Here is a 144,179-nt window from a genome sequence, read left to right on the forward strand (position 1 = left end):
TGCTTTCAATGTAAACTTAAGCTGCTATTTCTACTATTTACTTTTGCATACCTGCTTGTAAGGCGAGTTGAGTAAATTCGGCTTCTTTTCCAGCTCAAGTTCCATCACAAACTTTCTTCTTGGTCCAGGCCTCAAAGCACTTGTGATAAACAACTTCAGTTGAGGACTGTGCACAGTTTAGTTTGGTGTATGGATTTTGTTAGAATATTTCAATTAATAAAATTGTGTTATCCCAAGCACTACTGTACTATATTGGAAGTGTTATCATCAGTTGACAATAAACCATCCATGCAAACTTTTCTCTGAGATCAGAATTGAAGACTTTGTGGTGTGAATTGTGCGACATGCTTTTTCAACATCTGAAATACATATAATCTCGCTTGTTATTCACAGTGAGTATGGGATATGAACGAAGCAGTCCGAGAACCGATGTCATTCTGAAGATGTAACTTTCAAGTTTTTGTTCAATGTTTTCATCAAACTCCAACCATGGAGTATTGGCCTCGATTATTAAAGCTGTGTAATTGTGGTAATGGAAACACTTGTGGGGAATATGATAATCATTTGTGAAATACTTAAAAACTTAAGATTTGGAGCTTATACAATGATTACCCTTATCTGATGTTTTGGTTAAGACTTCAATGCCATATTTCTTAAACTTTGTTCAGAGGATTTGAAAAGAAAAAAGCAGAATTAAGGATATGTGAGCAGACTTCAGAATAGATGAGCAAGAATGAAACTTGAACGTATTTTCAACTACTTAGTTGAAATATGGGAAGTTTGAAATTTGATTTGCTTGCATGGAAGGATGTCAAATTTTTAGTTTGGATGGCATTCTTGATTATTTGACCACATGTCTACGAATCAGGTAAAGTATTATCTCACTTCAGAAATAAGTGGGGGAAATAATCATTGACAGGGTAACTTCTCTTCAACTATATGCACTTTCCTCAAGAATTTTTTTTAGCTTTTACACTTTTTTTGCAATGTTTCCACAGGTTATGTGTTCTTTTATATAGTTTGCATATAAGAACTTGGTGAAATACATATATATATATATTTTTTTTTTCAAGTCAGTATGGTATACCCAATAATACAAAACAAAATTATCCACTCCTTTTGGAAAAATCTCAACAAACTACTAAGACACAATCAGTGCACAATCACATGATGATTATCACAGATATATTCAGTGGATATGGAAAGCTTCATATTTTTCCTGGGCTAACTATAGCTATAGCCTGAATATTTATAGAGATGATGGAGATGCTTTTGGTTAAAAGTTCATCCTTTGTAAGAAAATTATAATCCACTTGTTTGATGGGTTATATTGGCAGGATATTAGTAATCCAGAGGGATGGAAAAGAGGGGGGGGGGAGGGAAATAGTAAGGACAAAGAGAGGGATGTCTTACATAGTATCAATGAATTTTTGCTTACAAAAATATTGTACATTAATAGATTATAGGATAATTAAAAACAAACGATTCCATGTCTTACTCTTTACTAAGTTCGAAGACTATTATTGGCGATAGGCAAAGTAAACTATTTCTTGCCATCGCAAAAAAGGCCACGAATCAAACAAGGTTTAAATAAAACCATGAATCGTTATATTGCATGTTAAAAAATATTTACATCCATTACTGCTTGCATATTTTTGTTCATTTTTACTGCAGGATGTATCATATATCCTTGAATGTTCCGTAAGGTCAGATTAATAATTGAATTATGAAATGGAAGGTAACGTGTGATGCTATCTGAAGGAACTTGGATATGTTAACACATAATCAATTAATGAGAGGAAGAATGGTCAATATTTCTTATTCAGCATTTGTAGCTACGAGGGTAGCTGTGACATTGAGCTTATGAATTATTTCCTGTTACTGTATATTGAGTGCGTGAGATGAGGGTTGCGATGGGGGGGGGGGGGTGGAGGAGAAGACATAATATTGATAGTTTGCTTTTGCTGCAATAGGCTCAACATGTAGGCCTATGTGCCCAGTGTTATCTTGCATGGTGATATTCTTCAAGAGAACAAAAACTTGTTTTCTGAAAGGATAATTAAATGATTGCAATCTGATTATTGACTAGCCTGTAATAAGTATTTGTGATGTTTAGTGCATATATTATCATTGGAACATTATGTTATTTTATGTATAATAGTCACATTATAGTCATAATAATTTTAGTAATAATAATTACATTTTAGTATTTTTGCTGGTGGAAGTATTCAACTAGAATGCTCTCTGCAGCCATGCTGCAATCTAATTATTCAAAAATATTTGCATGAATGCGCAGTCAAGGTCTTTCATCATATTTATATGAATGTGTATTTTCCCTAATTCCTGTGTGGAAATGGCATTTGATAATAAACTATTTTGCTATTTATTATTTGCAGGAGCAAATGGCTCACCAGATAGAGGAGCTGAACAGACAGATCATAGAGGAGAGACAAAATACAAGAAGGTAAGAAAAGAGAAAATTAGAGAGATAATAGAAAAAACAAACAGGAAGGGAAATATACAGAGAAGAGAGAGGACACACACTTATAAAGTGAAAAAGAAAGAAAAATTATATGAAACTGTAAAGGAAAGAGAAGACCAGATAAGAAGAAAGAATAGAGGATCTGGGAAAGGAGAGAAGGGAGGAAATATGAATAAAAAAGTAATAGAAAAGGGACAAAAAGAGAGCAAAAAACAAAAGAGTACATAATTCATCAACAATATTGCGTGAACTATAGATGGGAAATTTAATAACCAGAATTAAGTGAGATTTAGGTGAAAAAGTTCATTATTATATCATTTAGAAATTAGAGAAAAAAGGCTGGATGTGACTGGTCCACCCTATGAGATAGGTGTAGTAGAGGTCTTGGTCTGCTGTGTGATCAAGACTTGGTCCTTATCTCCCAGTTTGTTGGTAACTGTACACACCTTCACTATCAAGTTACACATGGATTAGTCTGAAAACTGCATGAAAACGTTTTCAGAAATCAGAGGGATGACATCAATTGATCAATGGGGGAGGGGTTGATATGCAAAAAAAATCTGAGAGCTAAAACCATGTTGCAATTTTTTTTTTGTATTAAAAGTTGAAATTAGGAATATTCAATTTTTCCATATATGACAGAGTAGAAAAATGACTTATCCATGTGTTCCTTGATTATCTACACGCAATGACATGTTACAAGTAAAAGGACTTGCCTATAAATCCCTAAAAGAGCACACCTTGAGGTTCTGTGATATCCTGTATCCTTTCCGTGGTTCTTGATATCCTTGTTGCCTTTGAAGTGTTCAGATTCTTGTTCTACTTGAGTTGCTACATTCACCACCAGACCATGATGAGTCTCAACCAACCATGACATCCCCCTCCCTGAATTGCTGAGAGATACTAGATGCAGGATTTATCCATTAAGAGCTAGAAGGTCTTAGATTATGTCTCAAACCATAGGAATCAGTGTCCTTCTGGCATTGAACGGATGTTGATAGGTCAGGATGTCTTTCCTTCATATCTCCTGTATCCTTCCCTCATCACTCATACCTTCATCATACATAATTTGAAGCAAGGTGACATTGACAGCTCAAGGAATGAATAAGGTTGTTGAATACCAGCTTTGTGAGATTCAATATCGATGCTAATTAATATGAATAACACCAAAAATAAAAAAGTATTACTTGACATCATAAGATGCATTTATTCATTTATACATCTTCTGATCTGTATTTGGTATCTAATATTGTTTATGGAATTTAGAAGGTTATTCAGATTAACCCACAGAAGGGAAGTCTGCCCATTTTGTATAATTTATTTGTTGAATGTTTTATAATCTGTAAAAAAATGGATTCATAATTTCAGGGATCCCGCATGCTTTGTGATACATATAGATGCTAAACATCTTGTGACTTATTTGTGTTTCATTGTAGATCTTAACCAATGTTATTTTACTATTTTATGGTAGACTTGAACATCTAGGTCTGTAACATTCTAAAATTGTGGCATTTGATGATGTTGTTATTGATTGATGATTGGCAGAAAGCATTACCCCAATGTCAAAGAGCATGAGTCAAAATATTTTCAGCTTACTATCTGCTTGGAAAGTTTGCGTGTGTTGTGATATCCCCTAAAGAGGGCAGCATGTTATTTAGTTGCCAGGGGATTTCCCCTTCTAGCTTCAATAGAGCCTGACCCTCTAAATATTTGGATGCAATTATCAACGTCCTTCCCATCATGCATAGGGCATGAGTTTCTTGATCCAATCAGTCAGGGGGGTCTTTCCTTTCATTTCACTTCTCCCAAGAGTGTTCCAAACTGTTTTCTTAACCTAAATCAGAAGATGTAAGAAAACAGTGACTGTTATTTCTTTTAGTGATGAACATGCTTTTTAAGTGATATTCAGTCAAAATGTTTCTTTATGGCTGATTTGAAGCAGTCCACACTTGATTGCTTTGCTGTTGGTAACAAAGTGCATGCGTTTCCTGGGTTGAATCACAGTATCCTATCACACATGTCATTTTCTTATTTTCTCTGTATGAATTCGCTTGATGACGCGTCTCAGCAACAGGTTGTGGTGATGATTAAAACTGTCACTTTGGTTGGCTTGAAGGGCTGTCATAGTATTTGTGTAGTGAGTGTCATCTTGAGGGGAGTTTGACCCCATAAACTGTTTGGATGGAATTATGAAAGTCCTTCCTGCTTGCTTGTGGCTAGGTATCTCACACATCAACCCTTTCCATCTCTACCCCTTCCTCTTCCCAAACCCTGTCCCCCAATTCTCTTCCTTTGTTTCATTCTGTAACTGACATCTTATTTTGTCTTAGTCTTTGCTCACTTTTGAAAATTACCTTGTGATAATTCAAGCTTTGTTTCATGAATTCCCTTAAAGTTTTGAAGTAAAAATTAAGGTTTGTCTTGACATCAACGATGAATCTAGACCTACTTATAAAATATTAATTTTGATATTTGTCCATATCCCTCAACTTAATCCCCTCTTATTTTCTCTCTTTCTTACTGAAGAGTCCACATCGTCAACATGAATCAACACTGTACATAAAAATGGGAAGGAAAAAGAAATGTACATATATTCGGTTCTAAATATATTGTTTTCAATGGTCAATCACCCTCTGCAAACTACTCTTATGAAGGAAGGTTCTCCTTCATCCAGTAGTGCCAGTATCTTGTTGAACTTGCAAATTGGTTTCAAGTAAAGTGAGCCATCTACAGTCAATATTCTTATAGTCACAATCACAGCTCCCACTGTTTGAAGTACACTGTGTATTGTAGGACCTGGGTATGAATCACTCACAATTAGATGATTACAATGATGATGCATTCGTGGAGACCTGAATATTAAATGACTAATGTTACTTGTTAAATAGAAGATGACATCTTAGACGACTTTAGTTGATTACTCTCTTTTATTTGTATACTCTGACTAATAATGATTTCTCACCCCACCCCCACACTCATTAAACGTTACAGTGAAAAAGACCTATTTATTGTGCTGCTTTTCTTATATATTTTCAAATTGAATGAAGGTCACTTTATTTATGAAATACTTAATGAACTTGCTTATACCAAAGAAGTCCAAGGTTTGATTTTATTTGAATTTCGTCTTTAATGCTGGATAGTTATTTAAAGTTTAGGTTTATTACCTTAAACGAATCGTCCACTGACTTTCCTCTCTAGACATGAATGAATTGGATTAATTTCTTCTATCTTCATTATAATCTATTATATTTGTGTAAATAACAATTAAAATGCAATTATGTTCATAAACAGATTTGTTATTCATTATACATATACATGAAGGGGAAAATTTTTATATTAGTATAATGGTTAATAAAAACATTTATTATCTGTAACAAATATCAATAATAGGCTTACTCAGCAAACGGTGAAAAATTCATATTTTTAGTCAAACACTGATAAAACACATATGAGTGAAATGTGACTCAGTGGAATAAATTTCTTCTTTTTAACACCACTCTGCTTTGAAAGAGCCATCAGGAAATTAGAATGGGGATGAAAATGGGATTAAATTGATGAAAAATGGGTCGGAATCAACAGAAATCTCCGGCTGTTTAGCTTCATGAATATGCAGAGACATGATTTCTTCTTCATGCTTGCTTTCAGGTGCACATGATGCACCTGTGCCAATAAAACATGGCTGGAAGATTTTAACCCCTTTGATACTGAGTGTATTTTGGTAAATGTTAGAAAAGATATGTGGGGATAATTGTATAGGATTGAAAGGGTTAGAGATTTACAATTGCAGAGCAGGGTTTTTGTTGGAAAAGTAAAATAGAATGGATATATTTCAGTGAAGTAAGTTTTACTTTTTTTGTTCCCAACCTATATTAATTACAGATTTAGTTGAAAATAGAAACATAATATCATAACAAATTGAATTGGTTGTTTATACTGTAAAGACTGAACCATGTGTTTTTCTGCATTTGTATGGCCTTGTTATTCGTAATAATTTCGTATTAACTTTTTTTAATTATTATTTTCATAAAGGCATGATTAGCCCATGTTAAAAGCAGCCCTCATCAGTATATCACCCCAAAAACCTTGCACCCACATGTGAATTCTTGCATTCTTGTTAAAACACTCCTGCAGATAACTTATGACGTAAGTCTCAACAAAGATGTGCTTACATGGCATTCCATGTACATCTCATGGTAATTATCAATCAATGAAAGTATGTGATATAGCATGTTAATGAGTAATTAAGGCAGGAGGCAATTTACCGTGCCGTCCTTATACTCCAACAAGGCGTGGGTATTTAATTTAGCAGACGGAGGCACTGTACAGAGTGTATCAAAAACTATTTACTGTAAATGTTTAGTGGTATGTGAGTTGGTGGTATGTCTTTCAAAAAGATTGCAATTTCCTTAACCTTGATATCATTGCATGACTAAATGATGACATAAGGGTGTTTACTGTGTAGGCAAACAGTTGAGATGTTTGGTATAGGCCTACAGGACTGTACTGAAAGGAGACAAAGGGGGCAGCTCTCCTCCATGCTTGGGGCTTTGGAGCTCTGCACTTTTGTGCTAATAAATATAAGCAATCAAACAATAATGGGGCATTAAGAGAGAAAATGGATGAGGGGAAGGGGGATGGGGAATGGGTGTGATGGAGTGAGATAGAAAGGGAGGGTTTGAGATAAAAGAGGAGGAGGTGAGAGTAAGGGAAAGAGGAAAGGGATGAAGTGAGAAGAAGAGAGGGAGAGAAAGAGAGAGTGAGGTTAAAATCTGTGTACAGTTTACTACATGAAACTTTGGGAATGGACTTGAAGTGGACATGAAGGATAGAGGATTCGTACAAAGACTTGAAGATTTTGATAGGATAGAGAGGAAATGAGCTGGTAGAAGATGAAAGAAGAAGAGAGAAAAGAAGAGTTGTAGAGCAAAGGAGAAGACAAAAGGCATTGAATTCTAGCGCTCATTTAATCACATTTATTTCCACGTCTTTGTGGCAAGGCGGAAACATGCCTTGTGTTTGCTCAGAATGAATTACGAATCTGCGCAAACTAATAAACGAAGCCTGGCATGGGACCAGGCTCTCTGCGCGGGGAGCATAACGTTTACTCGGTCCCATTATAAGAGGTAAAGTGTAAGCGTCTTAACAAAGGATGGTCACGTAGTGGGCCATGGATAGTTAGTTTCAATATCGACCTCCGCCATAGTGTATTGGTTCTCGAATACATCACAGACAATGGTGGAAGAATTACTGATGCCGTTCCTCTTGACGTTTTTAATGTGAAAATCAGAAATACATCAGTTATTACTCAATTTCTGCACTAGAACAAGGTGCGATGAACTGTTTGTGTAAATGTGCATTTCACAAGTACTAAATTCGATATTGTATTTTTATATAGTCTTTATTACAAAGCTTTCCTCCAGTTTTGAGAAAGTGCAATGTGTAAGATAGAAATAAGCTAAGGGGCATGTGATCAGGAGGTGTGTCACCAAACCTATTACCTATATAGGAATAAGAAAAATGATATACTTTGAATTAATGAGCTGCTATAAAGTGTTTTTACCTTGAAGAAATATTTTAGGAGTTACAGAACCTTTATGCAGAGTAAAGTTTCTCCCCACGTACAAAGATAGTTTACGATTTTAGTTACTCTTTATGTATTATTTATATTTTGTTATGTACAACAATGTTTGTTAAACTGCAGGTGGCCTTATTTTCATAAGGGCTGAACAGGTCTTCTGTGCATTGTAAAATGAATAAAACAAAATTAATATGATAATTATAATTAATAATTTTCACTTTTGATAAAATGTTTCAATGATGTAACATTCATTATGGTTATTTTAAATACTATTGACCTTCTGTTTGACCTTCAAGCATTGATATAGCATGAGACTAACTATCCCTTGTTATAGGGAGTCACTGGAAGTCTTCTTTTATTTTAGAAAAGAAGAACAAAAATTTTAAAAACAAATATGATAAATACCAATAGTTTCTTGTAATTTCTAATGGGGTGTAAATTGTGTTTTGTTATGTTTTTGTAAAATGATAAATTGATATGGGGATTAGAAAGTCACTTTTATAATCGTATGTTGATTGATAAAAAAAGATAAAAAGTAATAAAAAAAGCAAATCAGGGGTGAGGGATGTAAACATGAATAATCTTTTAAAGACTATTGTAAACTGGTGTCCTACATATATGCCAACTTATTATGAGAGGAATATTCGATATAGAGGGGAGGTATGAGTCATGTGGAATCATATAACCAGGTGAGAGGCATAACAGCCAAGAAGCTTAGCCAAAACTAATCTAATTGAGGGACAAAAATTCATATTGTATGTCTCCCCTGCTCCTCACAGTCTCAACATGTTGTCTAGTCTCATCTTGTTCTTTCCATCTCTCTCACTCTCTTTTGTCTTCTCTCTCTCTCCCTTACACCCAACTCATTCCATTTCTATCACTATCTCGCTACCCTTCTCTCCTTCTTTTACTGTCTCTCACTTTCAGTCTCCCATATACCCATCTCTCTTTCTATCTACAATAAAGTCCTCTTCTGATGCTCTTGGGTATTATAGTACTTCTCTCAGGTGCAGTAGAGATCAATAATTCCTTGAAATGTATATGGTTGGCTTATTTTTCCAGATATAAAATAATTTCAATGAAAGATTAAAAATTCATCAAGAGTTGAATCATAGTTTCTTTAAAAAACCGACAGCATATTAGATTTAAAGATTTAAAGAAAGAATTACCCCAGAGTATTTTGTGATATGCTTCCTGCATGCTGTGTAATTTACAATTATCTCATTGCGTATTGACTGGAATTTGACAGGCTTTGTATCAAATCTATGGGAAGAAAATTATTTTAAAAATCAAACTGATATAATTCTCATCTTGCTTTAAAAAATAAAGTTATAAATTATGAATAGTTAGAATGCAAGTTAATCAACCCAAATACTTTGATTGGAATATCTGTGATGGTAAATATGATTACACATTATAATTACAAATTAATTAAATTGAATACATTCTTCATGATCTGACATTCGGAGGACATAATGAGGAAACACACAATTCACAGGATCATTGGTAGAAAAGCAATGACATTGCCATGAAGCTGATTTATAAGAAGTCTTTGGTGCCACATAAATTTCATGAAAATCTGACCAATAGTATTTGTTGCCCTTGTAAATCTGCCTGATCGTGATTATATTATTGAGTGACCATTCATTTTCTATAGATTTTCTAATATCTTGAGTGAAGAGTTGTGAGGGATCAAGGCCTGGGTAATACTTTGGGAACTTGATCCTTCGTATACTGTTAATAACGAAGGAGGGAATGGGAGGAAAAATAATATTGATTGTTTTTGGTGGGATTTTGTCAGATCTGATGATTAGATGATGGAAATAAGCTGATTTTTACCTGCTATTGGAAAGTAGGTCAGAATAATCAATACTGAGCGCAGAAGATATAATGCATTGGCTAATGATCAATATCTAGACACTGATGTAATATTCATGATGGAGATGAAATTGCAACTTGCACCTTATATTGTCGGTGGTCTTGTCGTATCACACATACGACGGTGCAAACCCATTTCAGAGAAAATCAACTTCAAAGTTTACTATAATTTTCACACTTAGTTCCTTCATTGCTAGAAAAATACATGGTTGGAAAGACCAAGACAATTGCTTGACAATTGTATCCTTATTTTTACACAAAAGCAAGGATCAGAAAAAATATCGCAAAAGAGCTACATGCTTGTAATTTCAGTTTAAGCGGTTTAGATTTCCCCCGTACGCCATAGGGAATACAACAACCCTGACCGCGATTTCAATGCGCGCGGTCAGTCATAACGCTGTATCGCTTTTCACATGCAAAGTCAATGCAGTGCAGATGGCCGATACAACATTTTGGCTGACCACGCGCATTGAAATCGCGGTCAGTCAAAACGTTGCATTGCTCTGTTACAGTACACGTTTCCAATGGGATTCGCACATTTTATTTAAAAAATGTAAGGCATCGCCGTGAAAATCCTCTCATATCTCAGAAAATAAAATAAATTGCTTCTTAGAAATTTAGTTATGAATAGAGTAGGACTTGTACTTAAGTTTTTTCAAAAATCTCAAAATCAATATTTTTTGGGGACCAAAATTTACTGATACGACAGTTCGGATGACCGCCGACGATATGCATGTTGCCTTAGGTGGTTAAATTCATAGATAAGATAGGTTGGGTTTATAATTCCACTTCCTATTCTTTTTGATGTGGAGATGGAAGTTTGTTCTTTTATTGGTATTCAAATGTGATAAATTCAATGAGAATACAAATCATAATCAGAGTGGCGGGGGAGGGGGGGGGTATGGCCAAGAAGGATATATGGACGGATCATATTTAGTGGGGATGGACATGAAGAGCTGGTATCATTGTTCTGTATATAAATCACTATGTGATCTAAAGGAGATGTGGATATACTTTATAATAGTCTTAAAGCTTGTGGGTAGAATATTTGTAGGAAAAGAAAAACTAAAAGTTATAATCAGTATGGATATGGGGATACATGGAGTGATATATAACAAGGGAGGGAGGGAGGGGTTCTTTATACTGTAGATGGTTATGTTATCTAAAGGAGATGAAGAAGTATTTCATATATTGTATGTCTTTGACGAAGCTACATTACAAGAATGAAGTTTTGTGAGTATATATTAAAACAGGCAGTTTAAGGGTCTCTCTCTTTACCCATCTGTCTTTCTTTCTCTCTCCCTTTCTCTCTCTCTCTCTCATGGTATTGATCCACTCAGACAGCGAGACACTCTTGCAATCCTAGTATAGCAGTCTACATGCAAACAAGCTTCACTCACTCGACTCTTCTCACTGGCTCTCCCTCTCTGCACACCTTTTCATCGTCGTTGACGACGGCTGCTCCAGTCATTCTATCCAACCAAGGTGCTCTATTAACATGCATGCTCTTACACGCATACACTCATACCTGACATCCATTCATGAGGGAGCTTTGTTTTTCTCTGAATTGCCAGGCAAGCGCTCTGTTGTTTAGCCACGCTCAGTGTCTTCGTTGGTGTATTGTTTAGAGCAGCGGGCGCTCATTAACTGCTGCCTACCACGTGTGTCTTATGCTTGGTCTATAGAGAGACAGGGAGAGAGGTAATGTTAAAAACTTGATGCAGTGACTGGCTTTCAGACTGCTGGCAGGCAGGAAGTCGAGTGAGGTTTGGCAGGAGGTTTTGAAGCCGTTGATGAGCTCGGAGAAATGAGTGTTTCGATGCTGTTTTGAAGGTTTTCTGTGCGAATCAAGCAGTTACTTTCTGAATGGCTTGCATACATTAGAAACCGTTCTTTGATATGCTTCGTAATATTTATGGGTATGAGGACATTGTCACAAAAGTTAATGGAAGATGATGTGTGCCTAGCTTGATCACAATAAAAGATATTGTTAAAGGTAAGGAAACACTCGTTTTTTTAATATGTTTGAGATATTTTTGTTGCTGGATGGAATGAGGATTTGTGTTATGATATCATTGAATGAATTTCCTTGTTTTTCTTTTCCAATACAAAGAATAATGTTTTTTGTTAAGTCATTATGTAACAATTTTATCACCCCTGCAGTCAAAACATTCAATTTTCTTGTGTGTTTCTCATTTTACTTGTCAATATTTTCCTATCAGGCATTGTCTCAAATTTGCATATCTTTCATTTTCAAAGTGTTTTCATATATTGACAACTAGGCCTTATGATGGGAGAGAAACAGAATAATATCTTCTATGTGATTTTGTTGTCTAATTGTAAATTGAATCTAGTTTTAAAAGTGCATCGTTTCAAGTAATAAGATATCTTGATCTTATTCAGGCTTAGAGCATGACACTTATTGATATCTGTACAATCATGCTGTAAGGCTTGATTTACATGATGCTGAGGCAAAAATTAATATGAGTGATGCTTAACAAATCAGCATCTTTCCCTTATAATATCAACATACAAGCTTTACTTGCTTCCTACACCCCTAATGACTCAATCGACATACCGGTACACTCCCCACGTTCCATTTCCTTACAACCTTACCCCCTCATACCTCTCATAATAATAATACTGATGCCCGCAGGTCTTGTAATATAGTGATGGAATTTATTGCTTTGTAGCTATGTAACCCTAGCCTTTGAACGTGTCCAGCTATGACCCAGGATAGGGAGTGAGGGTTTCTTCAGGATCTCCTTCGCCTCTCTATTCCGGCTCCGGCTCGCATCATCTAGTCTTCTGATTTGATTCCGATTATGGGTAGCGTAGTCTTTGCTTACCAGACACTTTTCTGGCTTCCCCTACTGAAGCAGAGAGATACCAGCAATATCCTTTAGCTCCATATTCAAGGGAAATATCTTGTGAAGTTGCAAAATAAGGACATGTTGGTTAGTTGGCCTTTTTTTTGTCGGTTTATATTGCTTACTACAGCCATCAATATATACTTCCTTTATCAAAACCTCTTTGATCATTTAGCAAGAAATGCTGTCACAGCATATTTGTCTGAAACTACTTAATTAGTGAATTAATTTAATATGTTCTCACACTTTATGCAACATTTGATTTGTTTTACTGTGATCCTGATTTGATTGTTAGAATTTATGAGTAAAATTTCATTCAAATTCAAAGGACTGGTTTCCTAAACTAGTTGGTCAGTCTGCGGAGCTTGATCAATCCAAGAGAGATTTATTATGTTTTCAATTCAGATTTTATTTTTCATTATAATGAGATCACACATTCCCTTGGCTTGTGGTCCACTGTGACTGGATGCCATCCAAAGGATGATGATTTCATCAACAAATGATGGATTCTCTACAATCTTAGAAAGAAATCTCCAGTTCAGAAGAGATGCCCTGAAAACATTGCATTTCTTTGAAATATGAAACTGATGTTATACTAAAAAAAAATACCCAATTGTGTAAACAAAATAAAAGAGTCAAATTGAAATCAAGAAGATAGAGAAGTCAACGATGTGTTTAGGGAAGCTGGATGGAGGAAAACACCTGTAAAAAGGTTGTGACCTTGCTTCATTATTGTAACAAAAATGCTGCTTTCAAATCGGTCTCAGTAATTTCTTTGAGTTAAAAATCCTGATAAATTCAGTTGCTTTTATTGACAGGACTGTTTCGGCATAAAGCAATTTTGATTCTGAAATAAAGAAAGGGAAGCATTTTCATTTGCCCTCAATATTGCCTTAGTGAGTTGAACATCCTCTTGAGCAACAAATTTCCAATGAATGTTGCATGAGTTTATCTTTCATAGATAGTGAAGTAGTACTACCTTCGTTCTCTCCAAGTAATAAGGGTTTGTAAGATAAAGTAGAGATGCTGTACATTGGGGTGATGTATCCAAATAGAATTATTCTCCCTTTCCGTAGCAGGTAATGTGATTAATCCAGCCATAGCTTCGCCATCGTCTATGTCTTCAAGTCCCCTCAGGTATCTAGATGTCCGTTCTTGTAGATCTAGAAAGTGATAAAGTGTTTGGTTGTTATAGTATGGCATTTCGCATTTCCCATAGGAAAAAAACCTGAGCTATATGGATGATGATAATGGTGTTTAGATTGTTCTTTCTTCATCTTTAATTTATTCCCAATTCAATACCTTTCTTGATGTTCCTCCATCTATCTTGGTTGATATGAGTACTGTAAGAAAAAAATAAAACCTGTTATATCATGGATTCAGAGAATATAAAATATTGAAAATAAATAAGACAAAACATCTGTGACATTAAAGAGGAGAAGAAAAACAATTTTATAGAGATCACTTGAATATAGGAATATATTTTATAAGAATATTGAAATAGGAAATGTTATTTCACCTGGCAGATTCATTTTTCCTACAAGCAGAAAAATTCAAATACTATTTTTGCGAGGAGGGGCCCTGTTTAGGTCATTGAAAATACTATGCAAATTGCTATTTTGATTTCCAATGAATTTAGGGCAAATTGCTACCCGATACTTTCCACTTCCTTGGTTTCCACAGATTGCTTTGGGCTGAATTTTGCTTTGAAATTTAGATTTCCCGCAAGACCCCAATCCTAGCCACAATTTCCATACATAAATCCTAGTGCTTATTTCTTTTCTGACTAAGCTGGGATCTTGAGTAGAAATGAAAGAAATTACTCTGCAAACTATCTAATTCATTTTGTGATTGGATTTTTTCAACCCTACAGTTCAAGATCAGATTCAATATAACTGTATTTAAATGCAACAGGCAATGTATTTTGCTCTTTTTTAGAAAAATGTTTTTCATTTCATTTTCACAGATATATCAAGACACAATTTGATTCAGTTAGCATCTATAATTCAGATTGGTGATAATAATGACTTAAACGAACTGTTAAATCATACTTGAAATTGATGTTCACACTTATATTCTTATATCATGTATTTATGACTGTGTTCATTTTCCATCCAAAATATCTTCAGAACAGTGAAATAAAGTCCATGTAACATTCTGTTCTTGGATAATGTACGCAAACACTATCATATTGTATTAACTAAATATTTTTTTTTATAAAGTTATAATACCATTATTAATTGCTTGTATAAACCTGCATTGACATCAAGTGAAGAGAGTCATGAAAAAACACCAAAAAAGTATTCTGTACTTTAAATTCTTTAGCATATAACTAATTTAATAAATAACTTGACTTCCAAATCTAAAATATGTATTACTCGATTGTTACGAAATAAGAATGAAAACAGGCTTATATTCATCATATGTACTCCTGTGATCTTTCATTTTGCTCTTGATACATACACATGAATGTATTTTGTTGGTATCTTCTTGTGATGCAAAAACCTTGCAATTACATGTATTCTTAATAGTTTTCACTTCCTTTCCATCTATGATTCACACTTCTCACATAATGGGAGACATTCTGTCCATTTCATGCTTCAATTATTCTTCAAATAAGTGACTTTCAGCTCTCATCATTCGTTCTTTTATTCATTGTCTTTCATCTCCCTGTCTCATCATTTCACTGCTTTATACCGAATACTCCGTCGATGAATCATGTTACTTCATGAACACATTCTCTTGAAGGTCCTGCTGCGATTGTTGCTTAGAAATGCAAGTTCCCCGCTGTGTTCTAACACCACCATCCCCTGACATTCGTTTCATTAATTTCTTTCTGATTGGCTGAGAGAGTATGTTGGACTGATGCAGGCAAGGTGTAGTAGGAATTAACAAAGCTCATTCACACACCTTAAAACAGCAATCCAATTGCGTTTTGAATCTAGCTTATTCTTGCACCAGTTTACTAATGGATCATGGATCCATTTTAGATCTACTTTGTTCTATGATTGCTATATAAGATGCTTTGAAGACATTCTATTAAACACAGAAGAAAGCAGATATTTGATATTCGTTTTTATGTTGAAACTGTAATCACAATAACATATCCAAAATCTGTTAGTTTCTTTTCTTCCTTTAAGGACGTTCCACAGTTAAAGTGAAATCCATGTCATTTTCACCAAACTTTGCACAAAGATACTTTAGAACCTTAATATTCGAAATATGCAAAAATTAACATAGGTCCATGTGCTTGATTTTTTGCTATAGAGCTTCAAAGTTCACCCAAATTGATGTTCTTAAGAATTGCGCATTCAAAAGAATTTGGCATTTATAGACCGCCCAAGATTACTACAATGAGTTTAAACCTCCATTACTCATTCAAAATACATGGAAAAAGTCATCAAATTTCGCAAGAGAGTTAATAATTGTATCGTTAGAATGGAGAATCTATTAATAGTGCTATTTGTTTGCAATTTTAAGTTTAACAGCACTGTCAGTTCTTAAATATGGCGTAAAAGATAACAAAATCCCAATCTGAAAAATGTAAAATTTCAGTAACAAAATACAAACGTACAATAAATGCTGCACTTTATTCAAAATCCATGTCATTTTCACCAAAATTTGCAGAGTTGTAGAGGAAGGTATACCTAAGAGGTAGAAACATTAAAAAATAGGGTTTCATGTGCTTGTTTTTAAACTATCAGCATTTTTATTAGAGCAAATGTGCTTTTTAAAACACCAAAAATGGGCCGAATGCTTAGTATCTATGTGAAGAAAAAATCAAAACCACTCTACCATTTATTCAAACTCGGGCTAATATTTGTGATTCTTGGCAGCACTGCAGAGTAAAGTATTTTGAAATTGTAGAGAATATTTTTTTGAATGGTCCATGGAATAATTCAATTTTTTAGCTTCATGAAATAACGCATCGGATCTGCAGTTAAGTGCAGAAGACGAGAAAAATCAGCTCATACCCGCAGCTAATTAATACCTGTTCATCCATTGTGACGTCAGCGCGCAGAGTGTAAACTATGCGCAGATCATAATGCGCACAAATATAACTGTGGAACGTCCTTAAGCTTGTGTTATAAAAGGTATAAGAAAATGGATGGAGTTTAGCAAAGTTTGATGGTTAAATATTTGTGTATGAACATGCTGTCTTGTTGGATAGAATGATTTGCTGCTGTGGATTAGATTGAGATTATGCATGAGTTCATAATTCCTCCTTACTAGTCTCTCCATTTATGTTCATTCTTGGATGATCATCATCATGTCTGGCTGACTCCTTAGCATTTCAATTAAAATAGTTTAAAAGAATTGTATGCCAATGAATATAGCTTATTATACACAAGCATGCATTAAATAAAAACCTTATTGTTTCATACATGTAGAAGCAGTAATATATTGACTGTGTATTTTTGGAAACAAATATATTCACTTCTTTATGAAGATCTCCAGTAATATTCTTGCTGTTAACATTTTACCAAAACTTTAATCATTTCAAAACAATATTTTTCGACAATTTTTCTTTTTTTATCCTGCATTCTGAGCATTGAATGATAATACTTATGCACAGGTGTTTGCGTTATAATATATTCCTTCATCTGTTTTTATTTTTTTTTAACCTCATACCTTCCTGGGCTATTCAGACACTATTCTTACAATGCAGTTTATATCTGGTTTACAGGAACATTGAAATTACATATTCAGACATCTTTCTTTCCTGGTAATATGAGGATTAGTGCATCTAGTTTGTACACAGGTGCATGTAATGAAAGAGTGCTGTCAATCACTGGAATATTTGATGAACAGAAGCAGGTGTTGTGACATGTTCATCAAACATTTGAAATCAATCATTCATTAATATAGGAGCGCCTTGAGCACCTAACAAGGTGGATATGTGCGCAATATAAATACCCTATATTATTATTATTATTATTAATTCAAACTTTCAGAAGTACGCTGAGAAAGACACGAAAGGAAAGGTATATTGATGCTTTCAACCAATAAAAGCAAATATTTATGTCACAAAAATGAAAATATATGCCTATTGATGAAAATTACATGAGGGAAGCAGGTCATCATAATTTGAAAGTGATCAGAAAAAAATAAAATCAAGGCACAACATCCAAACCTGTCTCGAGGGGTCGCTGGATGGTTAGGGAGAAGATTTTTAGCCAACAAACTGAATATTCAAGAATTTATATTGTCAATGGCAATAATATTGAAAGTATTTTTTGAAAATTCACAGCGATCCTTGTTATGGCAACTTATTTTAGAACAACCCAAATTTTTTATGTTGATGTTTTGATAAACCCACAAGAACATTGAAGTGATTAGTAAAATAGAACTGATGAAATCAGAATGACAATTTTTGGAATCAGATACAGCACATATATCAGTGTGTTTGCAAGGGAACACACCCCATTCCAGCATTAAAGATGTCATTTTAGAAACAACCTCCCATGACTGTAATTTCAAGGATAGAATCTTTAATTGTGAGACTTAATCTGAAGAGCACTGGAGCAATCAAGCGATTGATTGCTGTATATTGGTTTTAAGCGAGGATGCAGGAGATCTCACCATGCCATCTATTGAAAGCTTGTATACACGCAGAAAGGCGACCTTGGCCATACAACTACATGTATTGCAACACATGAGGTCTTATGCAAAAGGTGAATGTTTTGACTGAAAAATACATTACACGTGAGCACAGTCAAGGTGTAACTTCAAAATGAAAATATATTTTGATAAAAATATACCTCCTTCTTCACCCTTTGTAGGGTGATTTTATTCTAATGTTGAAATTTGAGTGTAAAACTAGAAAACCAGTATTAATTTTGTATCGGTTTAGATGTTACAAAAATGTGAAAATGAAAACAACAAAATAATGAATGTGGATAGAAATAGAAAGATTAGTATAGGGGGGGGTAGGGGGAGAGAAAGAGATTGGGGGATAGATGCATGCAGAGATGATTCTTTGTTCAATATGAGTTCACTGGGAGGTAATAAGTGATTATCTCAGTGGAAAAACAATCATGATAAAACAGTCTGGTAGCTGTATCATCTTCTAATCGAGGTAGGAAACCAGTGAACCATGTGTTGTTTTATTGCAAGCCATCTGCGTTGGTATTTCTCTTAACTTTCTCTAGCTTTCTCCGCCCCATTTGATTCCCTAAATAGAGTCGCTTCCCTACATGTCAGGCATGCCTTAGGCAGGGTCAAATCTTCAAGAATCAGATTTTCACTTGCACAAGTAGTGCACTTTTAGCATTCTGATACAGGCAGAATTAACATAATATCTTATATGGGGGTGGGTTTGCTGATGTGAATTTGTATATAGAATCTTGGGCAAATAACATGACTATAAATGCCCAATGCCAAAATTTTTATTAATATATCAACACTTTAATAGTGGAAATGCAATTCTCTCAAATCCTGCATACTCCTTAATTTTAGTTATTTTTATTCTGTGTAAGCATGTTAATGTTAATCACTATTTCTTGCTTTCTTTCTAAGAGATGAACTCACTGTCGTACACACAGTCTTGAATACTGACATAGATCGCTTTGAGTTTGGTTATTTACCTGGTTGGATTTTGCCGTATCTAAAATTCACTTAACAGCAAGTTAGCTATTTTTTTATATCTGGTATACAGATTTTGCATGTGGAAATTATACTAGATAATTTACATTTTTTTTCTCAAAATATGGGAATTACAAGTTGCTTCTATTGATGTTTTAGGCTTTCCTTGAAAAGCTTTCTTGAATTTGTCCCGATAATTGCTAGCAGATCTTATTCCAGTCTTGACTGTGATGATGTTTGAATGGTTCTAGATTGATATTATATCCTAGCTAGCATGGGTCTTTGAGATACTTGTCTGTACTCTTGAGTCTGTCTTTCCAGAACAAAGGAATTGGTTGAGAGCTATGTGAGTCTAATATCAATGAGTCAATTAATCCTTATTGGCCTTTGTACTCTCAATCTAATCGTTGAAGATGGTAACGTTGCGCTAACTTGGCAGTGATGTACGAGCTTTGTCGCTGCCCGCGACTGCAACGAGCGGGAGAAGATCGTTCATTACTCACGACATGGTAATGGGGTAAGGGTTTGGCGTGAATCGAGAGGGATATTTGATCGCCGTAACTAATGTACACATTAGTGAATGTTACAACAGACGATGCAATGTTGTCCACTTCTCAAGGGCTCCAGATAGTGTCTATGTTTATGGCTTGTTTAGGTATCAATGTTCAGTTTACACTCCATCAATTCATGATGGGAAATGTCGAGATTGGGACATCGTCCAGAGATTGTGGTGTTCTTGTTAAGAGAAAAGTGATTTGAGAGTTCTCACATGTCTACTAAAACATGTAAAATATTGCTTCGAAGCTTTATCTCATGAAAAAAAAAACTGCTCACATTAACTTACAGACATGTATGTTGTAATTATTTTTTATTCTACTTAAGTTTTAGCCATAAAGCATGTTTTTGATACTTTAAAATCATCTAAGCACCTACATGGCTACATAACCAGTTCATAATTTGCTGACATGAGATGAATTTTCTGATTCCTTGTTTCCAGTTGAGAAATGTTCAAGATCAAACTTTGAAACTTTCTGTAAAGTTCCTGAATCAGAAGCTTTGCTTGAATTCCATCAAACGATCTACTGCATAGATGAAGGATTGCACTGGCCTGAGAGAGAAACCAGAGATTCGTAATTAAGGCAAATATTACCATATTTGCCATCGGAGCACAAAGGAAAACCAATGTTATCTGTCACCCCCCAAAAACTATGATAGAACACACTGTTTTAAATTGCCAGATCTACTTTTCACGTCCTACTTCACACCAATATGTAAAAGAACAAAGTCATGAAAATTTGCAATTTGATGTATGACCAGTGAGTGGCATTTAAGATTAATGACCTTGAGAATACGATACTAGAATGAAAACATTGGAAGCTTAGAATGGGAATGGATACCACGGGTGACACAGTCTAAGGGTGATAAAAGGAACGACTAATTCGGCTATTGATTTCGTTCATGCACTGAATAGCATGATTCATTGTGGGTTTGAATTATAGCATTCATGAATATATGGATGGAGGATTCATAGAAAGACATAAAAATGAAGAATTAAGAATGTTGGAGGGATACATTTCTATGGAGGTTGACAATGGAGAGAGAGGAAAGGAGATGGAGGACCGAGATGGGGAGAGGGGAGGGCGACAAGGGATTTTATTTTGTTTAATAAGTTCCCCATAATAATACATACATTAAGGTGGATTGAGGCAGAGAAGAAAGAGGATAAAACCATGAGAGCTAATTATAGAAAGATCAAGAGAGAGCGAATAGAAATGAAAGAGAAAGAAAATGTTGTCTAATGTAGAGTATCGTATCTCCACGCCATTAATCCAGCTATGGTCTGTTCAACAATGATAGTATCATTTTGCTGTAAACCATACCACGTCGACTTATTACAATCAGCCATATTATGGGTCATTTCATGCATAGCTAAGTGAACATGATAATATTGACCTTGGTTCTGTATGTTATCAGATATGTAGCATGGGGGAAAGCATTGGAGATTCGATTGGCTGAGATAGAAGATTGTGTAATAGGTTTTCTGGATTCTATTTCTCTTCTTTATAGCCAGAAATGGTGTGAGAAAAATAATTTGAAATATATTCCTGTATAAATGGGTGTCTTTATACGGCCTTTGTGTCTGAATGTTATTATCTTGTTACATCAAGAAGGACATTTTGTATGCATTAAATTTAATGGTATCTTTGATAGTGCAAGACCTGGGTGTTTCCTCTTGGTGTTGAATCTTGCCAATTTGAATCAAATTTCTCAGAAAATAACTGCTTCATACAAGGTTTTAGGAGATTGTGTTATATGTGTTTCTCAGGTCTGACATTTTCAATCATATCCCTTTATTTCTTTAAATCCAGATTTGTTTTTTCAGTTCCAGCTATGACTTTAGCCAAAAAGGAGATTCCTCTGCTATTCTTTTTATTTTGAATCTACCTGTCGTACTACTAAATGTGATTGGTAATATACATATGCACCCTGTCTGATATACCATGACTATTGCAGCTGTGTGTGCTTAGTTTATCCATGGAGGAATCAATAGCTATGCAATCAACTTGTGAGTGTGTCACTCCCTGGCCTATCCTTGTTGTGAAGATATGAGCTGGACTTGAAGTAATGGATCTGTGAATGATCACTTTCAACGACAGAGAGAGAGAGACACACAAAAAAAGAAGGAAAGGGGGGATGAGGGAGGTAGAGAAGAGGGGGCTGGCTTGGGAGAGGAGAGATGGAGAGGGGAAGGGAGTGTAGGAGGAGATGTTAGTGGGTGTGTGAGGAAAAGATTCAGACAGAGCAAATAAGAGAGAGAGAGAGAGAGACCAGCTGATACCCTCTACTAGATGTACAATGATAAATGCTGAATGTGACTGGTGGTGTTGAAGTAATTGAAGATGACTTTTGTTGCATATCTCAAGGCCATTCATGGTAAATAACTGAATAATGAATGATATGGAGGAGAAATAATTTAGAATCCTCATGAAAAGGGATTTGTCAAGGAAGAAAAGCTATTATCTGTCTTGGAAGATAAATAGTTAATTCCATGTGATTATTCTGGTTTGAAATTGTGCATTATGAGTTGAGCCGTTAAAGATGCAGCCAAACTTGGGCAGATGAGCATCATTCCTTTCTTGATTCTGAAAATGCAGTGCGATTCCCAAGCAAAACAAAGTTACTCTCTGAACATTTTGGTGATTTAAACATCTTTAAACGGCATACCCCTATTCTTCAGTGTGTTTCAATTAACATAATCACTTTGACTTTCTTCTAGAATTCAATCTTATGCTCAGAAAGCGTGCTTTATCTTTAAAGAGAGAGACGGCAAATAGAAATCATTGGTGGTTGTACCACACCCCTCTAATACCTATCCATCAAAGAGTTGAGGTGTTTTAAAGCATTGCCCAGGAGGGAGGTTGGAAATGCATCTCATTCTCTGCCTTGGGTATGGTAGCTCTTACACGGTCTGTTCACATTGTTACATCCATTCATGTTCATGATCATCACTTTGTGTATTTGAACTTGCATTGGAAGGTCTGTTTGCATAGCTATTCTTGTTATGAATGTCATTGATTTCATGATTGTGTAAGTGTAAATGTAGTTTGTAACAGTAGTTGTTCATATCTGTGTATTTTTTATAATGGAATTTGGAAATGGAACATTTCTAAAGTAGTATGTCCTGGGGGAAAAGACCGGATCTGAAATGAAAGTGTGATTGATAATGGGTTTCATTTAAATAAAACTTTTTAAGAATGAAGATTCAAAGAAGCAAAAAAACTTTGATTCCTAAACTAGACAGAAAGTGAAAAACCTCTATTTCTAAACCATGCCGCAAGGAACATACCTCCCAAGTGATCAAAATTTTCATGAATTGTTATGTATTTCATTTGAATGCGATATTTCTTAGTCTGTTTTCAAACATTAGATTGCTTCGATGCTGAGATCATATAGCACATATAATTCTGAATGAATACTAAAGAAGAAAATAATGGATGATCATTTCAGCGGCAAGTGAAATAATGATAGAAACTTCAAATATTAGAGTGAAACTTCAAATAGTTCTTTTGAATAAACATTTGAAAAATATCAAATACAGCTGTGGGGGAATCATAATTCATTAATTTTCTTGTTAGATATTAGAATCATCTACACCTTTAACAAAACTACAATTCAAAAATAGAGTTGAATCAATACTTGATTGGATGAAATGCATTTTACAGATTTTTAGAAACAATATATAAAAGGAAACATGTTTGTTTAGCGCTTCACTTTCTTCTCACTGTTTTCATATGACACATCTTTAATCTTGTGGAAAGCAACCCCACAAACAAAATGCGCCATACAGTTTTAGACAGCAATGCAAATGTAGATGGGGGAATTCAATACTCTCCTGTTGTGGAAGACATTTTCCCTTGTATTATATGTCATGGTTGAACAACAGCTTTTATGCTTTTCCATTAGGTCTGAAGGATATGGATACTTACGCCTTCACGCAAGCGTGCCATAGAAATATTGAAGAGTCTTGTCAATTTACATAATATTTCTGCAGATCTTTTTCATGATGAAAGATGAAATGACATGGAGAGTTTACTCATTGAAAGTCAAGAGGATCTCAATTGTCATAGTTAATTATTTGATGGAGGATTGATGGGGAAATGATGTGTAATTTGCCTAATGGGAGCTGGAAATCAGAAAAACATCGGTAGCTTGATGAAAATTGTTGAGATGGTATTATCGGAGGGTAATTAGCATAAAATCAAATGATAAATCAAATCAAACTAAACTAAAAAATTATTTGGTATGTACTTTCACAACTGGGTTTATATTCACCCTTTTCACTTATTGTGTGAACTCAAGTTTAATATTGAAAAAATGAAGAGATTGGAAATCAAATAGAAGACAGATTTTGCTTCCAGTTTTAATGTTAAATTGAAGTAGGAAGCTGTTTGATATTTCCTTGATTGATATGAGAGACAAAATCTTGTAATAAAGAAAGAAGGAGTCCGGAGACAGACATTGAATTGACAAAGAAAGGATAGTATGACAGGCTATCATCGAGAAAGAGTGAAAGAAGTGTAATAGATATGAAGAATTCTAAAGAGAAAGTGAGAGGGGGGGGGGGGAGAAGTCAGCGAAAAATAAGGAAAGAAAAAGATGTGGGCGGGAAATCTTTAAGGCATATCACTTCAAAGTCTAATTATAAACTTAGAAGATCCATGTCAGTCCTTTCAATTTTCAGGCTTTCAGAAGTAGAATTAATGGAATGAAATAGCAGTAAGTGGTATCCATAACATTAGGGGAAAGCGAAGGTCAGAGGGCAGACCCAAGGCTATAATATGATCCATCAAGGTCAAAATTAACAATTAGGAAAGATTTCCTCCTGGTTGGAGAGGATTTGATATGGGGCTGAGATTTCTCAGTGATGGGGGCAGATGAATTATTAGAGGACACAGATTAATGTCAAGTTCACCATCATGGAACGGATGGTAATCTGAGAGGACCCTTCCCGACCCCTAGGAATGAGAGTAAGAAGAGGATGTCAAAATGATTTGTTTTGCCAATAGGGGGAATATTCCATTTCACTATGACACGGCACATTTTTAGAGTTGAGCTGGTAACTCTCTGATCTCACTATGATTTGGTGGAAAGACTAATTTTACAGGCAGTTATGATGGAGATGTCATTTTATATTATCCTTCAAAAAAAAAAGAGAAAAAATAAGGGAAATGGATCATTCCTGTTTTTGTGGAAGGAACGTAAGTGATTAGAAATATGAGAATCAACCCCGTGAAATGTCATGCACTCAGAGAAACCAATAGTCAAAGCACAATATATAGGATTGAGTTGCCTCAGAACCAGAGGGCCATGTCCATTACGGAATAACTTTATGAATTAAAAATAAAAAGAATGTATTCAAAAGGAATCATCATCCCATTTTGTGAATAAACATTTAAGTTAAAAGATTATGGACAATATCAGGGGAATAACATGACTTCTAAATTAATAGCAATACATTGATTGAGATGAAAAAAAATTAGACATTAAGGTCATCAATATAATTCATTACAAATCTGTCAACACACCAAAAATTAGAAAAAAGCCCCCCAAATCAGGATGGCCTAAACCTTGAATGGAGTACTCGTATGTAATTTGTACCAACCGACGGGTATGATACAAAAGCATACAATTTTGAATATGGAAAGAATGGAATGAATGCAGACTAATAGTAGACCTCATGCATGAACTTGACACCAGAGATAAATAATGTCAACAGAAATTCATGAGACTGGCTGAGAAGCAGTGATGTCCCTCTTGCATTGGCTGAAAGGTTTGTAGGATTGTTGGCTGGGGATACCAATATTGGGAGCTAGGCTTCTCTCTAGTAGCATCATCAAGCTACCATGTGAATCATACACTATTTGTTTTGAGGTGATGGTGCATACATAATGTGTGCTTTATGATTAACTTTCTGTACCACTGAAAGTCTCACCTTCCAATGTTTATGATTATGAATTCACTGTTGGTGATAGCATCAAGACGAGAAGATTATTTTTATTTCATTTATTTATAAAAATATTTCAGGCAACTAGTAATAAAACATTGCTAGTATTCCATTATTGCCAAGTGTCTCTATGCACTTTCAAAGAACCTTTGGTATCATTTTCCTGACTAATAATATGCAATAAATGTATCTAAGCCATGCATATAATTAACCTGGCTTTAGCATAGCTATCATGATCAGATGCTCAAGTGTTGAAGGAGTTTCATTTTCGTATGGGTACCAATAGGTGAAGGGTAGTGAATTGTAGATTAATGTCTTTCCAAAGGATGCAAATGTTGTGGCAGGATTTGAACCCTGGACCTCATGATTCAAAGTCCAGAGACTTATCCACTGACCCACAACACTCTACCTGAAGCAACCCAAGTGATGAGGTACTCAATTGCTTCACTTGGGTTGAGTGCAGCACAACAGTGATGAATTTCTTGCTGATTACATTTTTTTTCAAACATATAGGAAAATGATCTAAAGGAATCCCTTAAGCTTTTAATTCCAGTTAACTGATTAAACAATGTACATGAACTACGATAAAACAACTTATAACACACAATCCATTACAAACTAGATTAGAAACATATGCAGTTATATACAATGTGGCACTTTGTATACCACCAGTATACCACCATAAAACCTGTTACAGCTTACACACTTCTGATTAAGGACTCGGCGCTTGCTTATGTATGCAGAATGGCATGCATGCTTATGAATCATAATGGGTTAGATTCCTTCATATTCGTTGATGATGAGGAGGAAAAGAGGAGGAGAAAATTGTAATTTTAAGAGACAAGAATGACAGGTAAGGAACACCTGACATACCGAAACGGTGATTTGAGTGTCAGTTTCACGCATCTTATAAATTTATAATTGCTGCGGTGGCTTTAGAGTGCGAGTGGTTTCCATGGTAATAGGCATGTAAAGGTATTGTCTTGGTGGTGCCCAGGGTCATCTAGTATCTTCAAGGACAATGTAGGATAATAAGCAATGTGGTGTTCAGTTTGGGAGTATGAATAGCCATGAATAATTCCTCTACTTGGTCGAGTCTGTAATAAATTTCCTGTTTCGGTACAATATATTTCAGCCCAGTTTTGTGAAAGAATACATACTCTTTATTTTGGTTTGAATATTAATTTCAGACCTTTAAAAAAAGTGATAGAGCACTGGTCATGCAATCCAGGATCCTGGGTTCTAAACCAAGTCTGAAACAAAGTGATTTTTCACATTGTTTTCTATGATTAAAGGAAAACAAATGAATTGATATTTTGAGAGACAGATACACACAAAGACAGAGATAAGATCCACTCCCCACACTCCCTCTTTTCTTGTATTTAGTAAGATAGAAATCCACATTACAAATTTGGGAGGGGTCTTAGTAAAGATGCAGTTGTACCAAACCATTTGGTTTTTGTGTTGTGTTTGTGCAGTAATAATAAAGCAATTCCCCTTTTAAAAAAGCTTCCACATTTAAAACATTTGTTTTGCCAAGACTTAATTGAATTCTCACTCAGACTTGTGTGTAGGTAGAGTATTAGAGAAACAAACACATAAATCCATGTGGTTTGCCAGCCCATGTGATAAAATGTCACCAATGTCCCTAGATAACATGATCTGCCCAACTTGACCATGTTTGGTCAGGGTCTCCTGGCTTGCTTCAGGGTTGCAGTATATGCTATCATCACCTGAGACACAGAAGGACTTTAGCATTCACAATCTTACATTCGATTAATGCCCTTTAGCTCTGAATACTTGATATATGAGAGACATGATTGAACGAGACAAAGGGCTCTTAATGGCATGGATCTACAGAGGACAGCTGTGGGGGAAATGTTATAGTACATGCTTTGAAAATTAATGGTAAAATTCCAGAGAACAATTCCACATTTTTTTTCTGTTGAGTACAAGAATGTGTAATATCCTATGGCAAAGCATGGATCTGTATTTTGCCAATCTCAACCCAGATGTTATGATATAGGTACCCAGTATGATGTGCAAGCCAATGTATGTTAAGCTTTTTAGCTTGAAATGCTTCCCTGGAAGTGGAGAAAGTGCATTCTTTGTATGTGGGCAAGCTGGAATCTGACACGCAATGTAAGGCGCTTCCCATGTATTTTGTGCTTACTTATATATATATATATATATGTATGTATGAAAATGAATATATTTCAATGCAAGCCTTTTAGTATAGTTGTATGAATATAATTTACTTTGGGTAAAGGGTCATAATATTCACCTGACTATATTACCCATTACTTTCCCACTCAACCCTTCCTGGATCCAACTCCGAACCATTGTCTTTACATACAGGATCCATCTTGATGGACACGATTTTTCCCTAAGGACACTGATTGCTTAAACATGTGTACATACAGCTGTGTGATGTTTGAAAAGGGACCTAACATCTTTATAACACAAGGGAATATGTATGCTTGTCAATCAAAGACATTGAAGTCTTTCATGATGATCTAAAGAAGATGATGAACAACTGAGCATCAAACACACTTTTGAATGCCTTTTCTTCATTCTTTTTCTCACTCTCTCTTTTCTGGTTTATTTCACCCTTTCCCACACATACCATTTTTTTTTGGGGGGGGGGGAGCTGAAGGATAATTAATGTTAAGAATTATTTGAATGTGAAATTCAAGCTTGAGTCATTGTGAATGTGGTGGCATTGTATAGTAAAAATGTAATTTCAGTCAAAAGACTAATGATGCGGTAAAGAATGCCAATCTCATTTTTAAAGTGAATGTTCTTTGGTCTTAATATGTGAAGGATGCCCTTACTGCAAAGATGCTAGTTCACCTTCAGATTTTTGTTTTTGTTTTGATGTAATTTAGATTAACCACAGTACCAATCTCTTTTAACAGAATAACTATTACTGTCTTTTTTGTTGTCATAATAGTAGTTTGGGAAATTCATCAATTTGAACGATTATTAAAAAAAACTAAGATCATCCTATGTGGCTAGCCAACATAATTTTATTGTTTGGATGTTAAACTTTCTTTGCTAGAAGACTGAAGAGTGCACCCCCATCCCCTGCGCATAACATTATATCCTTTTGAATCAAAGTAAACAAGAAGACTGTTAGATAATGTTAAAAATGGGCTTGCAAGTGCAACCTTTGTATGTAGCATTCAAAATGAAACACTTTATTTTTAATGTGAATTGTTTGCAATTGTTTAGGAAGGTGTAACATTTCTTTGCTATCTATTTGAACAGTAGGTCATTGACTTTCTTTTGCCTGTAACTTTTTTTAATTGTATTAGAAATTCAAAGATTGATTAAATTTGTCTTCTGGACAGTTGTAGAATTTCACATAAATTGGAATCTTACATGGCTTTTCATTGAATGTCACAGTAAAATTGTTGAAAGAATCATTCCTTTTGGACTCTGGCAATGTTGATCAAATTTCACCGTGAAAGATCTCATTCAAGATGTGGACATATTCTGTGTCTCTTGGGAAAACATCATTTTATATCTTACAAGAGGTTTTAGTTTTCATATCATTACTGCCTGAAGAGAGACAGAACATTATGTAAAACTGAATGAAGCCATTGGGTATACGGATTCCATTACAGCTCGAATACACAATTATTCAAATATCCATTTTTCTTATTTACATTGAACTGTATTTTTCGGTCAGGGACTGCGTTATCCTGAGAAAAATGCCTTTTACTAATTTCCTCTGCCATTTTTCTCATTTTCCATCTCTATTGTTTGTGTCCTTAAAATGGAAGTGCAATTAATCTGTGGTCAAAATGAATGCTACTATTCAACTTCAAATCAAATTAAGTTCCACACAGTTTTTCGACAGACATGTTCACAAATTGTGGTTGATTGCAATATCATCATAATGGCTGAAACAGTTGTTCAATTATCCAAATGAAGGCGTTTCAGAGTCTCTCGCCAAACAAGGCATTCTCCCTCATTTTCTGCTTTTTTCTACTTTTATTTCTTTTGTCTAGTAGTTAGTCATCTACACGTAATTCTGAAAATGAGAATCTCTGGACAGAAATGTAGTTGCACCGTTCATGATTTCCGCATATCTTTATTCCCTTTGTACTATTTCATTGAGAAACATGTGACTACTATATCTTACTGGTATCTCTTTGCCAAAGCTATTTTGCTGCAGGCTCAATTTTTGGTCTAAAAGATTGGTTCACCTCAATTATTCTGCTGGGAATTGGATTAATTTCAGGAGTAAAATGGACCCGATGCTGACTATACTACCAGGCCAGGACAGAAACCTACAAATGCACTTTCTCCAATTTTACTAATGCATCTCAATTTTTGCTCATTCAGAGCTTCATTTCTTCCTCCTGTAGTTCTCTTGTACATCTCTTTAGGTTAATCTCCTATCTCTATATCTGCATTTTTATTAGCCAATGTCCTTATGGCTCATTGGCCTAACAATTTTATATCGGTTCTTCATGATTTTGCTACATAATACGATTGTTTGTATGCCATTACCTGATTTATCATATAATTTCCCCTTCCATTAAACACTTATTGTTTTTCATAAACTTAATTGTTGTTATCATGTCCATCCAAACTTGCTTTCATGAAATCATAATTAATAATTGCAACAAACTTTCTAATTCTCATTTTGTTTTCATAACATTCTACACGGATGTGATTGAAGAGAGAGACACACACGTACCTTCTATCGCAATGCTTTCCCACTCTTGTTAAAAGCCCCCCTGCCCTGCCCTGCTTCTCTTTCTCTCTTTTAATTTACATAATTTTTTACACCACTTCTTAAATTCATCCGATATAGTCCAAGCTTGGCCCAATATCCCACATCTTCATCTTACACTGCATGCCCACCTTAGACTATTCCAACCCATAAACATTTCATGGATCATTTCTGCGAATCTCCATCTCCATGGCAACTAATCTCATTGATGCATTAACCAAGATATGCTGTGGATTTAGGAATGGTTAATCCAGCAATATAGGATTATCTCCCACTCTCTGATCCAGTTATAACCATGTTTGATGCAGTGCTTCTCAGGTAACAGTGAGGAGCAATAGTTAACTCACTGCTGGGAAACAGAAAGAGGAAGAGAAATAGAAGGAGTTTAGGTAATGAAGAAATATAAAAAAATTGGGAAATAGAAGCAGGGAAAAGGCTTTAATGAACACGTAAGAAACACTTATGATACTAAGTCACAGTGAGAGGAATTACACACAAAATCACCCTGCAATATAGAGATTTTGGATTAAAAAAAGAAAAATGTTGAAGATAAAGACAAAATGTAGATTGCACACCACTGAGAGGAGATGGGGAACACCTGATGGACTGTCATAACATGTAAGATGTGAGGCTTGATAACTCTGTGTTATATAGGCATATTATATGATGGTTGACAGACCTAGAGATGTGTCTGAGATATTGATGGGTTATGGTGAGAAAGATTAGAGGATGATGCATGAAGCTTTGAGATGTGAATGGGAGTTGAGGTAAATGAAAACAAATCTAATACTTGTATTGAATATTCAAGAAAATGAAGGAGCTATGTTAGTTGAGATGGAAAAATGACAATCTAATGGAGGAAACAGATTATAGAGGAATTGAAAGGATAAAGTGAGAAAGAAAGAGAGAGATAAGAGACTGGAAGAGGGGAGGAGAGAGAATGAGAAATTGGTTGGAGAAAATGAACACTTTAAATGAGATTAACAAAGACAAAATATCAGATGAATGTACAAATCTGCATTGATAACATTCTTGTATGAAGAACAACAATTTATTAGTGATTACAAACTGTGATATGTCATCTGTATAATTTTAATGGACATATAATAAATGCAATATTCAAGATAACAACTGTAATCCTACAGCTTTAATAATAACAGATGATTTAACCATTGTATTCATGCAAGAAGAAAAAGAAAATAGATGAAATGAACATGAAAATATGTGTCAACAAGAAAATATAATGTTGCTGAAAGTTGAAGATGATTTTTTCCCTCTTGCTTAGTTAAAACACATATCCAAGAATTACCTTCAAAACCTGTCACTCAAGATGACAATTAGTGGTTGAATTGCCGCTGGACTATTGCATTAAAAGCTACAAATCTGGTGTGGCAGTATCTAGCCAAGGGGAAATATATCTATGTATTGGCCCCATTCTTGTTTTATTTAGCAATAGCAGGCGAAATATGCATTCCTATACATTGCCCATTTCGATGGTCTAAAATGGGATAATTTCCTGTCAAAAATGGACAAGAGAGGGGATGAAATATTTAGGTTTGGGACAGGTGGCTCTGAGATGGATTTTTATATAGAGATGAAATGAAATTGGTGTTGGAGTGTAGTGAAGATTTCTATGATCTCATTTTGATGAATGGAATTGAGGAATAAATTATTGGTAGCCAAATGCATCATGTACAATTTGAGTATATGAAAAATAGATTGGTTGTTCTTTATGAAGGTTGGTGGGAGAGAAAATGTCATTTCAGCCTCAGTAAAGCTAGGGTGAATGATGAAACTGTTTCATGTGATATTGCATAAAACTATGTAAAGCTTTATTTTACAAATGGCCATATTATGACAAGCTAGATACTCTTAAACTAAAATAAAACAATCCCTTATAATAACCTCAATTAACATGATATTAATTTAAATTGTATTTCTACTCTTTTCTTTTCTCTGTTGCAGGTAAGATGTTTTCTAGTTAAAAATTACTTTGATGAAAGATGGTAAGTATTGTCAGACCTTCATTAATTATTGTGCTATGCGCATTTGAACAACTTGCTTTCAAACCTCAAATGCAGAAAAAATACTATTAAACATAGATGAAAATTCTCTTTTCAGATTAATTCAGCAATTGAATTGCAAAGGGTAGCTTTAATGATCTGTTCCATGTATGATTTTAGTTTTTGTTTTGTAGTTTAGCATGTGCCTGACAAAAGCAGGTAAAATGAAATATGATTTATGAACATTGTGACTGGGTCAGGGCTTGAGGATGTAATTTCTGTCCTCATGAACAAGACTCTCTCTTCGATGTCATTGACAAGAAGATGACTTCAAACAAGACGAGTGTTGTTGGAGGACTCTCAGTGGGCTGTTATTTCCACTCTGTCACCTCGATCCAGCCAATACCAGAGTCTATAATGCTAGTCAGATTGGCCATGCCATGCAAAGTTTACTTACCGTACCAGTCATCATTTATACTGGACTTCCACTCGCCCCTGCCAAGCAAATACATTTGTCATCTTATTTGTTGACAGTGGCTAGTTTTCCATACAAAGGAACACTTTAGAATACTTTTTTACTTGGTGAGACACTAAATGTTATGTCTTGATTAAATGATTAGTGAAATGTTTCTATTAAGAAGATGCTTTCTATTTTCTGATTTAATTATGTATTCCTTTATATGATATAAACATGCTTAATATATGCTGCAGTGTTATAGAACAGTCAAATGGTTATTTTAGAAAACAAATATATTGCCCTTGTAAGGTATAGTTGTGTAAATGCTTTAAGAAAATATAAATTAATATTATGACAAATTTATGCTAAGCTTAATTTCGTACACTGCTAGAAAATTTATCCTGAAATAAAAGAAGTTCCTGCAGCAGTCTCGAGAACACATGTAATCTTACCAGATTGCATAATCTTACAGGAAATTGGTATTTGGTTTATGGAATCTTACAAATTTACTTGAATAAAACATCCTTTTCCCCTTTTTAAACAGACCTGTTCTGTTAAATTGCAGAAAAATTCCTGTTTTATGAATTTACAGAATGATTCTGTTATTGCATTCTGCAAAATCTTTTTTTCTGTAAAATCACATTTTTTAAAACAGCGTATGCATGTCATAACGGTGAGGTTCTTTTGATATTTTATGGAGACGGAACACTATCTTTTACAGCTATAATGTTTCAACTCCTGTTATTTCATATAAATTTTACACCATTTACATATTAATAACAAAATGGCCTTCCAAATATGGTTCTTCATGGTTTGGTAATATATGACACCAAAGAGACCTAGTGGGAACTGGCAATATATAGCAAGGACAGTATTGCACAAAGCAGCATGGTATAACCTTGTTAGGTGCAGTACAACAGCTTCCTGTATGTAGCTCACCATAGATTATCATAGAATGCTCTTCCTTCAATAGAAACCTTGTCGCAGGCTTGCTGCTCGATTCATTTCTTCCTTGATCAAATGTCAAGTTCGTTCAGCTATCGATACATTAATATTGATTCAATCGGGCCATGGGCTGTATAGACTCTGCCTTTCTCTTTCCTATGTGTTCTTGCTAGTGGGCACTGTCTTATTTAATTCTTCATCAAGGTCTAGCGATGATTGCCATTGAGAAGTGCCTCAAGGATATCCCCATATATCTCACCATGTATCTCTCATGATCTCCTCTATCTTCTACATCAAGTAAGGTGACAATAAAGAACTATTAATTAGGAGCGTGCATGTATAGGATACAATTAACTTGCTCAAAGGAGTAATCCTAGGAGTTTCCAACATAGAAAGAGTTTCATAGAATGGTTCATAGAATGGTTCATAGAAGCTCATGCCTAAAAGGTATTTGTATACTGTTACTAATTCATGTAACTCAGTCTTTCATGGAGCTGTTGTTAGTTTCAAGATCTTGATGGAGTGACTATGCATATTTATGTATCTGATGTTTCCTAAGTATTTTCCTGTTCTTGAGCCATTTTCCTTCCTTTTTAAAGTTTGGTTCCCCTTAGCATTTTTAAGTCATTCATGGATAAATAGAGATTCAAAATTGGTTAGCATAATATTTTTGTAAAAAAAGAAAGTTTACATTTTCTTATTTGATAATTATTTTGCTTCTAATATTCCTTTCCCATTACCATGAATTAGAAGGCAGTCCAGATTTACTTCAAGTTTTGTGTAGAAATCTTTTTTATAAATGACTTACATTCTGAAATTGCATTCTATTTTATATGCTTGATTGAAATATTAGACAACAATCTATACTATTTTATTTTATTCATTTCAAAGCCAATATCCCATTTTCCCGAATTAATGACAAAACATAAATGGTGGAAAGCTAGTCTCAATATCATCAGAAATGACCAGACTCCTTCCAGATAAGTCCTTGATGATGAATGTTTTCATTGCTCAGGCTTTACCTAACCCCAGACTATGATAGATCTATCATGGATCTCATGTGAATCACTTTTCATTAAATTTTTAGAGGCAAGAAGGCTTTCCTTTCCTTGGCTGTTTCCTCCCAGACCCACATCTCCCAGAATTAAGCTGCCTAATTTGATTAATATTTTCTCGCAGATGCGCAAATCTTTCACCGCCCCAGCGCATGGCTTTGAAGCAAGGCAGTCATGTTTGGAAAGAAAGAGAGCGGGGAGAATTATTAGAAGCAAAGATGGAGTCAGAGTCTAATCAATATTTCTGCATGACTGGAAACATAGAGCCAATGACTTGGGCAGGATATTGAAGAGAAATATCACACATTCACCTTTTTTTTTAAGAGGGAGAGAGAGAGAGAGAGAGATAGAGACAAATTTTCTGTATTTAATGCTCAGCATGATACCAAGATTGTAACGGTGGAGGAGGAATATTGTGAGGAAAGTGATATATGTAGAGATAAGATAGATATTGGAGAGAGAGGGAGAGAGAAATGAAGACACAGATAGAGATGTAGAGTGAGATTGGGTATATGTCATAAAGATAAATGGAGATGAAATAGAGTAAGAGAAATTGGCCATTTGATGACCTCATTTCTTGAGAGTGTTGAAGTCAAATCTGTATATAGATATGATGTCATATGGCTTCTTATCACTGTTGTGGTTCAATAAGAGTGTCGGTACATGAGTGCCCATTCCTAGATTTCAAATTGATCAGGGATGATGCAGCTGTTAAAAGAATCTCTAATGTTTGTGCATGTATTCCATAATCAAAATAAACTTTTTTCCTGCATGGGTCCTGTTGCATAAAATCTAGATTTCCTTGAATTTGATTGGCTGTAGATCCATTTTTCATGGTAATTACCATTAATAATATAAAATTTCATAAAATATTGTATATTTGAAATGAATATTCTAGTAAGTTGTTTCTGAATAAAAGTAGTTGAAGGAATGACAAAGTGGTAAATACAACAAAGGGATGAATTCTTTTGACAGAAAAAATAATACCTTTTTAATAAATATGATTAGTTGAATAGGTGAATTAGAAAGCAGACTTAAATCTTTCTTTAAAAATTGATTTCCATGCTCTCATTGTATTTTGTGTACACCAGTGGGAAAGGTAACAAAAGAACATTTATATTATCTTTACAATCAGAATGATGTTTTTAAAGGATAAATGTAAGTTTTCACTTTTTCTTTCATTCAGAGTCAATGACCTGCTGAATTCAAACAGGAAAAAGCCAAGCCATTATACAAATCAATCTCAAATGCATTTGTTGCATGTTTTGTTTTTCCAGCACAGATACAAAGAACCCCTATACTTCTGAAGTGAAAATATGAGGTTTGAGATTTTGTTTTTCCTGTGTTCATTGATGGAGAAAGCATCATCTTATTTTTAGCTCCAAGGACGAGGGACAGTAAGGTAGCACCACTTTCTATTAGAATTTCATAAGAAGACAACGACTTTACCCCAGGAGTATGGGAGTTTATTCACACAAACATTATTTTAAAAACATAATAAAAAGTAAAAAAAAACTATCACACTTCTTGATTTCCTGTCTTCAAACATGATATGTACAAACATATTATTGTTAGTAAGATTTCTACAAAAAGTAGAAAGCAAATGACATTAGTTGTTGTATTTCTTTCTCTGGATGTTGATTTGTTAAATGTGGTTTCAGAGAATTCTATGATAATTTGTTGTTGACTGTTACTTCAAGCATTAGTTATTGTAAATTAAGTTTGAATTATTGACTTCTTTCCCTTACTCATGAAGTTTACTTTAGGACAAACATGTTGTGGATGTGTGATGATTGCCTGTTTTGAACATTATTTGGTCCCTGCCATACCCCCCCCCCCTCTTTCACCACCTCTTCATCTGCATCATATATATGTTACTTCCTTCTTGTCTTGATTAAAAAAACCATATGTTTCAGACTAAATGAAATGGGTAGATAGGAATCCCTTTAAATCATCCAGCTTCAATTTGAATCCAAAGATAAGTAGTGTATATCGCTATCTACATTAGATGTGTACATAGTGTTTGTAGATATTATGTTAAAAATGTAGTATGATCATCACTTGGCGTAATACTTTTATGTTGTAGTTGATATTGGAATAGTATGTTTTATCTTAGGAATTAATCCCATGTTTTAATGAGTTAGTCTATAAAAATACTTAGCAAAATCTTTATTGTGCTTCCCCATATTTGAGGTCTTTGTCGATATTTATTCCATTCTTATTTTTACTCTAAAAAGATAGAATTCATTGGTAACATTTCGATGCAGTTATCCCATTTTTATTTCTCTCTTAAAAACAAGATGGAATACATTGTTAACATTTCAATGCAATTGATATACTTGTTAATAGATTTTTTTTATGTTTAGATTTAAAAGTGATAATGAAAGAATAATAAAGCCAAATGTTCAAACATACATGTATTTTCAGCTATATCTAAAAAAAAAATTCTTTTCATTTTAGGCGTTGAAAATTTCCCCCATATTGAAGTAGATTGACCTATCTGGTGGTACTGTAATGAAAAAATGAGACTTGAATTCCTGCCAGCTTCTGTCATCATCTTCCAATATACCAATATTCTCATCCTGGTCTTCTGAAACCATCAAGACTTTATTTTTGACCCAAATATCTATAATTTCTTTTGAGTTAACCTCATTTTGAAGGCAGGCTTGTCCATATGGTTGCACTGATGGGGCCTATGATGTATAAGGTTCGTTCACATTTGAGGCTGTGTACCTTAATAAAGTAACAACCAAATGGAACGTTAAGGGTGATCTGCATTTTACTGTCTCTATTTTCATTGTCCGCAAACATTTTTTTAAAATATGTTTTCCATTTTTCCTAAAATTTGCAGTCTTGAAATTTAAAATATCAATTTTTCCTATTGTGGTTGATGGAATTAGCTTAGCTTATTTATAAATGTGTATACCGAAGATTGTCTTGTTGGAATAGGCTTTTTGTTAAAACAAATATGAGAAATATGTTTTGCTTAATCAGAAACTAAAGGTAGTTATTACAACGCTTTCTCGGTTTCTTGTTTCAGTAAAAACCTGCTACATCTAAACACAATCTTGAGAACACTTCAAAATATCATATGAAATTATTCAATTGAAACGCATAACCGAGCATTGGTCTACCACTAGTAGACATGGAAAGTATATTGAATGTTAGACTCAAGGGTTATAACCCGAGTGTTGTTAAATGGAGAGTTAAAGGGGCTGGGTTAATGCACACAAAAAATAGCGAATAATAAATCTATATTAAAAATTGAGTAGAAAAGGGCTATCTTGATATAAAAATGCCTCTATGAATTCCTTCAATACTCTATTTCATCAGGGTTTTTTTTTTCTAATCATCAGCCTGTTTTAAATGCAATAAGAATGGTATTCTGTGTTGAATCAATAAACACTTGGATGCAGTTAGTTTATAATAAAAGCAGGCAAATTTCAATGAATTTAGCAATTTCTTTTTGTCTCTTTAACTGTAAATGTATTCTTTGAAAAAGAAACAAATAACAAACCTCTACATATTTGGAAACTTCAAGTATGATGTTATTGTCCTATTTTATAAGAAGGCAATGATTTAAAGGGTTTCAAAACTGGACTAAACAAATACAAGCAGAGTATGTCCTAAAAACATGGTATTGGGGGTTCCATTAAACCTCATTGTACTCCATTGCTAATGATGTATTACAGGATAAAGTCATGTAATTTGAGGCGCAATGCTGGTCGTCTGCGGTGTCCGATAACATCCCAGTGCGGGTAAATTCCACTAGTCTTAGTGACGCCACCCCCTCATAAAGGCGGCTCGCATCCCCATTTCCGTCACACACTTTACCAGCGCCCCGTTTCCCCCCTCTTCTAATGATGTCATAAACAAGGTATAGAAATGTTATGTGCTACAAGTGTTGTGGCCTATATTTGAGGGTTAATTTCTTTCATTATACCATTTGCACTCTCGAGTTGCAAGGATTGATTTTGATATAAATTGGGGCGTTGGTTGGGTCCGATTACGGGAGATGTATGGGAATGTCTAATGAGTTGAGCATAGCAAGGAGAGGCGTCGGGATGGGGGTTGATGTTGTGTGATTAAATGCTGTGTCTGGAGGCATGGTATGGTGTGATATGAGAATGTGTCTGAATAATAAAAGGCTTATGAAAGATATGATAGATTGGTATCAGTAATGCTAGGTTTAATGAGGCAGTACATATTGATGGTAGGATGCAGTGTACACCCTCCCCCTTGGATGGTGCCCCTCCCCCCATTCCTCTCTCATTCTGATCCTTTTCATTCCTTATCTCTTTTAACTTTTACTTCTCTCTCCCTCTGTTCCTCTCTTGCTCTCTTTCATGTTCTCTCTTTTCTCTCGCTATTTTCTTTCCTACTTTGTCTTCCCATATTCTTGTATTTTCTTTTTCTGTATCGTGCACTCTCAATCTCAATCCTTCCCTTTTTTTCTGCTTTTGATTTGTGATACTGCATATCTCTTCCCTTTACCATCTAGCATAGTGCCATACTTCAAATGCAAACTGATTTATCATACACTTCATAACTATCAATAAGCAATCATTTATTAAACCCTCTCCCTCCTAAGAACATTAATATTCTTGGTTGTTATTTTACGAACAAGATTTTCAAGTTATATTGCTTTGCTTACTGACAACAGCAAAGTGCCTATATGGTTGCGTGACCGACCACATAGTTTGGTTGCCCCAGGCAAGTGGTCAAGTGGTTTTGTAGCCCTCTCCATCTCCCTGATACCATTATGTTAATGATGATGCTATCCATAGTTTCCATGGTGATATCAAGCTGGTGGAAGACTCTTGGTAAATATGAACAATCGTTTACTGCAACAAGATAGAGGAGAGGAGACCTTAGGTTGGCTAGATTCTCACGTATCAAGAGTATCTGGTAGCAATGTAAACTACTTCAATGAATTATTTGCCATGAAATTGGCGTGCCTATCGATCTAATTCTATTTGCTTAGATGGAACATTGATATCCTAGAAAAAAATTATGATTACTGGAATACGATTTGTAGATAAGATTTGAGATTGCAGAATGAATAATCCATTTCTATGCAATGTATGTATCTAAATTTTTATTTGTTTATGATTATGATTATTACATTATACCATTTCATTTAAATTGAATATTATTTTCACTGAAAACTTATTTTGTGTTAACATTAATCATTTTGATGGTGAATGCTTTCCATTGCCACATCAAACTTCCAAAGATGACTCTTTGTGCACATTCTTTATTTTCATATTTAATTGTTTATTATCATTTTGAGAGAGAAAAAAGGAAAGTTTGTACTTAAGATGCAGTGAGGATCATTATAAATATCTCTTCAGGTTTTGAAAATGAGAATCTTATGCACGCGTTAGGAAATGCAAATTCACCGGCATGAGCTACAGATTCTTTCTTGATGTTTGAGATATTCTTAATCGAAAGCAACACCGATGGTCGCTGGAGTGAGTACATTAATTATTCACCACACACTATCTGATTCTGACTTCTTGAAATGATAATGGCAGCATTAAAATGATATGTAGACACGTGCCTATGTACGATATAGGTCCACTGTAGTCTACATCTCTAAACATGTTGATATCATGTTGTTAGAGTATATTGTAAAAGAAAATATGGTATTGAATGAAAATTAGAAGTGCAATGAGCAGGTAGTCTGAGTTACACCATGAAAATAACACTGTTATTGGACACACTGAAAAAAAGGTGTTCTGTGTTAAAAATATATTTTGAAAAACTTCCTCAGATGAATGGCTTTGGGCAATTAGTATTTGTGATTTTTCTGGGATTATTTTTTGTACATAATAATATTACAAAGTTTATTCACAGAAAGAATTAAGACATGGTGTCTATTCTTTCTCTTGTTCATCCGTCATTGAAATCTTTACTTCATAAAGGAAAGTTAGTAAGGAATAACTTGAATTGATTCTGATTGCATAAGACTAGGTGGCTTATTTTCATGAATGAAGAGAGATGCTTAGAAAGATGAGTGCCATTAGCCAGCTATCTGTATCCTCTAATCTAGGCCCTCTCATTAAATATCCTCATTTATTCTGCCTTCTCTCTCAGACTTCTCTTTCCACCTATCTTCATTTTTATTAGTTATTCACTTGTGCCATCTTTTTTATCATGATTATTTTATTATTTACAATATTGGTTTTCTCCTCTTGATATTTTTCTAAAGCTCAATTTCATTAGAAATGGTAATTTCTTATTTAAAGTTCAGAACATTCTAATTTTCAATGATTTGAAGTTATTCCAAATTGACTGAATATAGTGTCCCTCAAACAGTTGATTTATTTTGAATCCTAAGTATTTCTTTTGAAATATGATTGATTTAAATTCCTATTTTAGCCTCATTCAAATCCATAAGGTTTTTTTTTTAAACTTAGTCATTATTCACAGCCACTCTGGATTAATTTCAAATATTTTTTTTGTAGTTAATATATCCATTCCTTTATTTCTTCTATCGTTCTTCCTATGTTTCCAGTTGTACTTTTTAATTTTTAAAATGCTCATTGTAACATTTCTGTATGGTTTATCTTTCATATGGAAATGTCTTGTGAGCATTTCCTCTTCTTCAAGCCTGCTCCCATCTTTCCCTTTTTATCTTATGGAGATGTTAACCTATCACATTTCTATTTTGAATGATAACTTGAAAGAAAATTCTTTCTTTGATACTTAGTTTGTGATAAGAGTCCTAGTATAAGATGGATTTCTTTAAAAGGCACATCAGACAAGTAATGCTATCCATTCCCGACTATCCTATGTTTTTAATGCTCGTCACGTCTCGCCGAATTTCACATCCACTCCCCAGCGTCTGGACGCCCAGATCACCTCAAGGGCCTTTGCAGACGAGCGTGTCGGTCACTTTATGCAAATGGGCTGGTCAGTGTGAAATTAATATGGCTAGTCGAGTGAGTCATTAAGAAAAGAATTAGAAATAACATCCCTGTATGTATGTATCCCAAGGCCTATTCACAGTGAGAGTTGAATACAGCCTGTTGTGTACTCATCTATGCCATTATGTCTTGTTAAGACCTGTTGCAGCACTTTATCTACAAAATACAATATTGAAATGTGATATTGCAGTTTTGGATTGCATAATGAATCATTCCACTTTTAGAAATAAAATTTTTGTATGTCTAGGGCTATAATATTGAACGTTTTTAGCTATATTTATATAAAATTTTGTTTTTTAACCCATTGCCTACTGGAGCCAGGTGCTCTTTTACAAAGCGTATTGGAATCACAGAATTCATTAGTGAACAGGTTAATCAAAATTTAGGTAGAATGTCAGAAATAAATGAGTTGATTTTATTTTCTGATTGGGATATTTGTTTGAGGAATCAGGAATTACTTATTAGTGACATTATGTTTCAGAATTTTAAATTGACATCAATGTAATTAGTTTCATCATTTTACATTACTTCCTACTATTTTTAATAAAGCATTATTTATTTTGTAAGTTTGTTACATTCATATATTTATTTGTTCAATTGGTTGTTCGAAGTCCAACTCATCCAAAATCCAACACATGCCTGTTTTAGTGGGAACTTCATTTGGCTTTGGTAATAAATATGTTCAATTGGTTGTTCGAAGTCCAACTCATCCAAAATCCAACACATGCCTGTTTTAGTGGGAACTTCATTTGGCTTTGGTAAAAACCCATCCCTTATCCCAAAATGAATCGATAACCCTGGGTTTGACTTTCCAATTTAAATGGAAGGTATTCATCAGAAAAACATGGGGATCCTAGGGTCATTTCAATTTAAAACTATTTGACCACTCTGACTCACCATGTGTCTGCCATCTGAGTGGATACTTGAAGTGATCTATCAATTAATTACCACTGACCATTGTCCTGATGACCACTGATAGTGACCAATGGTAATGACCATTGCTCTAATGAGAATGAGATAGTTTTGTTGATGGTTGGATTAATTGGAATGGAATTAGGCATGATGTAGATGCTTTGTTTGGAACTGTCCCACATGGTATTGATGCTTGGAATATCATTTACAGATTCTAAGTTCTTTTCAAGGCATGCTTTTCAGTGCTGGGTTGATTTTCATTAAAGACAAGACTATGCAAGAATATATAATGTGAATTGCTTTATGAATAACTACATAGTCATGGTCTGTGCAGAGTACATAAACTTGAAGTCATGGATAAGTGGTTAAGAGATATGCACAGGATGTTTAACCTAAAAAGTATAATTTTTGTGTCCTTAAAACTTATATTATTGATTTAGAATAATATGTAAAATTAATATTAAGAACAACAATATGAGATTCTTATTAAATATGCTTAACACAAGATTGATCACTAGACGTCTCTGAAAGTTTAGTCATATTGAATGGCTTATTAGATAAGAATACCGTAATCTGAAAAATGGATCAAAATGTCATAATTTAATCGGATTCCTATTGTTGTTAATATAAATTAAAGTTAGGAAAATATAGACTCAGAACAGTGCCTAGTGGGTATATGCAACTGCCTTGTTTTGATATGGCACCAACAAGTTGTTTCAACGCCAGGAGGTGTTATAACCCTGACCTAAACGCACTTTCTCCATGAATATTTATGAGAAGTGATGTAATATTTGACCTTATTAGCCTAATTTCACCCATAGAGTCCAATCATACACCCAAACAGACGCCTGCTGACCTCTTTATTTGGACTGGACAGACATACTCTGTCCACTCCAACACCATCAGGATCTGGACGATTCATCAACATTAATTTTCAGCGTCCGATTTTCGCGACACTGATCATAAATTCTTGCATCTCAGTCCCATCCACCCTCGGGCCTTGTGATGATGTCGTTCTGCCCCGATTGCACTGCTACTGTCTGTTTGGGCCTCTTATTTATTGTTTTGTCAGATGAGAAAGATATATTAGTAGGGTCAGTTATAAATTGCCCATCATGTTGTTATGATGAGTCATATTGTATAAGGTCACGCAGTATGATAAACATGTGATGAAATTAGCATCCATGAGTTCCAGAGAAGCCCTGATCCAACCATTTATACTTGCATCCTTTGGCAAGGCATTTATATACATGTGCCACTCTAAATCCAGGTGTAGTAAATGGGTACTGTCGGGTGGGAAGGAATTCCTTGAATGCTTTAGCATATGATTTCAGTAGCCACGCTTAAGGGGGGTAATAGTACGCACCACTAACAACATTGAATTAAGCGTTATTCTTACAAATGTTGGGCAACATACTGTCCACAATACTGTGTAGTTTTCACCCAAAGCACACATTATTGGTTCAAACTTACCCAGAATTGGATAAAGTTTTTACCAATTGTTGTGTGGACAGTATGTTGCCCAACATTCTTAAAAGTGTATCTGTAGGTGGAAAAATTACAGATTATATTTTGAAGTTGGAGATTAATCTGGTGACACAGTTAAGCATCGGAGGTATCTTTAAACAGGAGTTTCTGAATCAAGCAATAAAACAATTTGACACTTGGGTATTGACTATGAAGTGACCATTAAATCTGTGTTAAGCTATGTTGTGGTTGTTCTAACATCCCTTTGAGTCAAGAATATGTCACCATTTAACATCTGGCTTTCATTAGAACATGTTCCCAACTGAATATTATGAATATTTATAGACTAGAGATTCATCCTAATAAAGTAGGATTTAGTCAAACAAAAGTCATCAATCGTCATTTGTTTAAATTGACATGAATCTCAAAAGGTTTATGCTTAGAATATTTTGCAATTATATTGTTGCTCATTTGAATAGTCATGTAACACTATTTGTGGGTGCTGGGTATATCATTCTCAGCAGTCTTTCATCATTTTGGTGATCACCGAACTCGCAGGATAAACTGATCATCAACATTTTCTGAACACTAAACTTAGGCAATTATTTTTTTATGCGGTTTTTACATGGGTATGCACTTGTCTAGTTCCATTTCATCTTGTGTTAATTTGAATTTGATATACCTGAACATGTTGTAAATCTGTGTCACTCTGCATAATCAGGAGTGGATAATTTATCTTTTTATTTGTGGTCATGGTTGATGACCATAAATAGCCCATTCTGAAAATGGGTCCCATGTGGCCGAAATCCAGTAGATTACTGCTGTATTAATTCGCTTGATTCATTCAAGATTTACAACTGTGTGAGAGTAGAGTGCTCGCCAGCCTAATGGGGAATAGTCTCAAACACCAGGCTTAATTATTTTAATTGAACAGTGTAACCTTTTGGAGATTTAGTAGTTGTCCATGCAAGGTCTCATTTTCTTTGGCATATAGTATTGATTTGATATGGTTGGGAAAATCATAAATTCCAATAAATGAGCCAGTTGTTGATTGTATGATTTTGCATATTTGTTACTCAAAATAGGTGCAATGAAATAAGTTAATTTGAATAGGCTGAAAGTGATAGACCAGTTAATTAAAGTGTCAGTTGCCTCACTGAGGCAAAGATTCCATCAAGTATTGATTAATTATAGGTGTTTGATTTTCCCTTACTTAGCTGGAAATAAAAAAAAAGGATTGACAAGGCAATTTTTTTCTTTAGAAACAAATGTCCAATAATAATAATGAAGTGATGTCTGCAAAGACAGAGAAAATGAAGAAGTTATCCTGATTTTGTGATAGAATCTTTGGATTTCAATCTTTGTCCTTCAAACTAAATAGTTGTTGACGTGTACATATACCTGCATTCTCTCTCCTTTATGAGATCTTTATTATGTATAGGGGTGGTATTCTGAAAATTGTCTTAACTTTTCTTGTAAGTCAGCAAGATAACAGCTCGCTAAAATTCTCTTAAAGTTGAATTAAGAAGACGATTCCAAATATTGAGATATTTACATTAATAGCAACCTTACAACCCCCCAAACACTAATAGGTGATTCGACCCCCCATTTTCTTTTTTCAAAATAGTGAATTTGAACGATTTATCCCTACCCATTTTCCCTGAGTTCGCTCCTGCAATGCCTACCGAGACGGGTGTTCTTTGAGTGTGACGTCACCGGGGGGTATTCGGTCCCGGAAGGCAGTGCCGTTTTGTGTACTATGCACGTACTCCTTCATATGGAATAACTGCAGTTGAAGTTGTATCTGCGAGCCATAGAACTTGCAAAGAGGAAATGATTAAAATATTTGTGGCCGTACTATTATTCCAAATATGTGAATTCCCTCAGAATGATACCATAGACCCTAAAGGAATAATTTCAAGGTGAATAATATGAAATTTGATCGAGATCTTCTCACCAGTCGATAACGTAGCAGACGTGTTATTATGACATATTTATCCGCGTGTGACGCGGCTCTTGCAAAAAAACACAGTTGGTTGCGGAATTGCTTTGTGCCGACCGGCCGCCCGCTCCGGCGCAGCTAGCTGTCGAGCTACCGTACCGTTCTTGTTGTCTTCAACTTAACCATAGAGATGTATACTAATTACTATATATATTTCTGTCTTCAACTCACTTCCGAATTGCGTTTGTATGTGTGACGGTGACCCCTAGCGTAATTAAATATAGAAAACAACTCAGAAGGCCGAGAAAGAATACTATACGTTTGGTTCAATATTGTTCTGTGGAATGAGCTATGAGTGGAAATGATCCAGAGGATATAAAAGTGGAGTCAAAGACAAAAGAAAAGAAGAAAAAACGCCAGGGGATCGCTGCACGGCCATGAACTAAGTCGACATACCAGACCATAACAGTACACTCAATGCCTGGGTGTATGTTGTGTGTACTAGTATTATGCGTTCAGCGCGCGCTGAGCTAGCCGCCGGAATTACTTTCCAGCTACTCACTTGATTGAACATCGTGATAAAATAAATGAGAAATAGTGAAAATATCATTCAATAACTCACTGTTTGCTATCTTACATCATGATTGAAGAGTTCATGGTGGTTATTCATACTGTTTTTTATACAGGGAAAGTAAAGATTTGTACATATCAGTCCTATTTGTTTGATTTGAGTTGCTTTGAAAAAAAATTGTAAAATATCTTTCTCTCTCTGCATAGCATTTCTGTATGACATTCAGGCACCTCTTATACTAAATTCCCCCCGGTGACGTCACACTCCGAGTGACTTTTCTGTACCCTCGTCTCTCGGGCTCTGACAGGTGGCTAATTTCATAGACTTTCAAAGCAAAATATCGAGAAGGCAGAGGATTATTGTGACATGCTATGTGTTTGAACAACTTATATATACTATATATTGTATGTAGAACCTATATTTATGGAAACTCACCCCCTTCTTAATTCAACTTTAAATTGGTATTCTAAAAATTGTCTTATCTCTGTAAGGACGTCCCCTATTTTATCTCTGACACGCCCAATATTTCATCATCAACCAATCATTAAACTTGTTACATGCTTAGGTCAACCTATAGAAGCGTCTCTTCTGAAAAATAATGAAGCGCATTGTTGATACGAGGCGTAATTTCCTTGCGCCCCCGACGCTTGTGCTTTTGCGCTTCTGTGCTAAAAATACACGTGGCTCTTCTCAAAGACATTTTTTATCTGAAAAGATTTATCGGCTCGAACACCAAATTTTAATTGCTGAAAAGTCTATCAATCCGTTGTTATAATGTCTTTGGAATGTCTCCTTTTGTAAAACATGATGTTCTGGCGGGATGCAGCAAGAAATAATTATTGCAGACGGACAAATATCGCATGCAACAATAAGTTACAATAGCCCCCTACCTCTTGTAAATTTTCTTGTATTTTCCAAGGAAGTTAACAGAACGCAAAGATAAGAGAATTTTCAGAATACCTTTTATCTCGATATGTTATCTTGCGCAAAGGGATATTTATGCGCTGTTTTTAACTTTACGCATAATTCTAGCTCTGACATCATACGCGCTCAGTGAAAGTTACAAGAAAATTAACAAGAATTTTCGGAATACGGATTTTATTGTAACTCTAAAGATACAAGAATATTTCTCAGAAGACAATTTTCAGAATACGGCCCTAGATCTTTATGTTAATGTCTAGCTATGTCATGGTCAAGTTGTATAAGCCATGTTCCATTTGCGTCAACAGTGTCCACCTTGGCTTAATTGCTTTGGCCAATAATGCGGAACAGAGTTTGTCCGCAACAACCTCTGTTCTTATGGGTTTGGTTCTGTAGAAGATGTGCTTTATGGTCAGTCGTCAACTTGGTATCTTAAATTTTCCATATCCTTGCATTCTGTTTTACTTGATTAAGAACAAGTGCATTTTTCTTTTATTCCAAACTAGAATTTCAAATATGAATTTATTTTAGTTAAGTATTCAATCTGTATGTTCTAGTTGAGATTATACAATGCAGGAAACCTATAGAAATTGTTATCTAAAAAACATCTGTCTGATTCAATTCATACAACAGATTGAAATGTAAAGGAAATAGATTCAGTAAACTATGTAGCTAGCAATGCATATCCACTGCTGGTAAACACTGAGAAGAAATTTTTGTACAGCCTTTGCCAGTGTAAATATGGCCAGGACATTTCAAGATGCATGTAGATAATATAGGAATTCTGCATTCGTTGGTTTATCATGGAAGATATTCATTATTGCATTCAGACATGAGCAATATTGTCATTACGAACACACATGCTATCTACCTCCATGATTAATCCAATCTAGCCCAGTATTGCATTTTGTAAGTCTTAATTACTAGAATTGGGAGTATGAACAAAAGTATTGTCTTTACTTGATTCGTTCCTATACCAGTGATGAATCAAAACAATATTTCATCTTTCCATGACTGACCTCTCGCGTGGTTCTTATTTATGATAGCCCTTGTGACCGTGTCGTAAAGCCTGCAATCAATTTAGAGGAGACTCTTCTGTAATGACGCTCGTCAAAATCTTCATTGAGCGGCTCGTTCTTCATCCCCAGCCGACAATTTATACGAAACCGTGACTGATGTATCCCATAATCCCCGAGTATCGCCGTTGTCATCCGAGATGGGGAGTGCATCATGGTCTATTTAGAGATCTCTGACTTCATGAAGGGAGTTCATGGAGTATTTTGGGGTATCCCGACTTTAGTTGTTTGGATATTTTAAACCCCAGGATGCGGTGAACTTGAATAAAACACTTACACTGATGAAATGATGTGAAGAGAAGATGAATAAAAGAAAGTAATAAAGAGATGGGGTTGAAGTGGAAATTTGTAGGCATGAAGAGGGTACGAAAGAGAGAGAGAGATTTAAAAAGAAATGTTTTTAAACCAAATAGAAAACATTACATAATAGCAATTATAGAATTTTATGAATTACAGAAAGCTGGATCAATTTTACAAAAGGAACAGATGGGATTGGAATAATGTGTGATTGATAAATCAAAGCAAAAGAAAAAAGTAAATAATGTTTTAAGCCCAAGATATATTGGTAGTTAGAAATCAGATTAAAAGAAAGGTTGATACAAGATTGATAACACAATTAAAAGAAAAAATGAAAACATGGGAAGATTGGGATGGTGGAATATGCAAAATAACTAGCATTATTATTCTTTCTTTGAATTCTATGGATGTTGATGCAAGCTTTTACCTTTTATGCAAGAGCTCTATCTGTTTTGATGATAAATTAATGTTTGATTGCTTCTCTCTAATCCTCTCTCCCTCTCAAGCTATTTGTGAGTGCCCATGTAGCCCTTGGCGGCCTCTCTTTAACCTCTAATGACTGTAATGAATTGGATAAGTGGTCACTCATCTCTCTTGACCGCTACAAACAGCCTTTGATGGCCAATTTGCTACCTGACTTAAATTACTAGACTGAACTTCTACTTGACTGCCCTAAGTATCCCATTGAATGGTGTTTTTCATTAAAGGAAACTGACTCTTCAATGAAAGCTGCACCCATGATGCAAGCAAAAGCCATTTCTATTTTAATGCTCACATACTTTAATAACATATGTATATATATATATACTTTAATAACATATCTATATTTAGCCAGTTATGCTTAGAAATGAGACTCACTTGGGGTTAAAATTGGGAGGAAAATGCATAATGTATAAGTAGGTCTAACAAAGTTAACAAATAATAATTGTTTCAGAATGCATCGCTATTACATGTATTAGGTGTAAATTTGTGATGGCAATAAATTCCAGGATCTATTCCTTAAAAAACAACAACATAGATCTTATGTTTTTCAATATTATAATATGATTGCTCATAAGATAAATAGGCACTAGTCTATTGAGATGTAATGTACTCATACTTTGATATATTTTTGTTCTAAAACCAAAATATTCCTTCATCATGAAAACATGAACTGTCTTCAGCCAAAAAGATTGTTATCTAATTATACTGTACACTAGAAGTTCAATATTTATATGTCTCCTATCAGAAATATACAAACACACAGTAGTTGTTTGACTTTTGTATGGAAATAGAAGGATGAATTATGCATAATTTTTATTCAAAACAACTCTGAGTAAAGCCCTGAATGGAGTTAACTTTGCCATTAAAGGGATGGTTTGGGCTGAAAATATTTATATCTCAATAAATAGAGTAAACTTCACCACGGAGCAAAATGCTGAAAATTTCATCAAAATTGGATAACAAATAAAGTTATTGAATTTTAAAGATTTGCATTATTCTGGTGAAACAGTTCTAGGCATGTCTTTATGAATACTTATTATAGGTGGGCTGATGACGTCATATCCCACTTGTTCTTTTGTATTTTATTATGTGAAATTAGGTTTATTCAAATTTTTTCTACCAAGAACTAAAACAATTGGATTGACAACTGATTAAGTGCATTAGTTGTTATTGCCGCAACTTATTTCATCATAATGGAGACACATCATTTACACATGTATGAAAAAATGAAACATTTATGATTTCATGTAATAATAAAAAGGAAAGTGGGGATGTGACATCATTAGCCTACATAATGAATATTCATGACGATGTACACATAACTGTTTTCACAAAATATTGATAAACTTTAAAATTCAATAACTTCCTTAGTTGTTATCCGATTTTGATGAAATTTTCAGCATTTTGCTCTGTGAATTTTACTCTATTTATTTAGATATAAATATTTTCAGCCCGGACCTTTCCCTTTAAACAAAATCTTACCTAAAATTACATACTAGTATTTGCTTTTTAGAAGCTTAAATATTTTTTCACATGCAAATCCAGGTTGTTACCTATTAACGGTCCTTGTAAGTTATCTGTATAGCTTTAAAGTATTACTGAATAAAGGCTGTTCTTGGTATGGTGTTTCCTTCTCAAAGGATGCCCAGTTATTAAGGGGCTGTATCTAAATGATGGATGATATGTTTCTCCAAAGTGGAAAATACTCCTCATCTTGATTATCATCTAAAACAATCAATCAATCTCTTCTCATTTCAGTGTCCAAGGAGTTTGGGACAATTTGGACTGTATCCATAGGGCCGTCTGCACCATCCCGAGTTTTCAAATTAGCGCGCTATTTCTGATCCGGCAAATTATCCCGATCTGAAAAATCTCGAGATAGTTGGCGGTGGAGACGCAATTATCGCGCTAGTTCGTAGGATTAATCTCGAGTTTATTTGCAAAATAGCGCGCTATTTTACGAATTATCCCGCTAATTCGTCGGTGCAGACGCACTCGAGATTGGACTCGGGGTAATTTATTCATGACGTCAGTCCATAATCCAATTCGCGTTCCACTTCTGCCTTGGTCAAAACATAAACACGTGCGAAAGTCAACTTTATACATGCGAATAGCGTTCATCAATTGCCTAATAAGCAACGATGGTGTCCCACCAGTGAATGGATTTTGGGAGAGACCAGACCGAAGGGGGAGGCGCTCATCGACGATGGTCATATTCAATAACAACACTGACAGCAGTGTTGTCTTATTCCTTCGCAAAATGTGAGCAAATAGCATTTCTTTCCTCCTTCTCTCCCTCTCTCTCTCTCTCTGTCGTTGCCTCCTACTCCGCCATCATATTTAACGAAGAATACATCACTTCTTCACTCGCTGAGCAGAGAGGATTGTTGCATAACACCGGTCGAATTCGGCGAAAGTGCTAGTGAAAGGAGTACATTGCTTGCATATCGCGGGAAGTTATTCAAAAGCGCGGGCCGTTGAAACTCCAAGATCCGAAAGTGCGCATGCTCGTAACATCGGGCTTGTTGCCTCGCTCGAGCAGGAATCGCTCTTCTTGCGATGGTGGAGACGGGGTTTCTTGAATCTCGAGATTAATCGCGAAGTGGGCCGATCGGGCTAAAATCTCGAGATTGAGCAAACTCGGGATGGTGCAGCACCACCTCATGATTGTAGTGATTGTAATATGTTTTGCATATGCCTTTTCTGCCCATTTTCTTCTCCATTGAGTTACCATTGCCATGTTTGCATTCATGCACATCATCTACATCAGGAATTACAAGTAACTTCTCTAACCATCAACATAAGCATTTTAATGATGATTGTGATCTCCATCATCACCAATACCACAAGTTGTATACTATTATACCATAATCATCATCATTATCATCATCATCATCATTATCATCATCATTATCATCATATATAATCTCATGAGGCGGTGCTGCACCATCCCGAGTTTGCTCAATCTCGAGATTTTAGCCGGATCGGCCCACTTCGCGATTAATCTCGAGATTCAAGAAACCCCGTCTCCACCATCGCAAGAAGAGCGATTCCTGCTCGAGCGAGGCAACAAGACCGATATTACGAGCATGCGCACTTTCGGATCTTGGAGTTTCAACGGCCCGCGCTTTTGAATAACTTCCCGCGATATGCAAGCAATGTACTCCTTTGCTAGCACTTTCGCCGAATTCGACCGGTGTTATGCAACAATCCTCTCAGCTCAGCGAGTGAAGAAGTGATGTATTCTTCGTTAAATATGATGGTGGAGTAGGAGGCAACGACAGAGAGAGAGAGAGAGGGAGAGAAGGAGGAAAGAAATGCTATTTGCTCACATTTTGCGAAGGAATAAGACAACACTGCTGTCAGTGTTGTTATTGAATATGACCATCGTCGATGAGCGCCTCCCCCTTCGGTCTGGTCTCTCCCAAAATCCATTCACTGGTGGGACACCATCGTTGCTGATTAGGCAATTGATGAACGCTATTCGCGATAATATCTATTCGCATGTATAAAGTTGACTTTCGCACGTGTTTATGTTTTGACCAAGGCGGAAGTGGAACGCGAATTGCATTATGGACTGACGTCATGAATAAATTACCCCGAGTCCAATCTCGAGTGCGTCTGCACCGACGAATTAGCGGGATAATTCGTAAAATAGCGCGCTATTTTGCAAATAAACCCGAGTTGACTTGGGATTGCAATCTCGAGATTAATCCTACGAACTAGCGCGATAATTGCGTCTCCACCACAAACTATCTCGAGATTTTTCAGATCGGGATAATTTGCCGGATCAGAAATAGCGCGCTAATTTGAAAACTCGGGATGGTGCTGACGGCCCTATGGATGCATATATCCATACTCCTCCTTAGAATGTTAACATCCCCTCCAAACCACAATCATTCCTCTCTCATTTATCCAGCTTATTCCTCCTCCTTCTCATCTATCTCTCTGACCGCAAGCATCATCTAGATGAAGGATGACCCATCTTCCTTTAGATGTATTTCTCTTTGGTCTCTTTTCCCTGTAAATCCCTCATCCATCACTTGTCCATTCTACACCTCTTGCGTATTTCACTCTCCTATATTGACCACTTTCACTCATAATGGCGACCATGCAGGTAACTACATGTATTTGTTCTCAGGACCCCTCTATTTATTTGACTATAAAGATCTGTTTTTAGTTTTTATACAATGCTGATTTTATTCATTGTAATTTTAATTATTTTATTTCTACTAAAATGCAATGAATATCATTTGATGCTTGCTGAGTCCTATATGTGCTTAGTTGCTTACCATGAATAAGGTATTTTCATAAGGAAATTTCTTGATAAAAAGAGAAGAAATTCAATTGAAATCTTGTCATTTTGAGTTATTTTAATGTGATTATATGCTGTATTTTCAGGTTTAAGTCTTATTGAAGAAGGAAAAAAATAAATTTAGACTCTGAATATTTAACTTTGTGGTCTTTTTAAAAATAGATAATGGTATGTAACAGTTGTGTTTAGCTCATCATCAGTTGGTACACCAATATATTAAACTGCAATACAGCTTTTATTGCTTCAAATTGATAAATCTCTGATACTGATACTAAACCTGTTTTGTCAATAGAGGGAGTGCTCTGCTACAGATATATTTTTGTTGAGCTGGGGTCCTGAATATCCAATTTGACATCAAATGATCCATCTCTCTCACAAACTGCCACAAGCCCATCCAAGTGCGCTAACGCATGGCGCGAGAGGTTTGCTTTTCTTTTCAAATCCCTCAGAATTGATTGTGTGACTTTTTGACAAAAGCACCTGCATTTTTAGGGGAATTAACTGGAGTGTAAAGTAAAGACAAAAGCATATGGAATATGGTGAGTTTTTATACCATATTTTTTCTGAATTTGTTACCTAGTATAGTATTCTGATGAAGTTGAAATTATGAGGACATTAGTTACTTTTATCATGAAACTGAGAGATAAAATAAAAAGAGGGAGAAAGAGAATGAGGTACATGTGTGAAATACATTTCTTTTTCTCTTAACCATTTTGAAACTTCTATTTTGTACAAACTCTGCATCCATTTAGATGTTACATTTTTTAAATCATTTTTATGCTTCAAAAACATTAAAGTCAATCATATCTTGAAAAGAAATCAAAATACAGATAAGCATCATATATTTGAATTGAAAAACAGATGAGAAATTTGAGCCTTCACTTGAATTGCAATTCAAACAGAACAGACATATATTTTCAAAAATGGAGATACTACACTATGTAGTGAATTTTTATAAAAGAACTAAAGAAGTGTGTGTATTAGTGGTTGCTATGTTGCCTTCAACCTGGCTCTATGTGTGTTCGTAATGAAAGTATAACAGATTGGCTTCCTTGAGAAGCTGGGAAGGATAAATATACTTTACCGTAAGTCATCCATCTTTTATGAAACCTACCGTAGTGTCAAGTCAATATTGAATTCAGAGAGCTATTTCTCATACTGCATGGCAAACCAAACCATGCTAGGTTGCATTCATCTGTATATATTATAATGTCCAGGAAAGTATTGAGGCTTGAAATCTGATTTTTTTTTCCTTTTTGTGATGAATTGTCTCTTCATTTTTTTTCTTCCCCCCCCCCCCCCCTGGACTCTTATTATGGGGAGGGGGTCTATTTTATCCTTGTCAGAATCAAAAGTTTACTGAGGCTTTGGTGGAAAAGGGTAAGGAGTTGGATGTTTGAACCATACTTCTTCAAAAGCTATTGAATAATATATTTCTAAACCATTGCATTGGTTAGCATTTGTTTAATGGAAGATTCATCACCGAACCAAGTATTTTACTGTGGATACCAAATATTGTTTTCATCTTTAGTAGATGTAGACATAGTCTGAATCAAAACATTTAAAAGGTGAAAGTTATGAGGGGAAATGTTTTAAAACATCAATTGAATAATCATTCATACAAGATTGAAGGGTGTAAAAACATACACAACCTAGCAGGTAATATTTTAATATATTCTGTATGCATTTTCAAACATGGCTTTTGGTTTACCAGTACATCATCAGCAATGCAGTAATGATAGCTTCCAGATAGTTACTAGATTATATAACTTCCTTTTCTGTATTCATAAAACTTATTATTCAAAGTGAAAACAAAGACTGTGTTGAATGTCTGTTACTTGTTGGATTACAGTCAATAGATAAATTAAAAATGGCAAAATAATCAGAGCATATGATAGAACCAAATGATGTATAATATAGATAAGGAGGGAAATTAGGTGAAAGTTAGATGAAACGGATGTTGACAGAGGGAGCTGGAAAAAGGGGTAGACAAAATGTTCTGATTTTTTAAGAGCTAAGAAGATGGAACACACATTAAGAAGAAATTTAGGAGGAAGGAAGGGGAGACATTGTGCTAATGAATTGGGTCTATTGACTGTCACGGATCTTAATGGTCCTTACACTCCACTGCTAAGCAGATACGACAGTGAGTCCTCTACCAACAAATCAGCCCCTCTCCCCTGGTTTGTTGCTTTTCAACCAGCCATTGGTGGAATAATATTAAGCAGTGTAGCTGTCCCATAGGTGCATTAAAGAGCTGAGAGTCCAGGCTTAGAATACATGATAGATGAAGGGATGAAGCTTATACATCACTGATAGTCTTGAGCTTCTCTAGAGATTGTCAGTATTAACATTTTTCTTGAGGTGCCCTAAATCTGTAATGGGAATATATGCTTTGATGTGATGATGGTTGATTCAAGCCAGTCTGCTGACTTTGTATCAGATCTTTACATGCTGATAAGCATGAACACTTTTCCCTCTCTTTCTCTCTCTTCATTATGCAAGTATTATTAGACATGCCAGCCAGGGATACTGTAAATATTAATAAATTCTGATGCTTAATTTCTTTGTGCTAATTTTCAAACATAAATGAATGTCATATTTAGTTTTTTGAAGTTACATTTCTATGTAAAAATTAACTTTAGAGTAACATTCATTTAAAATGGATATATAATATAATTGCTTTTAGCTTCCACATTTTTTTATTTCAATGAACAGAAGTGAATGCAAATCTTTGTGTTGGTGCAAGAATGCCCTTAGCAAAACATTACCGTGCATTGTGCATCGTTGCAATGCATTAATGCACGCTGCTAAGGGTGTTTTTGAGAGCATGTGAAGTGTGAAAGTGTGGTATTATCTACGTTCTTGCACCGACTCAACAAAATATATAGCACGGCTTTGATCCTCTGAATGAAGCTATATCTTGTCAATGCTCTCACATGTGTATGATTATTTTGTGTTTATTTCAGAGAGAAGCTGTCTGTAGCCAGACTCCAGAGGGAGCTAGCTAAAGCCAAGAGTGAGGGCAACATGGTGAGTAATTTTTCATTACCTAACAATCCAGGTATAGTCAAATTCATTTTATACATGTATCCTCTCCTTCTGTATTTTTTTAATGTTTCATATATTTTTTTCATTTCAATTGTGCTTTTCATCTTTTTTTTGTGGAGTGGGGGGGGGGGGAGGTTTGGATTTTGGATGGTACAAAATTTTTACTAATTTATGCCAAAAAAAATTTTGCTTTCATTTAGTCAACATCCTATTACCATTCTATTTTTCTTTTCTTTAGTTTCCATTTTCGTTTTCGTTTTCCCTGCCAGACCTTCCCATTTAAAGAAATGGATGATATTAAGGTTCATGAAATGCTAGGCATTATAATGTATGCCTATATGTAACTTTTATCAAGTTTGTTTTGTGTAAATTTTACTGGAGTGTATCGATGTGAAAACTGCCAACAAGACTAAATGAACAGAAAACATGGGCTATACTTCTGCACTTCCAAACCCATGAACCGATGAGGTGCGGGTTCTAAGTTCCAAGAATTGAAAGCTTGGATGTTCGTGCTAAGCTGTAAACATTTAGTCTTGTCCACAGTCTTCACGATGACGCACTACCTTTGATATTGACCTCCTTATAATAACCTCAATCTTGAGCTTTGGAGTCATGGGACTATAGTATCCTGTACTAACCACCCTCCCAGCTGACTTGATAGGAAATGAAAGGATGAGGAGAATAGAGGTAGTGAGAGGGGGGAGTGGGAGGGATAGAGAAAGGGAATGAGATCTGGATAGAGATGAAAAGAAAAGTTAAATTGCCAAAGAAAGAGATGGGGATGAAGAGGGAGGAAAAGAACAAGTATGTAAAGAGATCAAAAGGGGAGATTTAGTGGAAGCAATTACAAAAAGAGAAATACAAAGAAAACTGGTGGAGATAGAAAGAACGATGGGTGGGATTGAGAAAGGTAGATACTTTTTAATATGAAAAGAAAAGGGTATGGAGAGAATGATAGAAAGCAAGAGAGAGAGATAGAGTATGAGAGAGATAACGAAGGGGAGGAAGAACCTACTTTTTATTGTAATTTCCTCCTGCCTTCTGCACATCCCCCATAGAATCAGAGGCCCTTTGGGATATGGCTTTGGTAATATTTGGTTTGATTTGAGAATAAATTTTCAGGATAAGTTCATCCTGAGGGGAAAGGGGGTGCTTCTTGACTTAGTCTTGTCTTCCTTGTTTATTCAAACGTTTTCTTAAAATGCATCAAGATGAAAATCATTATCGTTTAAAAAACATTTGATATTACAATCTTTTTATCCTCACATGGCAGATAAGTGTAATGAGATAAGACGTTGGGGAAGAAATATCTCAGTTAAGATTCTCTTTGCTAATCATTTTTAAAAATTGAAGATCAATCATTTTGTTATGTTTTTTTAGCGTGTTCTGAAAATCAATAAAATTTGATACAATCACAAAATAAGAACCAAAAATGTATAGATATTAGCTGGATCATGGACGTATTGGCTGGATCAATCTATTGATTACAAATTTATTTGTGTTGATAATGTGGGGCGGTCTCAATTTTTTCAAGTGCTTTGAAAAAAAAAGTTAGAGATGAAATGTCTGTTCCTTTAGACTATACAACTTCTCAACAGCAAGGTATATTTTGAAACTTTCACATAGGACATGGAAGGAGAAAGGAGGGGTAAAAGTTGGCATGAAATATATAGAAGAGGGATGTAACCTTAAAACTCCCTCCTTAAATGGGACAGAACCTGATTTAGATTAGGATAGCAAGAACCGTGTCACAATTACCACAGTTTTATATGAGAGTGTCAAAAGAAATTGGACGAGTCATGGTGGAACAGAAAGAAAATTTTGCCAAGTATTAATATTACTTGATTTGATGTGCTTTGTGAACAAAATGGATGATTCCTCAGAAAGCAGTGAGAGGTGTCGGGAAGAGGTGCGACAAAAGGAAGGGGTGAGTCCGTGATTAGATTTTAATCATTGCAAGACAATTTTTGTTCTGATTTGCCCCTCGTTTGTTCAACAAAATAATTAGTCATTGTAGAGTAGAAACTGCTGCAAGGGATATAGTTTGATGACATAGTACCATAACTAAAAAGCCATGTATGCATTTTTAATGGTATGAATAAACAAAACCTTTGTTGTCAAGAGATAGGTACAAATCAAGAAGAGATCAATCTAGCATAACTGAATTCTTTAAGTGATCCTAAGGACTGATCTAGGAGCTTTGTAAATTATTTCCACAAATGATGAATTTGAACAAAGTTCTGAGGTCCTAAGAGACTTTATTTTAGGCAAGTGCTAAACTCATTTCTTTTTAATTTGTGAAGCACTGGCATTTTAGAATATTTGATCTTGTTTTTTTTTTTCTCTCTCTCTCTCTTTTTACTCTCCATGAAAAGGACAAGTAGGGTCCATTTGACCCTACCCCACCCAACCATAGAGTCTTAAAGGGCAAGTCCACCCCAACAAAAACTTAATTTGAATAAAAAGAGAAAAATCCAACAAGCATAACACTGAAAATTTCATCAAAATCGGATGTAAAATAAGAAAGTTATGACATTTTAAAGTTTCACTTCATTTCACAAAACAGTTATATGCACATCTCGGTTGGTATGCAAATGAGGGAACTGATGACATCACTCACTCACAATTTCTTTTGTATTTTATTATATGAAATATGAAATATTTTGATTTTCTCGTCATTGTCATGTGAAATGAAGTTTCATTCCTCCCTGAACACGTGGAATTCCATTATTTGAACATTTTGTGGTTCAGGCAAGGAGGTCCTAATTGTCAATTTCGTAAAAATTAAAATATTGCATAATTCAAACAATAAAAAACAAAAGAAATAGTGAGTGAGTGACATCATCAACTCTCTCATTTGGGTGTAACTGACTCGTTCATATAACTATTTTGTGAAAATAAGCGAAACTTTGAAATGTCATAACTTTCTTATTTTACATCCGATTTTGATGAAATTTTCAGCATTGTGCTTGCCTGATTTTTCTCTATTGATTCTAATCAATATTTTTCTGAGGTGGACTTGACCTTTAAGCACTTCACACATTAATTTATATAATTTGCAATACTTGAAATTGCTCACACCTGTAAGGGTTATGTCCTGTCTTGTAATGAAAATAATATTTTAAATAGTAATTTACTGTTCAAAATATGATCAGGATTTCATCTCTTCATGAGCTCCTTTACAGGTACATATTAGAAATAGCCTTTGTTGTTCAGGGACATACTTCCCACCAAATTAGTTTTGACATCCATGACGTTAGTCACCATCTTCATATTCCCTTTGTCCCACATGTGTGATTTTATGTTGCATTTACGTGAGCAATGTGTTATTTGTTACCTTGATCAAGGCATTTTGAGTGCAAGAAAGGTGTAACATAGGTGGCAAGGGGGCCCCACTTGTTGCAAGAAAATGTGTGAGCTAACTGAAAAAAACTTTTATAGAAGCTTAAGTCGTTTTTTACATTGTCGGATCCTTGCAGAAGGTAGCAAGAGGGGAAAAATTGGGTTTAGCATCGTCATCAGTCTTCCTAAAGTGCACTTTTTCTTGTTTGTTAATAGATTAGAATTTTCACTTTTTTTCGTAAAGTGGATATGAAGGAAGCATCTGTGCAGATATGAGTAGATACAGCTGTAGAGTGCATGTATGCCATGAAGAATGGAGGAGTTAAAATGGAACATTAAATGGAATCGTTGCCCCAAAAAAGGGCAAAGACCGACACTTTCGATTATAAACCCCTAGTGGCCACTGCAGATTCCCAAAAGCCAGGCTTAACACACTGGCAGATTACAAATTCATGCCCTATTATCATTGTTCAGCTTGGCGAAGATTTTCACGCCAGGATCTCCACCCGAACAAATGCCCAGCGCTGCAAGGAACGTTAATGGAGGGGGATTGTCGATCTCGAGTTTCGTCAAATTTCCTGGACGATGTCAGGAGGTGTCTGATTTCAGGACCAAGATCAAAAATTCAATCATCTTTCCTTTTCTTTTGAGAGTGTAAGTAGTTTGAAGACCACAGCAACACTCTTAGTGAGAGCCACCTTGGAGGGGGAAACGGTTTGGCTGGTCTGATTTTGCTTTTTATTAGGACAATTGTTGAAAAGTGGAAAGGAAAAGCGTTGTCACTGCCAGTGGCAATTGTTACACCATGGCACAATTAGGTGTTAGAAAACTCTTCAAACAAGATACTCATTGATAATTTCAATTAAAACAAAAGGACTTGGGTCCAATAAAAACAAGCACAATCATATCCTGCTTCTGTCTATACTTTATAGTTCAATTTCTTGGCTTCCTTTAATCACTTATAAACTTCTATTTTTGTTACATTTTTGCAATTTCGTTCTTAGCAACTAGGTTTGAGGTAGTTTCTACTTAGCTCATATAGATAATGAATTTTCGAATTATCTACTCTATGGTGACATTGGGTGTTTGTAGATAGAATTGATTGATTATGACATGCTCAGGGCAGTCACCCTACACGATGAATCAAATTTCATTACATTTCTGCATCTCATTGTATATAATAAAGCTCTGGAGCATTCACACCTCCTTCTTTCTTCAAAATTAATATCTTCTTAGTTAAATCTCTATAGTGGCTTATTTCTAGCATTTATTTTTAATGTTAAATCAGACCTGAATAAATTTATTCATTAAACATTCTTATAAGGTTCATGGATATCTTGCCATTTTTTCTTCAAATTTTCGATATTTAAATTATAATCATATCAATTAGTATTGGGCTAGTACTTGCATCAGTCTTCATAACGTAATGGTACAGCTACCATGGAAAGTTTCCCAGCTATTAGATTAAGTGCAGTTATGTTTTTATATAAATTTATATGTATAATGTTAAACGTTCCCCTCTTGATAATTCATAGTGATGTGTGAAAGCCAACTGCCCCTCCAATTTTGATCCATCTATTAACCTAATCCAGGACAGATTGTTATTTTTAGATGAAGTAGTCAACACATTTTATGCCTCTCTGATTAATTTCACCCATCATAATCTATTCTGTACTGTGGTTAATGTTTGTGTCTTTTTTAATCTCGTGAAATTATGCATACTTGCATGCATTTGAGTGACAGGTTATTTGATACGTTCTAATATTTGCCCCTCTCCCTTCTCATTTCTTTATGGAATCTAAAGATGAAAAATGTTTGCATTTTTTTAATTTTCTCTCAGTTTTCTTTAAATTTGTTTTCAAGTAAATTTATGCACATTTCATTTCTGTTAAACCAGATTACATCATTCTCATTATATCATAGTGATGGCGAGGCTTAGAATAATAAGTCATGAAAATACGTATACTATTCTCTACTAAAAAAAAATGTAAATGATCATCATTCTCTCATTGAGTTTGTTGGTCTCTCTTCTGCTTTGCTCTAATAATGAAATGAAATACAATGTATAAATAAATGAAGGACTAATTGAATACAGTTTTATAACTTATTAATGAAGTATTACAAGATTTGAATGATCACAATTACACTGTTTATGTCTGGGTCTTGTCAAATTATTACTGAAGTGTTTCTCTAATTATTACCATACATTTCTACTTTTGTCAGGGTGGTAAATTCCCTTTAACATCCCCTCCTGTTTACTTTAACCCTTTCGAAGGTCTTTGCTTTTTACCAATTTCATTTATTGAAATACAAGCTGGGTAGGATTTCGTGAAAAGTTCTTGTAATTTTCATAAGTAGATATATAAGCTAGTGCAAATTTTAGCTTTTGATTGGTCGAGAGCAAATTAGTCGCTGAAAATCAGTGACAAAACTTTCATGAAACACCCCCTCTTCCAGGTTCTTCTATTCTTGGCTATCTTCAATCTCTTTGTTTGCCGAGCCCGCGACACATGATGCCGTTTTCATTCATGCTCTCATCATGTGAATGTAGAGGTGTCATCTACACATGATTGCCTCAGGAAAAACACAAACAATAACAAGTGCAATTGATTTTATCCTGTCCAAAATTAGGAGGAAATTTCCCCAAAGTGATGCAATCAGAGAGCCTTAATTGTCAGCTGCAGAAAAAAGAGAAACCATGGAATGTAATAATAGGCCCAAATCAGCATAACGAACGAGGAGGGTTAAAAATTAGTTCCTAAATATGAAATTACGAACAAGCTGTTATCTGAAATAAAATCAATCGTGTCATGATTGGAAGCCGGGGAAGCTGATGAGCGCCTAGGAATCCCGGAGGGCTTACTGTCAAGGCGAAAACTCTCAAGACAAACAATACAATGATATCAAGGACACATTAGATGAATTTTAGCTCTTGAAAATATTAAATTACAAAGTTTTCACGAAAATAGAGGGAGGAGAGATTCATGTAACGCCATCATAGTAGGGTTTGTCAGCTATGTTTGCAGCCAATTTCAGATTCAGTATTGGATTTCTCTCTGGTAATCACAATGATTCGGTTATATGATTGATATTGAGGTAACATGATTTTAAGAAGTTTCCACATTCTGATATTGGATATTTCTTTATTCCAAACAGAAGAGAAAAAAAAATAGTGGTATTGAATTGAAGAAAGATAGTTGTTAATCTAAAAAAATATTGCTAAAGTAACATACATTTAGAGCAAATTGAGTTAAGGAATTGATGAAATGTATTATTTGTGATTTTTTTTTTGCATTAGTAGAGAATTCTTGTAGGGTTCAACAGTTCCCAAACCAAGTTCTGAAGCAAGATAGAAAGATCTGAATTCACTATGTCATCTTGCCATGCTATTAGAGAAAAAAAAGGAAGAGAAAATTAGGAAAGAAAGGAGAGGACAAGGAAAGAATATGATAAAGATGTTGCCTATTTTCCTTGGGATATCCCAATGCAGTGACTCACATCAACCTATCCTACGCTTCCCTCAATTACTGGGCAGAGGCTCAGTAGTGCCCCCCCGGCCATGAATTATCAATAGATGAAATGAAATGTTAACCTCATCGGCGGAGCTGGGTGTGAAATACATTTCAGCTAAGAGGCCTCTTGATTTGTCCCGTAATGAGCACCTCTTACATCTAGTGTGATTTTTATTGCTTGATTAGTAAGATAAACTAAAGAAATAGTCAAGTATTTGTTGTTATTATGGAGGGCATCACCCTGTGAGGGGTCATCATGGTAACTGTTTAAGGTAGGAAAACTAATGCTTGGAGTGAGGTGCAAACCAAGTTCACTCACCATTCTTCATTCGGGATGGAAGTTATGCTCACCAGCAGAAACTGAAAAGTATGAATCTCTTGTCCCCTGGAGGACTAACTATTTTCTTCTCATGTTTCCAGTCTGTAACACCTTAGATCATGCCCTTTCCATCTTATCATCCGTTGGATGGGGCTGTCATCTTTTGTTTTTTAGCAGCATTTTGATTGGATGGGGCATTTGGAAGGAACAGGGGAAGTCATTTGATTGGTTTGCACTAGGCATGGTACTCTAGGTTAAAAGTTCATGAGCAACAAGACAATCGTTTGTGTGCCGTGGTGATGTGGTTCTTTTCAATGAATGGTACCAAAGACAATAATTTTTATTTGTAAAATAATTTGTGAACAGTATTGATCTGTGTTCTGGAGCAAGTTTTATGATTTATTTGAAAGGATTTGTCCTCATCATGAAATATGTGAGTATCCCATTTTAATAGCAGGCTATACTGAGTTTATTCCCCTACTACTCTTGCCTACCTTTCTTTCACCCTCCACCCAAACTTTCTCTCCCTTTATGATATAAAATTTCAATCCATGAGGACCTTTGAAGGGTTTCTTTTTATTAATGATGTACCATATCATGGTTAACCATTATCTTCATCTAGCTCTCTACTTACCTTTGTTTGTTCCTTTTGTGTGTGTTAAAAAAAAAAGGTTTAACAAAAACATGCAAACTAAATTGGTTTATGATCCAAGTTCCAGAACTATGAACTTAAGAATGTAAAAACAATGTCTTCTCATTAAAGCTTAAATCCTGTTGCATAAAACTTTTTACCTAAGAAAACTCAGGTATTTTTTACCTGAGTTTTTGCCCTGTGTTAAAGTCAATGGCAGAAATCAGACTAACCTTAGTTTTCAGATTTTACCGGAGTTTTCTCAGGTAAAAAGTTTTATGCAACAGGCTGCAGGTACATGTATGCTTACATAGGCCTAACTATATTTTGTCCTCTGAGGAAGCGTAGTTAAACATAAAGTGAAGTTGTTTTCCTTTCTTCTTTCTGCAGAAAGAGACGACGATGCGGGAGCTGATGCAAGAGCGTGAGGCCCGTAGTTCTCTGGAGAAGCAACTAGAGGGTGCTGTAGCAGAGAATAAGTCGTGCAATGCTCAGCTGGAAGCATTACAAGAAGAGATCATAAGGCTGAGGAGTGCAAGTAGTGTGAACTCACTTTGTGATAATGCGGAGAGTTGTAAACGGTTACAGGTAATAATGATTTTAGAAATGATTGGTGTTCCCTTTTCTGTCATCTTATTGCTGATGTAGTTCTCTGTAGTTAAACGAAAGCTTTTATTAGTATAAAAATTAAGTCCACCCCAAAAGAATTGATTTGGATAAAAAGAGAAAATTCAACTAACATATTGCCAAAAATTTGAATAAAAAATGAATATAAAATAAAAAAGTTGTGACATTTCAAAGGTTTTGATTATTTTCACAAAACATTTACCTTCTCTACCTGATGATATGCCATGATGTCAAAGTTTCAATATTTATTTTGTATTTTATTGTAAGAATTGTAGGGTTTTTGCAGATATGTTTTTAAGGAACCCTTTGATCGAATCACAAAAGGTTGCCACATATTCAGAGAAGAATTTTAAACTTCTGGTTTCAAATTTTAATGAGGAAAAATGTGCAATTTTACCATGATTGCAAAATCTCGATGAAACAGGCCCAATAAATATTGTTTGATCATCATTCATTAAGTATGTGATATTTTTTCTTGGTTTGATCCAGGATCAAGTTGGGGGCAGATACTGTCCTATATAACCCAAACACATATCTAAAGACTCTTGGATTCAGCACTTAAGTTTCAGACCTGCTAAAAGTGCTTAAGCTCTGTCTTAATGAATTCACACATCGTGTTCTTTTGTTTCCATGACAACAGAATGGGTTATCATCAACTGACACTGGTCTTAGTGATGTGGAGAGAGAAAACTGTAATGTAGTGGTATCCAACAAGCAACTTGAATTAAAGGTAAAAATGATTGGACTCGATCTTACTTGTGGGTTATCAGTACTTTACTCCATGGTCTGACGAAGCAAACTTAGGATCATTTGTGAGGATTATCAACTCTCTGTCATACAGACAATCTAGATCTCCATGGGTGGACCTATGTGGAGCTTAACAAGTTTATTGTAACAGTAGGCTCTCAAACAATCATTGCATTTAGAACTTTTGTGAGTTGCCATTTGGCATTGATGACAAGTGTGATGAGACTTGACGCGGGGGGGGGGGGGGACGTTTCAAAAAGTAAAGAGTGACTTTAAGAACGACTTGGGATCCTTTCTTGTGGTAAATGATAGCCACCATTAAATGTTCATTTGCGATTATTTAGTATGAAAGTTTCACCAGTTGTTCTTTAACACGCTCTTAACTTTATGAAACACCTTTATGAAACACCCACCTGATCTTGAAATGAACCAATGTAGACCCTGAGAGGTTACCAGTTTTACCAATTCACCTGTTCCAGACAGAAGTTAATGTTTGCAGAAGGGTCATGTCTTTTCACAAACTTCATTTTAACAGTTTAGAGAACACATGGGTGTGGATAAATAAGATGTAAATGCCCCCTCCCCCGATTTTTGTGCTTTTACTATCTAAACCAATCTCATCTGCCTCTTAAAATCTGAAGCCATTTGTTCTTGCTGATCATAGAAGCCTGCCTGAGATTTTGAAATCTCACCCCTTACTGACCATCAGTCTCAAAACAAGAAATGAAGTACCACATTGAAGCTCTAACATAGGAAATATTTGACATTTATCATACACCCAACTATTGATCTGATGTGATGCTTGTGTCACAGCAAAGTCAACTTAAGAAGACCGGTCCGACCAGAGTTTCCTCTTGGTCATGAAATTAAACCTGACATGATTTAATATGAAAGGCATTACATCATGGTTTTCAATGGTGTTGCTAGACCAATCTAAATCCAAGTGTCAGACATTTTTTTATTTGGCAGGCCGAATATTCTTGTGCATTGTTTTTTTTTAAAGTTAAGAGATGCACTGAGAAAACAAAATTGTATAATGAACACGGTGATCTTTCTTCTTGCACTTTCTTGTACTACATTCATTATATTTTATAATAGTTTGGGCACATTGCCTGAATATTGTTAGCTGATTCTACAGTAAAGCATTAATGTTTAGATCAAGCTTACTACTCTTTGAAAATTTCTCCATAATATCTCTTGAAATTATAGTCAGAATAGTTATTAGAATGATACTGTCAAATGATGATCTCATCAGATCTAACCCAAGTAACTAAGGCGTGAACATCCCATTCTCACATAAGGGAAACACTCCCAGTACAGACCCTCATAAAGTCACCCACTCTTCAATATCTGTACTTCTGTCTCTCTTATTCAGGTTGACAAATGGGACAGTTGAGGGCAATTATGGAAATTGAATTACTTTTCTAATATGGATAGAGAAGGCTTTGAAAGTTGGGCTCCCAAAAATGCCAAGTGGTTTCACTTTTGTCAAAAACATGGATGTCTGAATTTTATCTTTGTCAAGTGAAAATGCCACTTTACAACTCTCTAACATTTTCTTGTGTGACACTTGTGAATGGAAGTGATTACTTGTGTTGGATGTGACATATGAATAACTGAGGAAGATTTTGTTATTCTGATGTATATTAAATGATGATAAAGAGAGCTAGGGAGAGGGGATTTGGATAAAGAGTAGTTATATTGAAAAGAAGGCTGTAGAGAGCAATTCTTGGGGTGGTAACTAAAACGAAAACCCTATTAAGACACTTATCACCAGAGTATAAAACAATGCAGCTTATATTTTATATTCATATTTAATGAAAAATCAGTTCCCTTTTCCTATAATTTCCTTCAATCATTTCTCCCTGTATTCCTGATACATGACAGTTTGACATACATTATATGTCAAACTGAGGGAAGTGGTTCGGTTCAGGTCGATAACTAATCTGAACTAATCTGGAGGATAAGACTTGAAGATAATTCACTCCTGGATATTGGCGGTCAGCGCTTGTCATAGCCTAGACTCTGAAGACTCAGAGGAAATTATATGGATTTATGAACGGATGAGTAAGAGCTACAATTTATGAAAATTAATTGGTTGATTGATAGGTTTAGTACTATTGATGACTCAATAAACTTGGCATTAATTTCCATGGTAACGAAGTGGAATTTGTTTTCCAGTTGGAAAGGAAACACCTATGGGCATCTTAATATAAAAAAGCTCATCATGAATAAAGAAGCAAACTTAATCAAATCCAATTGAAAAAAAATCCCCAAAACTTTCAAAGCTGAATTATGTTGCTCGCCATTGGTGTAAACTTTATTTTTAAAGCTGTACATAGAAGTTCTCAGAATTTAGAAGGCAGAGCAGAATACCTCTTAAGTAAATTTGATTACATTTTGAAAAAGGGGTCAATCTTTTCAGTACAGTACAGTGTGATCATGTTACTCATGTTTTCCACAAAACATTCCTAACAACATTTAGAAATCTGGCTATACTCCCTTTTCCCATGATAGCCTGATCCAATGTATCAGTTTCCTAATCTCTACAGGTTTGTGTGTGACTCAAATGAAGGGTGTTCTATCCTAAATTATTAAATGCAATTTCATAATGGCATTTGTCAAGGAGTAGCAGTTTGAAGGGGAGAATGGGAGACGGTTAGGCGAGGAGAAGAAGGAAGACGAATGAGAAGTGAATGAGATGAGATGGATGATAAATATGGAGAGACAGAAAAGAGTCTCTGTATTGATAGAGAGAAAGGGAGAGAGAAGGAGATGGGGAAGACATTGTAAGAGAGAGAGAGAGAGAGAAAGGGGGGAGCAGGATGAGGTAGAGCTATAGACGAAAAGGATTTTACCGTAGAATTGGGTTAATTGATGTTGTCAAGATTCTAGAGTAGAATTTAAGAGGCATTAGTATAATCTTGATAATAATTGTGGCATAACGAATGATTTAATGAAGAGGGAGGAGAAGGAGGAGGATTTCATCTTAACCTAACCCAGATACTTGGACAAAAACAATGTTCTTTGAAGAATCCGATACTCATTTGAATGTATTGGTTGCACAATGAAGAGAGATCTTATTTGATTAATGTTAATCCTTTCTGATTATATTTCACCCTTTGTTTCTTTCTATTATCATGCCCAGGCTAATATAATGTTTATTTATTTGCAATTAGGTTTGAATGGAAATGGGAATTATTTAGAAAGGATAGCCTGGGGGTTTAATTACATCAATTGTGCAACATAAAAGCATGGATATATGTTACGATCGCCTCATTCATGGATGAATGTGGAAAACATAAATAGTAGAGAGATAGTCAATAAATGGACTAGACACTAGATAGACTAGAATCCCCACACTGTGCCTCTATCTCAGTTTATTGTATTTAAATGACCTTTTTTTAATTTTTACATTCCAGGATATTAATTGAATTATTTTTCAAATGAATAAAATTGAATTTAAAACTGTCTTAAGATGTATTACATTTAGAATTAGTACAATATCCTGGGATTTATTTATTAATTCTAATCCTGTTAATTAGAAGTTTAAGAGTGGAAATCTCTTTCTCTAAACTTTAACACAAATCCCTACATTATTATAATATGAATGAATTTGTTTCATAGATTTTGGCATAAAGTAAATGAAAAATAAATCACTGATCATTCTATTTCATCAATTAATATTGTTGAATGATAATTGAGATAGCAAGTATTAGTTTATACATGTATTTGTTCCTGTCAGAATTTGAATAATCTTAATATATTCAAACAATTTGAATTATTGTTTCCTATGTAAAGTATAATGTTATTCCTTTAGAGCATTTGAGAGAGAAAGGTTTGTAAAGGAGTGTTACAGCACTTCGTTTGTTCTAAATATGATCAATAAATCTGATCAATACCATCATCTCACTCCCTGAGGTGTATTATCTAGTGTGAAAAGGCTATTGTGGAGGTGTCATACTGTAGTGGTTTGTTCATTTGACTCTTAATTTAATAGTTGGGGGTTCAGATCCCACCAGATGCTAAGTTCCTTTTCCAAGGCACTTATCTATGTTTATCACTCTCCACCCAGGTGTGTGAGAGGTAACCAGTAGGATGCTTACATCAATGTAATTAAATTGGCATGTGTGTACCTAAGGGATAGAGCTTGACCAGCAAGCTCCCTTGGGAGGGGAGACGGTCATTTTATATTTTGACATTGATTTAACACATTGACCAGGGTATAGTATAGTATGTAAATTATGAACAATGCTGAGATAATAAGTGTTCTCTTTAAAACAGAATATTATTGTTAGAATCATGTTTGCATCATTATATTAATAACACTAAGTTGAATATATCAAGTGGAAAAGGAAGGATAGTATGATAAGAAAGCAAACCAATGAGAAGGGTAGATTAGGAAAGGAATGGAGAAAACCTCAATTTCTATGATTGTAAAGCATTACCTTTATGTATTTGTCACACATGTATGCAACTGAAATAGGGTCCACATGATTCATTTAAAAGATCATATCTAAATTGCCTATGGCTTTGAAGTGTAGAAATGTTTAAATTCACCACAACTGACGTAAGGACAGATTCAGGGGGCATGTGATTTTTTTCATGTATGTTCCTAACATTAATTTAGAAATGAGTCAGGTGCCGGAATTAAGGCTACTGAGTAGGAGGAAGTCTCTATTCCATTGCTGAATGGACATAATGAAAACTGGTTCAATTCCAGGTTAAACCGATACATCTTACAATTTCAAAGTTACTGGTTTTGATTATATCATGAAAAGGGCACATTCTGTCCCCTTTTATTATTTTTTTAACCTTGTTTCAGAATATATAAAAGGAAGGATAGGAGGAGCTTCCCTCACCAAAATATGGACCTCGTTTATGGCCCCACCTGAGATAAATCACTTGTCAAGTTTAATCACAATTTTTTAGGGAAAACCCTTGATTTTTTTGAAGAATATTGTCAAGTCATAGGGTCAATATGGTGGCACCTTTTAATCTAAGCTCAATATTAAAAAAATTGCCTTGAGAAAGGATAATTTTGTATTGGGATTCGAGACGATACACTGATAAAAACGCTCTTTTCTTTGTTCGATATTCAAACCTGATTGTAATAAAGACGATTCAACAAAGATTACTAAACAGTATACCGTTGCACTCTTTATTTTTGAAAAATAATTCCTTCATAATATTTCCCCCCAGTTTAGACATATAGGGGTAAGATGAATTCAAACACCTGCTGAATGTTCTGTCATGATAGATTGTCATAATGATTATTTAAAGATTTACCATCAATACTCCACTCCTAGCAATTGTGTTACAAGTACGTCACAGGACATGAATACACCACTCTCCTGGCAGCTGCGTCCCTATATAAAGGAAGGAAACATATTTAAAGGAAGATAGATTCTCAGGCCAGATTTGATGTTATGTTAACATAAACATAAAGGAAGATTTTGGTTAAAAGTAGAACTGACTAATTGTTTGCAGCTAGTCATCACTTGTAGAAAAGTGCTCATGACATTGAAAGATGTCGTTAAAACGTCAGTTAAGTCAGGATTGGTTTGATGATATATTTGTCCACCCATCCATCTTGACTTGAACTTGGTGGTTAGGATGATGGTTTGAGATGGTTTTAACTAACCAGGAAGGAAGCTAGAGCTTTGATAGCAATAGCATTCATCAGGGGCACACTGAGAGCCTGAAGCAGTCGATAATCTACCCTGATAAACCCCCTTCTGAAACGCATTGCAGGAGTCAGCAGACTCGCTTTGACGTTAATAGGAGCTGTAACCGCCACAAAGGAAGAACCCCTCACTTCTGCTTCAATTTATTTTGGTAGTTTGAGAAGAGAGTGATTGTAGGGTAAGATATAAAAGAAGCCCAGGGCAGCACTGAACCTTTCTTCAGATAGAGATCAGATCTTGAAGTTTGGATGTATATAGTGTATAGATTCCTAGCTCTTTGTGGAGTTGTATGAATGGATCTCACCATGATAAGAAGGGAGACACTTTTTGTTGTACCAGGCTGCTGTGTCCAGGTTTCAGCTGTTACAGAGGATAGGAATGAGAGTAGCCATACCAATGGAGATAGATATAAAGGATATAACATGAAGAATATTAATGATATGGTAAATCATTTTCTGCATTTTATAAATATGCTGTTGCTGATATTTGATTTGGCAGAACTTTTTGCGCATATGTACACTGTGTGCACCCATATAGATCTTGTGCAATCGTCACTGCAGGTAATGGAGAATGATGGACCGAAAAATCGAGTGGCAAAATTTGCGCGTACTCAAACTAATTCATTACCCCATGGGCTGAAAAAGATCAGCAAAACAAAAAAGGTCCATCACTGCAAGTGATGATTGATGGGGAAACTACCCTTTATCACATGACCGACTTCTGACCAATCCTATAGCAAGAATCTTAGTATGTGGAATATAAAATGAGATTGGGCAAAGATGGATAAAGAAAGTGAGATGGATCTCAAGAAGAGAGGGGTTAAAAAAGGGATATCAAGAAGATAAGGAGATCTTGGATGTGAGAAAATGGAACAAATGGAAAGAAAGACAGCCAGAATGGAAAAATTGAGAGATATAGATAAATATTGAGGGAGAGATGGAAAAAAGGGAAATGAAAGAATTTGGAGTTGGGAGATTTAACAAAAATTATGCTTTCCTTCTTTTCACAATGCATTTTTTGATATTTCCATCTAATGTAGCATTTTCTGTAATGCAGTCATTTTAATATAAATTGTTGTTTTTTATCTCTTTTTCAGGTTGTGAGCAAGGAGGAGGTAGTGAAGGAGAAGTCAGCTCTTCTAGAGAGATTACGACAGTTGGAATCAGAGAACTCTGCTCTTGTTCTGGAGAATGAAAACCAGAGAGATACCTACGATCAGTGCCTTGATGAGGTATGTTACAACCAACTAATCTTTGTACCTATAACTCAATTGAAATCATGCATAGCTTTATGGTGTAATGAGGTTGAGGATTTTGTTGTATCCTTTTCAGGAAAAACTATATCGATTGGTATAATTGTGCATGAGGAGCCCTTAAATACTCACTCTGAACTCTCTCTTTCTCAAATTTTTATCTGTTAGAAGGTGATTTGGACTTGTTATTGGACCACTGATTTTAATCCATTCATTGATTACGGAATGTTGTAATTCTTACAGGAATGAGCTTGTCAGTGTTATTGTATTTTAGGTCTTTGGCAATATATGAATAGCCTGTGGCTGTTTTACATTTCAACATTCAAAGTTATGTGATTTTCACCCTATGGATTGCCTCTTGAGGAGAATTGGTCTGCAGGAGAATGTCAGGTTGAACTTTACTTGCTTTCAATTGATGAGGCAAGGTTACGGTCAAAATAACTTGAGAAAAGATGAAATTGGGAATGACTGAGATATAAGACTTGACAAATTCTTTCAGGTCATGCACTTGACAGCATTGAAATAAGGCATCTTCACTTATTGCTAGAAGTAGTGACAAATCATTTGGAAGCATAGATCGATTGGAGAGTTCTGTTTATTGGAATATAGTCAGGAGCCATGCAGGGAAATATAGCCCTCTAATTCTCTACTAAATAAACTATACTTGCGTATTAATTCCACCTCAGGCATATCCAGATTATCTTGGCCTTATTCAGGGGGGTGTTTTACTAAGTATTAAGCATTAATAAAAGTCGCACATTGAGACCAGAAAATTGAAGGTGAGCTTTATTGGGAGGAAAATCCGAATGAGGGTAGTTTTCTAGTTGTTACATTTCAAAAAAAGACAAAAGCAAAAACACAGATCAACAGTTTGATGGCAATGAATTGATAAAAGATGGGTTTGACAGTCTTCCATATCCTGCTAGTAGATGGATTGATAAAGTTGTCTTAATGATATTTTTTTTAATTCACCCAAATGGAGTTATGAGAACCTCATAGCGATCAAAGCCAGATATATTGGAAAATTACCAGCTTTCTTTTTTGAAAGCTCACATAGGTAAGAAGATAGTGTGAAGAGATGATGGAAAGAAAAGGGAACGAATAGGGCTTCAAATAGAAATAATCACAATGAATGGAAACCTGATATGTGGATTAGTAGATTCAAGAAGCCCTTCTAAATCTGTATAAGGCTGAGATGATTTGGGTATCTTATCCAAGCTTCTGGCTCTAATCTCTTCTTAAAATGTCAGATATGTTTAGTTCTGCTCAGAAGACCCAGTAATCAGATCTCATCCAGTTAAGACCTATAAGTCTGTAGGTTTAAGATTGAACTCACAGAAAATTTTCTTCTTATGCTCACTTTGGAAACTGTCTGATATTTGACAATAGGTGGAGCTATTCCATATCACCTCTTGAAGGAGTTAGATTATTCTTTCCAATATTGTTGTGTATGACGTAGTTAATATTTGTCCATAGAAGTCTGGATATAACAAGTCTGATTTGAAATATTTCTATGAATTTCTATTTCTATGGTGATATTGCACCTCTTCATTGATTTTGGCTTGAAATATTATTCCTAAAAGGAGATTTTTTCCTAGCCTCTGTTCTTTCCAAATAACTATTGCATTAAACCCAATGGTAGATAGTTTACAGGGGCTACTTTACAATTTATTGGGGCTATTGTTGACATTTTTAAGGTCAATTTGTCCTAAACCTCCATGCATTTTTGGTATGTGAATAGTATTGGCTCTGCATAGAAAGATTGATTGAGAAGGGCAGTTGTAGAAATGGATTGTTCACAAAACAAATACCATGATTTACCATCTATTCACAACGAAGAGACAACATTTATGTGAGTAGACAAGGGTATTTCCTGATAGGAAAATTCTGGACATATTGAAATTGTTTCCTTCTACATTAATTCTTTATTTTTTGTATCTGCACTTGGTTCATGATTTCATGGTGTCACCTTGAATGGCAATTAAGAGTCCAGACACATCACTATGACCGAATGAGAGCAAGAAGGGCAGTAGACCATATCCTTCTTTATGCCCCTAACATCCTTCTAGCACTGAGCAGGTGATATAATTATCTGATTAGGTTTAATATGAGGCTGGACCACAAGACTTGTTAGTATGTCAAAAGGCAGACAATGGAAACTCAATCACTCTGCTACTGAGATGGTGATTCAGTGTTTAGTGAGGTCATATTTCATAATTGGAGAGTATTGTTATCCACTGACATTGACATCATATAACAGCTTTGGTATAATTAACAGGATTGAACTCCAGAGTTGATGGCTGAAGGGGAGGTAATTGGAGGAATGGATGGATCTAGTGCAGTGCTTTTATCATGCTTTTGATAACATAACTTTTTACTCAATAAAGGTATTCTGACCTACTGTCATGAGGGAAAAATTACATTAAAAAAACTTACTGATGCGACTATCTTCTGTATACTTCATATCAAAACATAAAAATCGGGTGAACATTTTTCCTTTGCAATCCCTATTTTATTGCTATTTTCTCTCTTGAAATAGATGTAAGGTTATATTTATTATCCTGAATGAAGGTAAAAATGTGATTTGATATACAGTATAGGAAATATTTCATTATATATACAAAAATGATACTGAAAGCATTCCATTGTTAGGTTACTACCAGCAAATAAATCATTTACAATTGAATGTTTAAGAAAATGCAGTTGAATATAACAAGGTTCAGATTTGTTTTATTGTTTAAAATGATGGCTGGCTTGGGGTCCTCTCTTAGGGACCTGATAATTGGGATTGATGCTTCACTTGGTTTCAAACCTTGGTCACTGAACTTGAAGCCTCCAACTGAGCTGATAAAGATTTGTTAAGAAAGAACCAAATGGACATTCGTGCTCATGTATTCAGATAATGGCTATCTGACCCGGTGTGTGTTGATCTGATGATAGATATCTTGGTCCAGGATATATAACTGGAAAAGATCCAATATTAGAACTCTGGTCCAAAGAGAAGACAGACTTCCATTTCAAGGAAGGATGAGTCAAACCTAAACATCCAACCCTCTGGTCAAAATATTTATCCACTGTACATCTGATAAAACATCACCATTTAGAGCTCAAAATAACTCTAAGCCTATTTTAAGAAAGTTTTTAAATTCATTGCATAGGCCTATGTAGATTTTCCAGATCAGCTTCTGAGACATTTTGTTTTGCTGTTGTAAACAATGTCAAGTTCATTTTACCATTCAAGGTAAATTATGAACTGTTGATATTAAACCAAAATATTGCACTGATAATTGAATGAGAGGTATACCAAATCTTTTTATAACATTTAATCAATTATAATTTTTATACTTGAAAGATTTAGATGAAATTGATATTATTAAATATCTTTAAAAGCTATAAATTGTTGAAGGCCTCTGTATACCCTGTCTGAGAACACCCTGCAGGCAAGGTAGCTGCTTGTTCTGGCAAAGTCGACCAGCACCATGCCTATCTTGAGAATTTTTAATGGGTATGGGTGTACAAAATTGCAACATGAATTTTCTATTAACAACCACCTAGTCTGTAAAGGTCAGGCAATCCTGAATAAAGTTACCAGCTGCCTTTTTAGTTTAAAGACCCTGACCGGTGTAAAAACAATCATATATCAAAATAAAGGTAATGATTCATACAATACAAATATACCAAAAATATTACATATATCTCCTTCCAATAGTTAAAAATATTAAATGAAAATCAAAGAAACTGCTCCTCCAAAGTACGCTTCGATTGAGCACCCCCACGTCGCCTGGAAATGATGACGTCACGTTGTGTCAGGAGGGTTGTGATTCCATAGGTTTGTGTACAAAAGCATTGGGTATTTTCTTCCATTTCCATGTTATGAATCCATTATTTTTTTTCGTTTTCAGATGAAAATGGTACTCAAAATTATTCACTGTTCAATTTTTTGTAAACCTGCAACTATTCACTACCTTTTTTGTGATTTCTTTGTTTGGTTCTTATTGGGCCTAAATTGCTTTGTCAGGAAAAGTTGTTATACATAATCTAAATGCAGATAGAATTGAAATCTGCGCCAAATAAGCAGGAAATAAAATATGGCAAAAACTAGTTCAAAACTGTAGATTTCAGAAATTCAAGCTTGTGGGTAAAAATATATGTGATATCCCTCTGTGGTAGAAGTGAAGAGAATGAAATGCGTTATCTGGAAAGCAAAAAAATCACCCAGTTTTTCTGTGTACAAACCTATGGAATCACGACGCTTCTTACACAATGTGACGTCACGGTCTCGAGGCAGGTGAAAAGCACAATAGAGCCTATTTTCTAAGCGGGGTTCGAAGCCCGATAATTGGAATATTCTTAAGCAAAATACTCAGCTGGGAAGCGGTGAAAATGCATAAAGCATACCTTGCTGTATTTAGTAGCTTATAAGCTTTCGATTGGTATATAATTTATCAATTTCATTTTCGGGTCCGGTCTGGATCTTTAAAGGGGAATCCAACCCAAATGAAAACTTGTTTTTATAAGGAAAAGAAAATTCAGACAAGTTGATAGGTGAAAGTTTGAACAATATTGGACAAACAACAAGAAAGTTATGAATTTTTAAAAGTTGCAAATATTGGTAATCACTATACCCATGGAGACTTCAAATTGGCCGCATATGGGATGTCATAGTGATGTAAGGCAAGGACTACTCTTCCATGTACTCCAATACATATTATGGCTAAAATGTCATTATTCCCAAATATTTTATTGCAAATTATATTTTTCTTTCATGAGGACATATAACAATATACTACCTGGATTATATTTAGATTACTGCCCCAGGGGAATGGGTACTAAGGAGAAAACCACAAATCCCTGATAATAAAGTACATGGCCTATGGGAAAGTTGTCCTTGCCCCTTGTCATAATTTACTTACCCAGTTGCCAATTTGAAATTTACATAGTATTAGTGATCTCAATTTTAAAGCAGCTATAACTTTCTTATTGCTTGTCCGATTTCTTTCAAACTTTCACCATTCTGTTTAATTTATTTTTCTCCTTCCCAACACAACATTTAATGGCCAAGGCTGGATTTCCCTTTAAGTCCAGGTATAGGCTTGTATCCGAAGGGGAGCAGACAAGGCCTCACCAAATTATTTTTGCTGAGGTACATGGGTTTATTTCTAGAATAATAATTATTGGTTTTGTTTTCAGAGGTTGATCTTTTTTTTTAGTACATCCCTCACGTCAGGGAAGATGACACATAAACCACTGATGGCGCTAGAAACATCCTGCTTTGTTTGAATCCCCCCCCCCCCTCCCCTTCCCAATCAACCTTCCCAAACATGTCTAATTGAGCTTGATTTTAGTGACCAGTAATGGTTACCCCCACCCCTCTCTGTAAAATAAAGGTTTAATCCTTTCTATTTGCAACAATGATGAAGAGCTCTAAATTGCATGGTCCCTTTTCATTTTTTTCCTTATTTTATATTGATTTCTGTACCATTTTTTTATCAATTTGAAATAGATCTTTTATTCTGAGAATGTTGACTATATTCCCAATATCTTATCAAAATAGATGATGATACAGATGCAAAAAAGTACAAATAGGCCTATATTGTACTTGGTTTATTCACTCTTATCGGAGTGTGCTAAGCGTTTCCTATCAAGCAAACTTTGCTGAAACATGAAAGAGTATAACTTTACAATAGGGTTGTTATATTAACCGACTTATACTCACACTCGCTGATACTTAGTTAGGCTTTCTAAAAGGATTAAAAGATTGATATCCAAATAAGTATACAAAATAGTTTGTTCACGAAACGGTAACCATTCTCCATTTCATACCTACACTACATGCACTACAGTGCTCTTGGTAGACAGACTGGGAATAACTTCTATGTCACCCCTTACCTAGACCCTGTGAACCTAGCATAGTCTACCCCTAGATAGAAACCATGGAATGACAAACCTGTTAAATGATTTCCAAATGTCTGCTCTGTCATTCTCTATTCTCTTGCTCCATATTGACAGAGGGTGACAAAGGTGTGATCACACAGCATCTCTAGTCTATTCACCCAGCTGTGCTCTGGTCCCCTATTTGACTCAACTCAGACATGTTCTTTACAAGAGCAAGAAAGAAAAAAAATAAGGGGGAAAATAGCAGGGGGAGTGGGGGGGCATAATGAGAACCATATTATGGGGCAGTTGCTTCTTTATGATTGTCTGTAGGGAAAATGCATTAAAAAGGAATAGGGAGACCAAATTAGAACCATCATGTGGGGATAATTTTAGAGGGCAGTTATTTATCCACCTCACCTAAAGTCATGTGTTGTTGTTTAGCAAGTCTCTCTACCTGTGATGACATTACATCTCAATTTAAAGCCAGTGTTAAAGGGGGTTTTATGAGGGTAGTCCCATGAACTCTTCAAAAGGAAATTAAGATTAAAACTTGTTTTAAGTTGTAAAGCCTGTAATTTATACAAACAAAATTGTGGTCCATTTTCCTTTTTATTGTTGACTTGACACTATGTGTAGTTTAAGGTGTTAAATTTATTTTAAAATCATTTTAATATTTGGTTGCTTCTCCAGGTACCATCTTCTCTGTTGAACAAAGGTGAATGATTTTTCTTTTTACATCGTAGCGATTACATAACTTTGCAATTATCTCTTGAGATGCAAACACAAAAGACAAGACTTTATTTGCTCTGATGTGAATCACTGTAATCTAGATTAAATATAGAGAGCGAGATACAAAGGATAGGTCGTTTTCATGGCTACAACATGTTGTAAAATATTCTCTCTTAATCTGTGTGAGACCATTTGATAGATATCATTAGAACCTATTTTACTTGTGGAATTCTATTAATTGACCTAAAGTAATTCTAGCAATCCATCATGATTTGTTTGTATCGTGTTCTGACTGGATTTGACAGAATTGTATCAGGATTACAAAGGTGCCACATCTTGATAGAGAAGTGAATTACCATAACCTTGATATATAGCCTAATGTGTCCATGTCAATCCAGTCTTAGAAATTCAGTCATGTCTTTTTCTTTCTTTGTGATGAGCCGAAGATTGCCATTCAGTCAGAAGAGATAATTGAAGGATAAAAGAGGACAATACAGGGATTGATTAACAATGCTGGAAAGAATTATCGACTGAGGCACATTTCACAATCCAGTCACTTGCCAACTAATTCAGTCAAAATGCTCTGCTCTCTATTAGAAAGGAACTCTGTGGATATGTATTTTTGGAACATGAGCAATGTTTGCCCGGAACTTGTGAAAAAATGTGAATATTTACAGATTAAACATTCTTGCTGAAATGTCATCTTTGAAAGGAAATATTGATGTTTTTGAAGGTTCTTACTGAACGTTCATCTAAAGACATTTGGAATTTTGTTATTAAGGAGAATCAACAAAGGTATGTTATGCTATTTACTTTTCTTTCTTTTGAGTATATGGCAGACTTCTGTGCTGAGGTCAGAGACAAATGAAGCATGTATTGCACATATCTTACTGATTAGTTTGTCAATATTTTGAAATTAAATCATTTTGAGTTTCATTAACTGGTAGATAAGGCTCCGATATGCCTTTGGAGTGAGAAAGAAAATATAATATGATATGCAAACTTTTGATGATTAAGTAAATATTGCAATTGATTGTAATCAGGGAGTAAATTATATTGCAATAAAAAAAAGACTTTGACCTGAGTTGATATTGGAGGACTTCGCAATGCATAATTAAAATGTTGCTGTGCTCAATTGTATCATTCCAATTGAAGTAAGAGGTCTTAGAGGGAAATATTAAATCTTCATATTTCATTCTCTTTAGTCTTTACATTATGTGGGTGAGTTTCTAAATAATATGTCAAATTCTCCTTGTAATATATATATTCTAGTGTAGTTAATTTTGATTTTTACTGCACTCTGTTGTGTGGAAGCAAATGATTTATCTTTGGAAAAGGAATTAAATGGTTGACCTGCTAAAGTAGTCAGTGCTTTCAGAGTAAGCAAACTGGAAAATTAAATGATATTCCAAGGATGCAATTAGAAGTCTTGGAAAAACATCCTTTGTCACAAACAGCTGACCATTAGCTAATGACAAGGAATGCTTATAAATGCTAACTAAAAAGAGTTTTGTACTAGACACAAACAACATTTCTTAAGGCACTCTAAAGCACAAACAGGATGTACTGCTAAAATAAAGTTCTTTTAATTTGTCTTCTTTATTTCTTTGTTCCATTTCCTTTTTTGCTACACACTTGTAGTTGAGATGAAATTTGTACATTGTTTTTGAATTGCCAAGGAAAACACAAATTTGAATTCTTGTAAAATTCAGTACCTTGTTAACACAAATTTGACGAAAAAAATCTTTAGAACACTACATTTATTTATGAAAATGACATGACCTGGATTTGGGGAATGACTGCATTATTCTTTGTGTGCGGGGAAAGTAGATCTACCTGAGGGTATAAAAACATATTGTTGGTATAAAGAAACAGCAACTTCAAAGCTATCATGCTACAATATCACCCAAAAAAAATTATTGTCAAGGTAATTTAATCTTTGTAAAAGAGAAAAGTGCCCTTTGCCATATGAAAATATGACTTCTTACTGCTGGTTTGTTGGAAAGTTTATCCGATTTGTTTCTTTTCGTTTATGGTATAGCCCCAGGTCAGAGATTATTCTTTTCTTACACTTAGTCTTGCAGCAAATCCACAGACAGCTAACCAAATCTTAGGCTTACAGAGAACTAAAATAGAGCCAAGTAAGATTTGTAGTGTTAAGATGATTATAATAATACTTCTTTGGCTGAAAAAGAGAGGGGGAGAAGGAAGGAGAAGATGAAATGAAAGAACCAAATTTAAAACATGCACAAATCCAGAGTGGGAGTAGATGAACTGTTTTCAATGTCTGCAGTTTCTGCTGAACAAGTGTTCAAGATAGGAAATTTACTGTATTGAGGAGTGACTTTCATGAAATCATCTTTGGATTTTAATACATTATTCAGTCATTTGTGTTTCTTGTTTGGCAGATATCAGGCTTGCAGGTAAGATTCATGGATTTTTAAAAAGATTCTGTTAAGGCAATTTTTCTGTGCCATATTTTCAAGCTTCATGTAGCTTTTGTATGCCTTGAGAATCCTTAGCAGTGTGATCAAGGTCTCTCTGGATAGAAGCAGTGTGACAAAGGGGGGGGGGGGGTTTTGTTCTGAAACTATTTTGGTCTTGATGCAAACACAAAGTACAATAGAATTTAGTATCAATAAATCTGATATAAATCAATCTTGTACATGTAGGTGATTCCATCCAATTCATGTTGAGAACACGAAATGGATGGCTGATTTGATGACAAAATTCATTCAAATAATAGAATAAGTAACTCTGAAAATTTTTTATTGCAAGCTATATATTGTTTGGTAAACTTGAATAATCTACATAAATATTGCATACTGTTTTATTATAGTAGATTCTATTAAAATTTGTTTCGGCTTGTCAAGACCAAAATTGCATAAATTCGGCAGCTGGTCCAAACTGTAATGAGGATGTGTAATGAAGAAATGGCATGTTCAGATGCATAGGCCTCTGTAACCTGTAATCTGGTATCTTAATTAAATGCCCTGTTATCTCCATACATGTAATTAGGAATGGGCCTGTGTCCATGTATCAAAGCATGGTGATTAGAACTCAATCACTGAGCTGTAAATCTGGATCCAATAAAAGCCTCATTTGCATAACACACACATGCTAATGATGTAGAAAGCATTGCTGAAAATGAATCCCTATCTTTGGCAACATATTCTCTGGTTTGGCTTATTAAGGGGTAATCAATGAAAGAGGTGATTTGCTTTTAGGACACGTTTCAATTCTGCCTTTTCCTGTAAAAAAAAACATAATCAGTTGGCAGCTGGGTTTGCTAAAATCTATCCCAGTAATCCAGAGTTTAAACAAGCTTTTAAACAAGAGATTGGACTGCATTAGTGCTGGCTGAATTCGTGTACAGGGTTACAGCAGAACTACATCCAACATATAGTACTATTGGAAAATAACCTCATTTGTCAGTGGACATCCGCAGTTGCCATTCTACTTCAGACACAGAAGACACCAGCTTTGTTTTGTTTTTCATTAAGGATGTTTTAATGATGTTTTACGCTGATATGTGTTGGGATATGTAAGCACAGGACTTGCATTGATTTGTTTGTGTTATTGGAGACCACTGATTTGGTCTTCTAATGTTGGACTTCATCACTTGGATGTACATGGTATCTTGGAGGTAAAATATTTTTCATGATATATGGGGGAATAACTCAGAGATTTATGTTTCGCTCTGTAAGAGTTGAATTATTGTTGTTTTCTTTAAAGTGGTATTTCAGCTGATTTTATTATTCATTTGATGGTGAAAGGTGATATGTATGCAGGCCTCAAAACAGTTTAAATCTAAAGCTTTTGCAAAAGCCAGTTTTTTGGACTCTGGTCATATCCAAACATGATCTTGTCAGTGTACTACTGTCATCAATAGAACCAGAGGATTTAAAATAATTAACTGGATGATAATTCATAGAATTTATGACAAGTCAATATCATAATGCCTTTGCTTCTGTTTGAGTCTGAAATTAGATTTGTTATGCTAGTAATTGAATTCAAAATTATTTATCTGAAGCAAAACAAAATGTTCTTGGAAAAAAAACTTTTTAGAAAATAGGTCTTGACTATAAAACAATGCAATCTGTGATAATTTTTCTTAATGTAATTAAAGTTTATAAGTTATACTGTGAAATTCAGTTAATCTCATGCATGCAGAATACTCGATGATAACCCAAATAACAACACATAGCTCTTGGCACTGTGAAAGATTTAAATCTAATTTTACAATTTTCTGTAAATCTGCCCTTTCATGACTGTCTATCTCTTGGCAAGCCTTTACAGAATTGATTTACTGAGTACCCTAATTTCAAATAGATTCAGTTTTAGATAATCAACTTTTCATGATGTGAGATAGTGAGACTTTAACCCATTATGGATTAAAGTTACCCAAGAATTCAATTTTTACAGTTTTCACAGCAATTACTGTTCAATTCAAAGTTTTATTAAATTCCAGTAAAAAAAAATCAATACTAAGTATAGAATAGAGTAATAGCAAATACATTGTACAACAATAAGGCAAGAAAATGTAAGACAAAACAAGAGAATAAACAGATACAAATGACAATAAAAAGATTATTGGAGCTGGGTGGTCATAAACACCTATGAAGGTTTGTCAAAATAACCACCCTTATATCAATAAAATAAGTCAGATTAAAATTACAAATGTGATCTTTTCCACCAATTTTGAAGATTAAATCAAATGATTATAGATTAATCACTTTTGATTATGAGAGAGAATAACTTATTTGCTCGTATTTCATCGCATTGTATTCTTTGATGGCCAAATGAAAAATGGATTTAATGTCATGTTGACTAGTCTGACCTTTACTCAAACTGAAATGAAGTAAAACACACAAAAACATGCCCTTTTCAAATTTGTTGAACTAGTTCACATTTTATCACTTGTATGTTAACTGATTCTCATGGGTTATTAGTTCTAAAGGTATGTTAAGACGCAGAGGTTTGGTCTGGTATTAATGGAGTTCAGTTCCTTCCTTTTTTGATCAAATCAAAGATATTGAGTGAAGAACATCAATTAAAATCACCTTCAGATCAAATTGATCATGACTCGGGACTTCTGTATGGCTGGTTATAAGAAACAGAAATTCAACATTTTCAATCTCTGACTTACTGAATGACCTCTGGTTTTGAAATAAACGCCCAATCCCTGGATGTAATTGACATCATACATGAAATTACATTTTCAGAATGATTGAATGTCGGTTTCAAAACCCCTTCATATCTAGATTCATGTGGTTATAATGAATTTGAGATAAAGCATTAAAAAGGTTGATTGTGAAACTGTACACCCCTACATTTTTAGTCAAATAATGCCTGTGATGATCGCATGTTCACAAAGTTTGTAGGTGTGGTGCAGTTCTGTGTAGAGGTGTTGTGGCTCAGTGGATAAGCCTCCAGACTTTGAACCACAAGGTCTGGGGTTCAAATTCCACCGCAGCATTGGCAAGGCGTTTATCTACATTAGCAACTCTCCACCAAGGTGTAGCAAATGGGTCTGGTAGGAAGAAATTACTTAAATGCTAAAGCATCCGATCAGGATAGCCATGCTCAAGCTGGGGTAATAGTATGCAGTGCTTAGAAACATTTGTATGAATTAAGCGCTTGATAATTGTTGAATATTATTATTATTATTATTCCCTAATTAGCAAGTAATCAATAACTACAAAGTCATTGTATATGTACTCTCTAAATGCAAAATAGCTATTCTAGTCCCTAATCACATGCACTCCTCAAGCAATTTCAGGGACTAATCCCTGTTAACGTTGTTAACAATTCTTTTCAGAGCTAACATACAATCAAGAAAGAATAACAAACAGTCCTTTTCAGGACTACATACTTGGTGTTTACTGTAAAAAAAAACCTCCATTAATCCCTTTCAGGTGAACTGTACATTCTTATATAGTGCATTACAGCTCCTTCTGGAGTGAACTGATAATCTTTTTTGACACTTCACTCTCAAAATATTAAAATCTCACCCCCTAAGGACTGTCCCTCGTCTCATTCCAAGAGGAATGTTATTAAGGACTAGATTAATTCTTTTGCATTTGGAGATCAACAAATATCTCTTTGGCATGCCTATATTCTAAACTGAAAATGAAATATCTAACTACCTTAAGCATTTTAGTTCTCTTGCACTGTGGGATCAAGCATGCCTCAATTTCCAAGCCGGTTATGACATTGGGGCAAGATTGTACACCTTTTTTTTCTTGGGCTTCATGAAGACTATATCTATGTATAAAAGATATCAAATCACACTGTTAAAAATAATTCAATCAATGCTGTTAACTATGTGAATCGCACAGTAGTTTAAACAGTTTTAAAAAGTGTTTAAATTCTTAAACAACTATGCTTAAATCATTGATAATAAAATGTTTGAATTTAAACTTTGTTGTTTAAGATGTTAAGCACTTGTTTAAAATGTTTAAACAACTACTGTGCAATTCACATAGTAAACAGCGTTGTTTAAATTATTTTTAACAGTGCACAACTATCAATTGATTTTTGTATTTGAAATGATTGTGTTTGTAATCACAAGTAAATGATTTGACAATTCTCTTCTGTCTCTTATATTTTCTTTGATGCACACAGGTTGCCAACCAAGTTGTTCAGGCACTGCTCATGCAGAAGGTATGTATGAATTCAATGATGGGGAGGTATGGCTCAGGACAAACTGAAGGGTGTTTGGGTATACAATATCAACAGATCAGGATATCTTAATTACATCATCATCATCATCACAACTAGTATTACCACTTCACCATATCATCATCATCACCATCACTACAGAAAATAATTCATGTTATTGTTCAAAACAGACATTAAAAAAAAGATATCCTCAGAAAATTCATTTTGCCCAATCGATCATAGGCCTGGCAACCACAGTGTGGCAGCAGATGGACGTTGCTCTATCCCTTAAATCGTTGAGCACCAAACAGGGTAGCAGCAACTTTTTTAATGTCTTTTGGTCTGACATGGCTGGGGCTTGAACTCCCGACCTCCCGGTTGTGAGACGGACGCTCTACCAACTGAGCCAACACACCGGTGTTTATCATTATTATTATACTATATTGTTATGTATTACAGTATTTTATAGCATATTATATGCTTATATTATTTTAGTATTATATCATTATCATCCTCATCATTGTAATCATCATCATCACTACCATCATCCTCCTCCTCTTCATCACCACCATCACCACTAGACCCCTTCCTACAAGGATTAACCTTACAGGACATTTATTATATTCCTTCACATCTTTCAAGTCTTAACATCAGTTCATTGCCCTCCTAATATCACTCACAAGTAGAAACAATTATCCAAACTTTTGAAGTCAATGACAAACATCAATTTCATTGACACCTTCAAAACCAAAGGAACGGAAATAGTGATCAGTGATTGCCCTCTCTAGTTCAGGTAGCTAGGTGTACGTTCTTCATTTCCTATTCTCTGACTAAGACACGATCAGTAAGTAAGATGAGTCAGATTGGTCAAGTCCCAGACGTTGAGAGATCCTACCAAGAGTTTTCCAGGATATTCAAAACCAAGATGCGGAAAAACAATTGTTCTTCATAATAAAGAGCCTATGATTACATCGTTGAAGTAAATGATTATTTCAGCTTCAGTATTTTGTCACGATTTGGTAGTTCTGAGATGACTTCAAAATCAGATTTCTCATTCTTAGTAGCCTGTGCTGAAAACAGCCAGATTACAATATATCAAAAGCAAAATAAAGAGTTGAAAATGTTAGTGACAAACTGGATAGGTATTGGAAGTAGGGAGGAAAGGATGCTAATATTCTTGTACATCTTTAAGAAATATATAAGCAAAGAGATTTCTTGTCGAAGCCCAGATCCTGCTAATTAGTGTCCTGTCTTCTCACCAAGCTAGGATTTCCCTTCAGCTTCTCCACAAATCTTGAAGGAAATTCAATTTTAGAGTGGCATTAATGACCCCATTTCTACTTCATTACAACTGTCTTTCCTGTTAAACCAGACTCTACATTACCCCTTCCCCTCAAAGTGTCGTAACCCATTATGTGGCCCTCATAGTTCGGAACTCAAGCAGCTGGATGCATATGAACAATAGACTTGTCTGGCACACATTTCTTGCTCATTAAGATTAGCTTTAATTAATTGGGTTTATACTTAGAAGCTTTGCTACTCACTGATATCTTTTATTGAGGTCTAGAATGTTTTCAACTATCATTAGTATCTGAGGTTAAGATCGATGCAGCTGTTTCACTGAATTTCCAGTGAAGTGAAAATGTTTTTAGTTTGCCTAATCATGTTTGAAGAGTCAATTTTTCTTCAATCCAGCTTACATTTATGATGGAAGATTATTGATGGTTGTTGACTCTTGTGAACATTATTTAAGGTATTTTGGATCATCCATGAAGTTTACCCATAACATTTCACTCCCTCTAAAACTATGTTTAGTTTGCCAGTTTGTTTGTATTTTCATGCATTGATAGTAAGATAAGTTATGAAGATATGATTTGATAAAGACCAAAGTTTAAATCTATGACATGTTTGAAGAATTATAGTGGATGTTGATCTCTCTTAAAATTTCTGCAGAAGAACATTTGAATCGAAGTGCTTTCATTGAAATCTTTACCTCGGGGAAGTGAATAAGGGGGAATGAATAGTTATTATTTTCAGTTGTTTGTTAAAATCATCCAAAAGGCATTTAGATAACAAGATGAAGCTGAATTTTGCAGTGTCATTGGATTTTGATATGTCTACCTAGCATACACATATGTTATATTTACAATTACCTGATTTTAAGCCACTCCTGTTAAGTGGATTAAAAATCAGGAGTATTCCGTGATTTGCAAAATTGTTTTCAACTCTTGAAGTTGATATGTATTATAAATAATTTTATGATTAAACTTATATTGATGATGCTTATATTGACATATAGGGTCAATAATGGTGATATATGATACAAAGAGCTATAGGTATCTATCATGAAGTCAGCTCTAGTCATCAGACATGTACTGATAGAAACAGATCAAACTAAGCTGTACTTTCCCAACGCTTATATCCAGTTAGTAAACTGTCGTGATAGCTGGCTTGGTAGATTTCTCCTTTGGTTCATTCAATAATTTTGTTGTTGTTGTATATTAAGTTGAAAGACTCTTCACCAGATAAGTTTTCTGTTGGTAGGAATTATTTTTCATATTGTGTAGTTACATTTTCTTTTGCATGTCCCACAGGAAGCTAGTGTAGATTCATTAATATTGAAAGGCTGATGGCAAGACTATGAAACCACCGCTGAATCAGAGTTTGAGTTACTATTAGAGATAGAGGGAGAGAGGGGGAAGGGATGCATGCAACTATCACTGATCAATCGTGAAGAGGGGGCAACGGGTAAGCAAGGGAGCTCTATAGGTGATATTTCTAGCCCTGTCTTGTTTCTGGAGGATACATCTCTGAGCGTGCAATGAATGGGAAGCAATAGCGACATCCTGATGGTCTTTAAGAGCCACTTCAGAAGTTGCCTCATGAGCGAGAAAATAAACTGTATCCTGTGTCTAGTATTCTATGTGCCGTTGGAATTTATTCCATCTGAATTTCAAATGAATCTCAATTTCCTTTAGAAGGCATGCTCAACTCACAGTATTCTTTGGGTTCTTGATGCATCTTCACCCTGGGAGCTTGCTTACATTATATTGTGATCATTGTAAAAGCATCTTCCAGTTTATACTGACTTTGTCATCAGCATCATGAAGTTTTATTGGTAAACAGAATATGACAGCTCCGGAACAACATTTTGACTTTGCTTGACACAGACACACATGGAATGGATAAGTTAGGGAACAGTATCTTATCAAGAGTGCCAGTGAATCACCATGATGATTTTATCCAGGGCAAGGAGTTGGTTGGGCTTGGATAGTGAAACATTTCAGAACAAGTGTGAAGATAAGAAACACTAAAAAGAATGGGTTAGACCTGGAGATTTCTCTGCAGTTATTGGTTGTGTTTTTCTGCAAGGTGCTCGATGGTTTGGTAAAAAAAATGTGCTACCAGTCTTCAAGTTCAGAGATGGTCATCTTCTGTTTTTCATAAGTAATACCAGAGCAGTGGCAATGTGTCTATAGATATGGAATAATGGATATTATTCATGTTCATTGAACTTTGAAAGCATTTTTCTCTTCAGTCAAGAGGGTGGAAGAACTTTGAATTTTTCTAAGATGGAGGATATTTTCTTTCCTTGGCTAGATCTGATGGTCTATTTCTCTGTCTGCATTGGACTCTGGTATTTCGTGTCACTGCAGGTAATGTCTAATGTTGAAATGATATTTTGATATGAATTTGATTATTTCTGTCCTATCTTTGATACTAAAACAATACAACAATGTTTAGATTCATTGAAGTACTTGTAAAAGGAATGTTTTGTTCAAAAAAGGGAAATATATTCATTTGTATCTAATTTGTTTTCTGGTATGTTGGCATATTAATGAGGCATTGTTATTTTAGAGAAACCATCAGGGGTTGAATCAAGTCAATCTATCCAGTATATTTGGTAATACATTCATCCCCAATTACCAAGTCCACCAGAGAAGGTGTAAATTTATCTGTCCTCTGGATGCTTATTTTGTTTTATTATAAGCCAGGTATATCAAACCATTAATCATAACCATTTTATTAAACAAGAATCTTTTTGGCCTCCCTTCATTATGTGAACGCAGAAAGGATCTCATCTTGAGTTTTGGACTTGGTCTTCTCAAATCTCACCGCCATCGAGACATGTTACCCCCCACACGTCAATCTGTTTCGCGACACAGTTCAGCCCTGCGTAACGCGCATCTTCTGGACTTACCGCGATGCAGAACTCAGAGATATAAGAACTCAACTATCCCTCATGTCACAGCATTATTGAATGCTGCTCTGTGATATGTGCCACTGTATATGCCATTGAAGTCAATGTCAACCCTTGTTCATGTTCGTATATAATTTGTGTGTAAAAGTATGACATTGTTTTCTTCCCTTCACCCTTCACCTCCTTTTTCATAACTTACAAAAGTCCCCCCCCCCTCAGTTTACATTGAAATCAATCAACATAATACATATCCCAATATTTTTGTGTGTTTTTATCGGTCATTCTATTTTCTCTTTATATAGCATTATCCCCTTAATCATATTTCTGTAATGTGTAGAACCTCGAGTGCAATATTTAATCTTACTATTATGTTCTTATTATATTTTGTTAATTCGTAGGTATATAATTTAATGTATTTTTCCTTTTTTTCTGTTAACTTTGTATGTGTCAGTCTTCGGACTGTTTTACAATGTCTTTCATAATAAACCGAATTGAATTGAATTGAAAAAAAAAAGGTGACGTGATTCTTGTGGTTTAACTTTTTGCAGATTTAATGACAATTATTTTTATTTCATTCTTACTTTTTCCTCTTTAATGGCAGGCGATGTTTCAAGATATTTTCTTGAATTATGTAATGGATAGACTAAAGGTAGAATATAATATTTGCAAATTAAAGTTGAGGAATGTAGTTTTTTTCAGTTTCATCAATACTTGTGATATATTTGGGAGCCTTTTGCCCTTGGATTGTAATCCATATTCATGTCGGTCTCTAGCTTCTGTCACATTGAATCATGATATTATTATATCATAAATAAGGGGTTATTTGAGGAATATGCTCAGCTCCAAAATAAGGGAGGAAGCTTGCAATCTCAGATGAAATGTAAGGAAGAATTAGCTTAAGTTAAGTCATCAGTTGTCACTCTAATGCAAGATTTGGATCTGAAGTTTAATATCCGTCCTCTTACAGGAAAAGTTTTCAGGAAAGGTTCTCCAAACCTATTACCTGCTCTGATATCTAAATGGATGCATTATTTTTGTTTATACTGAACATTCCCTTTTCGATGACAAATTTTTCGTGAATTTTAGTAGATAGTTAAGTGTTTGTTTGTTTTAGAAGCCTTTGTGCTATTTCATTGTCATAGTATTTATAAATATCAAATGAATGATATGGAGATATATTGGTTTATGTATCTTTCCTTGATGACTTGGGAATAACCTCTACATATAAAGGGGCTTACAAAAATAGATTACTTTAATTAATTTTCGTAGAAACCTTCCTTTTGGCACCTTTGGATCACAGTCATGATGGCTTGATCGTTATCATGTTCCAAATGGGTCTTAGGAAAAGCACCTCCTCCCAAAATAAAAGTCATGATGACCTTCATTAGGGGGAGGCTGGGCATTAATGTTCTTGCCTCTTTGCCAAAGATGTAATCCCTGTGGAATAAGCAGACGTTAGCATGTCATTAGTGCAAAGACAGAAGGGTTCTAAATCCTACGACTGAACTTGGATTTATGCCCTTCTTTGACTTACAGTTGATGCCTAAATCCCCAAATGAGAAAGAGTTTCTGCTATATCTCACCCCTCGTATATGATAAGGTCACATTAATGGTTAATTGTAGACAATGAATATATTACAGCCAATGTCAGCTTTCATTAACTTCACAATATGACTATGGGTGGCCTTACTTTATTGGGATTTTACATGTATATTTTCTTTTACACTTTGATTTCTCAGTCCGGCAATGTGGTTTAAAAAGGTTTTAAAAAATTGTTTTTACACATGTAAAAGTTGTCCATTATTAAGGGGCCAAATTGAAGATGAATCTTTACTCTCTTTTGAAGCAATGTATATTTAGTGATTTAGGGTAGCTATTATGTTCAATTTTTAAATGATTAATAACAATACACAACAAAATTTTTGTATAATTTTCTTAACTTTTACCTCCATAACTATAAATTTAATACCAGCAGCAGCAAAGTTAAGGGTGCGGCATTAAGTTGAGCTTAGGGCTGATCTAGCAAAAGATATGTCCACTCTTTCAGATGAAAATTGCAATCCAATTACTTTTAGTTTTGTGAATGATTTCTTCTTGTAGGTCTTATAACAATTTCTTTGAGACTTATTATTTGTTAGCTTTGTATAGAATATTCAAAATAACAACTTTTTTTTTTTTTTTACATTTTGATTCATCAAATTCTATAAACCACCAATGTGGAATACATCTATTTTCATTAGTGCATTTTAATTGAGCTTTGTCTATATCCATATTCTCACTTCTTTGTCTTGCTTACCGTGATGTAGGTTATCCCTTCTATTTTTGGTTTAGGGTGGAAGGGGTACCCCTACTTGATTACTAAGCTTAATAGGCATCCTGTCATGTAAGGATAATCACACTCGCCTTCTAAGAAAAGAATAACCTTCAAAGGTGAATGAAACTCACAACCATCTCATTAAACTCAGACTTGCCTGGTCAAGGGCAAATAATATTGATCACAGGGAAATCATTAATTGCTTTGATTAAAAACAAAGATGTTGAATCTTCATATTGCCAATTAAAGGTTATTTTCCGTTTTTAGTCTTTAACATTAAAAGCAGTACAATCATGAGAGAAAACAAAATCTTTAAGTATCTTGGGAAATTTCAAGGGTTGCCATTGTCACATAATTGTATAAAGGGGCATAGTTTTGATTCACAATTGAAATAAGTAGCCTGAAATAATAGCATTTTGATATAAACCTGTCTTGAACCATCAACCTCCCAATCATTAGACCCTTTCTCTGAACCATAATGCAGATGTCTGAGGCTGCGTTTATGCGACCTCAAGCCAGAATCATGATTTGAATCATGATTTGAATCATGATTCAAAACACAAACATGAATCACGATGTCACAGAATCAGCGTTTAGACGACCTTCATTACAATGCTGTTTCTCCTCAGATTCGGGCCAATCCAGTGCGCATCACTAGTGCGCAGTTTGACAGAGGAAGTTTTTCGCACGTGTTTCGGCTCTCGAAAAATCTTTTGCTTCCAGAATTCAGTCTATACCTAATTTTGTTTACTTCTATAGGGTCCATATGCTTCTATTCATCTTGTTAGTTTATCCAAAATGGTGTTCGGAAGTGAATTTCAGCGTAGATCCAACTTAATATTAACACTCTATACTCAACAACAACTGAGATCATTGTCTGTCCAGTTAATTCATTCACTAGAACTTGAAGTTGAAGACATGACCAAAAAATGAAAAGTAGTGGACGATGCGATGACCAACACAGAACTTGAACATGACAAGAAATGCATGCAGAGTAACCATGTATATACAATGAGCATATAGAGAGCCTTGAGCTTGGCAAGAGTCAAACCGAAAGTAGCCCGACACAGTGAGGTCATATAATCATGATTCAAATCACGATATCGTTTATTCGAACATTTTCATACGTGATTCTGTAGAAACGTCTTTCCAAACGCCCCTTTTTTCGTAGTTCATGTTTGTGATTCTAATCATGATTATATTCAATTTCGACTAAACGCAATCGTGATTCTGCAGAATCGTGATTTGAATCATGATTCAGATCATGATTCTAGGGTGAAAAAGTGGCGGATAAACGCACCCTGATAGTGAGGATGAACAAACTCAATCAAAGGATTTTCTCAGATATCATCTCTAGAGACCATTATTGGCCTGACTTCAACATCAAAACTTGTTGGATTATAAATTCAGTTTGTATTTGTTGGTATGACCCATATAACTGTTCCTCAAAGGAGATGATATTCAAGACAGGTGGTGGCCGAGGATGTCACTTTCAGAGATATTTTGGTCTTTGTGATAATAATTTGAGTCAGAAAGGACAGAGGGGCATCCCCTAAAAATAAAAAGGTACAATTTCATAAAAGTCAAGTTAATCTGACTGGTGTGTGTTAGTCTTTCATATTTCAGACTTAAAATTTTCAAGTTTTCATGCAAAGTATTATGTGAGGATCTGTAATATTATCAGCCACTTCTAAACTATGTGAGCTGTTTCCATTTTTAAAATTAGAATTGTTTGACTAAACTCAATACTTATTTATATTATAAACTTAGCTCTTCTTTCAGAGGGGGGGGGGGCTCTTTCTAACCCATCCATCTCCCCTCTTTCTCTCTCTTGCTTTCTTTGCCTCATGTGTATTTTATTTTCTTCCCACATGATTCTTGATCATCAATGAACAATCCCCACCCTCCATCCCCATAATGCACATCCTTCCTCCTTGCCCTATATCTATATTTCAGAGCCAGCTACATAATAAACTTTCCCTTAGATTTCCAAGGACCTGCTTTAATTCTTGTGTCATTCTATTTTTGGTGGAAAAATGAATGTTGCGGAAGAGCCCTAGGTTTTTAAAAGCAAGTCTTCAAATATTCAGTGGTAGCTAAGTTTGAACCATGCAAGCTGTTGTGTGGATTATAGAAAAGAGATGAAGAGCTTGAGTAATGTAGATCATGGGGAAAAAGGAGCCAGTAAAATTATTTGTATGTTACATGTTGGATGGGAAATAATCAAATAGAAAATAAATGAAATCATTGCCAAGTCACAAACTCCTCATCTTCGATTTCCTTCATGACAAATTTCACTCGTTCAATATGCTGCAAGAGACATTGTGGTTCCATTTTAAAGAAGGTATTTTACTGAGATTCCAAAAATACTTTTTTTCAAACCTCAAAAAGCTCTTCCAATCTAGAGTATATACGACAGGTGCCAGCAGTTAAGATGAAAACAAGCTGATGAACATGGAGAGAAGGATATCCGTTATTAATATTTAGAGACGGTCAATATGAAAGATAAACCTCACAAGGTCACCTGTGTGTATAAACCAGAGAGGCAAAATAGGGGAGAGACCTAACACCAAAAATAGCATTCATTCATTTTATATCTAAAAGTCATGGAAATTAAAATTTTGAATAGAGTTGAAGAAGAGGATAGCTTAATTTTCTTCATGTCAACGATGTAAATATTTAATTTAGAGTACGTTCCCATTGTGAAGGTATTTTTGGGGGCTGGTGGAGAGATAATATGCATGATAGAATTCATTTGTATCATCATATTTTGTGTTACCCATTTACAAAACAGATTTTTGTTAAAAACAAATTGACCAATGTTTGGGCAGTTGTTAGAGTTAATTCAATTTGGAAGAATTTGATGAATTTCCTTCTTTTCCTGTCCTGACACAATAAGTCAAGTCAATGATGAGACAGGAGGGGTGAAGATTGATAGGGACAGAAAGGAAAAGGGCTGGAAATATTCATATCCTAAATCAATTGAGAAAAGGAATAAGGGGTAAAAATTTTTAAAATGTGATAAGATACATTCGATGTAAGATTTTTCTAAGTTTATTTTGGTTTTGACAATATTTGATGCACGTTGTTCATATTTCATTTTCAAGCATGAATAGTAAAGCATAGGGTGGCAACCTGAAAGCTTTGCAAAGAAAATCAGAATTATATGCAGGTATTCTTTTCTGAGTATTGGAGTGTTTATACTAGGCTTATTAGACATGTTTCTTACCAAATTTTCTTTGTACGGCGATAGCTCAGTCGGTAGAGCAGGGGATTTGTATTCCGGTGACCCGGGTTCGATTCCCACTTGGTGCGCTAGTGCCCTTTGGTAAGGCATTAATCCTCATTACCAGGTCCTTTGGAGAGGACCTTAAGCCGTCAGTCCTCTGGTTGCTTGCTTACAAGCATTCATGCTTTCTTAGCAATCAGGTAAAAAATCCCCACCAACCAACCATATCCTTGCATAATGATTTTTTAACAAACATTTGGTTATGGATAAATGGATGTAATAGTAGGTATTTGTTTTGAATGTCTAAATGAATTTTATCATTTGGGTAATCAGACATTGTCTCTTTTCTTTTCATATTCCCTAATTCATGTGATCAGTAATATTCTAACCATTTTCTATCTTCTCTTGTTTTGTTTTTCCTTGTAGGATCTGCGTGACGAGTGCCTGAAGTTACATGGTAGAGTACGAGATCTGGAAGTTCAGAATCGGAATCTAAGGTGCCTCTTTGATCAGAATAGATTCAAGCAATCCATCCCTTCTCCATCACAGGTAAAATGGTCATTTATACACTATCCTAATCATTTCTTTTCTCATTCATCTTCTTCTCCTCCTCCACTTCTGTCTTCTCCCTGTCCTGATCTTTCCCTTTTTTTTCTTCCCCATTTTTTATTTTGTCCTAGTTTCCGTATCATTTTCTTGTGAGTTCCTTTCTTTCTTATTCATCACTCTGCTTTCTTTGATGTATGATTGAATATGTTACAGTCTATTCACTTATTTCCCTTATATCAATTTCTACACCTACAGTCTTCTTCACATCAGCAATATGTTTCCTATGGAAGTACCTCACCAGGTTTGGCAGGTTGTTCAATACCAGTCCTTACACCCTCAGCATCTTCCCATTCTTCATCTTCATCAGCCTCACCTGGTCTCTATGCACCCTTCAACCATCCACTGAGGACCACCAAACATCAACGGTCAGAGCCTGGTCCTTCTGGCTCAACCCCAGAGAGTGGCAAGGATCCACCGCTTAGCCCTCGCTTGTTGCAGGGACAAGCTCCTAAGAAGGTAAGGGCCATCATCATCAAGGGGGTTCTTTGAATTCATTAACCTGTGTTTTGGCACTATTAACATACGAGGTGTTTCACAAAAAGTATTTTCTAACTTTATACAGGGATAGTTATATGTTGATAGGCAATGAGTTGTAAATCTGTTGTATACTGGAGCCAGGTGATCTCTGTATAAAGCGTATGGTAATGACAGATATGCCAGACTGTTCATGCCATTAACTCTTTTGAGGGAAGTGGATGTTTTTAAGTAATTTTTTATGTAGCTACAGATTATCAAATAGTTTTGTTTTCTTATTTGGAACCAAAGCCCTGTTGTAAATTGGTTAAGTTATTGTAAAGCAGCCCATGAATATATTATGAAGGGGAAAAATGTACATCTCTTATTCATTAAATTGCTGAGTGTGATGAGACAGAACAGTTTGAAAAAAAAAATTCTCATAATTAAAATGAAATGTCAAATCTGTTTTTGTATCACCTGCATAGCAGAGTGAGACTATGAGGCCGTTCTCATTACGCTTTCTAAAACTAGTTTACTGGAAACCAATTCAGGAAACCACTTTAGAAGATCGCTTTGCTAGCGTTCCCACTTGATCACACGAAAGTGGTTTTCAAAATCACTTCACGTAAAGCGCTCTTGTTGCTATGGAAACGCTCTCAGTGGGGTGATACGTTTCGCGCGAAATTCGAAACCGCAGCATGGGCATTCTACACCTGTCGTGTGGAGTAGCGTGCTCAAAATGTGCGTAGATCGCTTCCCGAAGAACGGTTGTGTCCTCACTTACGCTAAAACCAGTTTAACGAGGCAAAGCAATCTTGAAAACTACATCGCGAGGTGTAAAAGGTCATTTAGGGTCAATGAACTTTGGCTAAATTGGTGGTATATGTTGAATTACCATCATAACTTTGAAAGTTTATGGATCTGATTCATGAAACTCGGCCATAAGAGTAATCAAGTATCTTTGAACATCCCTCCGAGTTTCAGGTCACATGACCAAGGTCAAAGGTCATTTAAGGTCAATGAACTTTGGCCATGTTGGAGGTATTTGTTGAATTACCATCATATCTCTGTAAGTGTATTGGTCTAGTTCATAAAACGTGGACATAAGAGTAACCAAGTATCACTGAACATCTTGTGCGACTTTCAGGTCACATGACCAAAGTCAAAGGTCATTTAAGGTCATTGAACTTTTGCCATTTTTGAGGTAATTATTAGATTGCTGTCATAACTTTCAAAGTTTATAGATATAGTGTATAAAATGTGGATATAGGGGTAATCAAGTATCACTGACAAGTTTTAGGTCACATGATCAAGGTCAAATGTCAATGAACGTAGTATTGTATCATTATATGAATGGTGTTTTTTGTGAATAATTATTTTATAGTAGTTTTCAAAGTCAGCACTGCTGCTATATTAAATCGCGTGATGCAGGTGAGACAGCCAGAGGCATTCCACTTGTTTTTTTTATAATTTTACATTATGTTACTTTCCACATCTGTTGCCTTTCAGATATAGATGCCATTGTATAGAAAATATTTCATTAATTTGAGGAGTTTTTCCCCCAATGCTTTATAAAATAATTACATCATTTATGGTTTCTAACAGAGAAATATTAATTGATTCTTAAACATTATATTTGAAGTTATGCAGTAAACTATGAATAGGGCTGAAACCTGCAATTGACCTGCATTTCTTCAATATCAAATTTCCAAATCAGCCCTATCTAAATCTTAGGAAGGAAAAGTAAATCATGACATGGCAAACTCGCAAAGTCAAGGTTAGGTACGCATCCTTCCTTGAAGTTTGTTTAGCGAATATTGATGTATATCCATTGCATGGAACTGTATCACATCCAAAGAGCTTTCTCAAGGATCAAAATGGAGAATGCCTTTTCAAATGACTCACCGATCTTGTTTGAAGCAACTTTTATTATGAAAAATAGAAATCATCTGAAGCAGATTAACATTGGCATGATAAAAACCGTAGCATTTGTGCTCATTTTAGATAGGTGGAGGTTTTTTTTTCATGGTGTAGATCACTTTATTTGCGATTTCCTTTCAAATTTTTTGAAATGTTAGGTGATATAGATTTAGGAACAACAACTAGGGATACCCACAATCCTTCATGCATGAATATCTTTTGATACATGATTTTGTCTTTTTTGTGTGTACAGCTTGACCACAGTGGTTCCCCAGTGAAGACAGCAGACCAGTCCAAAGAAACCAATCCTCAGTGTGACACTTATCAAAGGCTAGTCAGGCAGCAATATCAGCAATACCGTCATCACCATTCCCAACAGCAGCTTCAACAACAACGCACACTACCTCAAGAGATCCTAAGACAGCTGTCAGCTCCAGCTAATTATCCAGCATCATCCTCTCCACATCACGCAATGCAACAGGGTAGGACACCAGCAATCAGGGGCTTGGATCCCTTCCTCCCATACCAGTGTGAAGTGTCTGGGGTAGAAGGTGCAGGTGAGGGGATGGGTATGGAAGACTACTCTTGGTCCACAAGTCCTTCAGATGCATTTCCGTCGTCCATGGGGCATTCTTCTTTGCCAAATACTCCAGGAAGGATGGGTGTCTATGATGAGGCCTTGAATGGTAACATGCCTCTCAGTGGAAGCCTTGGGGCTAGGATTGCTAAAATGCAAGTGATGGGAGAGGATAGGCTTGAGAGGAACTCACCACCAGAAGTGCAGGATGGGCGCAATGGATACATCCTCGGGGACCAATACACTAAGCCTTATGTTCATGCACCATTCCATTATGCTCAAAGTCTTCTCAAGGAGCTACAAGAGATAAGTGCCAGTGTTAAAAGCTTTGAAAGTCTCACTCTAGAACCTAAACCCAGTCACCAGCAGAAAAGGAAAGCAAACGATGGCCAACCTGTCCTGCAACGTCAGAAACTTGCCAAAAACTTTTCACCGAGTGCTTCCAATGCAAGCAGTGAGTCTCTCAATAGTGCTACCTCTCCAAAACATATGATGGACAGCACAAGTAGTATGACAAGTACAGAGAGCATGGAAACAACTTTAGAGAGGATTCCACCGACTGTTCTTTCTCATGGTAGTCCTCTAAGACAAGAACATCATCTTCAATGGAGACCTGAGTATGGAGGAAACAAGGTTCCTGATAGAACTTCTCAATTCCCTCCTGATACCCCATCACCACCTACCACAGATATTGAACCATCGGAAAGGGACTATCAGCACTCCCGGTATATGCGGAATAGACAACACAGTGGTGGGTCCTGTCCAGAAAGAGAGTCATCATCAAGGGAACATGAATCAGATAGCAAGGGTGATATCAGTCTCTCTTCTGGTAAGGGTAATGTGAACAAGGCCATTGATAGGTATCAGGAGAAGGTTAAGAATGCAATGAGTGGGAGAAGAGACAATCAACAACTTCCTGTTAAGAATCAGATGCCTGCTCTCAGCATGAGAGACAAAGATGCTATTAATGAGGCTCAAAGGAACTTACAAATATCTCAAGATAATGAAATGGCTTGCGGAAAGGTCTCACATCAGCCTGTCAGAGATGATGGAATAGAGGGGTCGTATTCTGTACAAGATTCAATCTGTTCAAGGTCAGTCTTTGGCAGGGTAAAGGCACAGGTGCAGAGCAGCAGTACTGGATATCCATCCGAAAAGACAAAGTCCGATGAGGATGTTCTCGAAAGTGTAACTACCCAGGTAAAACCTAAGCTGAGTAGGCAACGAGCAGCTGAATCAGTGAATCAGAATATAGAGATGCTGGCAGGAGAGGGCAGCAAGCATCTTTGTCAAAGTTCAGCAGAGAGTCCGCTGGAAAAGAGCCAAGCATCAAGGCAAGCTTTGCCACAGTTGAGAGACAATGACCCTGATGACATGTCTAGTCCAATTTGGAAGCGCAAGTCACAGATGGAAGCATATAGGTTAGATGAGGATGAAAAGAGAGGGGATGAGGAAGATGATGTTGATGAAAGTGCAGATACAGACTCAAGAGTTGCATCATTTATGACAGCTCCAGATGTAAAAGGCAAAGAAGAAAATGGACAACTTTTATCAAAATATGGAAATGAAGCAAACAGCAAATTATCTCCAAAGCATTACGCTGGTAAAATGCAGTCTCCTAAGTCGTGTAGAAAGTCAAGTTTACCACTCCCCGCCCCATCTGCTGTTACTGTGGCAACGAGTAAGCCATCTGGAGCAGGTCTGTCGCAGAGTGTGGGATCAATTGCTAAAGCAGATGTCGGTGTGGTAAATGGGATGAAATCAGCGCAGAGTGGAGATGCAGGGCTAGATAGATTGGATACGAGTAAAGCAGTAATGAGAGATGAAAGCAGTACAACAGCAGGAATAAAGGATGAGACTGCTTCCAAACCATTACTGTCAAAAGGAGAGGCAGGGAATGATCAAGGGAGTAAGAGTGTGGTGAAGGTACAGGGTAATGTAGTAGGAGCAGAGAAGATGAGACAACAAATCCCAGTCAGGACTAGCAGAGAAGCTACAGAATCTCTCCTGCAGAAGACTAAGATGCAGTTCAATCGTGGGGAGGTTGGGAGATGTTCTCTCGGTGCCAAGATGACACAACTATCCAAGAAAGGTGCACCGTCTCCATCAGAACGCCCGTTATTATCCCACAATGCAACAGGACGTGGCCCTCTAGCCATGGCTGCCTCCGCGAAGGATGTGGATGTACCTGTATTGGAATCATCGCCACGGTTACCAGGAAGACGGCAGATGACTCCAGAGCATCTACGCAATGAAAGAGATTCTCTTGGAGACATGGTTGAATTCACGTGAGTATTATTAGACATGACTCTAATTAGTTTGAAAGTTGAAAGCACAAAATTCAAAATCCGGTGTGCTTTAATGTTGATTTACCTGATTTTGAAATAAAAAAGCTGAGGATGTATCAGCTGATCAGTGATGCTGTAATCAAATAATCTCTACAAAGCAAATACTAAATATGAACATATTTGCACTCATAGATTTTAAAAATAAAAACTGAAAACAATTGTATTTGAAAAAATAAACAACTTGGTCACATTATGTTTAATCAGATGATACTGAGAACAGTTAACAGATCTGGAATCACTCACTTGTACATCATTTATAGCAGACACTGTATTGAACCTGTTTCAGCTGTACAGCACTTCATTTGATGTGTTAATTGAAATTAGATTATTTTACTGCCATAAATTTGATTTGTCTTTAAAAAGGTGTTTTGTTACAATAATGTTTAAAAAATGAATGAAATCCCTTTGGAGGGGAAGTGCATTAAAAAAGAAGTATATGTTAAGTGTATATGGTCAAGGGTATTGGAAGTCATTGTTCAGCTCTGAAAGATGTTAATATCTCACTCTCCAGATAGACAGCAGGTTGGGAATCACTTAAAGTCCCAGCTGTGTTTGCATCTATCAGTTTAGAAGTCTCTGTTGTACAATGTATCCGGTCTCTAGTCATCTTCAAGACTGAATTAATCATCCTCTCTTTATCTCTGTATGACAACTTTATTTCTGAGAGACAACACATCATCTCCCTTCTCTTTCACCTTTCATCTATCTCTATCCGTTTCATTTTATATATATTGCTCTTTCTCTCCCCATCTATGTCTCTTTCTATATCTTTATACTTTTCTTTTTTATCTCTCCTCTTGCTTTATGTCTTACATGATGCACAGTTGTGCTCAAAAGTTCATGAACCCCACCAGAAAATGCACTCCTTCAGGGAGCGCAGAAAACCGGACTTAAATATAGAAAACATGACAGAACAGTTTAAATGTGTTTATTTTTTGGGTGGGGTTCACTAATTTTTGAGCACCACTGTATATCCCTTTCTCTTCATATACATCTCTTCTCTGTTTTTTCTCTCCTATATCCTCCTATGCCCAGTTACTCTCCCCCTCTCTCTCTTTCTTTCTCCTCTGCCTCTCATCTTATCATCCCTCCCATCACCTCATCATCCATACCATCTTGCTATGAAGGACACATATTCTCATTCCATGCATAGCTATGTATTAAGCTCACCCATGTTGAGAGGTTCCCTACATCACTAGAAGATCGATGCCATGTTCCTTTTTAAAATTCTTCCAGCATCACATGTCCACCAGACAACAGCTTCACTGATTAGGTTTAAAGGCTACATTCACACTTCTTCAGAATCACCTACAATGTAGTTCATCTAACAGTGAAATAAATTGCATCATTGTCAGAAATTTATTAAGAAAAATAATGATTTGCCTTTTGATAATAATACTTTACAGTTCTGTCTTCTTCGTTTGTACTGTAGTTGCTCCCTTTGAAAATTTGCATTTTAGGGCAGATATCAAACACCCAAAAACACACTCAAGCTAAATGTTATCATATCATCCTGCATTTAAACCACTTTCATATAGTTCTTGAAATTCAGATGAGAGCTGTTGATTCAATAACATTGCGCATACAATAATGAAAAACATCATTATACTGGAATCCTAATAATCAAAAAAATAAATTTTTGTAAAAAAATATCTTGTCTTGTTTTAAACAAATATATTCTAAGAATCTCAATACAGTGAGGTTGGTAGTATGTCTTTCTGATATATTGTCATAAAATTGAATTTTAGGGTATTTGAACAGTGGAATAAAATCTCAATATTTCTTGTTACAATCAGTTGCAGTTTATAATTTTTTATTGTTGTTTTTTGTTCAACTAATAAGTTACCAATATTTGGTATCATCCTATATTCCATTCTTCTTTGAGGAGAAGTTTGCGTACCCAGTCACATTATATTCATTATCACGCAGGCTTTGATCTACTGAAACATAGGCTTTAGAATAATGAGGGGACTTCACGGGGGAGATCTGTTGCTGAATAGTTGATCTCTTGTTTCTTATCTGTCAGTCATTAAGATATACATGATGATCTATCTGCATTACTGATGCTCATCTGTGATGGTGTAATTATTTCTAGGTTTTGTGTTTGCTTCTCACTGTGTACATATCTTTTATCCCCCTCTCTCTCTCTCTGTTCCTCTCTATTTCTCTCTCTTTATCCCTTCCCTCCTATGTCCCTTCTCTTTCTGTCATCACCTTTCATCTCTTCTCTGTCCTATCACCTGGTAGCTGACATTCGTCTGACTCTGGAATCCATAACATACACACACACACAAGATCTCCATCTCCAGTAGACGGAAACTTTGTTGGATTTAAACTGTGTATTTATCACAATCGGACTCACAAAGAAAGAACCAAGAACAATGACTGTCTCTTGTGCTTTATAATTCTTTACCTTAAATGGATTTTGAGAACATGTCATTTTGTACATTTGAAGGCTTTGTTTGTTATTCTGAAGTCTACATCTCCTGTCTGAGGGCCTATTTGATGTCCAATATCACTTTATTTTCTCTTATTTTCTGAGACTTCAGACAAGCTTTGCACTTGAATAAAAGAACAAGGATTCAAACACATGTCAGCTCAAATTTATTTAAGTGAACTGAAGTTAGCATGTGATGCTCCATGGTGATACACATTTCTATGGGTTTTTTTTTTCTAGACAGATTTTGAGATCAAAACAAATTTGTTTATTTCACCTTTCATTTATAAGGTTAGCTTTTGTTCTCTACCAAGGAGAATACCCTATCCTAGTGACATATGTTTCATGTAAATAATAAATAACTGCTGGTAGTACTACTACATCTGTTGTGGAATAACAACATATGGTTTCTTCTGTTTGAAATTGGATGACTTCATGGCACTCTGATTAAGTTTAGATTACATATTGACCTTCCTTCTATTAGTTCAAAACAGTGGCATGTTCATGGATGGCTGCTTTCATTTCTGGTATAATTCTAACGCATTCTAATCGAAGACGGAAAATATACTATTTAAAAGAGAAAGAAATTAGATCACTCTGATTTGTGAGATTACAATGTAGATATATCATTACATTAAGTGAATTTTTGCTTGTGGGTGTACAAAATGTGTTTGAAGTTTAAACTGCTTTTCTATATGACAATATTATTTTGATGAACAGTATTGGAATATTAATTGATATGGAATTGCATTGTTACTAGAAATTAAAAGTACTGGGAGACTGATGGAAAAGTACTCATATTATATTCATGTTACACAAAGATAAAGCAAAATAAGTTGTTCATAATAAATGTTTATTTTGTATTCACAGGACACCCATTTTTACCTACTAGTGACCAATTATAGTAAGGCTCTACCACATATGATTTGGATGCAATGGTATGACCATTTCTAAGCATTATCATTTGACAATCATACATTATAACCACAAAGAGTAATTCCATCGTTTTCATCATAAAAATGAACTCTTGATGACAGAAATTGTCTGTTGATAATGGAATGAAACCATGGTTGACCCGGATCACTCCAATGAATAACTATTGATAGTCTATTTGATGAAGATGAGAACAATAATAGAGACAGGTGCAGTGAGATATCTCAATAGGTCTCTTTTGAATGACTTCCTACAAAATATGGTGGTAAATATGATATTGAAAATACTATTATATCTTCAGTCAGATGTGTGTGTAGTCCCAATATACCCTTGAAATGTCAGTTAACCTTACACACGTAAAGTTTGGTTCTATTTAGATGGATGCTAGTATAGGCCTGTTTGACGTGATATGATAACAAGGCTGATCATTCTAATGGAATAGGATAAGCGGAGATACAACAATGAGTTGTACTTAAAATAGACCTACATCTTCCCACAGACACACTAAATATAGATGTCAGTAAATGTAGATCCAGAGTTTTGTTAAAATATAGATTGACACTTCTGCTGTTGTTAAGGGAAAGGGTTATCGTATGCTAAGTTTGAAGGTATTTTGAAATTATATTTAATTATGAATTTTCTTTTCATGGTAGCCTCTTATATACTCGACAGTGCATGTTTTCTGCATGTATGACGTGAATGCTCATCACGCGGCTTTGAGAACAGTGCTGAAGTACTATGACTGCAGCTATACATAATGCGAATTCTGCAGTGCTTTGAATAAATCCAATGGTTTTAGTGGGATCTGTTCAGCTGTTGTTATGTTAGATCGCTGGTATCCATGTTATGAAATGTTATAGCAGTCTGGATTACACATCCTTGAACAATGTACATTATTTCCATTATTGATTTTACAGCTTAATGTGGAATGGATACTGAAATGCAAATGATAATAATAGCAATAACGGCATATTTACCCAGGGATGCCACTTCTATAGACATGGAATACAATTTTACTTTTTCCAGACTTATTTTTTTCCCCGGAAAATTCTACATAGGTCTTCTACATAGCCACCCCCCAACTGTCAACATGTTACAAAAATCACTGCTCTTAGGATTTTTGTTTGTCATGTTATGCTTGTGCTAGATAGTAAGGTTGATACATATAGGGCCTCTATGTTGAAGAATTTCTGTTCAAATAAAAACCCTTGAATTTGTCAGGTGGATGTGAAATCTGTCATTATTTATTATTCTACTTCAGTTCAGAAATTCCCCTTTGACTGATTGAATGGGAATTCAACATCATTTTGTGATATTCATGGCAAAAGCAAACCAAGTTGCGTGCATGTAGAGAGAATTTAGTAGAGAATGAAAAGATTACCCTCAGGGTACTACTTCAGATCAGAGTTTTGTCAATATTTATGAAGTTATTCACAAATAAAATTCCTTTTCCTATCTTGATTTGATTTGCTTCCATTTATCAATATTGATCATCCTCTCATCCTGTAGTAGAGTGACTTTATGCTCCCTGAATTGGATAAATACCAGCAATATATTATCATATTCATTGGTAATCTGAACTCCAAACAGAATACCACACAAAAGATTGACATGAATAACATCATAGCAGTCTGTTCCCATTGCTACCGTCATGGCCATTCTTTCTTACTATTCTATGATCATTGAAATGGGGTCACTATAGCCCTATATGATATTCATGTCATTCACGAAAGCCACTTGAGCATATTATGATGGTATGGATATTGTTGTAAGTTAAATTTATTATATCAACATTTCCATTGTTTTATTTAGGTCAAGAGTGTTTGTTTATCTTCCTTTTGTTTAGCTACTTGTAAAACACTCTGTCATTGCACAGTGATATTTCTACCAGCCTCTCCTATGTTCTGTGACCATGAAAACAACATAAACAACATATTAATTTCATTATCATTTTGTAAACAAGTCCCAAATGCATTCTTAGTTTTGCTTTTTGGATTCTGACAGAAAGTAAAATCCTAAATACAAGGAGTAAGTATTAGATGTTGAAGCCTCCTTTAATATTAACAGACTAAAGAGTTGCAAATCGCATTTCTATAAATCACAATTTAAGGCAATGGGAACATGGTATCCTGCACTTGTCAGTATGGAGTCAAAGTTATTTCTATTGTGGTGAATGGTAGTCTTCTTATTGTGAACGTGAACTTCGCTACACAATGCTCTTTACATGGAGATCTGTCATATCAGCAGGGTGGTATTCATCTTTTAAGTGTCATCTAAGGTCTTAGTGTCATCATAGGCCAAGTGATTATTCTCTCTCTCTCTCTTCATTCTTTCTGTCTCTTCTCTTTCTCACCCCTCCCTTTGTGATTCTTTATCTTTTTTTCTATTAGGCCTACTCTTCTGTCACTCAGTGTTTGCTTTTCCATCCTCTCATTTAAACAGCCCCCCCCTCTCCCTCCTTTTCTCTTTTTTTGTTGTTGTCTTTTTTCTCCCTTTCAATGTCTCCTCCTCTCACTTCTATTGTTTGATCTCCCTTTTAATCTTTTGATTTATTTTTTTATTTCTCCATGCTTTCCAAGAATTGTACACTGTGCTAAGTTTGTAACAGTTTCTGTATTTTCTCCTTTACTTTCTCTCACCCTCCTTCCTCACCCCCTTCCTCACCCCTTTCTTTCTCTTGATCTCTCTCTCTCTATATGATTGGTACCAGTATAATGTATAGTCTCCTCACCTTGTAGTTGTTCACCCTGTGGGATATCATTGAACAAAGTGATACCATAGCTGTGACGCGATGTGATTGCTGACTGATGTCTCCAACAAGGAATTCAGCATTCCATTTCATTCACAATCGAGTTGATCAAACAGAAGGATATCATTTGGTCGCTTGCAGATGATAGACATATTTTGATCAGTCAGAATTCTGGGTTTACCTATCTACTGTTTCGGTCATATTATTAGGATATATACTTTAACTTATTCAATGCTGTTTGCTGTGACAACTTTTAAACTCTCTGAATTCATGCGACTTAATCATTTTGCAAGGAATATTGTTTTAAAAAAGTAGCAAAGTTTTGGTTGATATCAAGTTTGAAGATTTGATAAAGTGATACCTACTATCTCCAGCGATGCAAGGCAGAATTTCCGCATGGATCAATAAAGGATGTATCATGGATTAGGGATTGCTCCTGTGAAGTGAAAATTGACAAATTATTCTTGATGGGGTTCTTTGATCGCATATTTATGGATGTTTCTAGGGCCCTGTGTGTTGTGATTAGGAAGGAAGTTTGAGATTTTGTGATGGATGGATTTTTATTGCACTATACTTATACAAACCAACGTGAAGGAATTCTCTTTGTGACTGAAGATTTATTTGATTCCCCTGGCCTGTCAGATTGTTTTTGACAATGGGATTGTACAAAATGAACCATGAAAAGATGAGGTGAGTGTTAAAGCTTTAGAAGAAATATTTTATAATAATTTTTTCTATAAATTTCAAACCCACATAAGGAACTTTACCTAATTCCAACCTCAGCAAACCCCACTGGTTTATTTTATGCCAGCCTGGTTGGTTGACTAGTATACTTAAATTTTGAAAGGGTACATATATATATATATAAGAAATCGACCTATTGTTGGGCGGTTGGACAAGCAGCCGGTTGATTGTTCGATATATTCCAAATCATGTAGATCAAACTACTTCCTCAGTTTTTTGCCCATGGCTTACAGGGCTTGGTACATGGATCGGTCTTGGAGTATAGACATGTAAGAGATTTTTTTTAATGTTTTTTTGTAGGCCTGCTGCATTGCTATTGTAAGGACATTATTTTGCAAAAGTCAATGAGATTTTTTTGTTTCATTTAATATTTTTCTCACATAAGGCCGTCTTGAGTCAGTGTATTAATCACCTTCTTGATCTAACTTGATCACCTTGCATGAAGGCCAAAGTGAAATGTTTAGCTTTATGATGAGGTACATTTCTTTGTGTTATTTATCATTTTCCCAATAATTTTATTTTCCAATTTTGTTCCAGTGATTGAACACCAATGAGCTGTAACAGTCTGATTATTATTTTAATTGGTTTCTTTTCAGTGTATGTGATGTGTGTGTGCCATGTAACTGTAAAAACATGTTGTGTTTTGATGTAGCATGGACTGAATGAATATAGGTGACAATGATGTATACAAAAACATTATTGTAGCAGTGTAGAGACTCTACTAAAAGTTCTGTAAGGTTGAAATGAATCATTTCTTTTCACTCCAAGTTAACACTAGTGACCTGTAACATATACACTCAATATTGGGATTATTATCAATCTTAGATTTAAAAAAAAAACTGTGTACAAAAGAACAATAGTTGATAAAAAAATTATTTTATCTCTTCAGGGCTCAGGGTTGTCAAAAAACGTGTTGTATAGACAAATTGAAGTGCATTATTGAAGTATCTGATGTATCAGCAATGGTAGTCTTGAGCCAAAGTGGGATACGATGAGTCTGTTTTCTACGTCTTAGTTTGATCAACATAAAGTCTTGATTAAACATTTTTTAAGAACCCACCCCATCTGCAATCCCAGTGATAAAATAGCTCCTCACAAGAAAATTAAAGATGAATAGCAAAGGAAATAGTTGATGATATTCTATCCAGGACAGTGTTTAAGTCTGTTGCAAGTCATCTACAATGAATCAACCAAACAAAAACAGATAAAGCTATCCAGGGTGAATGGTGTTGTTATTTTGATAATTGAAAAAAAAATTGACATATGAATTGATAAATGAAAAACATGATGGTGTCACTGTATGAGCTGCTCTTATAGGTTGATCAATGGAGTGCACTTTTATCTTGATAGGTTATGCATACATTACCATATAGACACAAATAACATAGACATCTGACTCTGTTTTCAATGTAAACATGAACAAGTATGCTAGGCTTGTCATGAGTAGAAATAATGTTTTCTTTGAACTAGATCTTAATCAGTTGCATTCTCTGACAGCGTTGCTGCGTTCTTTCTTTATTACAGGCATGATATTCCCCCGACTAAAATCAGATGGGAGTTGCCATTTAAAAAGGGAAATAGCAAATGAATATAAAAATTATCAATTGTCCTTTCTTCTTATTTTCTAGCTATTTTATGTAATATTGGCATCATTTCTTTTTATCTTTTCAGTTCTCAGAGCATTGAGGAGAGAGCATCAGTCCAGAGTATGTCAACTGAATCTCTTCAGTCAGGTAACTCCTTAGGATCATCAGCAGATTGGGATTCTCCCAGCAAGAACAGTTCCACCTCTCAGCAGGCTTCTACCCCACTGGTAAGATCACTGTGTTCTTCATCAAGCCTTCATGTCCTCATCCATTCATGTGCTATGATATAATTAACCTTTGCTAGTACAGCAACCAGATCTAAAAGAATTTTGTAGTGATTCACTTTGTTATAAAGAATAGTTATATAGTTACATTAGGGAAGTATTCTGCTAGTTTTGGATGTACCTCTTTTTTAGTTTAAGATTGCCAATTATATCAGAGTTTTTGATCTTTGACTCCAGAATCATGTATTCCATCGCATAGTGATATGCCAACTTTTTTTCAGGAGTGCACCTTTAGATTTTTCAAAATGTTATAGTGCCATCCAAGTGCACACGTTTCATGTCATAGTATTTATAGATATATTCTTTGAAGAGTTTTCCATGTTTTTGTTTTATATTTGATTATTCCTCATTGTGCATGGATAAATGGTCAATAATGAGTTATAAACTACCTGAGAAACAAATGGTTTGGCTTTTTTTTAAAGGCATTTCTAGCTTGAGGAAAGTAAGCCAAAACTATTCTTTTGTTTCTTTACCGTTATGTGTATACTTTCTAGTAATTGTGTTAAAAGATGCAGCTCTTCAACCTTCAATCCTATACAAATATCTAAAATTAATTTCATTATATTTTTGTTACCAGGGCAACCTGTTATCAAGTGATTCTGAATCAGAGGAAGAAGAAGAGAGTGTAAACTTTGTTGATATGTGGAAGGCTCGGTCTACTCCACCCATTAAACTACCAGACTGGGATCCTAATAAGAGCATTGAAGAACATAGAAAGAGGGTAAGTTTGCCCCACCCACTAAGGTAGAATCACACTTTGCTCATACCATATCTTTTACAAGTTTATTTTTTAAAGAGTTTTGCAGAGCAGATGTAATAACATTTGAAGATTGAATTTCACCCCAAAAGCAAACCATTATGTCAGATATTCAGTGCTAATTCAGAAATCTTCTTCAATTAGATGTCAAAGTCTATCAAACTCAATACATTGAAATACAAGGAGTATTCAATGAATATGTCAGACAGGTTCAATTAAGAATCCATACTGCATCTAGTTTACAGTCCTAAATCCTATAATAAAGCTTTGGATTAATTGTAATGCTGATTTTTTTTTTTTTTTGCAATTGATTGTACTAATCATCCATTGCAGTCAATTGTACAAATGAACAATATGATTAATCACTAAACTTAGTATAACATGGCCATGAATATGGATTTGTCTGACTCATATGTGTGAAGCAGACAATATACTACTTCAATAGATCAATAGATCTGTTTTAAGTGGCAGGTGCATTCTGTGTTAAGGGGAAAACTAATAAACATGCTGGCATACAATAGCTTGGGGTTTAACTTTTGCACAGATATATTATAACATGCAACAACATGATTGAAATAAATTGTAAAATCACTATATAGTATTGTGATTTCACAATGTATTTCGATCATAAATAGATTGCGAGACAAATGAATACCCTCTAGCGATTATTTCATTCCGTAATAATGAACCTATTTAGTATTATTTCGATCATGTTATTGCATGTTATGGTATATCTGTGCAAAAGTGAATCCCAAAGCTATCGGATGACAGTTTTGGTAGGTATTATTTTGTTTCAAGATATTCAAATGAGCTAATAATGATAATGATTATAGTCATAGTGATCATAATGATGACAATAATGACATTGATGATGGTGATGGTGGCTGTGTTGGTGATGATGATGATGATGATGATGATGATGATGGTGATGATGGTGATCATGATGATAACAACATTAAGGTAGAAATGATTATAAAAACAGAAAACATGCAATCAAAATAATATATTCTGAAAAAAAGCAATTAATTTTGCATATACATGACTATGATAAATCCTCAAAACTTTCTTTATATACTAATTGCAAATAGCTGAATATTTGAATTGAAGACTCTTTGATGTACCAATAAGCTAAAAGGATATAAAACCCTAACTATTAATATTTGAGAATCTGAACTGCGGTCCATCCTTGAATGCATGTTCTTCTTTATCTTATTTCAGATGAGAGAGTCATTGGAAAGAACAGAGAGTGCCAGTTCTGCATCTAGTGAGCAGTGGATCCTCAGTTATCCTATACCAGATGACCCATCAACCAGATCAGGACCAAGCAGCAGACAAAGCAGTGTTGGTAGTATGACCAGGCAGGATTCTTCTAATTCTAGATCAGGAGTCGCATGTGATGAAGATAGGAAGATACTCCAAGAACTCTTGGAGAAGGAGCATAAAGCGCAGAGTAGGAGCACCAGCAGCGATAGCAGTCCAGAGGGGAAGAAGCAGCAAGTCATAGGTTCAAACCACAGCTTGGGCGATACATCCATCATGTCTGATTTTGTATCAAGCATAATGGCAGAGGTGAAATTGGAAGATGCGACAGGTAAATCCAAATCAAAAGGGTCCAAAGATGATTTGACAAGACCCAAGAAGCTTCTTAACAGTCCATTCATTAGATCTCAGAGTATGAGAGCTCCACCTAAACCATCAAGACCGGAAAGGACAAGACTACCAAGTGGTGGAAACATGGACAAAGGAAAGGTTAATTCAAGTATTCCAAAACCACAGTCTCATAATAACAAATCTCTTGCAAGTGTCAAGAAGTTGGACACACCTAGTACTAAACCATCAAAAACTGTTCAGAATCATTCATCGAGTGATAGCAAAAAGAGTGGAAGTGGGCTGACAAGAACTTTCATGTCCAAAGCTCTATCAAGAACTACTAATAAAAGTGCATCAGACAGTCCGACTTCAAATCAATCACAGTGTGGAATTACAAGTCCTACTGCTTCAGAAAAGTCTGGAGGAAAGAGTAAAAAATCAAATTCAAAAAGTGGGAAAGGAAAAGGCAAAGGGAATGACTGTGCACCAAAGGGAAAATCAACTACTTCGGGTGCTAAAGATCCTGGATCAGCTAATAAAGATTCCAAGAGTAAAAGTAAAATACCTCAGTTAATCAGACAGGGTTTGAAACAAAGTCCCGGGAAAAGTGATTCAACAAAGAAAAGAGGTCAACAGAGGAAAGAAATTGTTGTTGAGTCTCCAAAAACAGTACCAGCAGGGAGTGAAATGCTAAGAACAGAGAAATCATCAAATTACAACACGAGTGCTTTCACAGAAGTTGCTCCGCTTACAAAGCAGCCAAGTTTTGTCGTAGACAATGTGCCTTTCATTGATGACTCTTCTAGAAGTCCTACCGAAAATGACAATCTCAACAAAACCCCATCACCGAATGATGAGAAAAATCTTTTCACAAGCCATTTAGACCAGCAAGGTGAAGCACTCTGTGGACAATCTCCCAAATTGAGTCCTCGACTTCTTCAGAGACTTCGTGCCAGTGGTATTGAGCTTGCAAACAGCAGTGGTTCGGACAATGACTCTGTCTTCCTTCCCGATGAACCACGTCCTAGCACATTGCCGATTGACTCTGTACAAACATGTCCTATGGGCAATGGTAGTGTTACAAAGCAATGCCAACAGCCAGAAAGAAGAGAAAATGGTTCCACTTCAGAACTGCATTTAGATCAAAAGGAGATTGAAGACATCAAGAATGGACTCCTTGTAAGTGAATCAGATGCTCTCAGTATTGGCAGCTGGAGTGCCAAGTCAAGTGAATTTGGGCTCAAGAATTCATTTCTGTTTGGGAATGGGGATTTGGGAAATGTTGGGACACCAAGCAACAGAAGTCTTGGTCGAGGAAGCCTTGACAGGGGAAGTATAGGAAGAGGGAGTCTTGAAAGGGGGAGTACTGGGAGAGGGAGTCTAGCGCCTTCTGTATCATCTAACCCTGAAGATTCTACAGAATTAGGAAGGACGGCAGATGATGAGGTGGATCCCAAGAAATATGATGTTCCTTTGGTATCCACAGAGATGATGGAAGACTTTGAAGCAGAAGATCTCTGTGATGAAGATGGGATGAGCAGTGATAGAGAGAAAGAGGCACAGCTCACTGAAAAGGTATGTAAAAGATTTGAAATAAAAGCAGGTCTTTTGAAAATCAATCTTCATTAATTCAAATATTCTTATCTGCATCACAGTAAACTATATAAATAAAAACTAAAATCATTATGATCATCTTTTGTCTTTGTTTTTCTGTTTTCAAAACAATTAAGAATTCACTAATTGCAAGAACAACAACAATGTTTTTGCCAATGTAATGCAAATTTACTGGATTCTATGGGATTCCATTATAAAAATAATAATAAATACTCCTATGATTGATTACATTTCCATAGGCTTCAGAGACTTGATACTGTGCCTCTTAAATTTTAGCGCAAATGTATTCTGTTCGAATGGCAGTGTGAAAATTGAGTTTTCAAGGCTGAAATTTATTTTGGGGATTCATCATATTACTACATGCTTATCCTTTTGTCCTCTTTATTTGAAACTGTTCAGGAACGAGCCAACCTTCTTGATTCTCTCTTTGAGAGTGATGATAGTGATGGAGGTCTTGATGGCTTCTTAGATGAATCCAATGAATCTCTGCTTGACAGCCACCCTGATGAAAAAGAGTTCATGAAACTCCTTGGCGACAAAGGTAACAAGATTTAGTTCATATAAAGCTTTGTGGCAAAATAATATATCCCTCACTAATATGATATTTTGGAAAGTCCACTTGTCAAGATAACATATCTCACACTATGATGACATGCTTTTTCTTAAGTTGACTTGGTAAGATATTTATTTCACCACAACAACAGATTTTCTTGTCAAGTTGACTTGGTGAGATAATTTATGTTGCAATGTTTACTTACACAAGTTCATGACAAGTTCAACATGGTTAGATAAATATCTTCATTGACAAGTTGACAAAATATGGATATTATGTTAAGTTGTTTAGATAAAATATCTCTTTGAGATGTCAACTTAAATGGCACTTTAAATTTTCTGTAAAAGGCAGATTTTTGTTTTCATAACAGTTGAAAAGAAGTTTACTTCATTTTCTATTGGAGCCTCTTGGTCGCTTTTTTAATCCTTTGGGAATGATGAAACTAGGGGTAGTATTCTAAACAGCATTATATCCTTTGATATAAATTGTGTTTACATAACACAACCTAAATGCTCACAACTCATCCAAACCTCACACATCTAAATAAAATGACATCCAATCTTGTTAGAATTGACTTCCATATACTTAAAAAATAAGAACTCATCCAGAACTAAAATGTGCACAATGTGGGAACATTTCAAGCCATTAAAATATAGTCTCAGAAGTAATTACATACATAGAAATGATACATTGCTGTGAAAGATTAAGAACGGTTATACACCTCAACTCCATACTTGTTCCGAGTATAAGATTAAGGTCACACTGTCTTTAAACAACTAAGAAAACCATTTGGAAGTGACAGTAAACTCATGATTTGGGAGTTGCAAGGTCAAAGGTCGTGGAGATCATGGACCAAGTTCATTCATGAATGCATATGGGAGTGACGATGTGATGATTATGCAAGATTAAGTGTGCAGTATAATGACAGAGGCATACATTTCTACTGCACACCTTTGAGAATCCATCTATATCATCATGGTACTAAAAACTGAATTGTCTGATCATTGGCTGTGAAATGTGTGTGTAACGGAATAATTCAAATCTTGGTCATTAAAACGTGATGATGTTTTTGTTGTTTCAGGAATGAAGAGACAAGTGGTACGCCAATCTGTATATTGTCGAGTGTCCCTCATACAAATGGATGTCTTCTCTCTCTACAATCGCTTTGATGATCAGGAGAAGGAGGCTCTGGCATGCTTTGACTTCCTAGAAGAGATGCATGCAAACAATGCTGGTGAGACACACTTCACTGATGACCATCCTTTCTCTGTGATCAGTCCAGGTGTTAGGAGTGGTAACTCTGATACTTATGATGGCAGCAGTGGGATAAGTGATCACTTTGGTAGTAAGGGTACAATCAAGGATTGTTTTGATACTAGCCTCATGCAGGCAGGTGATACTACTAGTAGTCTCTTTGGAGATGACCCATCAGATGCTACTCTTGTTGGTGAATCATTCACTTCCAAAGGTTCTATAGGAGAGAGCTTACATGAGAACAGTGGAGACTTTACTGAGCACTTTGATGGAGATAGTTTCAGCAGCCGACATAGCAACAAGGTCTTTGATGGCTGCTATGCTATTGGCGACTTCAGCGATCACCTTGGCAACAGGAGCAATCTCTGTTCCAGTATGTCCTCCTCATCAACAGCTAGCTTGTCTTCCCATGAATAATATTTAAAATATCTCAGCGTTTTTGCACTTCATAACATTTTGTATCCCCAAACCTGCTTGCCCCAAATTTGAGCCTCCATTTTTATATACCATTTGTAAGTTTGATAAATACCCCCAAGTTTTACTTTGTCATTTGTGATGTTCTTTTGATAACTTTTTGTAAACTGTATCAAATTTTCAAAATAAATGAAACGTTTGTTGTCAATGTCTGTTTTTATCAAAGTACCTTCAATTCATTAGTTATCATGTTGCCTGTAAATTGTTAAACTGCTATGTTCATTACAATGTATGTTGAACTGGAGAGTTCAAATGTTTTCATAATTATTCAGCAAAAATCTTGTCCAAAAATAAGTTACTAAAGGGTCCAAGAATAATTTAAAAAATTTGTTGGCCCTAGTTTAGGTTACTTATAAAGAATGGATAAATTTTGTTTTTTAAATATGTCAGTGCAACCAGTAAACATCTGATTTTTAACAAATTCAGTTTTTCAAAGTTAACCAAATTAAAAGAAGTAAACCATATTTTTTGTTTAAAAATGTTTAAAAACACACAGTTCAAATTTAGCTAAGCCCCAACATTTGACTCTAAGACATATTATCTTTAAACCTAGAGATGTCTTATTTTGCTGTATATTTATTGATTACTAATGTCTGAACCACATTATTCCACTACTGAAACCATCATAGAGAATGATTTTCATACTATGTACTTAATAAAAGTCATCTCAATTACTTTCTGTATGTGACAACTACCTCATGAATTGTTTCAAAGTGCCACTTGACATTAACAGAATTCAGTCTTACAAAACAGGAATGGCATCAGGCTTTCATGCTGAACATCTTTTACATTGGTTGCCATTTCAACTTCACACTTAAATCTTATATTTAAAGGGCAATGTCTGGAGGTAGTTGACATCAAAACATGGCAGTAGAATTTTTTTTTCTTGTTGGTTTTATGTGAACTTTGAAGTGAGTATGTGTTCTAGGATTTGTGCAATATTTGTTTAGAGTTTGATGATGTCATCATGATAATCTTCAACCTTATTATGTTTATTCTTTACTTTGTTTGTACTGGCTCTGTTTGTCAAAGTTCTGGACACTGTACATGTATCGTGCCTATGATTACGGCAGGTATCTATTAAAGGGTGGTTTGCAGAGATAGATAATTAGGTAAGACATTACAAAAATAATGACTTTAATCTTTTGAAGATTACATGATGTTGAATACTAAACAAGGATATCTCTTCAGAAATACCATTTATACAATATGATGTTAGGACTGTAAATGGTGCTTTACTAAATATAATGTAATTCAGCCAGTGTTTTCTTTTATTCAAAATTAAAAATATGATTGGATATCGAATTGTTATCATCAACTTATGCAAGTATTATTTAATTTGCGGAATGTAGATAAAATAAAGCTGTAATTGTTGTTAAGACATAGAAGATAATTGCACAGTTTTGATTGTTAGTCAACATAGAATCTCTGCAACACTCTTGCTTTCTATGCATTAATCCATCTTGGACATGTCTCACTCCTCATATGATTTATAAACCCAATCTATACAAGATAACTCAGGAACATGTATTACTTGTGCCATTGGGAAAATGGCGATTTCAGTTCACAGCATTGACTTCAAAACCTTTTTTTTGTTCATCTACTTATTCATATATTACCCTTTAAATATCTACAGGGAAAATATTGACAGCAATGCCTTCTCTACTTTACGTTAAGAGAATATGTATTGTTTGGTGCTAAATTCTGCATTTTAATCATAGTATGATATTTATTTAAATATTTTTTAATTCAGCTGTTGTTTCAGGATTCATAGAGTGTAATGGGGCGGACTTGTTGGTTCAATTTGAAAAGGCTTGTTAATATTTCGTTATTTATTCTACAAAAAAATAAACCTAATCAATAAGATTAGTGTGAAATTAAATTTTCTTTAAGTTAAAGCTAGTGTGGTATTAATGTTTAACATTAAATGTAACTATTACTTAACTCTGCTTTTTAGAGAAAAGAAATATAAAGAACGGCAGCAGGTGTGTTCAGTTCTGCCTAAATTCTGGAGGGAAAAATAGTAATATTGCAAAGATACTTGCATGAAATGCGACCAAGTACGTATTCTTTCTTGGAAACTTACATTTATCAAAATGGATATTATTCTAAAAGAACATACATGATTGCAGATATTGTTTCTGTGTATAGAAGAGTAAATAGCTGTAAAAAGATAGATAATATATGTGAATCAGCATGTGTATGTATTCATATTTATGTACATTAGATTAAATATTCATTAATACCACAAGTGGAGTGGGAACTATATTTTCCTTGAATAAAAAAAAATCAAAGAAATTAAAATTGAAATCATGATCTCATGAAAAATAAATAATGGGAATACTCTGTTGAACCCCAAATCAGAGATTGTTATGTTTATTTGTTTCTCAATTTACATTGCAATTATCTGCAGTGCAAGACAAATTTGAGTTTGTGATTTTGATTTCTATTGTGATAATGTCTGAAATAATCATAATTGATGTAAATGACTGACACAATCAATTGTCTATTCATTGATTTCAATTACAATGGTCTTGCTGTTTTATTCATTGTTTTAGGACTTCATTCATGCATATGTATCGTTTGATTTCATGTTGTGAAAATTCTGAATTTGTTTTTGTAATTGTTGAGATCATGTAGGCCCGAGAAATGGACCAATTTCACACAAAAATATATTATGAAACAGAGTCACTTGGTGCGACTAATGATTTCCTATACCTCGAGTGATACTGGTGATAAAGAGGATGTTGATTATAATTGATAGTTGTAATTGTGATATTGTTTGTTTTATGTACAGACGTGATGGTGGTTGTGTTTGTGTCTTTTATGATGATGATCATCATCATGATCATCATGATGATCGATGGTAATTATGATGGGAATGATGATTGTGGTAATGATGATGATGATGAAGGTGAAGAAGATGATGATGTTGATGTTGTTACTGATGATGATGTTGATGATGATGGTGATGGTGATGATGATGTTAATGATGATGATGATGATGGTGGTGATGATAGTGATGTTGATGGTGATGATGGTGACGATGATGGTGATGATGATGATGATGGTGGTGGTGGTGAAGAAGATGGTGGTGATGATGATGGTGGTGATGATGGTGATAATTATGATGATGGTGTTGATGATGGTGATGATGATGACGGTGATGATGGTGAGGATGATGATGATGACGATGATGTTGATGATGATGGTGATGATGATGGTGATGGTGATGATGATGGTGATGGTGATGGTGATGATGGTGATGGTGATGATGATGATGATGATGATGGTGATGATGATGATTGCTGTGACAGTGTTGGCAGTTATGATGGTGATAGTTGTGATAATGAGGGTGATGGTGATGATTATTATTGCCAATTATATTTTTTTAGTTATAATGTATATTCAGCTGAAAGTTGCTGTTGATACATGCTTTATAAAAATACAATGAACATAGCAAAATTAACAATAAATGATTATTACACGATATTATGGAATATTAGGAAATTCCAATGACATCATTACTGAGAGTGTAAAATAATTATGAAAATCAAAACACTGATATGGCAAATATTGATATCAATTCAGACTGTAGAATCAAAGAGCTTCTGTTTGAAACTCCTTGGATGAACGATAACGCTTGGGGTTATGAGTAAACTTATCATGAAGTGCAGACTGGTTTATACATTTATATTACATGAATATAATTTAGCTAATAAAATTTTTTTTCATAAATTTTAATTTTCACTCACTGATAAAAAAAAACCAATGTCGTTGCACTGCTGCTCAGTGTGGCAAAATCGTTCGAATAAAATATCGCCCTCTACATTCAATTTTTAAAAACTTAATTATTAATAGACTTATTCAAAGCTATTCAATATTCTAAAACCTTCTATTCTAGATCCAGACCCGGAATCCAGATAAATATAACTTTAAAGTAAGAGCATCTAATGATGTGCAGAAGAGCAGGTGTGTAACTAAGTGAGTTTTAATCATTGTATTTTTAATGCTCCCAATACCAACCAAACTGAACTGGTCTACAAGTTTACGTTCTCCGAAGAGTCAGAAAGGGGCTCTTTTAAAGAACTACTTAGGAAAATTTGTTCAGTACTATGTTAAAGAAATCCGTCGCAGAACAATGTTCATTCTTACACGTATAGGCATATGTCTATAAGAACCATTGAAAAATAACATCAGTTCGAAGTCCAAGGAAATATCAAATCAATAGGCTATCATGAAAGAAATGTGAATTTTGTAAGAATATTTACGGAAATTTAGTACTGATCAACCGTGATCAACATGGTTGATGCTATCGAAAATATATAAGGCTATATACATGGAAAGTCCGGGGTTCGATTCCCGGCCGGGGCACCTATGTTCGTGAGCAAGGCATTTAATCTACAATGCTCTTTTATCTTGCTTTCAAATAAATGGAAATGCTATTTGCATTATTGGTAACTAGGTGTGCACTAATCGAATGATAAGGCCTAAATGTTATGCGACTTTTTTTATAGGCATAATTTTTTGCGGATTTGTGATCAAAACTTATATCACAATTTTTTTCATTTCTCCTGCAATGCAACTGATATTTCATTCATCATTGAAATGATCATATCGAATATCTAAACGAGAATTGATATTCTTCGGACTACGGAAAACACTGGATGTACTTTTTCATATTAAGTAAAATATGCAACTCAAATTATTATCAAAAATTACTTTTTTCGATACAATGTAAACGCCGAGGTAGTCATGTCCAATAATTTAACGTTTTTTTCAGTCTTTAACACTGGCTTAGACCCTTTGTCTATAATATTCAATAATATTCATAACCACGTCATACATCGAAAGATTTTATGAAATAGAATTGTTAAATTAACGCCACGACAATAAAAGCAAACCAGATCATATTTCGATTTACCAGCTGTCTAAAGAAATCAAACCATAAGCTCAGATCTCTCGGTTTTACGATCGATATTCTCTTGGTTCTATATACACCATACCCTGGGAAGAGAAACGACATGAATAAGCAATGAATAGCAGAGGAAAATAGACATTACGTAATTATTGTTACTTCTTTTGTGTTCAAGGATCGCTTTCTTTGATCACTCTAGGCAACAGAAGCTCAGGTAACGAAAAAGCAAATTTAGCTTTCTTGCTTTGGTGCTTTAATCTCAACTTCAATTGCAATACGGTGCCCTTCTTTATCTTGTTTAAATTAGCTCATACTAAAATAAGAAAGAAAACTCTCCTAAAAATCTCTACTTCGCATAATGCTTTGGTGAAAATATTCTTGACAGCGGAGCAGTAGCCAACTATTCATCTATTCAGTATATGCCAATTTACTGAGTATAAGATATGTAAGATAATCAATGATAATATTCGAGTAGTAAATGGGTTAAACTGCCTCGAGTGGATAGCAAGCTAGTGCATATAATGTCGTAAGCAAAGTAGATACAGATTTGTACTCCCATTGTAACAGAGAGAGGAGTTTAAAGGTAAAGAAAGTAGTTCAAGCAAACAATCATTATTTCATGAGAAAGTCTTATAAATCAAGGTATAAACATTGTGACCACATTATCATTATATCAAGATCATGTACATTAATGTAAACGTATCTCTGAGAAATCATGAGATTTTAGCTCAAAACTGACAATTCGGATGATCATTAACACAGAAAGGCATATTGTGGAACAGTATATTAATATTGCCTGGGAAAATGTCAGACATTTGTTTTGATGAAATTCCGTGCTTATTTTACTCGTTTCTCAGCAATTACGCATTTTCTTCCAGAGCCATTTGACACACAAAGTCATGTTTTATTTATACATACGGTTACCAATACTTGGTGGTAATTTTACTGGATTCTGTTCGAACTCATCGTTACCGCAACTGGTATTTATTTTTAAAACTTGTATCAAACGCAACAAGCAATCAGAAGCACGCAACTGGAACGTTTGTGGAGCGTTGTGGCCCAGTGGATTAGTCTTCTGACTTTGAAACAGAGGGTCGTGGGTTCGAATCCCAGCCATGGCGTAATTTCCTTCAGCAAGAAATTCATCCACATTGTGCTGCACTCAACCCAGGTGAGGTGAATGGGTACCTGGCAGGAATTTATTCCTTGAAGTGCGGGTGCGCTGTAATCTTAGTAATTACTGCTGCCAAGCTACAGCTGGGGTAATAATATCCAAGTCCTTTGGAAGTGCATAGAGACATTATTCATAATGTGATATATGTGATATACAAGAACTGTATATTACTATTATTATTATTAACTGGGACTCGGTTTCATTTTTTTCTATCTTAGCACTTTCTCCAGTGGCGCCAAGGATAGGTTAGGCAGCCGCAATCGCATCCACTGGCCGACGGACACAAAACGCATATTCATAACGGATACAGTAGACAAGCAAAATTTCGAGGCGGCTCCATCCGCTTCAGACAAAATATGGACAAAATAGGCGAACAATGAAATCACAGTGGACGGATGCTCGATGGATTAGATATACAGCGTATGAAACACGCACGCATAAAGTACACAACGGATACATAACGTTTTCAACGGGTGGCAAGATTCTTTTCCGTTTTAGATCCTCTCTGCATCCGTAAGTGCAGTGCACGGGACCGAGCATTTCACAATGCCTTATAATCACTATTTTCTATTGTTTTGAATCTCCCGTGTGAAGAGAAAAATAATAGGCACACCTGAATGTATTATGGCATTCGTCTGATTGACATTCCGATTCATTTGTCAATCTGAAAAAAGGGTAAAAATTGTATCCAGACAAAAAAAATGCAAAGTTGAGTTAAGCGATTCAAAAGATTTGCTCGGAAATACTATCTGAACGTCTCTTATTCTAGTCGGAACTATAGGTTTCTGTGCATCATCTGATAACATTGTGTTAAATTTTTTTTTTTAATTTCCTTAATTTTGATGTTCCCATTGCCAAATCATGTCCCATGGGGTTCGAAATTGGTAATTTCGGCAGTCATCTTGGTATAGAACAATTATTTTCATCAAAACAATAAGAAAAATCAAATTAATGCGCTTTTCACTATGACTCTGAAAGTAGGAAAGGATTGCAATAGTTTTTTGGACAGTCCGGCCTAGTTTTTTTTTAGAAAAGTTTGAACTATTTATGTAAAAATTACATGTATGTTTCACTCCTTCAATTGAAGACCGGGAGTGGAGAGATTTGAAAAGTCTGAGGACGACATGCATGTCGATGTTTTCTATGTTAGTGAGTCAACGTAAAATTTTCGAGACAGTAACTATCCACATCTAGACTAAAGCACAACCCTCCTAAACGATAATTCAAGAAAGCTATAGATATCACCACAGTTATCAGTATCAATATAATGTAACCTTCAGGCCAATGGAGAGTTATTTCTCAAAATTCATTCACGAATCTTATTTATACAGTTCTCATTTTTTTTAAGGCAACAATCACCCCGAATCAAATCAATCAATGTATAAGCAGAATACCAAACATTCTTTTCTCGACTCTTGAAAGGGTTTTTTTTTTCTCATAAAGACGGCTTGTACGAACTGGTACATGACGTAATACTCAGACGCTGCTTCTTCAGTAGCATCTCATGTAATTTCATCGTAATTCATATAGACCTGTTTACTAATACATCCAAATGCTATGTATATCCTTCTATACAAAATAATGCTGTAAATTTTAAAGATTGTCCGATATTACAAAAACTATTTGAATTTATGTAAATTATATTCCAAATACTGTATTTTATTACTAACAAACGTCTCATTATGCAGGTTTACATGCTGGAACGATCCATGATATTGTATGCCTTCACAAATATTCATGAACCTACTCTTTTCTTCAACGGAAGGTTGTTAAATGCCTTATGTGAAGAACATTTCCTGTTTATCACACATTGCGGATATGTTTACATAGTTCAGTTCTAAATGATGCATGTATATCATTTCCCCGGATCATTTCATCCTCAAATAAAAGAAATGTGTTTGCATTCTACCAACAATGTTGTCCTCGCTTCAATTTATTTCTCACTTTTGTTTTCGATTCCAGTTTCACGCCAATCCTAGAATTCTGTCGAATTTTATAAGTCGATATGCCCATTATACAGTATTACGGGAAGTATATACATACCCCCCAAAAAAAAGTTACAGAGAATGACTACTATTAATGTGATAAGAAATTTGTGTTTTTGTGCATTATTCGCCTATGTCGCTTGATATTTTAATAGAGTTCTGTTGTGTTTTGTAAACATAATGTACATGATTTATTGCATGACAATGACGTGTATAAATCAACCTGCGTGTAATTACCATCTAGCTATTGTGGATTTTTTATCTTTCAGAAAAGACTTGCAAGTATTTTAGGCTATATTCACTGTTTCTATCACCCACAGAGTTGTAGAGAACGTCCTATCAATAAATTACATCCACTGGGTTAACTTCAATCAAAATTATTATTTTGAATATTGTTAACTGCGAAACGATATTTTATGTTTCATTGGAAAATGTAACAAAGTGCATTTAACCTTTTTAAGAATGATAACTGATGTCTTTGCAGTAACCAATAACAACTTATCCTATGAAAGTGTTAGCTTAAAGCAACTAATCCTATTTATCACCGCATATATACGGACAAGGTCGTTTGTGAATAAATATTCCATGTCCATAAATTACTATCCAATTGCAAGTTATTTCTGACGAACACAATTAAAATGCCGTAATATACGACCGTATATAAGCGTGACCGTATCAAAGTAATTATGAATTAAATAATCTAGTTTCCGAAAAGTACGAACTGTAATATTTGCACTGTAATTGCAATTCCGCATTGACGTATGAAATGGTAATATATATAGTTTTACTCGTCATCAAAATATTTACAAAAGGCATTCTTTTGTTTTTAAATCATTTTTCACAAAATGTGCATGTATTTCAAAGAAAAGTAATGACTTTTCTCTCATTTTATACGCGTGGTTCAACCATAGTTTTGTTTTGTTTTATATTATGATGGCGATCCATATCAGGGTCGGATCCACAATTTTCCAAATTGGTGGGGGCCACATTCTTGTTAAAAAAATATTTTGACAAGCAAAAAATAGTATTTCAACCCAAGATGAAGTGGATTTAGGCACGACAAATTTGACAAGAAATGTTTTCTCTTGCGTGTCAGTGCAAAACATTTTCAACTATTTTTTTAATTATTTTCTGGCTCTCAAAATGGGCAGGGGTCAGATTTGCTCCTGTCTGGATCCGTCACTGATACGTATAATGTGTATAAGATTGCAAATATTATGTACTACATGTACATGATTAAACCCATAATCAAAAATAAAATAAAAATATCGGGTTATATCAACGATTTATTTAAACTATGGACCCACGCGTTTAAAATTCGTCTTTGCTTGTATTTTTATTTATTTTTTTTGTGTGGTAGTGGTGGTGGTGGTGAAGGGGGGTACTTATAAGATGTAGGGGTGGGCTATTGCTTAAGTAGTGACGACCTGTAGCTCCTTGGTCCGCTTCTTCTTTTATTTTTTTTTGCTTGACAGAAAATATTTGTACATCACTGCCTCTCAAGTCCTAGACTGCCCCTTGAACGGAAACGCGCAAAAACGTTTATTCATGATCGCAAAAAAAGTATTGTATTTTAATTAAAATTTCTAAAAATGGATTTGACATTCATATTTCATCTTGTACCTTCCATGATTGTAAAAAGGACCTGTTCCAAATAATCATATATTCTCTACAAATTCCCCCATTTTGTTCAGACAGACACTTGCTAACTTTACAATGTTGATATTTACATTTTAATCCTAGATCATGTCGCAATTTTTATGTTGGCGCAACTGTGACACATAACATCACAAACGGGTGTGTTCCCTGAAACTTCATCTTAACTTTTTATGATGAGGAAGAGTGTGGAAATTTGTAAAATGTTGGTTTAGAAATTGCAAAATTTTGAACTTTTTCACATTTTGAAACTGTTATCATGCAATATTTCGCCCAATTTCAGGATATAATAAGGCTTTGAGATATATTTCTCCATGTGAAATGTTTAACAAATTGTAATCAAAGTTGGAATTATTCGCAATTATCTATTTTTAGCACAAATCACTTTTCAGTATTCCCATGAAACTTGCGGCATCACAGTCGCCACAAAAGGCCACAGTATCTGTGTAATCTTTTGTACTTCTTTAGAAATTCGAAGCTACATGAATTAATTTGCATTTCGTTGTCACTCCACTCCATCCTTTTTACTTCCATGGTTTTCACAAAGATATGTATGGGCTCATGCACAAACATAATAGAGTCACTATTGTCCCCAGACAATTGAGTCCATGAAATGCTTTGTAGGATCTGATGTTTGATACGCGCCTGCCTGGTGGAGAACAAGCCCGTATTATAAATACCATGGACCGAGTGTAAAGTTTGCACAGATGGAATATCGGAATGGTGATGAAACTGAGAATACTTTGAAAAATCAATTCAGGACGACGCCATGCACTACAAGCATGTTACGTAATCACAAGCTGTTTAGTTTTGTGGAAGAATCGTGTCATGTTTTCTGTGTAGTGTAGCAACGTGAATAGCTCTCTCACTATTTTGTTGACAAGTCTTGCATTACGCGAACGCATTAATAGTGCGTTTGAAGGGATTTACACTGAAGTTACATTATACATTATTTACCGTCAACAAGGAGGATTTCGTCTATTCTAGCATACATTTAACATTTGATTGCTGAACAAGTTTTGTGTAATTTCATATTAAAATATTTGGAGGAACGTTCGATTGCCGAGCTGTTCAAAAGTCACACCATTCGTCACTAGAAGTTAAAAGCGACCCTGCAAACGCTGTGGTGAAGGCATACTGATCTGGGCAAAATAACGACTACAAAGTAGGATTTAAAATGGCAAGACGAGGAGAAGAGGAAAATATTGAAATGGGGGTCATTGGAAACACATCTACTTCTGATGAAGGATTGGGCTGCTGTGGAATCATTCTTGCAATTGTGTCGATAATACTCGTGATTTGCACGCTACCCCTTTCACTTTTTGTCTGCATAGTAGTGGTTCAGGAGTATGAGAGAGCAGTTATCTTTAGACTTGGACGTCTCTTGTCTGGTGGTGCTAAAGGTCCAGGTCTCTTCTTCATCCTACCTTGCATCGATGATTACAAAAAGGTAGATCTTCGCACCATTTCATTTGATATTCCTCCTCAAGAGATTCTGACCAGGGATAGTTTGACCATCTCTGTGGATGCTGTGGTCTTCTACCGTGTCAAGAATGCTACCATCAGCATCGCCAATGTGGAAAACGCAGACAAGTCCACCAGACTTCTGGCTCAGACGACACTTCGTAATGTCCTGGGCACCAAGAACCTAGCTGAGATTCTTGCAGAACGTGAAGGCATCAGTCACTACATGCAGTCCACCCTCGACAATGACACCGACCCTTGGGGTATCTTAGTAGAGCGAGTTGAGATCAAAGATGTTCGTTTACCAGTCCAGCTCCAGAGAGCCATGGCTGCTGAAGCTGAAGCTTCCAGAGAGGCTAGGGCTAAGGTGATTGCTGCTGAAGGAGAACAGAATGCTGCTCGTGCTTTGAAGGAAGCTGCAGATACTATGGCTGAATCTCCATCGGCTCTTCAACTGAGGTACCTACAGACCCTTAACACCATCTCAGCCGAGAAGAACTCCACTATCATCTTTCCACTACCCATCGATCTCCTCAAAGGTATCCTAAAGTAAATATTAACCCAAACTGTTTCATAATCGGAGAAAATTAGGGATGTCGACAGTTGATGCTATTTGATTAATTTCGATACGGTTTTCGTAGAGTCAATACTTGTAGGTAGTTGTCCCATCCATCAATTAAGGATCTGTATATGACCAGCTTTGCTTGTGATTCAACTCCCAGCTACCGGTGTGATTGACAAGGTCAATGCAGATACAATGTGGCCCTCAAGTATTAGTCATCCCTTTGACGCTGACAAAATAAATTATTTAAAAATCTTGAAATAAAATATTCCACTAGAATTTGATATTTCAATATCTCATTAATAAGACTTTTGGAAGTGGTTGGTTGCCTTCATTCTTTATTGAATTAAAATACGCTTGTCATGCAAGATTTCTTATCTGTTCATCTGTACGTATACAAGTATGATTACCAATATTGTAGTTTACGCAATCCACTTTTCTGCCATCGTTAGAACGAAAATTCGATGATGATAATGTTGTTTAACAAGTTTATTGAAATTGTGATTACAGTTTACATTAATTATTCCTATAATTTTATTTATATCTATACATGTTGTGATAATCAAACTATTTTGTTTGTATGAAGTGAATACTGAAGCCTTTTTCCAATTTCTGCTTACATTAAATGTTATTCTCGTATATAGGTGACCTGTTTGTTTTTTGTTTGACTGTCTTAATTTATTCACGGTTTTATAAAAAACAATATACACAGACACAAGCCGTATAAAGGTGGTTTTCGACGAGGACGTGCAAGGAAAATTGATAATGATACAGACATTTTGACCACTTTTTTGTTTGTTACTGAAGCATGAATGAATGTGTAGGCCATTCCACATGAACTCACTGAAGAGTGAATATATCATAAATATCATAAGGAAAAAGGAACCAATATATTGGTACATGTCTCTCATTTTGAAATAAAGGTGGATTAAGAAATCATCTGTCTGGATAATGACCATCAGATTAGTAAAGAGAAGATTGTCGTTTTGATAACTTATCTGGTTTAATATTTGACACCATATTGTACTTAAAATGATCCTAAAGTAACGGAAGTAAGGCGCTACAGTAAGCAGGGTGCTTTCACATCCTATAATCTTTCATGTAAGCGCTGTGGTTTAGCGGTTCTGACTCCACCTTGTAATCAGAGGGTCGTGTATTCAAATCCCACCATGGACTAGCGACCTTAGGCAAGGCGTCGATCCACACTTTGCAACTCTCACACATTAGGTATCGGTATAGGAAACAACAGTCACTCTCAACCCAGGTGCTAATTGGGTACCTGCAGGAAACAACTGTCATTGTGGTTGGTTCAGCAAGTGTGCGCCTATAACAGGCACTAAAGGAGCTATGAATCCAGTGACCGGATAATAGCTTTTAGTAGTCGTAGATTGATATCGCGCTATATAAAATCAAATTATTATTATATTAGAATGAGGCACAAAAGGGAAGAAAGAAGAAGAATATAAAGATAAAAGTTATGTGACTTTATGTTACAGTTACCCCTGTTATTTGATTGAGAAAAAATATACCTCTTTCAGGTCATCTTTCCAACATATCAAAATATCATTATTCCACACCCCTTGCTTACCAAACATGACATTTTGCTAATCCCTATTTTATCTTTATCTTTGTATCTATACTATAAAGAACTAAAACGAGAAACCCTCAGCTATGCACACACATTATTGGTATACTGGGTAGGAGCTTTATAGCAAAAAAAATTGGCATAAGCTACATGTACTAAATGACCCTCTAACGTTTCATAATATATATATATATATATATATATATATATATATGTATATAATGTTTGTGTGTGTGTAAATATGTGTATATATATATATATATATATATATACATCAAATTATTTATCAGTACAAACATTTTTTGTGCAAATTTAATTTCATTTATGATTAGTGATTGCGCGTTTGGCAGATTAGAATGTACAGTATATATGCTGTTTTATACTTGGAATATGAAAACATACGAAATAATAATTATCAAAACAAAATATCATACCGTACTCATTTGTGTGTCATTGAACTAGTTGTCACCGTTATTTCATAGAGCTATTACTGTAATAGCTCTATGGTTATTTATACACGTATGATGATAATCAAATGTGATTGCAGAATAAATTAAAAGAAGGGAGAAAGGGAGAAAGAGAGAATAGACGACAGACATGACAGAGAAGGAATGATCGAGGGACAGGATCTGTTAGCAACCGATCGAAAGGGAGAGAATCTGAGGGAGGCGTATCTGTGCATGTGGGTGCGAGCATGCGTGTGTATGTGGGGTGTGTTTGTGTTATACAGAGAGAGAGGTGATTGATTGATTGATTAAATCATACATTAGGTACATGATTAAATCAAGGTATCTTGATAGAATTCACATTAATGCACCGTTTTAGCACAAAAGGAAAATTAATTTAAAATGCTGTGAGAGAGGGAGGCAAGCGAGCCAAAAATAACCTTTTGATACATAATTCAATTTGTTGTGACGGATTTTGATATGTTTAAAACATATATGATATAAAAATCAGTTGCAAAAACTTGATTTATGTATTGAAAAAGCTATTTTGGCTCGCTCGCTTCCCTCGCTCATAGCATTTTAAAATCAATTTAGCCCTTTATGTCATGTCTTGCCCCTAAAACTTTAGACTCATTACGCCACTGACCTCCGCCCAAACTAAAAAAAAATAATAATCCCTCATAAGAGAACAAAACAGCCCCAACCATGAATGCCGATCGACACCCATGGCTGGCCAGTGTATATGCTACTAATATAACGGTGGTTTACTTTGAATTCTATCAAGATAATTATGAAATATGGTGCTTTCAACATTTTGTAGATAGCGCTCTTTAATGTTGATGAACGAAAAGCAAATCAGAGAGCCGACCTCAATTGTGATGTTTGGGGTGCGATTGTGCAAAAACAAAATCACAGAGCGGAAAGTGTGTTGCGATTTGCTTTTCACGTTTTAAAAAACAGCACCACAGAGTTGAATTCCGTTTTTCCTTTTTCATGAATGAAAAAAAAACCCGACTTATCCATCCGTACCATGATTGGTTTAACATAAAGGGAAAGGGAGACAGGTACAGACAGAAAATCAGGAAGTATTCCACTTTAGGTACGAAATGTGCTACTGTAATTTTACATCTCACCCCGCATCTCACATTCTTTATAGTGTAGATGATCGGTGCAAAAATAGCAAGAATTTTTCAGATTATGGCACAAGCATGAAATTTGGCTGACAGGTAGAGTAAATTGTGCTGAACATTTTTAGCTGGGAGTGTCAACTTGATCTCTCCTCGTATAGCAACAGTTACTAGGTAACTTATTTACATTAGCAACCGCCAAATTTGGGGTGTTATCTCAATTTTAAAACTATATTTTGACTTCTAAGCGCCAATTTCACAATCACATATCAAGCAACATTCCAAACTTGTATAGCAACAGTTGCTTAGCAACCTATTTTCCATATAAACTATAGATGATATTCCTGAATACAACATCTGGACATGATATTTTTATGAGAATGGTTATAACATCGGTCAAAGTATGAAACTTGGAATTTAAAAAAATATATATCTCTTATATAAAAAGAACGTACATTTAATGTGTAGCACATGCCTTCTAAAATTTTGGCATATATTTTGTCAACAAATCAAGCGTGCAATTATGCTCGACAAAGAATATTAGAGGCATCAGAGGAATACATCAAGAAAGTTACAGTCATCATCCTCTTCGATGGGAAGATGAATTTTTCATCAATCGAAGTGTAAGAAATATTTCTCCCCATAAGGACATTGTATTGCGAGACAAAGTGATAGTGCCATCAGCAGAATCATTTCCATCTGATTTGGACATGCCAAGAAGTATTGGAGGCATATGGAAGGAAGAAGTATATCAGAACTTAATGATACTGTTCTGTGGCAGAGTATGGATCACGTCCAGCCAACATGGCCAACCTGATATTACAAGTGCTTCACCTGTATGTGACAAAGTCAGCTGCGCATAGTCCTGCAAGATCTTTAAAGTCATGATAGATCTTGAAGCTGCAAGATCCCATTCGAAACACCTGCAATCGGAACTGACAGGTCAAATCAACTTCTGCAAGAGCTCAAGTCATGATAGATCACGGATCTGCAGGATCCACGCCAACACGCCTGAAACAGAACTGACCGGTTCAAATAAACTCTTGCGAGATCTTTTACGTCATGATATATCCTAGAGCTGCAGGATTGATCCAGGTCAAAACACCTGGAATCGGAACTAACAGGTCCAAATTAACTTCTGCAGAAGTCACGATAGATCATGTAGCTGCAGGATCCAGGCAAACACACCTGGAAATTGAACTCAATGATCCAAATCAACTCTAACAGATCTTTCACTTCATGATAGATCCCGGAGCTGCGCAGATGCAAGTCAAAACACCTGGAGACGGAACTGACAAGTCAAAATCATCTCCTGTTCATAGCATTAGGTCCCGGAACAGCATGGAGAACTTAATGATCTTCATTGCAGGCTACGGAAGGGAGGGGTAAAACCAACGCCTTTCAAGCGACCGACTACTACGTTAGCAAGGGATAAAATGGTATCCATGCAAGCACTCATTTGGAAATTACATTCTGGCGAAATTTTGATGTTTGAAATGATTTTAAACTAAGTTGACCGAATCAATTCTTGGCGGTCATTCTTTCACCTGTCCAAGATCAGAGATGTTTAGGTTGTAAGATCCCATGACCTCCTGGTGAGCTCTTGTAATCGTTCTTTCTACAATAGTGACCTCTGGCTAAAAGTTTATTTTGTAGAATTCTTTCCAAGGGCATTGTAAAGGTAAACAGGGTCTCAAAATAGTTTAATCGGGCCCCATTGGAAAATAGATAGCCACAAATTTCCAGAATGTCAACGGTTCTAGACTTCTAATTCACGATGATACAAGTGTCAATCAATTTCACCCCTATTGTCAATCACTCAGATAAGTAATCATGAGGTCTATTATCATTCAATGATAAGTACGTAACTATACAGTAATAACAAACATTAACAAATAACCCTTTACTATCATGACTATGAAAGACACCAAATAATTTAATCAATGGATGATCTTGTACATAATTATGTTTAGGTTAATCCCCAATATATATGGTTTCCAAATGGAGAAAGATTGGTTTTAAGGTGAGTTTTCTAACATGCAACAAGTATCACTATGCCAATGATAATGGAACCCATAGACATCGTTTTCGGAAATATAAACCATATCATGAGGTAGTTAGATTTGTGCAAGATTTTACGTTTTTAAGCATCTACAAGTATTAGAAGCTCACATTAATCATCTTACCATACGGCCTTTCACAATCAGTTGCAGAAAACATGTTACTTAGCAACCGGTCTTTATCATTGGCGGGTATACACGCATGGACCTGGAAAGCGGGGGTGCTGAAGCACCCCCAAGATTTTCCCAGGGGGTGCTGCGTGTATTATTTTCCATATGCAGCACCCCCTGGAATTCTAGTTGTTGTGCCACATAAGAGAAATGTATGGAAAATGACCAAAATCTCGTATTGAAACCCCTTTTTTGGCTTATCAAATTTCTTGGCACCAAAACGACCTTCATTTTGTAGTGAAACCTTTTTGCTCGTCAAATAGGCATGGGCGAATCCAGGGAGCCTAAGGGAGTCCCTATTGGCGGAGCAAAAAAAAAAAAGGGGGGGGGGCATTTCAAAAAGAAAAAGAAGGGAAAAGAGAGGAGAAAATAAGAGGACGAAGAAGAGTGAATAAAATAAGGTGAGGGACGACTTGGAAAATAAAACAAAAAACCTTTCATGTCACTATATAAAGTTTTCGCTCGTGCTTCGCATTCGCATTGCATGTTTGATGAGGTAGGCCTACATGAGATTCTTCCTCATTAGGTTGATATGGAGCTTAAAATATCAAGTTGATGGCAATATACAAAACAAATTTTAGCTCCGACATCGAGCTTTCATTATTTTGTTTGAGTAATGAAATGATTTTCAAAAAAGGCTCTGTAAAATGTCCGTATTATTGTCTCAGTATCAACATTTTCAGCTCGAGCTGCGCGCTCGCGTTATTTTTTTGTCAGGTATTCTCAGTCTTCGTGTATTCCACAAAGTTATCAAAATATCCCTTTTCAGGTTTGATTGTCAAAACCTATCCGCCAGCGCTGTGCGCTAACATTTTGATTGTGACTAATGTATACCTTAATAATTTCCTCTATAATAATAAGCAATTCTATAAAAAAAACTATTTAAAATCCCCTTTCCATAACATCACGATTTGCGCTCTTATTAATTTGTTGAAATATATACATCAAACCATGCATCCTATTCATAATTACAAAAGTGCTTAAAATGTCCAGTTTTCAGGAAGTAATATCAACAAATTTCGAGCTGTCATTAGGCTTATTAGATAAATAAATACAAACATAACATTTTCATGAAGTCCTAATAATTAAATTGTCCTTTTTTAGAATAGAATATCTCACACTAAGGAAGAGGAATAGAAGAAAGTCATCATTTTCATATGATGCCGAAATGTCCTAAGAATGTCCAGGTCCTAGATCAAAATAAAAATAATAAAAATATCAGCTTGCGCTTCGCGCTCACATCATTTTTAAGAGCGATCCATAATATCCACTTCACAATTTTCCTACATAGTGCTTGAATTAGTGCTTAAATTGACCCTTTTTCAGATAGGAATATCAAATAATTTCAGTTCGCGCTTCGCGATCACATTATTGATTTTCATGATAAAAAATACATTTAGAATGCCCAGATACTAGCTATAAATATTAAACACACGCACGCATGTTTATTGAGATACACAGTTTGTTTTTTATTCAAAACATTCTTAAATTATCCAGTTTCAGACTACAATTTTCTGCTCGCGCTTCGCGCTCACATTATTGATTTAGGATACCTAATTACCTATTCTTTTCATGATTTACAAAACATGAATAGAGTAACCCGTTTTTAGGTCTAAATCTTTTTTTTTCCGCTCACGCTCGCATTATTTAGTTATATGCCTATAACAATGCCCATAATTATAAAATATGCTTAGAATTTCCATTTTTAGTTTGGAATGTCAAAAAATTTCAGCTCGCGCTTCTCGCTCGCTTTATTTGTTTATTGAATGTGTATCGCTTTAGAGCTAACTACAAGTTAACAGTCCTCAACACCCTTTTCGATCAGTTATATACGCATTTTGTTCAGGATCACAAACATTGCCCACAATGTTCGATTTTCAGGACAAGATTAGATAGCGCTTCGCGCTCGCACTATTTAAATATGGCTTATGAGAGGATTACTATGTTTTATAAGAATAAAGCAAAGAAGTGACTCTTACGAAGAAACAAACAGATATCTTCTCTGAGTGGCCGATCGGGGAAAATATGGGTGAAAATATTTTTTCGCCCCCCCCCCTTATTCGCGAAAGCTGGATCCGCCCCTGAATTTAGGCCTACTTCAGCACCCCCAGCCAAAAAATCGTTCCCAGGTCCCTGTATACATGGTAATCCAGGGGCAGATCTAGGATTTTCCAGGGGGGCACATTTTTCCGAGGAAAAATTTGACAAGCAAAAAAAACAAAACGCTCTTTAAATCTGTATATACAACCCTATTTACTATAATTGTTAACCTTGCAGTAGTTGTTTAACAGTTTAAACAAACATGATTTTAAAACTTGGTTGTGTTTAAGATTTTAAACAATGGTGCAAAACTAAGAGTTGTATCCCAAAAATAATCAAGAAAGGACTTCTCCATCTTTTGACGAGAGGACGTACCTGCGTGCTTGGTCTCCCTCGTCATCCCTTTTTAGGGGTAACGATATGGCATTTGTTGGGAATAACATCCATCTTATAACCAGCTATATTTCATACTGAATAATTATATTTTATATATTAGTCTTTGATTAGCATCCGTCCTCTTTGGAATAAAATGCTCATGAACTTTACTCATTGTGTGACAGACTATTGATTTATTCTCATTTTGTAACACTAAACAATCACCACGCTACATATACATGTATATCTCAAGTGTTACACTGTTCAAACAACTTCATAAGGTAAACAGCGTTGTATAAAAATCTTTTTTTTTGTGCGTGTACGAGTCGAGGGAGAAGAGGTACATTTAGGGGGCAGTGTGGCTCTGTGTGTGCTACGTTGGTAAATTGCCAATTCGTCCACTGCCCACTCGTCTACTCACCACATGGTCTACTTTCATTTAGTCTAATGCCATTCCATCTATCAACATTTCGTCAAACAAGCATTTGATCCAATCATCACTTCGTCTAATTACCAGTTCGTTTATGACCATTTCGTCTCATAACCAGTCGGTCTAATATCCATTTCATTATCATTCATTTTGCACAATTTACCACTTAGTCCAATTAGACCAAATGGTATATGGACTAAATGGCTATTAAACCTATACTGGTTATTAGACGGAATGGTATTAGACTGGATGAAAGTAGACTTTCACACTGCATTTCCTTGACCCAATACTATCCTTAGCCCCAGTGGCGTAACTACGGGGGGGGGGGCATGGGGGGGGGGCACGTGCCCCCCCCCCCCCAATCGGCTGGCCAAAAAAAAAAAAAAAACGGGGAAAAGGAGAAAAGAGGGAGAAAGGAAGAGAAACGTAGTGGGGAAAGAAGAAATTATAATGTTACATTATATTATGTTATGTTATATTACATAAGAAGCATTTTTTTCATAAATTTATGAAACATTATTTGCTCAGGGCATATGTCTTCATTGTACTTGGTGCTCGCATAGTCTGTTTAACGAGATATATGATCCTGTTGTACTAAAACCTCCCGTTTTCAAATCAATATACACCAAATATATTTCCTCGCAATTCGAGTTATTATTGTTTTATGTAGTGACATTTACTTCTTTTTCTTGACTACTTTAAGTGATTGCCCAATTTTAAGGTCTTAATATAAAACATTTCCTGTCCGTGCTAACGTTCGCATTAGTTGATTGGTGAGATGTCTGCTCTTCATGAATTCTTAAAATCAGTCCTTATAATGTCAATTTTTCTGATCTGAATATCAAAATTTTTCAGCTCGCGCTTCGCGCTCGCATCATTTGGTTAGTGAAATACGTACGGTCTTAGTGAATTCCTACAAACAAGCATTAGAATGCCCCTCTTCAGGTCTGAATTTCATAATATTTCAGCTCACGCTTCGCGCTCGCAGTATTTGATTAGTGAGATGCGTATGATAACCATGATTACAATGACTACAAAAAGTGCTTCATGTGTTTAGATGTAATTCTAACAAAATCAGCAAAGGATGGCACTAGCATTAGATGACTATGCTGAGAGACTTATACTCTTAAAGGATACCTAAAATATATAGTCCTTAAAATGTACCTGTTTGGGGTCAATATATACAAAAGTTTCAGCTCGCGCCTCGCGCTCGCATTGTTTGTTTAGCGAGACAGGTACGTATCACGATTACAAAAAAATTGCTTATAATGTCCCTTTTAGTTCTGAATTATCAAAAAAAAATTAGCTCGCGCTTCGCGCTCGCATTATTTGGTAAGTGAGATACTTATCCGTTAAATGACATTGCATGTCCTTAAAATGTCTCTATTAGATCAGTATACCTGGCAACTGAGCGCGCTTCGCGCGCTCCCTAAGTTACTTGAATTTTTTGCTGGTGCCCCCCCCCAATGCCGTGACCCACGGTACGCCACTGCTTAGCCCCATACAATACTATCTTTTGGGGGGTTTCACACTGTCTTCTTAACCCATACTATTTGCTAAACCCGGGTTAATTCCTTAACCCGCACAGCTAGCACAGCTCATGAATATTGATGATTTTGCCACACAGAGCGTGATTAACGTGCATTTTGACTTCTGTGATTGGCTGATGCTTAGCCCCACTTTTCCTGAGCCGGGTTTTGTTTCATACTGCACCTCTTAGCACCGCAATTCTGGTGCTAGCACCGCAATTAGCCGGCTAACCCTGCTTTTTTGCAGGGCCAGATAGCACCGTACTATTTACCGTGCTAGCCCACTTTGCTTATACGTAGTGTGAAACCTAAATGAGCTAAGCTTTAACCCCGGGAAATTGGTGGGGCTAAGGGGGTGCGGGTTAAGGAAAGTATGTGCAGTGTGAAAAGCATATAAGTGGTGAGTGGACGAACTGATGGTAGACTAAATGATAGTATAAACGATTTGGCAATTGGAAGAATTGAAAATATCACTGCAAAAAATGATGTGCTAATTTAGCACTTACAGTGCTTGTATAGTGACTGCACTACGAGTGCTGATTTTCTAGTTTAAATTTGAACTAGAAAAATCAGCACTCATCGTGCAGTCACTATACAAGCACTGTAAGTGCTAAATTAGCACTTCATTTTTACAGTGTTAACCGTTGAGTTTGGGAGGTTGTAAATATAATAATAATAATAATAATAATACAGGTATATTTACCCAGGGAAGCCGCTTCAGTTCCGAAAACTGTTCTCCCAGCGGGCCCTGCTATTATTATTACCCCGGCTTTAGCTTGTAGCCGAGAGAAAAAGAAGGAGTGCAGTGCCCTGGGAACGATTTTTTCAGTGGGGGTGCTGACATGGGCTGAAATCTCCCCTCAAAGTTGGGGGGGGGGGTAAAATTGAGTTTTCCATTGATATGTTATATATATACACACGCAAGGGCACCCCACCTACACACACCCACACACACACACACACACACATATATATATATATATATATATACATATATATGACAGTCACTTCTTAGCTTTATTCTTATAAAAGTTTTAGAAATTTCATGTATTCGGTCCTAAAAATTGAACATTTTTAGCAATGTTTGCGATCCTGAACAGTATGTAACAAAATGTAACGATATACGTTCTAGCTTGATCGAAAGGGACCTTATAAGGACTGTTTGCAGTTACCCATCAAGACGATACATATTTCAACAATCAAATAATGCGAAGCGCGAGCTTAAAATTTTGGACATTCCGACCTAAAAACTGGACATTTTAAGCACGCTTTGTAATCATGAACAGGATAGGTATAGAACTATACCTACAACTGATGCGAGCGCGAAGCGCGAGCGGAAACAAAATTGTGATTTCAGACCTAAAAACGGGACACACTATTCATGTTTTGTAAATCAAGAAAAGGATGGGTAATTGGGTATCTTCCTACATTAATAATGTGAGCGCGAGACGAAAATGTTTGATATTATGATCTGAAACTTAATAATGTAAGCACGTTTTGAAATAAAGCTGCTTTTCTGAATAAACATGCGTATTTAGATTTATAGACATAATCTGGCATTTTAAATACATTTTGTATTATGAACATCAATAATACGAGCGCGAACCGTGAGCTTAAAAATATTTGATATTCTGATCTGAAAAGGGTAAATATTTCAAACACTGTGTAGGAAAATTATGAAGTGGGGGGGGGGGGGTCCTACAAAACGTCGTTCATTTTCATTACATTTCTGTCATTTATCATACCTACCAGATTTCCAGGGGGTACTGCCTATGGAAAATAACACACGCAGCACCCCCAAGGAAAATTTTTGGATGCTGAAGCACCCCCAGCACCATGCTTCCCAGGGCCACGGGAAGGGGTTAGCTTTATGTTTCCATCACGCCAATATTTCAATTCTGCCAGATAATACGGAGCAAGTATATTCATTTTAAAAATACTTTAAAAATAAAATGAATGATTTTGAAAGCTCCCTTGTCGACCCTTTTGAATCACTATACCTGTAGATCGAAGTCAGTGTCTAGTCGAGAGAACGTAACCATGCTTGTTCAAATGATTAATCATAATGGGCTGGTTAATATTTGCCCTAAGAAATTACAGGCGAATAATCACATAATAGCTAAGAGTTAGAGCCCAAGCAAGAGTTGATATGCTATTCATGGGTTAGCACGTTGTAATCATGGACATACATCTTTAATTCAAATAAGTGGGTTATAGTAAAAAATAGATGCGTTGAAGACGAGGAAACAGCAGACAAGACTCGTTACCAGCTAGTGTTGATAAATATATATTTTTAAATCATTTGAATAGTGACCAACTTATTCGATTAAGATTAAATAGCAATCCCTTTCTTAATGTATGAATTGCAAACCTAGGCTTATGAATAACGAAAGCTGGAAAATAAAATGACCCATTTGGAAAGAGAGTCAATTTAGTCAATTTCCTATATGATCCTATGCTAAAGCCCCTATACGTTCCCCCAGGCTCTCCCCATCGCTACGCCATGCTCTTTATCATATACATTTTTATTACCACCAGGTCAGCTGATGTACTGGGGGAGGCGTAGCTATTTAACGACTGGATCTCTTCTACTACAGTCTGCTGTTATCATATCATATTGGTATGCATGCAGAGGAACCAAAACCAATGAATATATTAAATATATGTCTCCCTTCATAAAACTAGTTCTATAGTAGGATCTGTACACTCTGATCTAACGGCAACTCTCATTTCACTCAATTCCCCTACACGTTTTCCCAGTCAGGATGTCAGTTTTTATCGATTTCATTCTCAAATTGTAGATACCAAAGGAGTACTCTGGGCCGAAAATAATATCATCTTATTCAAAAAAGGGAAATTCATCGAGCAATACGCTCTAAATTTAACCAAAATACGATAACAAATAACGAAATTATTGAATTTTAAAATTTAGCCATATATTGTGAAAACATTAAAGGAGAATGAAACTCTTGGAGCAAGTTATACTTTTGTGAAAGCAGAAAAATCAAAGAATAAGATCAACAAAAGTTTGAGTAAAATAGGACTAGCAATAGAAGAGTTATGAGCATTTGAATGTCGAGATCACTAATGCTATGGAGATCCTCCCATTGGCAATGCGACCAAGATCTATGATGTCACAGATGAACAACTCTCCCCTTTTGGACACTGAAAATATACCCCAAAACGTCTCTTTTTGCTCATTCTAATCATATGACAAACGATTCATCAATGATATAATGTTGTGAAACCTCTGTACTTGTCCTCTCATAAAGAGAACACCTCACCTTGTGATAGACTCTATAAAAGTGAGAATATAAGTGAAATAAGTACTAAAGTAATGAGGGAGTTGTACGTGTGTGACATCACAGATCTTGGTCGCATTGCCAATAGGAGGATCTACATGGCATTAGTGATCTCGACATTCAAATGCTCATAACTTTCTTATTATTCATTCAATCTTCCTCAAACTTTCAACAATATGTTTCTTTGATTTTTCTCTTTGATATGGATTCAGCTGGTTTCAAGGGTTTCATTCTCCTTTAATGACCACGCCGTCGTGAATATTCATTAGGTGGGCTGATGAAATCATATTCTTACTTTCCTTTTGTATGATATGTCTCCCTTGTAACAAATTAAATTGCAGTATAATATCTAATGCATTAAATCAGTTGTCAATCCAATTTTTTTTTTATTCTTGGACAAAATTTGAAAAATTATAATTTCATAACAAAATATGACATCATATTGCTCGTTACATATTCATGAGGACATTCATAAGACTGTTTTTACAGAAATTACGCAAAGTTTAAAGGGGAATCCCGCCTTGGTCATGAATGTTGTGTTGGAAAGGAGAAAACAAAATAAGATAGAATGGTAAAAGTTTGAAAGAAATCGGACAAGCAATAAGAAATTTATGACTGATTTGAAATTGAGATCCCCAAGATTATGTAGATTTCAAATTGGCAACTGGATAAAAGCTTGGTCCCACTCATAGAGTTGGATAAAGCGTAGCACTCTATGGTCCCACTGCACTTATGGATACAGAGAGGATGTAAAACAGAAAAGAATCTTGCCATCCGTTGGAAAACGTTGTGTACTCTTTGCATGTGTGTTTCATACGCTCTACATGTATATCCATCGAGCATCCGTCCACTGCATGTGATTTCATTGTTCGCCAAACGGATGGAGCCACCCCTAAATTTCGCTTGTCCGCTGGATCCGTTATGAATACGTTTTGTATCCGTCGGCCCGTCTAGGGGGTAGGACAACTTTCTCAGAGGCCATGTACTTAATTATCAGGAATATGTGGTTTTCTCTTAAGTACCCATTCCCTCTGGGGCAGTAATAAAAATATAACCCAGGTAGTATATTGTTTGACTTTCTCATGAAAGAAAATTGTAATTTGAAGTAAAACTTTTGACAAAAAAAAGATATTTTAGCCATTTTATGTATTTGTACATATAGTAAATGGAAGAGTAGTCCCTTTTTACAGAAACACCCTTTTTCTTTTTGCTTGTGAAATTGCTCGGGACGAAAATGACCTTCATTATGTAGTGAGACCTTTTTTTTTTGCTTGTCAAATTGACATCAGCACCCCCAGTCAAAAAATCGTTCCCAGGGCCCTGCACGCTCCTCCCCTCGTTCTCTCTCTCTCCCCCCCCCCCCCTCCTTTCCTCTCTCTGTCTCCTCGGTATCAATAAAATCACTGCAAAAAAATATTATGCTAAACAAACGACTCATATATAGGATAGGGTATTCAGGTAGAAATCAGATGTAGTTTCTATACAAAAACTTTCATAATTATTATTCTCGATTACAAAGACAATAAAGGTGTATTCAACCACGTTCAGGATATTAGACCAACAATACTGAATATATTGTCTTCATGTTATGAAATTGATTTTCCATTAAAGGGTGGTATGTCCCATTCGGTGGCATATCTGTAGGAAACTACTAAAATTAAACCCTTTTAACTTTTGACGCATGTGGCCAATTCCGTCGTTCATAAGATAAAACCTATTTTGTTCAACCTTCATTTCGTCTTTTTTTGCACCCAAAAAGCGCTCATGTGCTTTACCCACCCTTTACACGCCATCGGTCTCATCATTAAAAATAATGTCTTTAAAATATGTTAGTCTCGATCGAGATTTGAAACCACGATGTAAATGTTAAAAAGAAGAAATTCAATATATGATATATGTATATAAATTTGTATGTATAATTATGTATTATTTAGGGGGTAAATTTGAAATATATATGATATGGATGAAGTATATATAGATCAAAGAGAGTTATACCTCATGAATTCTTGTCCTAAAGTACACTCGAGTACTTGTGTACAACCATAACAACGCTGTACTGCCATTAAAGCGAAATATTTATAGCCATTCATTCAAAACGGTATTCATAGATCCATGCGATACTATATACAGCGATGATCATTTAGCAGAATCGACATTTGTATTATTGAAACAAATTTTATAATACAGACATAATCATCCACTTAAATTGGATAAAGTAACCATTTTCTAACATGATATCATTAGATTTTTTAATCATTGACGAAAGAC

General features: G+C 35.3%; 4 protein-coding genes across 4 annotated transcripts in view; 3 read left to right on the plus strand and 1 right to left on the minus strand.

Annotated features, from left to right (window-relative positions):
- The first annotated feature begins 54,690 nt into the window (after window positions 1-54,690).
- Window positions 54,691-76,893, plus strand: LOC129255935 (nck-associated protein 5-like). Its single transcript, XM_054894254.2, has 5 exons — window positions 54,691-54,695; window positions 56,991-57,054; window positions 65,267-65,464; window positions 66,144-66,233; window positions 73,034-76,893. The coding sequence occupies exons 1-5, from the start codon at window positions 54,691-54,693 to the stop codon at window positions 73,355-73,357; spliced, it is 681 nt and encodes a 226-aa protein (XP_054750229.2). The 3' UTR covers window positions 73,358-76,893.
- Window positions 76,894-89,184: 12,291 nt separating this feature from the next.
- On the plus strand, window positions 89,185-119,774 carry LOC129254313 (microtubule-associated protein futsch-like). The gene is made up of 9 exons (XM_064107348.1): window positions 89,185-90,114; window positions 96,629-96,751; window positions 97,007-97,267; window positions 99,441-102,052; window positions 110,647-110,788; window positions 111,423-111,566; window positions 112,821-114,767; window positions 115,206-115,347; window positions 116,441-119,774. The coding sequence occupies exons 1-9, from the start codon at window positions 90,031-90,033 to the stop codon at window positions 117,028-117,030; spliced, it is 6,045 nt and encodes a 2,014-aa protein (XP_063963418.1). The 5' UTR covers window positions 89,185-90,030; the 3' UTR covers window positions 117,031-119,774.
- Window positions 119,775-127,445: 7,671 nt separating this feature from the next.
- Window positions 127,446-130,859, plus strand: LOC129255945 (stomatin-like). The gene has a single exon (XM_054894265.2). The coding sequence runs from the start codon at window positions 127,998-128,000 to the stop codon at window positions 128,835-128,837; it is 840 nt and encodes a 279-aa protein (XP_054750240.2). The 5' UTR covers window positions 127,446-127,997; the 3' UTR covers window positions 128,838-130,859.
- A 12,505-nt stretch (window positions 130,860-143,364) lies between these two features.
- Window positions 143,365-144,179, minus strand: part of LOC129255957 (stomatin-like) — a 3,914-nt gene continuing 3,099 nt past the window's right edge. The window contains exon 1 of the mRNA XM_054894275.2: window positions 143,365-144,179. This exon is cut by the window's right edge and continues 3,099 nt beyond it. The gene's annotated coding sequence lies outside the window, so the exon portion shown is untranslated.

This window comes from Lytechinus pictus, chromosome 1 (assembly GCF_037042905.1).
Source record: "Lytechinus pictus isolate F3 Inbred chromosome 1, Lp3.0, whole genome shotgun sequence".
In the NCBI taxonomy this organism is placed as follows: Eukaryota; Metazoa; Echinodermata; class Echinoidea; order Temnopleuroida; family Toxopneustidae; genus Lytechinus; species Lytechinus pictus.

Excerpts from the sequence above, each read along its gene's own strand:
- LOC129255935 (XM_054894254.2), top strand. Across the intron at positions 65,465-66,143 it reads AGAGTTGTAAACGGTTACAG|AATGGGTTATCATCAACTGA; the intron begins GTAATAATGATT and ends CCATGACAACAG. Across the intron at positions 66,234-73,033 it reads ACAAGCAACTTGAATTAAAG|GTTGTGAGCAAGGAGGAGGT; the intron begins GTAAAAATGATT and ends TCTCTTTTTCAG.
- LOC129254313 (XM_064107348.1), top strand. The coding sequence starts at position 90,031 with ATGGAGGATATTTTCTTTCCTTGGCTAGATCTGATGGTCTATTTCTCT. Across the intron at positions 102,053-110,646 it reads GGAGACATGGTTGAATTCAC|TTCTCAGAGCATTGAGGAGA; the intron begins GTGAGTATTATT and ends TTATCTTTTCAG. Across the intron at positions 114,768-115,205 it reads AGGCACAGCTCACTGAAAAG|GAACGAGCCAACCTTCTTGA; the intron begins GTATGTAAAAGA and ends GAAACTGTTCAG.
- LOC129255945 (XM_054894265.2), top strand. The coding sequence starts at position 127,998 with ATGGCAAGACGAGGAGAAGAGGAAAATATTGAAATGGGGGTCATTGGA.